The 144,179-nt window shown below is 38.1% G+C and overlaps 1 long non-coding RNA gene across 1 annotated transcript; it reads right to left on the reverse strand.

Annotated features, from left to right (window-relative positions):
* Window positions 1–13,235: 13,235 nt before the first annotated feature.
* Window positions 13,236–114,999, reverse strand: LOC140599822 (uncharacterized). Its single transcript, XR_012002814.1, has 3 exons — window positions 114,900–114,999; window positions 85,868–86,023; window positions 13,236–15,326 (listed from the first exon to the last, which is right to left on the reverse strand). It is a non-coding gene; the product is annotated as an uncharacterized lncRNA (long non-coding RNA).
* Window positions 115,000–144,179: the final 29,180 nt, after the last annotated feature.

Here is a 144,179-nt window from a genome sequence, read left to right on the forward strand (position 1 = left end):
AGTGCCTTTGGTTCCCTGGAAGTCTAAATTTTATTTTATTTTATTTTATTTTTAAAAAGATTTTATTTATTTATTCATGAGAGACACACAGAGAGAGGCAGAGACACTGGCAGAGGGAGAAGCAGGCTCCCTGCGGGGAGCCCAATGCGGGACTTGATCCCAGGACCCTGGGATCACAACCTGAGCCAAAGGCAGACACTCAACCAATGAGCCACTCAGGTGCCCCTGGCAGTCTAAATTTTAAATCATGAAGGGAAAGAAAGGCCATGTCTTTACAACCACAGCAAAGTAGAGCATTGAAGACTAAATGAGCCAAATACTAACAGCACATTTTACGCCTGATTTACTGAGGTAATTGCCCACATCTACCCTGACTTTGGGCCGTGACTCCTACATTCACCTCTAACATCTAAGAATCACATGCTTCAGTTTGTTCAGGAGATATAAGCCCCAGGAGTAGAGGATGTCACAAAACAGCACTGAAGTTCTGAGTGAAAGTTCTTCATGGAAATCCTATTTGTACCTATAAATGTCCACCACTAGAGTTTCTACAGTTTTATACACATGAAATTTCTGCATTTAAAACAATAATACTATGCATCTGCAGGAAGATAAATTGATATCAACATCAAAATGTAAACACAAAGTAATGGGATTTTATAAGTTCTGCTTTTTACATTTTCTTTTCCATAAAAAAAAATATATAGGATAAGCAAAATGGTCGTCTAAATCTAACTGCAGACATAGTTTTAGTTCTTTCAACTGCATTAATCCTTCAAGATCCTCTCTCATAGTTTATAATATCATTTAAATTTTACTCCAGACATTTACCCTTTCCATATGTTCCTAGCAGGAAACGTGCCTAAAAACAGAAATTCAGGGAGACATGTGATATTCAATAATGTAAAACATTTTCAAGGGGGAACAAAAGGAACACTCTAATGAAAATACTTATTGGATTTGCTTTTACTCAAATATTATCCAAGTATCATTCCTTCAGTAACTATTGTTTTACTTTTAAGGGTTTATTTTTCCTGAGATTTTTTGAATGCTCTTATATTAAGGTGTTTTGATAACAAAGGTTACCATTTTAAATTCTATTTTGAGTCTTCTCTAACAAAAATGTATAGGCGACACTACTCCTCAAATGAGACTTTCCCCCATCATTTTCCGAAAATATAGGGATTATTGGATACAATAGAACAATTGTTTGGGCTATAGCGCATCACATTAGATTAGATGAGACACTGATGAAGTTACCAGGAGTTTGTGATGTGTCATATCACTTTAAAGATTAAAACCAACATAGTAGACTGAATCCATCAAATGATTATTAAATGTTTTTTGACAGTTTGCATTTTAATCTTGGGACTATAAGTAGTGGTTAGTTTCTGAAAATTCCAGACAGTAATTTCTCTAAAATATTACTATTGGAAACCTCTTTACAGCACAAATGGATGAATGAGAGACCCATAACGAATGTGGGCTGAAACTCTGGATTATACAGTGGGATAGAATGGGATGGGAAGGATTTAAAACATCTTTAGGAATAATGCAACAATAAAGTAAAATGTACATTTATTGAAAACTCTCTTCATGAGCCTGAAAGTCTTTTTCTTCCTGCTTTTCAAATTTAAAAATCTTTAGGACTTATTTCATTTCATGCAATAATATTCTTGAAGTTTTGTCAATAAAATGGATTTTCTTACACTAAAGGAACACCTAAATACAACCAGGGTAAGGATGGCAAACACATGACTGGAATGATGCCTCACATCCCTCCTTGACATACTGTAGGGGTTCATGGTCACTGTACCTTTCCTTAGTGCGATGGCCATTTTTTAAATCTAAGCTATGATACCCAGGTGTTTGGTCAAACAATGGTCAATATTTTGTTGTGAAGATGGTATTTAGGTGTGATTAACATTTACAAAAAATAGATTTTGAGGGAAGCAGATCAGCCTCCATAATATGGGTGGGCCATCCAATAAGTTGAAGACCCTAAGAGCAAAGACTGAGGTTTCCAGAAGAAGTAATTCTGCCTCTTAAGACTGCAACATCAACTCTTACCTGAATCTCCAATCTGTCGGTCTGCTGTACAGATTCCTCACTTAGCCCCTACAATCACATGAGTTAATTCCTTAAAACGAATTTCTGTGTATGGATTCTACACAATATCCTATCGGTTCTGGAGACCTCTAATATCCCCAGTGAGTCCAGGCATAGTCTTTTTTTTTTTTTTTTAAAGATTTATTTATTTATTTATTCATGAGAAACAGAGAGAGAGAGAGAGAGGCAGAGACACAGGCAGAAGCAGGCTCCATGCAAGGAGCCTGATGTGGGACTCGATCCCAGGTCTCCAGGATCACACCCTGGGCTGCAGGCGGCGCTAAACCGCTGCACCACTGGGGCTGCCCCAGGCATAGTCTTAGCTCAATACTTGCTCCAGGTAGTCACTACCAGTCAGTTAGAGATGATATACCTAATTCAATCTGTTTGCCATTTCTATATTAGAAGATCTTCTGTTTAAAATAGTATAAGGAGTACTTGTATAAAAGTAAAAATTCCAAAAAAAAGTAAAAATTCCTTTGTAATGTGTTTAATCACCTTTGTTTTTTATATATACTCTGTTATTTAATCAGTTTGCTTAAGACAAAACGCATTTCGCAGCTTTTTATTTTGTAGCAAAGTTTCTCACAACCTACCAGTAATAACAAAAAGCACAAAGATGTGTTAAAATCAAAGCCCATGTTATAAAACAACCTAATTGGGCTTTTCATGTAAGTTAAACCTGTAGTCTAACATATGCATTTCTAATCTAGCATAAAGCCATCCCCAGATGCATGTCACCTAAATGGGTCTTTACATGAAACCAGGTGAAGTCTTGGGCGAGACTGAGCAAGCCCATCAGCATCTCTGAGAGTCAATTTCTTCTTCAGAAAATGATGTGACAGGTTAGATAGCTTTACCATCACTGCCTGCTTTGGAACCTAGGGCTCACAGCAGATGGAGAATGTAAATTGAAGACAGTTGCATTTCAGAGACTCAAAAACTTCCCTAGGAGGTGACCCTATATCCTATGCTTTATTTTCTACATCATTTAACATTGCAAGAAACTCAGCGCTCTAGTCAATTCCAACATTTACAGTGGTGGTTTACTAGAGTCATTAACGAATAAAGAAAAGAGTTTGTGAGACTTGTATTACCTAATGCTACCATTTTATGAATGACTTTTGCAAAGCATTTCATAATTTAATTTTATAATTTTTTTTATAATTTTTTTAAAATTTTTATTTATTTATGATAGTCACAGAGAGAGAGAGAGAGAGGCAGAGACACAGGCAGAGGGAGAAGCAGGCTCCATGCCCTGGGAGCCCGACGTGGGATTCGATCCCGGGTCTCCAGGATCGCGCCCTGGGCCAAAGGCAGGCGCCAAACCACTGCGCCACCCAGAGATCCCCCATAATTTAATTTTAAATGTTTGAAATTAAGTAGTATTTCAAACATTTTTTAGACTACAGAACATACAGAGTAGGCATCTATGTACCTGTCATCTAGACTTATCAACTCATTTGTAATGTTTTTTCAGGACTTTTTAGAGATAAAACATTATAGATACAGCCAGACTTTCGCTAGTCAAATCTCCAATGTCAGCTTCTCCAACTCCCTGCACACTTTAAGTGTTGGGGTTCCCAAATTTGATCTCAAGATGACTTTTCTCTTTCTCTAATCTCCCTCCCTAAATAATTCTATGCATTTCCTCAGGCTTAAAGTCCTAATGAAAATGAAGACACACACATTGTCAGGAGGCCTTCATCACAGGGCCCTCCCCCACCACCAAAGGAGTCAACCAGCCTCTTCTGCCAGGCCCCTCCTCTGACCCCCAGATTCACTGTATGCAACCACTTAACACCACCATTGCTACCCACCCCTCATCTCCCACATCTCAGTAAACATCACCACCAGTGATGTGGTGGTTCAAGTCAGATATTTAAATCATTCTTGATTTCTCTTTTCTTCCACTCCCTACATCCAAACAGCACCTTATGCACCTTGTACTTGTTTCTGCCTGAAAGGTACATTGTGTTTTGAACACTATTTCCCATTTCCTGTTACCAGTTCACTCCATGATGCCACTATTTCTGACCTGGACAGGTACAACTGCCCCCAACATAGTTTCCTTTGCCATCCATGCTCCCCTACCCCTAACCCATTGTATGAAATTAATGTGGAAGTCAGACAACATGACTACGTTGGTTAATCATGCAAAGGCTTCACATTACACTCAGAACAAAGTGCACATTACTAATCCCAGCTGACAAGTCCAACGTTATCTGGTCCCTCAATCTGATGCTATCTATTGCTTCAATCTCATCTCATGCCATTTACCCTCTGCTCATTATCTGAGGCTCACTCTACTCCCTCCCCTACTCCCAGTTATTCAAATAAACCCTTCCCCACCTCAGAGCTTTATCTCATGCTGTTCCACTACCTAAAAGCCCCTCATCCCCACCCCACCCACATATACCTGACTCTTCTACTGTCAATGGTTCACTGACCTCTCACCCTAAACATACATTTTCTATATGAGATGCTTAAAACAAACAAACAAACAAACAAACAAACAAAAAACATTTCCTCTTTGGTGTTACAATTCATAAATATTTGTCCGTTTATCTATTCTCAGTTTCTTACCTTCACTGGAATGAGTTCAAGTTGTTGATGGTATGTTTATCATATTCATGTTTGTGATCCCAGCAAAATCCCAATTCCTGAAACCTAGCAAGCATTGAAAAATTTGTTTTAAATAAAGTAAAATATTCCATTCAGGGATGCCTGGGTGGCTCAGCGGTTTAGCGCCACCTTTAGCCCAGGGCGTGATCCTGGAGATCTGGGATCAGTCCCACGTTGGGCTCCCTGCATGGAGCCTGCTTCTCCCTCCTCCTGTGTCTCTGCCTCTCTCTCTGTGTGTCTCTCATAAATAAATAAATAAAATTAAAAAAAAAAATTCCATTCATCTGAAAAAAAAAAGATTTCTTTAGCTGAAAACTCTTATACTATTCCCCATGTCACTAGATCATTTCTCTAACAAAAACATTTAAAATTTTTAAGCAGATAGATCTCCAGGAAAATTAACCAAAATCATTATAAAAAAATAGAGAGAATGTTATATTTCTTTTAGGTAACCTGATTTATTTTGGGTTTTAAATAGGTGTTTAGCCAGCTAGCAAGATGATAGACAAATATATATATTTACTTAAAAGTATATTATATAAATAATAAATTGAATTTACAATTATATTATATAAACACACATATGTATACATTATGGCACAACAATGTAATAGAAAAATACTTCTCTTGAAATTGCAATAATGAAGACTGCACCAAAGCATGAGGAAATATCATGATATGGTATACAGTTAAAAACTATAACACACACAATGTATAGCACAATGGTAGTTTCAATAGAATTACAAGTATATAGGGACAAATGTGTGACTCAGTCAGTTAAGCATCTGCCTTCAGCTCAGGTCATGATCTCAGGGTCCTGGGATTGAGCCCCACATCTGGCTCCCTACTCAGCAGGGAGTCTGCTTCTCTATCTGTCCCTCCCCACTGCTTGTGCTCTCTCTTAGTCCCTCTCTAAATAAATAAATCTTTAAAAAAAATGAAAACAATCACAGGTATATAAAATATATATACACGTAAATAAAGTCACTGGCAAAAATAAATATAGGATTTATTATATCCTCAAAATTCTATTCATGTTTTATATCTTTTACACGAAAGTAAAATAAGGACAAACTTCACAATAAACAGTGTTCCTTGAGGTTTTATAAACCTGATCTCAAAAGCTCAATTGTATAATGCTACTGGTAACAGATATTTTACCGTCAATTGTTATAATTGCTTTGAGCAGTAGTGTATCAGGAGCCATGTTGTAAGAGATGATCCTTAAGCAAAACTGGAGATAGTAAAGCCCATCTTAGGCAAATTAAATAGGTAATTTTTCCATAAACTTGCTGATATGTAGCCATTTGGTCTTTTATCTATTCCCAAAGCCAGTACAGCAAGAGAAACAAAATAAAATATAAGCTTTTAAGCCTGGATCCCATCAGTTAGGAAATGAAGACAATAAATGCTTTCTTCTTTGATGTAAAATTTATTATTTCCTGGAGTTAGAAGGAAAATAATGGTATTTTCATTTGAAACATATCTAAAAACCATTGACTTATTTTGTGTTTCATTATTTAAGTCAAACATTTTGTGATGGGCATTGTATCACCCAATGGTCCACAAATATGGTGAAGTGCTATCCCTATCTTCATTAGAAACCAAGCAGACGGTATATCTTTGTCATAGGTGCTGCTGGTGCTATGGCTTAGGGCAAAGGGAACTCATAGGAAGGCAAGTTGAGTCCTTCCTTAAAAAGTCCTTCTGGAGAAGATGACATTTGTACTGGCCTTTGAAGGATAAGGTAGGGTTTCACCAAACATGGAAGAGAGTGAAAGAGCAATCAACATTGAAAACATGATCAATAAGGGCATGTGAAGTAGTTTTAAAAGTCTCATCATCATCCTTGACTGGAAAACGAGGCAAAGATGAAAGAACTAGCATTTCCTTTTATATACAGAACTGACTTTTCCTTTAATGAGAACCCAGTAGTTCATTTGTTCAGTTATATAAACTTCATAATGGGCAATGAATTAAATTTACTAACTTTATTATAAAAATCATATTTTTGCTTATAAATTTCAAGGCAAAAATATTAGTGGAAGGGGTCATAATATACTTGTGCTGAAAGAAAAACTTTACTATTACATCATGAAGTTTTAAAAATATATGCTTAGTTCCTAATAGCAATTCCTACTCTACCTGCAGAGTGACAGATAATTCTTTTGGGATTTATTTTTAAAATCTAATTTCAGCAGATTAATTTTCATATGGGTAATTGACTTGTTTTCCTTTTTAAATGTCAATGTCATCATTATATGAGACAATAAATGTTAGTTAAAAATATAAGTAATTTTAATAGAGAATAGCATCTGCTACAAGGCAGTTAGAGCCACTTATAACAAATCTCCCATATCTAATTATAAATACATGCCTTTTGTTATGCAGGTCCCTGTTTATCCAATATGGAAGGATCATAGAAATTAATGACCTTTTAATTTTATGTCTGTAAATGGACACAATGAAAGACACATACTAATTTCACAGCTATTAATAAATTCACAGAACACTTCAGATACATATATATGATCAAAATGTTTATATTTTTGAAAACTATATATGAAATTCGACTGCCCGATAATTATCTCTTTTTCATTGTGCTTATTACACATGGACAATCTAACATCAGGCATTCCTCCGAGTGATTGGGCCAAGGTGTGCAAGGGTAAACACCACCACGTTCCTAGTCAGTGTTCCATGCTTCAGTTCCACAGAGAATGCCTACCTCATGTGTTTTTCATTTTAAGTTCTGCTTCTTTGAATGCTATTTCCTCTCTTTTGGCTTTCACCAAGGTTAAAGGAATCTCTAGCAACTAAAAAATGCAAACGTCCAGTCATGTATTGGATACCTGCCCACTCAATGTCTAAACAACCCTAACTTTAAAGCTAACATGTTCATTTACTACTACTAACTCAACATCAAGATTCAACACCATGATTTTTTAAAGATATTGTGATGACTTCAACTAATATCACTCTTTTTTGTTCGGTGTCCAGGGATAGCCACAGGAGTGATCACCACAGAGGTGATCAATCTCTGAACATTAAACTCTAAACAGAATCTAGGGTAAAGAGCCTTTAATCCACCCTTGACACATACTACCATCTCCTGACTATAGAGCATCTTGACATAAAGATATGCCTTCAGAACATCTAGATAATGAACCATTAATATTCTCATGCCAAACAGGTAAAACCTAGACAGACATGTATGAACATAACATCAAGAAGCAATTCCACTCTTCCATATATAGGCCCTCAGAAGTAGCCCTTTCCTCTTCTCGTTCCTTAAAGGTCTACAGTGTTCGACGGCCAGAAAGACTAAATATTAGAAGTGAATACTGCTTTGCAGAAGCTTTTAGCAAAATCTTTAAAACCAGTGCCGCCTTCAGCCCAGGGCGTGACCCTGGAGACCAGGGATCGAGTCCCGTGTTGGGCTCCCTGCATAGAGCCTGCTTCTCCCTCTGCCTGTGTCCCTGCCTCTCTCTATGTCTCTCGTGCATAAATAAATAAAATCTTTAAGGTAAAAAAACCCAAAAATACAAAAAACAAAACAAAACAAAAATAAAACAGTACCCTGGGAAAGAGAAGTACTAATTACTAGATAAAGAAATTACCAGGATTCAATTTTCAAAAGAGCTTCCCAATTATCCACGCTCTTTGCTGCCCCATTATGAACACATATATTTGAAGAATTAGAATCTTATCACTAGGACCTTAGTTTTATAAATTATAATACATTAAAGACCCTATTTATTAGACCATCAATATTACAGTTTTCAAAGACATTTAGAAATGTGGTTCTTGCTTTCCTAAAAGCAAATAATACATGAAATTTCATTGTGGCGACCTTTTATATGCTGCTTCTTTATTTTGGTGTTTTGTTAAATGTTTATACGTTAAATCTCAGCCATAGACCCATGTGACTAAATTACTCATTGTATAGCATTTTCTCACATAAAATGTGAAGAAACAGCCTCCTGGAAGTTATTAAAAATACATTTCTAAGTATATGTTTTTGATATAGATGTTCCCCCAAACAATTTAGTATAAAAAACATTGGACTCATTTGGCTTGTTAAAATAAATTGTGTGCTAATAACACGAGGATTTTTTTAAATCCATATTCCACTGCTGTTATCTCTTAATGTTTCTCAATTTTCTAACATTAATCATTTGTTCAAGAAATATTTTGGGTCCTTATTACACCCCTGGCATTGTAAAAGCATAGGAGACATTAAGGTGCGTGAAAGAACAGAGTCCCTGTGGTGGGATCAGCCTGCAATGGTGGTAATTTCAGAGATATTTAGGCAACATATCACCAGGATTTGATGACTGTCTGGATGGAAGAAGGGACAGAGAGAAGCTGAAGAAGACTTCTAGGTTTTTGGAGTTAATGGGAAGGACCCTGGCGGTGCCATTCTCAAAGCAAGGAAAACAAAAGAGGGAACAGGTCCAGTGGAAAAGGACCAAGATGAAGACTTGAGTGTGATATGCTTGAAAGATATCCAGATGTCCAACGTGTAATAGGCAACTGAGATCAGGACAGTTATCGGGCTAGAGATATAATTTAGGAGACAATGGAGACTGCACAGGATGTGTGGGTAGAAGGAAAAGAGGGAGTAGGACCAAACCCTGAGAAACACTAACTTTTAAAGGAAGGATAGAGGTAGAGAAGCCTGAAAAAGCAGCTGAGCAGCAGTGGCCGAAAGAGAGTGCAGGAAAAAATCCAGCAGCATATGGTGTCAGAGACTCCATGGGAACAGCACATTCTGAGAAAGAAGTGAGAGCTAAGAAGTCCAGGGCTGAGAAGTATCTCTTGGATTGAACACTGGGGAAACCAGGCTGACTTTCAAGGGGTCAGCTTCAGGGGTTAGGGAAGTGAAGGAGAAGTAAGGGAGACAGTGATTGCAGACACTTCTTTCAACATGGAGAGAAAGAGACAGCAGAGAATAAGGGGGAAGCTGGAGTTTTCGTTTTAAAACCTTAGAGGAAGGATTTTAGTTTTGAAAGAAAGGTGAGACTTGAAATCATTTAGTTTCTCTTGGAAGGGAAAGAAGAATGCAGAGATAAAAGCATGAAAGAGACAGTATCACCGACCTCACATAAAAAAGAAATACTTCCAACAATAACATGGATGAGACTTAGTTACAAATAAAAAAGTTTTCCCAAATCTGTATTATTCTCTCTCTCTCTGTGGAACACTTCCTGGTTGAACATTTACTAATATTCTTAAGTACTGCCTCCTTCCACATAAGGCCTGGAGTAGCTAACCACCAAACCATAACAAAAACTGAAATTATATTGCAAAATTGCAAGCTAGATGTAGGGATTTTGACTAAGAGGAATAGGGCTAAAGAAATAATTAGGCCACGTATAAGAAATATATCCAAAGCATTGCACAGTTGCTAGAAATGTGGCAAAATTTCGCCCTGAGCTTACTAGCGACCAAAGCAAAGAGAGAAACACAGTGTGTTACTTGGCTCAGTGTCTATAAAATAAGAGACAAACCAATGGCTCAGAAGAGACATAGCTTCTTCTCCTTAAATCAAGACCAGAGAAGAACTTGTCTCATTGTTCTCGCAAGATGACACAGTGAAGAAACAAATGCCTTCTTTACAACATGTCAACAACTGATAAAGCAGCAAATTTCAAACACCTGTTTCTTAAAATGTGCTCTAATATATCCTTTTTAAAAAATGATACCAGATGGCAATTAACTTGGGTTCCAAGAAGGCAGAACTCTAACATCTGGTTTGATAGATGGCCTAATTTTAGAATCTCTTATAGGGATGGAAAAGCTGCATGCCCTGCAAGTACTCATTCATAAATATTATTAAATAGCATTTCTCTCAACCAGCATTATAAAAAGTTTTATGCAGCAGAGGTTTAAGGTTGTGTTTTATCGCAAGAACCACATATGAGTGTAACCACAGATGCAAAGCAGTCCATCAGCCATGAAGATGTAGCGCAAGATGCCCCACCAGCTGGGCATACATGGAGATAAGACATCCAAGCTACCATACATTCTAGGTTGCCTAAGACAGTCCCAGTTTATGCCTATTTTACTAGCATAATTATTAATAGTGCCCCCTACACCTCTCAAATACATTCCTATTTGAAAAATAAGTTATATGGTCGTGTTGTTTATCACTGTTCACACTATCTACACCTGGAAAGTTATCAGTAATAGGCCCTTGGCCATTAGTTTGGAATCCAAAAGCCAGACTTCTATCTTTTGGCAAGTGGGCATATAGTGACATAGAGCCCATCAGATTTAGTCAAGACAATAGCCGGAAAAAAACCATGTGAGGTGAAGCAGAGTTCTAGAACAAGTATTCCAAATTGGAGAATCAGCAGAGAAAAGATTTCAGGGGCAGAGAGCCTCAAGGATTCAAGGATGGCTACAAGCTAGCCAGGCCCATAAGGTCCATCTAGAGTGGCTTAAAAACATCCCCCAAATAGGCTCAAAGGCTGAGCCAGCAGCAATGATCAAGAAATATCAAGTGGCTGAGAGCCAACCACCCATTGACACACTCTTATATTAGAGGTTGAAGAAGCTAATCTCTAAGAATCTGAGTAAGGACAATTACAATATATAAACCCAAAACCTTAAAAATATTTATATCATTTGACTTAATGCCTTACTTGAAGAATTGATCTAGGAAAATAACCTCCTATATTCTCAAAAATTACATATCGAGATTTTCATCAAATAGAGTAACAAAAAACAATCTAATTCTCCAACTACGTGAACTCAGTTTAAGTGTGATACATCCAAATGATTAATATTCGGGGAATTAAAAATCATGTTCTTAATATTTAGTGGAAAAATGTTAAACTGTAATACAAAAAGTTGTGTCTTTTGAATTAAATCTACACCCATAAATTTATATACATAAATATTTAAAAAATAAAAACAGTGACTACCTATGGCTTGTAAAGTGAGACTTATTTTTTCTTCATACATACACTGTTTACATTTCCTAAATTTTACATAAGCATTTATTGCTTTTATAATTAGAAATTTAGCATTGCTATTACTATTAAGGTCAGATAACTTGTCTTTTTCAAAGCATTTTCCTAAAGTTTGCTAGACACTGGTACTACTTAGGATGTTGTACGTATCACAACTGAAAAGGCTAATTTTCTTGGTCCAAGATTTGGCATAAAAGTAGTTTAATACCCTCACTCAGCTTGTTTTGATATTTACTAGCTACTCAGTGAGGTTTTCTAGCACTACGTAGAGTAGTGCATCCTTAGGACCAGGTTAGCAAGTCAGCAAATTTCTCTGGTGACTTGGCATTTGGCAGATTACGAGTGCCAGCAAAGGCCTAGGGTTATGGTTTCCCTGGAACACTTAAATAACGATAATTTAGACTTATGGAAGGAGAAAGCTTACACTGTCACCCAGCAGAGGAGTGGTTCCAAACTCAGGTTCAGCTGCTCGCTGCTCGAAAGCCAACCTTAAACAGAGACAGGCATTGGTGGGAAAGGAAAGGTGGTTTTATTCATTTATTCAGGAAGCCAGCAACATGGGAAGATGGCAGACCAGCTTCTCAAAGACCTTTTTTTTTTTTTTTTTTTTTTTTTGAGTCCAGGTGAAGCAGGAGACATTTAAAAGGGAAAACATGGGAACTAGTGAAGGGGCAACATGCAGGGAAAGCTGGTGCTCAGCAGTTAATCATTTGCCTTGTGCGGCTTCCAGATTTCTCTGCTCTGCCCAGTAATCAAGACTCCCAGGGGACTCTTATTGAAGATACCAGGGTTAGAGGAGGCTGTTTTTGAGTGCAGGCTGACAGTCTGGTCCTTTGTTCCTTAAGGCTAGTGGTCTGCAGGATCTCAAGGGAAGTACGTTAGTTCTGCTACAAACTATGGAATTTAGGTCAGCGAGCAATGAATGATAAGCTTAGGATGCCTGGGTGGCTCAGCGGTTGAGTGTTTGCCTTCAGCCCAGGGTGTGATCCTGGAGTCCTGGGATCAAGTCCTACATCGGGCTCCCTCCATGGAGCCTGTTTCTCCCTCTGTCTGTGTCTCTGCCCCCCCCTCCCCTCACTCTCTCTCTCTCTGTGTCTCTCATGAGCAAATAAATAAAATCTTAAAAAAAAAATGAGTGATAAGCTTGAAGTGAGTTAAACCTGAAGACCAGTCAGGGTACCACTTTAGTAGAACATTCTACTACCTACACACCATTAACTGAAACTTTTGCATTTTTATAGTATGATGACTGGCAATCACAATAAGACCTGAAGGAAGACTTTTAAGTACTCTACTGCTGACAACAAAAATTAAATGGCTGATATAATTTATCTCAGATATTATTTATTACACTTTGATTCTCTGAATATAAGATATATATAAAATTATATATATATGAAATATATATAAAATTCACTCAGTAGATGAATGTTAAGATTCACTCCAATCCTGAGATTTTCTGATTGCAACTTTGACATATGGTAAGTCTCCTTTCAGCAGATAGAATAAATGAAACAGAGATTTTTCTGTACAAATCTATTTTTATTGAACACACATGTGGGGACGTCTAGGTGGATCAGTAGTTGAGCATCTGCCTTCGGCCCAGGGCATGATCCTAGAGTCCCAGGATCAAGTCCCACATCGGGCTCCCTGCATGGAGCCTGCTTCTCCCTCTGCCTATGTCTCTGCCTCTCTCTCTCTCTCTCTCTCTGTCTCTCATGAATAAATAAATAAAATCTTTTTTAAAAAATGAACATACATATGAGCACACATGCAGAAGTAACAGAAATTTAGAGAATATTATAAAAGCTTGCTCTTAAAAAGTTCAGATCCCTCAAACAGATTAATCCATTATCAAATTATTCCTCCAATGTAGCTGGAGTGTCTGTCATTGAGGGCTTTGCCAATACACCTTTAAAAAGGTCTATTCAGTTATGTCAGAGAGAGAGCACAAGTGGGAGGGGCAGGGGGAGAGGAAGTCAGAATCTTAAGCAGACTCCCCACTAAGTGTAGAGGCCAATGTGGGGCTCAATCTCATGACCCTGAGACCATGACCTGAACCGAAATCAAGAGTCAGATGCTTAACTGACACACCATCCAGCTGTTCCTTGCCCATACATTTTTATTTATTTATTTTTTTTGCCCATACATTTTTAAAACAAGTCTAAAACTTAGTTTAATTTGGTTCTTGGTAATTTCAGAATCTATGTTTTCTGAAATACTAAATTATCTTCATTGTTTCAGTCAGGTTCAATTAGATGTGTAGTCACTTGGAGCTGAAATTACCCTGATACCATAGACATATTTAGCAAAACCAGTAAGTATCTCCTTGCTGACTTGGGGGAGGTTTGTGTTTAGGAACATATTTATTTATATTTTACTGCAAACTCACACCTAAATATGCTTTATTTTACAAAACTGTAATGGGAAATAATTCATGTTTAATTACATTTTCACTAATCATTCTCGTGCCATGAAATCCATGAAACTGGCATTAGACCAAAGTGATTTGATGTAAGTCCAGAAACAGCAAGAGCATTTGATGAAATTGTCTGAATTACAGAACCAGTACTTAATTTAGTGGCTCAGCACTTAGACTATTTAATTACATATCTTTTGCATTAATGTAGAAATGAAAACAAATGGCAGTTAGGTTGTTTCCATTCTATCTTAAGAGCACTATGACAAACATCTGAACAAAAAGTTTAAAAGCTTAATGAATCATTTTTGCATTTTATCTGCAAAATGTCAAAACTCTAAAACATTAAAAGCATCAAAATATTTATCACTATGTACTCAAATGTCAAATAAAGGTCTATTTCTTTAGTATCCACACAGTTGTTTTTGGTGTCACCATCAGCAGGACTATTACCCATTGAACATTATCTTACCTGGAAGCAAACTGTGAGTATAAAATACTGGTATGTGTTCCATTGTCACTTTTCACAGAGTCATAAAGAGTTAAATGATCATATCACTTTAATCAGTCTCACAATATTCCCTTATGTTTATCTACTTTTCCAAAAATATGACATCAATATGTTATAAGCATAATGATTATAATAAAAAATTAGGCCCTAAGATTATGGCAATTAAATTTGAAGGAATCAAAAAAAAGAAGGAAATCATGAGTTATACAGCACAATGATCACTGGATCATATACTATTGTTTGGGTTCAGTTAGGGAAACAGAGCCATTACCTGTGTTGAAAATAAAGTGATATTAATGATAGAGGAATTAGAGGTTTTGTGAATGTGGGAAGAACTGGGCAGGAAACACATGAAAAAGCAGCAGCTTGAATACTGGAGAGGTCATTACTTATGAATTTAGCCCACAGCACTGGAGAAGGTGGCCAAGTCAGAGTCACTGAGAAGGTCAGGAAGCTATCAAACTTGGCTTCCATGACTGTGGAGAAGGGGATCATGGAGACACGTGTCTAGCAGTCACAGCGATGAAATGAGACACCTGGAGATGTCCATAGAGCTTCCACATCTGTCAACATCTGTCAACATTCTCCTACCATGTCCTCCCAAGAAGAGTAGCTTCTGCTCTATTTCCAACTTCCAAAACTCCCAGCAATACTTCTCATTGGCAAAGTCTTACGCCAGAACCTACAGAGAAGTGAATTATTAGAAATACGGTTACCAGCCTTGGAAGAGTTAGTGTTTGGGTCAACTCAACATGCTGACCTCCACAAAAGACGAAACACAAAATCTCATATTATTTTATTTATCTCTGGATGATAGTTACCTCTCTGCTATCAATTCATGCTCTCCCTTTGATATCATGTAGTTTATTACTGATACGAGGTTAGTCATTGCTAACAAGCTTTATATTAATGAGAATTGAGCAGAGGAAAAGATTGGTTAATAAAAATACATATATTTGTATCAAAGCAAGGAAGTAATACACATGACTTCTGTGACCCTTGTTTGTGAAACCACTCACATGGTTGTAGTTGGTGTTTATAATATCCTTCTTCCACTGCTATTTTAAATTCTCTCTAACCTTATCAAATGTCTTGGTTCTTTGTCTGTTGAACCCACATGTTTATACCTGAAGGGTTTGTGTCATTACCAGTGTGGTCTATATTATTTTGCTACAGATCACAAGAAAACTGAGTAGCACATTCAGAGAATCTTCCAAGTTGCAATCCAGTTCATCCTTGTACCACTGTATCAGACCAAGTCAATTTCCCTTGATAATCAGCTTTAATCTGAAATATATCCATTATAGAAATATATCCATTTCTACATGCTGTTCCAGTGGTACCCCAAGTGGCCAGGTGGCAGTCTCAACTTCCAGTTCCATGGTACTATTGCTGTGTCTCCTATAAACTAAAATCTCTAAACATATGGAGATTTAAGAACAGGAGAAGTATCTTGATAGTAGATCAGTAATTAAATATTGAGAAATGTCATTCTCATTTTCACTACATTTTGCTCTTTTTGTATTAACACATTCACCTTGGTGATGTCTTCAACCCCCATAGTGAGAGTAAATTTGTAGGGGCAGGCTCCTCATAGTCCAAAGGACCTAATGCAACACTCTGATTTTTAAAGTTCAGTGCCACTGCTACCTATACAATACACTGACTCCATGTCAGGTCCTGCTGAACAAACGCACCTTTTCTGTTGACTCTCTTGCCCCCACTATCTTTTATCTTACTTTTAGTCTCAAATGCTAAAATGAGAAACTGAGTCAACAGCAGCAAGCAACAAAATATTATCCCAAAACTCTTTAAATCATTCTCCTTGAGTCTAGTTGAAAGCAAGAAAGAAAAAAAATACATACTGACTGTAAAGGAGAAAGATTTCTTTTTTAGAAAAGAATCTCTAGATTTTAGAAATTTTAGAAAGATTTCTCTAAAATAGCGGCAGTAATGCATCCCTCTACAATCAGAATTCCTACTTAGTAAATATGAGCCATTTGAATAGAAATTCATACAAATGGGTTTCAGGAGACAGCAGTGAATATGAAGAAAAGGAGACAGTTAATGGCCACAGGCTATCTTAGCCTAGAGAAGAGAAAGTTATGAGGTGATAGTAATCTTCCTATATCTTTCTCATTTTCATCCAAAATAACTAATGAGGAAATTTGCGTTAGCAGAAGGGGAAAAATTCCTTGAGTAAAAAGATCAAAGAGGCTGGAATAGATTATTGAAAGGAAATTTTATGAGACTTGTCTGTGGTTCCTGAAAAACAGTCCTGCGTTTGAGAGTGATAAAGTAGGCAACCCATAAAGTCCTCATAATTTCTAGGTTTTTCATATTGTGTCTCATTTACAGAGAGGATAAGTGGCCCCAAATGTCTGGTGATATAATATAAATGTAGCAGTGACATCACTATCTTATGTCCGTTCCAGGGGTGGGAGGAAGGTTTGAAGAGGCCAACTCTGGCAAGTGTACGTTCTACTTTCTCCCACGTAGCCTTCTCTTACCCCTCAAGAGCCCCATGAGATCTGTGTCATTAACTCCATGTTACAAACGTGGTTATTTAAGGTTACACAACCGGAAGAGAAAGAAGAGGGCCCACAGAATACTTACTGAGCTCTCATGAATAAAAGCATGGTTCCATGAATAAAGTTTCTTCCACACTTTCTAACCAGTATTAAAATAATTTGGCAGATAAGCACCAGCACAAGCATAAATCATAAACAAGGACATATGTGATTAATAAAAGAAATATCTCCAAAATCATTGTTACTGTTAAATTTTCTCAAAAGTTGTCAGTAGAAGAGAGGCTTCTATGATGTATGATGTAGAGACAGTTTGTGCTTTGGAGTTCATTAGATGTTTTGAACCCTCTGATGGATATGAAGAGTGTTGTTACTTTGGAAAATCACCTAATCCCTCTGAGCCACTATTTCTTCCTCTGTAAAAATGGCAAAAACAACATACATCCTGTGTTCTGAGTAGAAATTTCCCTATAAAGTGCATTTTTTCTTCCTTTTTTCCCCCCTCTGCCTTTATTTGTTCATCGTCTACCTAGTGTGGCTCCTCTAATTAAGACAAAATGGACTTCATCTTGCGCTAGAGTCAAATTTAAAAGACAAATTGCAGGACAAATATACAAGATAATCAGGAATTACCTAATGCTTTGAATCTATCAGGAGAATCTGCAGGCCTAATGGCATCCTCCTCATTGAATAGTACTTTTCAAAAGAAGTACCATATGAGCCACATATGTAATTTTAAGCAGTCTAGTAGTCACATTAGAAAAAGTAAAAAAAAGACCAGCGAAACTAATTTTATAATATTATCATTTCAAAATGTAATCAATACAAACATATTGAGATATTTTCTTTTTTCTTTCATACTGAGCCTCTGAAACCCGGTGTGTATTTTACACTTACAGCACATTTCAACTCTTGCCACATTTCAGGTGCTCAGCAACTACATGTTGCTCATGACTCCACATTGAACAGCTCAGCACTAGATCTCAGTCTTTGGAGCAGAAGTAAGCATACATAGCAGAAGCCATGGAAGGAAACAAACTCCCTACTCTTGTAGGAAATGACAAGTTGCTAAAGATTTTATTGCAGCCCAGATCTCAGGTCTGTGCAGAGTTCCTGGGACAGAAATCAAATGCCTTTTGGGCAACCTCTGACCTCTTCATGAGCTTCTTTGTGACCTGTTAGAGATTTTTGGTTATGGGCCTATGAAACAAACAAAAGAAATATTAGTCTTGAGACTGACAGGATAAACTCCCAAATGCTCAAAGCTCTGTTGGGAACAAAGAGATGTTGGGGTATATCCTCAGAGCTGCAAAAGCATTTTATGGTCCAGCTGTGAGGCCTGATGGCCTTGAGTAGGCTGGGAACACCCGAATCAGTCCTATAACCTGGCTGTGAAAAAAAAAAAGGGCATTTGGGGCAATTTATTGTCTTTCATTTGTTTGCAAAAATCAATGGAACCTCATTAAGGAAAGGAAAGGGGTGGTCTTTCCGCTAGTTCGTTTTATCTCTGTTGTTGTTTAAACAGGTGTGAAGGCTAGAATTATCTGGTGTATTTATAGGATTTGGGGACTGGAACAAACCATTATAAATTTGACCATCAAACTTTTTAAACCTAGCCAGTCAACAGAGAAAAGCTTAATTTGGGGACAATTTAAAAACACACACATCACATTTTATTTCTCATCTATAGAAGATATTAAAATATTTGACACTTGACATTCCTGATGCTGATGTTCCAGGTCAAGCCCTCACTGGAGCTCACTTGGACTCTTGGTGTAGGCTCCAACTTGCTGTTTGAACTTAAATTTGACTCCCTCCTCCAGTTATTTCCCCACCACTCCTGACTATTGGCCATTCTTACCGTAATAGCTGTCCTAAAGTGTACCTCTGATCAGGTCATAGTGATGGCGAATAATTATTTTCAGGTGCTCTGTTCCAGGCACATGCACTTTACCTATTTAAATCCTCACAATAATCTCTGGAAGTAGTGACCCTAATACCCATTTTACTGTTGAGGAACCCAAGGTTTAGATAAAAACCAAGATCAAACAATTTGGAAAGTAGTGGAACTGAGATTTGAACCATGGCAGACTGAGTCTCATTGTATAAACTAGAAGCTACCACAAAAACACTCAGTGGCTCCCCATCCTCTTATAAATCTAGAGCTATTATCCAGCATCCTGATTTTCACAACCCGTGCTTTTATTTCACACCATTTCCACCACCTGAAATGCCAAGTCTGTCATTTAAACCATTCTCATGGCCCTTATTTAGTATCTTCATTTCTCCCAGCTGGAACTGGTCTTTCTTTTGTCAGGGTCCTCTTTACAGCATTATTAATTCACTTGAGATACTGTCTGGTCAAACTAGCTCTTTGACCTTGGCCAAGGCAACTATGGTATCTGGTCTTGTTTCCTTCTCTGTGTCCAAAAAAGATGATAATACCTGAGAGTGATTCCTTCCAAGGTGGATGAAAGATCAAAATGAATAATAAGTATTAAAGTACACAGTAAGCCATAAATGCAACTCAATGCAAGTAATTCTTGGTATTCACCCTTTGTATTTTCTATGGTGCTTAGCCCCATGCTTTACACTGAAATGAACCTACCTCTTGAACTGGCATATTTACCCCTAAATTATAAAAATAAAACAGAACAATAAGAAAATATTTCCTACCAATCTTTTAATTTGGTAGATTTAATTTTTATTTGAAATTATCTAGACATTTTTAGATGAATTTCCTTGGATATTCATTTTCCTTGCAAACAATCTTTTCACTTTGTATATGTTTCCAAAAAAAAAGAAAAATTACAACCTTCCAGGTCAAGGTGAAATACAAAGAAAATCATTGTTATCAACAAAAATGCAAATTATTAATTAATTGTTGATCAAAACATTCTTTTTAAATATCAACATCAGTTACTGCCATCCAAACCCACTGATGCCCACCCTATACCACTGAGTTCCTTATTTTAACCAAAATGCATCTCAGCCTGTGATTGCTATGATTTTTTTTTCCTTACATGCCTATATTAATAGTTATCTCATGCAAGGAATCTTGAACCTAAAATTTTGGCTTTGATTCAAGACTAACCCAAAGTGAGAGATTATCTTCTTCCACTTTCTCACATATTCAGATTTTAAAAGCTAATTTATAATTATGACAGTCCTGCTGACTACTTCAGCCTGAACTAAGTCGACAGATACCCCCTTAAAGCAGAAAACTGGGCTTTACTAGTGAGGGATTTGTAGGCCAAGTAAGAGTGCTCCAGGATGTGTTCTCTTAGCCTCACACAGAAAATACACGCCCCTGGTCATTTTCCCAACTCCTTCAAAGGACACAAAATTTTAAAAGCAGAATATAATTACATAATTATCTATTATTTATATATTCTTTTGTTCATAGGACTTATAAAGTTACAAAGAGAGAATATAAATGAAAAGCCAATAAATGACCCACCAACAATGTTTAAGTGATCCCCAGACCAGACTTTTGCAAAAAGAATCAAAAAGGAGCTTGTGCCTAACCCATAGTATAAAAATCTTTCTCTGGTTTCCCACTGGGAAATGGGAGGATCGGGGAATACTTACGTCTTGATTTATGTAACTCATTCTTTTCTGAATTGCTTAATTTTTTGGCACAGATTTTAAATATATCACTATAAATTACATTTTTAAATAATGAAAGTAATAAAATTTGCATTCAACTGGCTTTAATATTTTCTAGAGTTTTGCATATTTGATCTCGGACCAACCCCTGAGGTAGCTACTACCTCTATAGATAGGAAATTTGCAGCAGAGTGTATAAATAGTTCCTTTTACAGGACAGTTAATGCAAATTTGTAACTGAAGCCTAGATTTCACCTCTCTTGTCTTTTAGATTCTTTCAACTTAACCTTTCTGCTTTTCCTGACTTCTTCTAGCCTGTTCGTTGGGATTTAATGACAAGTTCAATGACACTGAAGTAAAAGATACCGAAGTCACTAAGATTGCCTCTAAGAAAACAACAACAACAACAAACAAAGATAAGAGGGGTCCAAATAACAGTCTACCCAATATGTGCTCATGACACACTTGTGAAAAAAGAATATGTGTGTGTGTGTGTGTGTGTGAGAGAGAGAGAGAGAGAGAGAGAGAGAGAGAGAGGCGGGGGGTGAGGGAGAGAAGCTAGTTTATTTCTATATTATTTTGATCTAACCTGTTCATTTTATAGGATTAGTTTCATCGTTATTCTAAAAATGGATATATGCTGCCAGGGAGAGAAAATTTAAAGGAAAAGTAGAAACAAAATTTTAAAGTCTTTATTTTACAATTATTCATTGAATGTTATTTTCTAAACCTTGCAATTCTAAAGAATGGAGCTGTTGGTAAGAATTCCACAGTCTAAATTTTAATTTCCAAGCTTAATATTTCTCTTTCAATAAGTTATAATGCTGTATGGAATCAAGTAATAAGAGAACTATACTGATGCCTTTATTATTCAGCTCTAATGATTACATTTGCATACACACTGGCTTTTTAGAAAAAAATCATAGTGTGAGTATTACCAGAATAAAATGTAAATCTCATTGGCCTAAATGAGGTGTCTGTCTTTGAAACAGGTTTCTTGGGAATGGTAGATATCTAAATGAGAAATAGCAAATTTAACAGGGACTCTAAATTCTAGAAATAATTCGGTTACATTTAATTTTTTGAAATGTTAATTTTTTTAATATATAAAGAGCTCTAGATAGTCAATAGAGCGTAGAAACAAAAAACTGAATAGAATTAGAAAATTAACAAAAAATTAAAAATGACTAATAAATATGGTGAAAGACTTTTCAAACTCACCAGCAATTTAGCAGATGGTTAGAAAACATGAGAGGCATACAGCCTAACTCTTCTTTATTATTCAAGAATGAACAAACAGAAAAAGATCAGCAAGATGCAAATGAACAAATCCTTCAGCACAAGTTGGCAGGAATGGACGATATCCTACAGGTTGGGTAGTAAAGTTTTCCTCTAATTCAGATTTTCATAGGAAATAAGAAATCAAGTAGAATTCCTGCTCTATCCCTGTTCTCTAGGAGGGAATGTAAGAAAACAGTTTCATTAGGCTCTCTCCTTGAGACCCTGCTAGAGCAGGAGGTCCCTGGAGGAGGTGATGCCAACACTGAGGATAGTATCCCCTGGCAAGGAATGGGTGAGAGGACATTCTAAAAAGATCAATCAATGTATGCAAAGGCCCAAAGCAAAAGATAACACATGTTCCTGGAACATGAGTACAAAAACCTCCCGTTTTCACCCCTATTCTCTCTCTCAAAAAAAAACAAAACAAAACAAAACAAAAAAACAACAACAACACTGTCTCCCCGGCCTCAGTTATAAGGCAATTGATTAATCCAGTTTCTCAACCCAAAACCTTGGAAGCATTTTAAGTTCCTCACTCTCTCACATCCTGCATACAACCTATAAGCAAGTTTTATCAGCTCTACCTTTGGTAATTATCTAGAATTTGATATATTTTTTTCTGGGTTCAAATGTGCCTGCTTCAAGGGTTGTATATATGCTTTTCCTCTGCCTGAAACATGTTTCCCCTGAGAGCTGAGTGACACTCTCCCCCTCTCATTTGGGGGTCTCTGTTCAAATGTCACCTTCTCAAGGAGAATTGTCTTAACCATACTCAAAATAAAATAGTGACCCGTAACTCTACCCTGACACTCCCTCCTTTCATTCCTTTATTTTCCTCCATAACACTAATCACAATTTGACATTTCATACATTGACAATGTCTGCCTCTACTTCTCTACATCATAAATTCCACCCAGATAGGGGTAGGATATTTTGCACATTGTTTTATTCTGATGCCTAACTCAACAACTGGAACATAGGAGGCATTCTGTAAATATTTATTTATCAGGTAATTAAATATGATACTGGAGAATATGACACTGGCTGGAGAATAGTTTTTGTATGAGGGAGTAGTCACAAAAAGCAAGAATGGAAAAGTAAGTAAGCCAGCCTTACTGTGGTAAAGACTGGCTAGCTTTTCCCAAACCTCCTTCCTGACATGTTGAGGGAGAGATGAGTAGCTCAGGTGGCTGTTGGCAGGATTCAGCGCCTCATGAAGAGTTGGACAGAGGGCCTCAGTTCCTTGCTGACTGTTGGCTGGAGGCCTCCCTCAATTTCTTGCCATTGGACCCTCCAAAGGGAAATTTACATGACAGATGGCTTCTCTCAGAGTGAGCCAGCCAGAGAACAGAACAGAAATCAAAATAACCTGATATCAAAGTAACCCCTCAATCTTTTTGCCATATTATATTGGTTAGAAGCAAGTCACTAGTCCAAAGCATACTCAAGGGCATGAAACCAGGAGGCGAAGAATCATTGGTAACCATTTTAAAAGTTACTGACCATTAAACAAATAAACACGAGTAAATATATATTGGCAAGTTGTTAGTATGAGAGAGAAGAAAGATGTGACATGTGAGGCATATTCTACATTCTGTAATCAGGAAAGGCCTCTCTGAAGAAGTGACAGATGACCTGTGACCCGAAGGAGAAGAATCAGTCTCGTGAAGAATCTAGAAAGAACATTTCAGGCAGAGGGCATGGTGTATAAGAATCCTGTGGAAGAACTCAGAGCATTAAAGAAACTAAAAGGAAAAAACAAAAAAAAAATAAAAAAATAAAAAAAAAAAAAAGAAACTAAAAGGAGACCAATGCAGGCAAAATGGAATATGGTACAAGATGGGCTGGTTGAGGTAGGCAGAAGCCAAATCATGAAAGGTATTTTTGTTTATGTTGAAATATTTGGATATTATTTTGAGTGTAATGAGAAACCACTGAATAATTTCTAGCCAGAGATTGATATAATTTGATGTCTAATTTGCAAAGATCACTATTGGGTAGCAGGTGGAGTGAGAGTGAAGACAGATATGCCAGTGAGGAGACCATTATAATAGGTCAGGCAAGCAATGAGCTAAAGTGGATTGGATCTCAGTGCAGATAGGCTCCTGATTCTGCTCTAAAACGGATGAAGAATCTAGAGTTGGCTAACGGACTGTATTTGTGGAGCAAAGGAAAATGAGGTGTGAAGAAATCCCCTGAGACTTCTTGGTATGGTTTAGAAATGTCTACAGATGGGTGGTATCTGATGCCACAGGATTGGATGAAATCATTGCCACATGTTCGCCAGACTGACTCTTGCCTACATCATTCAGCTCATCTATCACTTCCTACGGAGAAAGGGCCCAACACTTAGGCCTTAGGAATTCTCGCTTCGACATTCTGGATAGGACAAGATGCTGGCTAAGGAAACCAAGAAATGGCCAGAGGTGTAGGAGGAATGCCAGAAGCAACTGGGGCTGTGGAGTTTAAGAATGGTGAATTTGTCTTTTTCCGATTGATTTATTTCACTCAGCATAATATAAAATTAGTGAAAGGGAATAAAGGGAGAGGAGAGAAAATGAGTGAAAATATCAGCGAGGGTGACAAAATATGAGAGACTCCTAACTCTGGGAAATGAACAAGGGGTAGTGGAAGGGGAAGTGGGTGGGTGGTTGGGGTGACTGGGTGATGGGCACTGAGGGGGGCACTTGGCGGGATGAGCACTGGGTGTTATACTATATGTTGGCAAATTGAACTCCAATAAAAAAAAAAAAAGAATGGTGAATTTGGGGTAGAAAATAGCTTTGATGTTGAGCACTCACCTAGTTTTGTGGGTGGTCTTATCTTACTTGTAAATGATCAGAAAATTAAATGTTAAAGTTTTTCCGAATTGAATTTCTAAGTTTTCTGTTTTTATAATTTAATGTCCACAGTTTTAAGAAATCATGAGTATACCAAAATAGCTTCAAACTAATGTTCTCTGCTGTGCAAATTTTTAAAGGTAAAAGTCAAAACAGACTGCATGTTAAAAGATAAATACAAGGTCAAGGAAATATAGAAACAAAAAGGTAAAAAGTGACAAGATTAGCAAGAACAAGAAGTTATATAGAATACATGTATTCATGAATACATGCAAGAGTGGCTAGAGAAGTACTAGTCAAGGAAGAATTTACAGAGGGAAAACATTAAATGGGATAAACAAGATCATTTTATAGAGATAGAAAATGCCAAAAAAGTATGATGATGGAGAACCTTAAAGCACCAATAGTGGTTCAAACGAGTTTGAAAGGCAAGAAGAAACTGACAAAACATAATTGTAGAAAGTTAAGTTCAGTCTTCTTAGTCAATTATGGTAGAATGAGAGACAAGTGAAATGAGTTAAAGATACAGAATATATTTATTTATATTTATATATATATTTATTTATATTTAACTTATTTAATCTAAAAAAAGATATAGAATGTGTATCAAATGTTATAAATTGAAAAAATACACCATCGCCAACATTTGTAATTGAGTTTATGTTTATGAAAAACTCTAAAATAATTCTAAGAAAGAGGAAAATGTGCACTATACATTTTGAGGAAAATTGGCACTATACATTTTCGGATAATAACATAAAAAGTAGATGTTATAGATAAAAATTCAAGCCAACAATAACAAAAATGCCAGCCAAAGCTATGGAAAACAGTTAATTATTGATTCAAGTAAAAATAACAACCAGAATAGCACACAACTTAGATAATTAAAACACAAATATAGTCCTTTATCTGAAAAGAGGTGAAAAAATAAACAACATAAGCATTTAATTCAAGCTGTTGGAATGAACAATGCTAAGGAAAGCAGATGGAGATAATTGACAGTGATAAAATAGAGATGATTATATTGAAATGAGTAAATATTAACAAGTAAACAAAATAAATGAATGTTTTTATTTCAAATAAACTATTAGCAAATCTATCAGGAAAAATAAAAAAGCAAACACAAGAGATATTTAAATATATATAAACTAAAGCACATAACACTTAAACACTAAACATATGAATAACTTCTACAAATAATTTTATTATTAAGTGAATTTTAAAACTTAAACCATTATTTTTGAGGAAAATAGAAACCACAAAGAAAAAACGAAAACAGAAAGGATGCATAGACCAATATCAGAGAAAAGAAATGGGAACAACATCAAAGAAATACTTGCCACAAAGGGCTCCATGTCTAGGTGGTTTTAGGGATAAAATTATTTCAAATTGCCAGGGAAGAGATAAGTTCTATGCTACATAAATATTTTCAGGAAACATAAAAAGATGACATGCTTCCACTTCATTTTACCAAGCAAATATTTTTCTGAAATTAAATCTAACAAAAATAAACACCAAATAAAACTATAAATCAATTGCACTTATTAACAGAGATGTGAAAAACCCCCAACAAAATGCTTAATGTAAAAATATAATCTGTCATGACCAAGAAATGTTTATTTTAGACATTCATGAATGGCTGAGAATTGAGATAAATAATATGCCATCTCATATCAGCAGGTTGAATTTTTCTGTGAGGTCATCCTTATAGAAAAGATTTATAGAAGATTTAGGAAAATTACCTGATGAAACTCCAAATCTATCTCTAATTCAAAAGTCATTTTTAAAATATCAGAATAGTTGGATGTTCCCTTTGAATGATATGCAATATTTATTTCAAACCAGTAGTCAATAAAATACTAGTGGTGAAAACTTAGTCATTTAACTAAAATTAGAAACAAAGTAATGCTAAAAACCACTGTCATTTTTAATATGAAAGGTCTGGAAAATGCTATAAGATGCAAAGTAAAGAAACGGAAAAATATCGATAGGGAGAGGCAAACTTATTATTTTCAGGTGATATGCTTATATACCTGGAAAAATAATTAACAGGAAAAACTTCTAAAATTTATTTTGTGAAATGGGGCCAATTCAAAATCAACATATAAAATTTTACAGTCTTTTTATAGAACTGAAACAATCAATTAAAATGTAATGGAAAAAAAGAGGCTACAGTAACAATACCCACAAAAATAAATTTCTAAAATCCATGAATAGCTAGAAATCCAAGAATAACATTAATAGAAATGGAACCCATAAGATCTTTTGTGCTTTGGAAGAAAGAACAGCATATTTTCAAACAGGGCAACTCCTCTATTCCCATTAAATGCATAAATTTATTTCAATTGCCTGCTACAGAAGTTCTTTTTGCAAGCTGTCTAAAATAACTATAACCTTGCTCCAAATCTTAAACATATTATAAAATTTAAATGTACTAAATATTGACTACTGACACAAAAATGGCCACAGATCAGTGAGACATAATTGACGGTCCAACAACAAATCCCAATATATTTGAGAAATGAAAATATGATTAACAAAGAGTCCTAAATAAATGGAAAAGAAAAGAAATGTTCCAGATATGGCTTGGGGACATTTGGTTAAAATTTTAGAAAAAAAATTACAGGTTCTTCACTTACTTCATACACTGGAATAAAATCCCATATGTACTAAAGTGTTTATGTAAAAACATTTACACACAAAATATTTTAAAACACAAAATCTTGGAATATAATATGGAAGTGAATATGATTAAATGTTTGGGTGGAGTTGGGGAGCAGACAGGTAGTGAAAAAGTATTCTTTTGAACTTAAATTTAATAAAAGTAAAACTTAAAAAGATAAATGGATTTGATTACATAAAAAATTTTAAGTCTATAGACAAAACATTCAAAACATAAACTAAGAGGGAACATATTTGCAGCAAATGTGAGAGTTAATGTCTTTATTAAATAAAGAGCTATAAGAAAGATGAAAAGTATAAAGACCCCAACATAGTAATGATCAAAGGACACAAAAAGAAATTCACAGAAAATCATAATATAAACTAATATTTGTAAAAATGGTCAGCTTCTCTAAAAATATAATAAAATAATGGTTTGATGACTGGTGATATGAAATTAGGGAGAAAAAAAATATGTAACCAGAGCCTGTAAAGAATGAATGAAGTGACCACTCGCATACATTCCCAGTTGCAATATAAATTGTACGTGTTTGGAAAGCAATTTGAGCCAATAAAATAGGATCTTTGGAAATATTCATTCCCTTTTTACTCTATAATTTCACTTCTGGATATAAGTCTTAAGGAAAGCATTCTACATAGAGACAAGGTGTTAGGCATAAAGAAGTGCTTCTCAGAGCTGTTTTATTCTTCTATATGCTTAAATCACATTCTTAAATCCTGTTATTTTTCACAGTGACAAACAGAAACAACTTATAAGTATAACCAAGGAGGATAATTATTTTCTGGCCCACCCATCCAATGAAATATCATGCAAAATAGACTTCAACATCGGTAAGTGAAAATAAGATAAAAATTATATGCACGATAGAATAATTGTGTCCAAATCAAAGTTTTTTGCATAGATAAGACTGAAAGGAAATATATCAACATCTTCGTGACAGTGGTGATTGGCTGGTGAAACTGTAGGTTCTGTGGGCTTTCTAATTCTCTCTACTGCCAAAGTTTTCTTTAGTGAACATGAAGAATTTTTATTTTTGTTGAAACAAGGAAGAAAAAGCCAAACAAAGACAACTAATTTGCCTCACTGACTGGGTCAGCAGTTTTAAAAGGCCCGTAGGGAGAGGAGAAGGCTCCTGGGCCTAGTGGAGCTCCAGCCCCCCACCCCCTTCTCCTGGGTAGAGCCCCTCCTTTGAGAAGCAAGCACAACCTCTGAGGCAGGAGAGCTTCAGGACTGAGAGAATTAGGAACAGCTGGGGCAGATTCAGAACCATGACATGCATGCCCCTTCAAAGGCAGCTCAGAGGCAGGCAAGGTGAGCGAGAGTTCAGAGCAGAGTCAGAGCTTACGAATGGGTGGATTAAGCTAAAAATGTGCAGGAGGCATCTTGAGGGCACTACTGGTGCTCAGACTGAGCGAAGAGAAGAATGTGGCATTTGACACCTGTGGACCAGCCAGCAGCTGAGTACAAGCTGAAGGAGCAAAGTTCAAAGCTGCAAAAGTGGCTGTATTCACAGATGAAGAGACAAAGGAAACAAAGCAGCAGTTAGAAGAAAGAACTTATTTTAAATTGTTAAAAGGGTACAGCATTTATAATCAAGCCTTTCTTAGAAGTTTTTATCGATTGTTCACAGTTCTGTGTGCTGTAATTGAGAAGTGATGTTTTTTAAACAAGTATTTAATTTTACATAATACAAGCTGTGTTTTTTTCCCTTTCTTTCTTAAGGTAATATGTCGGAGTGGAGAAGCATTAGAAAAATCTGACCCTGGTTTACATTTGCTTTGCTAGATGAGTTAATTATCATGAGCCTTGGTCTCTCTTTTTTTTTTTTTTATGGGGATAGGGTAATTAATTCAGCCAATATTTATTGCACCTCTTTACTGCAGGCTCTGTTGTTGGCACTGGAGATACATGGTAAATAAAATGGATGAGCTTCTCACAATTCAGAGGACCACTGGGGAAAACAGAATTACAAAGCAGTGGGATGAGTGTCATGGGAGGTGAAAGAGGCTTCCCAGGAGTGACATCTCCCCCAAGTCCACTCTCAATTTTATCCAATAATTCGCAGCAGAATCCTGACAATACCAACATTTAAGGGACAACCACAAGAGGAGCCTGAACAATCACTGGGACAGAATGGTCATAAAAGTAGGACGAAAAGTTTGTGGATGTGGTCACAGAACTCAGGGAAGAAATGGTAAAGGATGCCTAATATTGAGGAGGATGAAATAAGGCAAAGGCTGAGACGAATCCACTGAGTAGAGCCTCAAGGGGCTATTGGTAAACCTGGTCAAAGCAATTTCTGTGGAATAATGAGGGTAGACCCCAGACTGCAATGGTTGAGGTGTGAATGTCATGCCATGAAGCGGAAACGGCAACTGTAAGCAATTTTTTCAATAAATTCAACTGCAAAGTGGAGAGGATAGGAAAAAACGCTTGGAAAATTGCATTCGTTTCCTACGACTGCCATAACAAATTACTATCAACTATGTGGCTTCTAACAACAGACATTTATTCTCTCATAGTTCTGGAGGCTAGAAGTCTGAATTCAAGGCGTCAAGGAGGCCAATGACCCTCTGAAACTTCTAGGGAAGAACCCTTTCTTTCCTCTCTAGCTTCTGGGGGGTTCCTGGCAATGATTGGCATTTCTGGGCATGTGGCTAAAGCACTGCAATCTTTGTCTGTGTCTTCCTCTCCTTTCTCTTCTAAAAACACCAGCCACTGGGTTTAGAGCCCATCCTAATCCTAATCCTAATCCAATATTTCAGACAGCTCAGGTATAACAAAATACCATACACTGGGTGGGTTAAACAGCAGAAATCTATTTCTCACACTTTTGGAGCCTGGAAGTCTAAAATCAGGGTGCCTATGTGGTCTGGTTCTGGGGGGCGGCTTCTTTCTGACTACAGTGGGCCAACTTCTTGAATCCTCACATCTTGGAGTGAGCTAGCTCTCTGGCCTCTTCTTATGAGGGTTAATCCCATTCATAGGGCCTCTACCCTCATGATCTAATTGCCTCCCAAAAGTTCCATCTCCAAATACCACCACGTTGGGGGTTAGTTTTCAAATATGAATTTGGGAAGGATACAAATATTCAGGCCATGACATCCAGCACGAGCTCATCTTAACCGAGCTAATTACAGCTGTAAAGAGCCCTTTTCAAATAAGGTCATCTTCTGAGTTCCTGGGAGATATGAATTTGAGGGGGACACTGTTCAAATCAATACAGACATATACAGGGGAGGTGATTTTCATTTGCTTACTTGCTTCTTTGATTATTTTCACCCTTGGTAAATAAATGATTGTGAGTTCTTTGTGATATATGCATAATGCTAATTTACAAACTTATATTCCCTGGAGATGACAATTACTTCATAAGAAGTTCTTGCAAAATTTCATGAGATTTTACACCAAATCTGTGATTCATGTAGAAAACTATCCCTGAGGGGTAAAATGGTAATACCATAATAACTTAGTTTCTCATGTGTCTCAACAACTGTTTTAAATCTATTGAAATTATCGTAATGTAGACAAGACTTCTGGGATAGAATAGAAAGAGATTTTGTATCTTATTCAATTTCAGATTTTCTCTAGGATAGTGTGATTTTAGAGTAATCCATTTCCATGAGAAACATTTAGGCCCTCTGTTTCTAAATCACCAAAAGAAATCTAGTTTACATACTGTTTAAATAAGTTGACCAGTCTAGGAGGATATCATGTAGTTACAGTTTGTTATCATTTTATTGGGATTAAAATAATTAACTTATATACCTCGTTTCCTCATGGCATGACTAAAACAAAATAAACAGAACAAAAACAGATCCCTTACCTTAGGGGGGGAAAAAAACAGACAAAATTTCAAGACCAGCTAAAGCAAAGCTTTCTGACATACTGGAGTCCATTCTCTCTTTACTGAGTTTCTGTTACAATAATTAGAATTCTGAATATTAAATCCACATTGGTGACACCTATTAAAGTAATCGGGAACTGCAGAAATGATAGCTCTCACACAACATATTCACTCTTACTTTCATCTTTTATAGCTTTAACTAAAATGCAGCAATCTAAAAATACATACATTTTATTCTGGTGCCAGCGAAATAACCATAATTTTTATTTACTTTTAGTTTTTTTCTGAAAGGAAACACCTGCAGACTCTGACCCTTAGTCTTCGGCGTTTCCAGCAATGTAATCCACAGACTAGAGTTTGGACACCCTATATGTTTCTTTTCAGATTGGATGAAGGAATAATTGTGAAGTGCTTTCTTAAATGGCCACCTGCTCTTTTCCCCTAGTGGTAGCAACTCACTTCCCGCTGACTGCGCACACCAACGTTTTCCTTCCTGAGGCCTACCACTGGAGGCTCTGCATGGGTGTCTCTCATGACCAACACGTGGGGCCCACCATTACCTTTCTGGGATGCTCAGTGGAGCTGGAAACTGAATACTACCACCTCTGCCCAAACTTGTTATCACGCACACTATAATCATTGCCTTTCTCCACTATACATTGATCTTGGGAACCACAGCAGAGGAACATTAATAGTTTAAAATAACAATCAGTTCCCCCAAAGATCCCAGGAAAATGTCCTCCTATCTCTGAAAAAATTCTAGGCTAAATGCTAGCTAGGTTTAATGTCTTCTTCCTTCATGAGGTAAAATTATTTTGGTACATTCACTAACAAGCTCATGTTTTGCAAATTTGTATGTATATAAAGACTTGTGGTATACTAAAATTAACTACTTCTTTTGCATGAGTCAGAAACCAAAGTAGAAAATAGCCTTTCCATTGATTCAACAAGTAACATTGAGTGCCAATTATGTGCCAGGTGCTATGTTTAGCACTAGGTATACAATGATCAGCAGAACAAAAATGGTCTCTGTCCCTATAGAGTTTGAAGTCTAGTGAGGAAGACATAGAATTCCACAACTAGAGAGCTGTAAACCCTGGTAAGTTCTACAACAGTAAAGAACAGGGATTTGTGAGAGCATATAACACTGTAACAGCATGAAGCTTCCTTGAGGCCATGACAGCAGAAGTGAAATCTGATGGATGAGTAGAAATTTTCAGTGAAATGCAGAGGGATGCCTTCCAGGTAGAAAAAGAGATATACGTTAAGGTGTTAGGTAAGAAGAGAACATGATCATCCAAAGGTAAACAAAGTCAATAGGTACATCACAAGAAGGGTAGGAAGGTGGGAGAGTATTGGGAGGTTAGGATTTGGATCTTTATCCTAATCACAGTGGGAAGTCAGTCAAGGGTTTTGATAGGGATATCAATGAGATAAAGTTTCCATCTTAAAGAGATTACTTAGGTGGCACTGAAAAAAGCAGATTCTAGAAAGTGAAGAATGAATGTCTGGGAGATCATTTAGGAGGCAACAGCATTAGTCTGAGCAAGAGATAATGAGAGCTTTGACCAGAGAGATGATAGTGAAAAGGAGAGGAGTCAGGACTAGATTTGGTCAAGGATGATGTCTCGGTTTCTGGCTTTCAAATCTCTGTGAACCATGATGCCACTCACCATGGCAGGGAGCACTGAAGGAGGTTGCCGATGATATTATGCACCGGGTTGGGACATGTTGTATGTGGGGTGCTTGTGAGACCATCAGGTGAAGGTATCAAGTAGGTCATGCACACAGGTCTGAGATTCTGAAGAGACCGATTCAGACTAGAAATATACATTTGAGAGTCACTGACACAAAGATGGTAACTGCAGCAATGGGAGAGAGCTTAGGAGAAGATTCTAGAAACAAGTCTTAAGGAACTCCAATGTTTAAAGATTGGGTAGCATAAAATGAGCCAACAAGAGGAGTCTGCAAAGGGGAGGAGGGAATAAAACCCCAGGAGGATGGCTTTGTCCCAGAAGACAAGGGAAAAGACTGTTTTAAGAACAGAATGATTCGCTGTTGTGAAATTGGCTGAGAAGTCAAGTGAAGGCTGAACTGTATCTTTTAAATTTGGATGACTGGTGACCTTAGCAGAAGCTATTTCAGGAATGATGGGGGTGGAAGCTGGAGGAAGGGGGTTGAGGAATGTGTAGGAAGTGTGTTATTCAACAAAAATTTGCTGTTTTATGAGCCTTTCGTATATATGTTCATAGTCTAACAGGATGTTGGGATTATTAATAATGTTTGGTTGCCTGGTTACGCTGTAGGTTTGTTGTAGATGAAAGAGAGAAAAAGGAGAGACAAGGAAAGAGAAAGAGAGAGAAGGGAGGAAATATATTAACTATTCGGCTCAATGGTAAAACGTGATGAACCTCAAACAGAGATGAGGGCAAATGATCTAAATGTACCAGCGTTACCTTTTGTTTAAGACTTGGGGACAAGTTTTCACCTGGACCACTGGTAACATGACCTATATAACTGCACTTGAAGAGCAGGCACTTACTTACCTGACACAAATCCGTGTGGTGACATGGAACTTTCTCCAGAATAGACCACATACTGGGCCACAAATCAGGTCTGAACCGATACCAAAAGATTGGGATTGTCCCCTGTGTATTCTCAGACCATAATGCCTTGAAATTAGAACTAAATCACAAGAAGTTTGGAAAGATTTCAAACACGTGGAGGTTAAGGACCATCCTGCTAAAAGATGAAAGGGTCAATCAGGAAATTAAGGAAGAATTAAAAAGATTCATGGAAACTGATGAGAATGAAGATACAACCATTCAAAATCTTTGGGATGCAGCAAAAGCAGTCCTAAGAGGGGGAAATACATCACAAGCCAGGCACTGAGGTGGGCCCTTGATGGGATGAGCACTGGGTGTTATTCTATATGTTGGCAAATTGAACACAAATAAAAAATACATTTATTAAAAAAAAAACAAATCCATGTGGTGAAACACTGTATGGCTTATTAAATACTCTGTCTTAAGGTTTTCCACTTCAGCATGGCCAATCAAAGAAAAGAAGAAAAGGCCTGTTTTAATTAGGAGATATGCTTGCCTTCCTGGGTTATTTTGCTTTTATCATATTAACACACATTATGCTAAACTTATAGTCACCTAGTAAAAGTTCTTTTTGGATAGATTCTACTTCTTTACATTCATTGCACATATAATTTAAAAGAAAATAGTTACATGTATAAAAACCTATGTTTTGTCAATCCTAATTTCTCCCTCCATTCATTTCTAAATTTCATTAATCCTTCTAGCTCTACTTCATCTCCTCCCACTTCATCTCCTCCGTTGCCTTAAATCTGCTTTTGGCCACTAGATCTTCTGTTACTCTTGAGGTTCCTCCAATATCATTCTTCTCTGGGGCCCTCTATAATTCTCGATATTCTTCTTTCTCAATACTGCCTAGCGCCAGTTGGAGAAATCATTTACATTTTCCCCTATACGCTTAACCCACAGAGTACTTGTATATTTTATGGGAAAAAAGAGTAGAACACCGGTGCCAAGAAGCTAACTAACAAGGACCTCTCCAGAGTCTCCCTCATACATATACTCATACTTCCAGGTAAACCAATCAGTCTACAAACAAGAAGTAACATTAGCTTATTTCCTCCCACATTCTATTAGAAATCTTCTCTTTTATACTTTAATATTCTTATAAAGACCCTCTTGAGCAGTAAGTGCCCTCAGAGGGATTGAGTTCCAATAATCCAGATCCTTACAAATTTTAGACTTTGTGAAACTCTCACAGTAGAGGGTAAGAACTTCCAGAAGACTATTTTCTTCCATCAGGAGTGCTGGGAGAATGCATGTGGAGGGGAAAGGGAAGAAACAGAAAGCATAAGGAGAGACTTCCAGTTTTCTGGGCTTTCCCCAAGCTGCTCCTCCTTGAAACAGAAGAAGATGAGAAAACTAGATTGTTTCGAAACTGAAAAATAATAATAACCTTCTATATGTTACTTGAGCATTCACTATTTTCTCGATCCCCAACTTTGGCTATAAAAGATTTATTGCATTTGCTCACTTTCAAAAATTCCGACATCAATTTATGTATAGGCCACTTTTTGGAGTCAACGATTATAAGAGTAAAATCTGTGACTCTCCACCAAGACTTTTGTTAGTCTTCCTTCAACCACAAAGATTTAGTTCCTATAAATAATCAGTTCCCTGATCCTGAGGACCCCCTGCTGCCTAACATTATAAATATGCAGCATTTTATATTTTTGTAGTCATTACTCTTAACTATTCCATGCTTCAGAGCTCATCAGCACTCTTGTTTTCCCAGCACCCTATCTTTACTCTACCCAACTGTATCTTAATGATGTCCCTATTTTTGCCTTCATTCTCCCTTACTATTCAGGTCAAAATCTTGGCAAATTCTGTTGTTTTTCCTTTTCTCTCAATCATTCAGATTCAATCAGTTATCAAGTCCTACAATAATAGCAACCATTTTGTGAATTCCTATTCTGTATCATACTGTGGCTATATAAAATGGGGTCATACTTACTCACCCTGCACGCCGGCTTTTCAAAGAAAATGAAGCTTTTTTGGCTGTTGTTCTCTAACACTGCTCTGACTTTTCCTCAAGAGTCCTACTAGAAAGGTAGAAGAAATAAACCTAAATATTAGTCTTTATCTAGCTAATAGAACAATTTAAACAGTTTTGCTATATGTAGCCTCTTGGGGTAGAAATGTTTAATCTCCCATATATCTGCCTTTTTCCCTCTGCCCCTCTCCCACCTGGCATCTTGTTGATACCTCCACATGGAGAGAGAGCTAGATGGGATCCACAGAGTGAACAGTATAGGCTGCCCACTAGTCTGTGATTTAGATCTCTGGCCCAGTCATCTTTCCTGATGCTTTGCTCTTGCTGGTTCTGAAGACTCTCTGCTACTTCCAGTTCCTCCCATTGGCTGCTGGCTTAAATCATTCACCTGCAGTCCCTCTGTGGGTCATCGTGCACCTATACTGCAACTAAACCAGTGCCAGGACCACTGGCTGTCTACTCAGCGGTTTTCTGTGACCCCTCTGGGACATTCTGGTTCCAGTTCACAGCATACAGAAATCAAAAACAGCTCAGAAAAATGTAAACCCTGGTTCTCCTTCTACCCAAACAGGCTACAAGGATGGAGTTGCTTTGATTGAGTGCAACTCTCAGACTCATGGGGAGAGCCCGAAGTCAGTCATCCCTCCAGGGGAGAAAGAGGTAGTCAAGGATCTCCACCCTGGCCCTCCTGCCTCCCAACATCTTCTTCTCTTCCCACAAACCCTAGAGCTGAAGCAGTCAAGTCCCCTTCCCTTCCTCTTCTTGGTCAGATGGGACCTTCTTAATATAAAACTCCTGTTAAGCTATACCTGCCTCAATTTGTTAAGGCAGGAAATAAAGGAATTTTTAACTCCCCCTTCCACTAAAGCCTCTCTTCAATAAATACAATCATACCAAATATTTTATTTTGGATACCAGATGCTGAAGAGTAACACTCTCTTTTGCTTTTCATCCCTTCTATAGATTCACCCCTCCCTATGCACACAGATACACACAAATACCACACAGCATGCTCATGCACGTGCGTGCATGCAAACACACACACACACACACACACACACACACACACGAGATGTATGATAAGCACTGATTAAAGAGACCATCATGTGCTAGAAAAGGTAAAAGGACAGGCACATTTGCATTTTTTTTCAAAATATTGCATAATTATGCTTATTGTCCTTAATCTTTACAACTTAAAAAAAAAGTTTTAACAAATAGAGCTATGTCATCAACCTGTGTTCACACAGTAAGTGACACAGGCATAAAAGGCAGGTCTGACTCAAAGTCTTCTACTACACCATGAAGCCTCTCCAGTGACTCTCCCATTTATCTGCTCCTCTCCATGTTTTCTGTTATGCCTCTGATTAGAATCCTGAAAACCTCTTGCTTGAGTTATAGTAGTTGCCTGCAGTTTCCCCCATCCCCATGGCTGTCATCTCTCTTATGTAGCTACCCGGTAAATTCTCCTCAGCTCATTCTATGATACGGCAAGCATCTGCACAAAAAACCTTTACTGCCTCCCTGCCCTCAAAATAAATTTAAAACTCTTAACAATGTGCAGTAGAGTGTCTGCAAAAATGGTCATGACTCCTCCCATCCATGTGCACACCCCTTCACCATGACTGTACCACTCCTCCCATCAAGACATAGAGTCTGTTTCTTTACCCCTGGAATCTGGACTTGGCCATATGATTCACTTTGGCCAATGGAACATTAGAAACTGTGACACATCTGAGACTTGCAAAGTGTTTGCATATTGGGGCTTGCCTTCTCTTGCTATCTTTGGAACTCTGAGTCACCCCCCATGAAGATGCCCATGCTTGTATATTGGAGAATGAGACCTTCTAGAGAATGGAGCAGAGCTGAGACCTTCTAGGCCAGAGGTCAGCAAACTCCAGCTTGCAGACGTGATGCAGCCTGCCATGTGTTTCAGTACAACTGGAGCTTTAAAAATGATCTTTATAGAAAAACATTAACAATTGATTGAATAATAGGGAGCCTTAACTTCGAATCTCAGTTAAGTATGAGGTTATTCCTCCCCACAAAATGTTCCATTTTCACTAGAAGACCTAGATCACAAAAAAAAAGTTATACTCAATTATTATTTTATTTGAGTCCTGTCAAAAAAAGATCTAGGGAAATTATTTACTCTCTTTTTATAAATGTACCTATATAATATCCTTAATTCTGTCTTTTGGACTGCAAGGTCTAAAATATTTACTACCTCATTCATTATAAAATTTTGGCAACCCTTAGTTTAGAATAATCAGCCTGCCAGCCACCAGACATTTGAAGAAGGCCATTCTAGAACCCTCACACAGCCACACTGCTGAAAGGTATATTGTAAAAATCAGTTGGTCTTACCCCAACCAGGTGAACTACTCAGCCAACCCTCAGAATCATAAGAAATAACAGATGTTTACCACTTTGAGATGTATGTTTAAGAGTTTATTATATTAGCAAAAACTAACTTGTTCACAACCCATGAGCAGCTCTATGATCTGGCTTAGGGTCCTGTATCCATGTCACCTGAAATCTAAACCATGTTTGGAAACCTCAGATTCCATTTTATTTTGTGAACCCGTCCGTCTTCTTAGACTCTAGCCTCCTTCAGCCTAGAACATGCTTTCCCCCCACCACCAACTTCCCTTGGAATCTTACTCACTTATGGTGGCCTTTTCTGTGAAGCTTTCACAGGTCTCCTAGTCACACTTAATTTCATGTTTCTCTGATGTCTAGAGTAATTTTTCCTAGATGATAGGTTCCATATCTTTTTCATCTTTATGTCCCATATACCTGACTGTACTATGTTAGATCATATATCTCCATTCTACCTTCACAGCTTTGTCTCCCATTAGCCCTGACATATAGGGACCTACATCACATAGTGTTTGTTCAGTTAACTATTTTATATCATAGAGGCTCTGGAAGATATCTATGCTTTTTGTTTGATGATATTTTAACCCTCCAAAAACTGCACTCTGAGAAGTGACGCTTTGACATTACTCTATAGGAAAAAGTACTATTACCAATTTACTTGATACCACAATTCCTGGCCTGGAACTATTACAGGGAACAAATTTGAATTATGGACCATATTTGGATGAACTTAAAACATAGCACTCCATGAGTGGGATAAAGAGAAAAAAAACAGCAACTCTTACTCCACTTCATTCTCTTGTGTTCATTGGGCTACTTCCATATGTAACAAAACACTCTCAATTTTAACCTTTATTTTTTGCCTTGAAGATTCCTTTTTTCTATTGCTTTATTTTTAAATGTGGCTTAGGTACAAGATATGAGTCACAAAGAGGTTGCCTGCTAAGAGTGGACCATCTGACTCTCTACCACCTTCCAACAAATGACTTCCTCAATACCTTATCACCATCAATGCTCTCACATCCCTCTTCCACCTTTGTTGAGTACAATAAACCTTCCTTATGTGAATTTTGTGCCACAGGATTTTAATAAAAGGTATGTTTTTCAATCTATGAAGAAAATTTTATTTTTTTTTACAATTTTTAAATTTAAATTCCATTTGCCAACATACAGTATAACACCCAGGGCTCATCCCATCAAGTGCCCTCCTCAGTGCCCATCACCCAGTTACCCCATTCCCCCATTCACCTCCCCTTCCGTAACCCTTTGTTTGTTTCCCAGAGTTAGGAGTCTCTCATGGTGTGTCTCCTTCTCTAATTTTTCCCCGATCAGTTCCCCTCTTTTCCCTTTTAATCCCTTTCACTATTTCTTACATTCCACATATGAGTGAGACCATATGATGACTGTCCTTCTCCATCAATCTATGAAAATTATTTTGATATCTTAGTTTGAGATGAAATGCATTGCAATTTTCCCATTAAAACTTTTTTTAAAGTCCTATTTTAATGGTTTTTAACTTAGTGACAGAGTTTTCAGGAAGAAGTATTCTTTTTCATCTTCTTTCCTCCCTTCTTTCTTCCCATCCTTTTCTTCCTTTTTTTATTTTTAACATTTAGATGTGACTAATGTATGCCCAGTGACCAAAACCCTTCTTCCAAGGTTCTCTGTTGCTTTAGTGTAGTGGTTCTGGAGGGCTTAGGGAGTAACTTCGTCTCCTAAGGACATTTGCCAAAGTTCAGAAATAGTTTTGATTGTCACAGCCCAAGAGCCTGTATTACTGGCATATAATGGGCAGAACCTGGGGTTGCTGCTAAACATTCTACAGTGCACATGGTAGCCCCAGATGACAAGAAATTACCTGCCCCCCAAATGTCAATTGTGCTGAGCTGAAAAACCTTGCTCTGAGGTATCCCATATTTTCTGCCACAAGGTCATTGTTCACAGAATAATATTTTTTCCTTGTCATTCCTTTTGACCTCCAGCTCAACCATTGAAAATTCTGAATCCCTGTTTTTATTTTTATTTTTAAATTTATTTTTTTATTATTTTATTTATTTATTCATGAGAGACACAGACAGTGGTAGAGACATAGGAAGAGAGAGAAGCAGGCTCCTCACAGGGAACCTGATGCAGGACTCGATCCCCGGACCGGGATCACACCCTGAGCCAAAGGCAGATGCTCAACCTCTGAGCCACCTAGGGGTCCCTAAATCCCTGTTTTAAAAAGCCATATGAAATATTACTGTCTTCATGCTGCCTTTTCCCTTCCTGCTACCAAATATGATGTCTCCTTTCTCTTGAACCCCACATTATTTTCTCTGTGCCTTTCTCACAGATCATGCCACACTAAAGACCTCTGATCACATTGTTTTGCTCCACGAATTGAGTGCTCTATATTGGACCTTTGGGAAAGGGTCTTAATCTCACTGGGCCTCAATGTTATCATTTGCATAACCAAGGAGGCCAGTGTGATGCCTCTGATTCTCTTTCCAGCTCTATTCTTCACTCTTTTCTGATCAATAGTGTGTGATCCCTGTCCCCATATACCAGTATTCAAATAAAGTCCTATCAGTGAAGGATTCTTGTTCTAACTTGTGACACCAGCACCCACCACCATCCATTAAAATTCTTTTCATAATAATTATAGAGCTCTAGATCAGTTTTTTGGGGAACTGAAAAAAATCAAAGAGATGATTAAGAAGTTATTGATAGACACATAGAGATTACAGTGGTTTAAATAGGAGTACCCAAAGTGGTTACAAATATCAAGAGGAGAGGGCTACATCTTTATTTCTTTCTATATTTTTAAGTCCTTTAATCCAAGTGGAACTTGAAGCCCAGCTCTACCACTTATCCCTATAATCTGTCTGCTCAGCATGGTTTTGTGAACCTTGCAAACAACCTACATATTATGTAAATAATGAGGTGTAATATCATAAAAAGTGAGATAATTATATACTATTTTAGAGACATAACTAAATTGTTTACATTTTTTTAATCAAAGTAGCAACATATTTCAGCTTTATGTTTAGCCAAAATAGAGATTTGGGAAATAGGAGTTTTTTTATAGCTTGTCAGTCTATTTTAAAAATTTTTTAATAAATCATTGCATGATTAACTATATAGTCTCTTTCAATTAACTGCACCACATAGTGTTCTTCAGAAACTCTAATTATACCTTAAATTATCATTCAGAACACCTGCTCTTGTGGGTTTCAGTAATTTCAGCCCTGAATATTTTGACATAAAGAGCTATAATCATTGAGAATTTTATGGTTTTTAAAAAGTATTCTGTGCCCCACCTTTCTAGCTAACTATAGCTTGCTTTATATGCTATGACTTTTTGCTTACTGAAGCTATTGTCCTTCTTCTTTCATCTTGGGTTACTAACTTAGGGAAACACGGATACCTAGCCTAAAAGCCAAGAGCATGAAGAAATTCAAGGTCCCCACTCACTGCTTATAGGACTTATACCATATTGGAAAACAAAATGGTTAAGTCTAAGTACTGGACTCCTGGAAAGCCCATTCTCCTCCCTCGTGACATCATTAGGCAAGATATATCAAGTTCTCAGTGAGATAAAGAATATTATACATATAATGACATTTTATTTCAACATATCTAATTTAAATATAAATGTCCATATATAGTTTATGTGCACATCCTGTGTATTTTACCCTGCCTGATGGCACTAGTAACAACCGGAAGTCAGTTGCACATACTAGTTCTTCTTATGTCTAAACTTCTACTGTCAATCTCATTCATAACTTACACAAGCTAAGTTGCAAATTTTTAAGTCTGTCTGATGACACACTGAAGACAGGTTAGAAATGTGGAATCTGGCAGTATTAATTTCCTTTGGTGGCTCTGAACAAGTTTGACGGGCGTATATCTTAAGCCACCGCATTTCACCTAGGAAGCCGTACTCATCACTTAGTGCTCTAAGCAAATAAGCCTGACTCCAAAGGAGCTATGCATTCAGTAGTATTGATGATGTATTGCTCCTCTGGAATTAATCAGATGTGGATATATCTGATGGCATCACTCCTACCCATCCCCCACGACTCCATCTTTCTTGTCTCAATTTTTTAATTATGAAGTTCAGTATGTGTCTAACCACTACAAATTCCAGTTGATAAACTAGGATATTTTACTGTGCTAGTCTTAAAACTGAAGTTATGCAATTAGTATAATTAAAGGAAAAGGTTTCAAATTATATGTGCCAGGTGCAATATGAAAAACAACCAACACTAACAGCGGTATCAGGTGAGAAATTATGCATGCACTGTAGGCCATGAATCCAAAATTTGGAATTTTTATTACAATGACTCCTATATAAGTAGACTACATCTTGTAAAACTACTTGGTATGATTTAATAGCACATTAGATGTACAAAGCTGTTTTTACCACTTGACCTAGTTTTTACTACTCAGGACAGCAAATGTTAAATGAAGCTCCTTCTCTCCTTCCCTGCTCTCATATTCCTCCCCTGACATAGATAGCATCAAAACAGATATAGTTTTTATTTTAGTTTCCTATGACTAGTTCTACATCCCCTTGGCCCAATCAGTAAAAAATTTACTTAATTTTTTTTTTGAGATATCAAGCTGTATCTTATCCCCAGGGTGTAAAACTCAAAGGCCATCCATTTTAGTGCCAAAAGCGTTTTTGCCAAAAGCAGCATTAGTGGCATTTACCCCAATTAAATCTCAATAGTGTTCAACCTTTGAATCACGCTGCTGCCCTTGACCTTTGGGAGAAGTGATTTACCATTAGGTTTATTAAAGTAGCTCTGAAGCATGTTAGAAAAGCATTTTTCCTAAATGCAAGATGGATGGGAGTCCACATGTAATCAAGGATAGGTTCATTTAGCCCAGCTGTACAACTGAGATTTTGACAGAAGACTGATATTACAGTCACAGAACCATCAAATTTAAGAACCGGAAGGAACGTTGAGAGGATCTACTCCTTCCCGAAAAAAAAATAATAATAATAAATAAATCTCCGCAAAGAAGCAGATGCAAGAGCTCATTATTGTGAGGAAACTCAACTTATACCAAAAGTCAACAATGTCAGATTTGGCCCTTATAATAGAGGATCAGAGAGAAAATAATATAAACCACTGCTCTCTGTACTATATCCATTTCTACCAAAGACAGTAACCTAACAAAGGAAATAACTTGTCTCTGGGAAATTTTTTTTTCTAGAAAAAAAAAAAATCTTTCTGGCCTTTCAGCTTCAAGATCTCTCTGTTTTTCTCTCCCTTGCCCCTAAATGGTAGTTATTTCTTCGCCAAAGTGAAGCAGACATTGGACATTGACTACTGTGACTGGAATGAGGTCTATACCACTTGGCAGAAATAAATGGAATAATCACTACATTTTGAATCGTTTGGGGAGCTTCCCCAGGAGATGGGTGAGAATAGAGAAGTAACTATACATGGCTTCACTGCTAAAGCGCACATCTAAACCAACAGCAGTGAAAAGCAGCTGTATCCTCAAAGACACATAGCCAAGGTCATATCTGCTCTCTTTCCTCTTTTCCTTCCCCCACTTCTTTCCTTGAGGACTCAACTAGAGCAAGCCTCTGGATTGGTAAGAAAGGGAGAGAAGACACGATGGCTCTGATGTGTCGCCCAAATCAGCTGCAGACAGATGGCATACCTGAAGATAGAGGATGGATCTTTTTTTTAAAAGAAACCATAGAAAGTTGGACCCCTATATTCTTAATTCTATCCTTCTACCATAGGTCAAAAATTACCAGTGCTTTCTGTGGAACCAAGTCCATTTTTCGCTTGTATGCCTGTTTTAAATTTCAGAAGGAGAAGATTGCCATAGAAAATAAATATCTATGTAATCTTGGAATTCCTTCAAAATTTGAAGTCAGCTCAGTGTATTTCAACACACGTCTGTCCAGCATGTCCAGTGGGCAAGAAGGCAGGATGTTGTGGTTTAAAGAGCATAAGGCTTATAATCAACAAGAATTGAACTTGAATCCCAGGTTAGCCAATTGCTGGCTATTTATATACTTGGGTCGTCATGTAAACCGTTGAGCCTCTCTTTCATTATCTGTAAAATGAGAAGAGTAACCTGGATTATGGGATTGTTGTGAGCACTGAATGAGGTGAATATGTTCAAAAGGTCATAGGAATGTCAGTTATGACCATTTTAGCTACAATAACAGTTTCCTCCGCTCCAAGAACAGGGGGTTATTGGGAAGGTACAGCTTGATTGAAGAAGCAGCTTAAAGGAGCACAATTTCTTAATGATTTCAGAGAAGGGGCTATGTAAAGGCTTTTTTAATGTTAACCACCCTGTTCTCCAGTAATCCTTCATTTTATTTAGAGTATTTTTTAAATCTTTAATCCTCTTTTCTAAGCAGCTGGTATTCCAATTATGAATATTGCCTCCTGAATTTTTCCTGACCTGGAAGGAAAATGTGTGCTAAGGAAAAAAAATTCCAACCGGTATATCATATTTATGATTTACCCTGATAGAAAATACAGGGAATAATTTTTATTTTCTCCATGGATCCAACATCTCCTTATTAGTCATTATTAATTTTTTTGTGAGTGAGTAGAAAGCTGACATTTAGATATATCCTGCCTCATATTGCCTGAACATTATTCAAGGCTTTTCAACAGACTGAAACCTAGATATCCTTTTTTGTTTAATTACATCTTTATCTTATTACCCCAAAATGTGTTTCTGGGTCATAAATTGTCCTGAGACCACTGTTATTGGGGTGGGGGTGGGAAGGCGATTAACAGAACTACAATGTAGTTCGCTACTGGTCCAGGGCACTTAGATCAGCATGCCTATTTTTGTAAAAAAAACAAACAAACAAACAAACAAACAAACAAAAATTTAAAAATCTTTCTGAGCTCAAAGACTTAACTGGAAATCTCTTTTATTCTTATGGACAGAAGCTGCAGGTTCTGCACCTTTTTTTTTTTTTCTTCCAATCAGGTCACTAGCTCAGTTTGATTTTTCTTCATTTTCACATCTTTTGCTATAGTAAAAGACAAGCTTAAATCTTTTGGAAGTTCATCATTCTTATTTTAAAATTTTGTTTTAAAAAAAGAAGTTTTGGAAAGCGTTTAGTTTGAAATGTACTGTGTGTATTCTAGAGTTATAGTCACAGCTTCATTTCTCTTCTGTTGCTATGGGTTGTAAATGACAAATGTATTGAGTCCTATTCTACATTGACTATAACTTTGATATACAAATATAAAGAAAAATAGAGAGAGTGGATTAGTCATAGGGTTTTTTTCTTTAATTTTATGATACTTTGGCATCTTGGTCTCTTATGGACCCAGGGAGGGACTGCCCCTCCCAAGGGTAGCTAATTTCTAGAGATAATAAACAACTTTCCTGGAGCAAACCTTTAATATGCCAGCCAACTAATCTCAAATCCATATCCAAACCTTGCCTCCTTTTACTGGGTTCCTGCAATCCAGAATACTGACCCCCTGCCCTACATTGCCCTGGGGCCAGGTACTAGACAACTAAAGACCACCCCTATAGTGCAGAGCCCACTGAAATTTTTCAAACTAGCCAATGCTAAACTTGCTCACTTTTCTTGTCCTCTTCCTGCACAAACCATAACAACTGCATTTGCCTAAGCTTTCCCCTGTTCCCTCTGCCTCCTGATTGCCATGCTCATCCCCCTCGGAAACTGTAACCAACTGTTTTCAAGGGCAGTTGTCTCCTGGTCTATTGGCCACCTAGAACTAAAACTTATACTTTAAAACAGAGAAAGAAAAAGAAGAATGAAAGATGAAGATGAAGGATGAGGAGAAGGAAAGAAAAAAAAAGGGAAGGGAGAAAGGGAGAGAGAGAACAAAGGAGAGAAGAAAGAGAGAAGTTCAGCCTCTGCACAGCTTTTAATCCAAATGGGAAGGATGAGACCTAGCATTGTGCAGAATAAATAGTAGACTGAAACTGAATATTTACTAAATAAAGGACAACAGTGTGGCCAATTAAGAACCTTCATAAGACAGCAGAGGTAAAAACCAATTAGATTTGTATGCAATATTGAATGAATGTAGACATCCACGGAATGATAATAGCAGTTAACATTTAACTTGAAATATGAAGGCCCAATTTTCTCATCTTTAAAGGAAGAGAATTCACAGAAAAGCACCTATTTTGCAGGGTCATTGTGAAGATCAGATACAGTAACACCTGTGAAAACAATCAGGACAGTACCAGGCACATGAGAGGTGCTCAGTCAACGTGACTTTCCCTTCGTTTTTTATCAACATCTCTCACATTAAGTTAAATATACAGTGTAAAGGGATTTCTGTCCATGTCCTTCAGTAGTGGGGTGACAAAACGATGCTGAAGGATTTTCAAAGGAAATAGACTGTATATTCCCCATCAGCAGTAAACACTGAATCAATTTTGAAGCTTATTGAAAGATATCTTGGAATTCTGCATGAGAAGACCCTCATGTAGAGGGTAATTACTGCATTTTTAAGAAGCTCTACAATTGATTCTAATGTGAGCTTTTTGTTGAGAATTGGAATACACTGTCCTAGGAGACCTATTTGTTGTATGAAACAATGACGCTATCCTATTTCTAATTATTTATTCTTCTGCAGTATACTCAACGAAATTTTATTTCATAGCTACAATGTACCAAACTGAGTTAGGCACCAAAGATATAAAAAACGAAATGCAATTTGTGATCTCAGAGATGTCTTTTGTGAGAAACGCAAATGTCAAAAAAAATAACTATTATTTTGAGAAAGAGGTGCTATTAGGGTGACATATTTAATATCCACAATGGAAATTCAGAGGAAGGAACTCTGCCATGACCCTGCTACAGATGCAACTGCAATTCACTTTTTTATTGTCAAACATGAAGTACGAGCTATGAATCTTTTGCTTTCAAGCCACTGATCTTCCCTACAACTTCCCAGTTCTTAATGGTTCCCAGTGCACAATACCATTGCCAAAAGGCCTGGTCCAAATCTCTGAGCACAGCCTCTCAGATTGGAAGATGCCCGAGTTCTAATTATAAATTCTTCTGTACCCTTAGTTATATTGTCCCCAGTGAGTGATTGCTTAATACTTAATACCCATGACCTAGTTCCCCAGTCTATAAACCTGGGACAATAATATTTATTTGCTTTTTATGATTTGGTATTCAGCATTTAGATAGCATTTTCTTTTAAAGGAGCTTTGTAATCATGGGTTAGTTTTTCTAACTAGCTATGCCTGCCTCGCAGGGATGGCATGAAACTTAACGAGTTCATGTTGGCTAACACCTCTGACGATGAGAAGGTCATTATGCCATTATACAGTAGCTGACTTTGGCATTATGAGGCTTCCCCAGCTTGCCTGCTGCCAGGGGCAGCAGCAGGGGTGCAATGCTCACTTATCCTATTTCTCTTAAATAGTTTACCAGCAAAACACAGCATCAATTCAGAGAAAAAAATTTTTTTAAGTTTTTATTTGAATTCCAGTTAGTTAATATATTGTAATATTAGTTTCAGGTGTACAATATAGTGAGTGATTCAACAATTCCATACATCACCCAGTGCTCATCACACGTGCACTCCTTAATCCCCACCACCTGTTTCATCCATCTCCCCCAACCCCCACCACCACCTCCCTGCTGGTAACCACAGTTTGTTCTCTCTAGTTAGGAGTCTATTTCTTGTTTTGCCTCTCTCTCCCTCATTTCCCCTCTTGCTCACTTGTTTTGTTTCTTAAATTCCACATATGAGTGAAATCATATGATAGTTGTCTTTCTCTGACTTATTTTGCTTAGCATAATACTTTCTAGCTCCACCCATGTCATGCCGATTGCAAGATTTCATTCTTTTTTATGGTTAAATAATATTCCTGTGTGTGTGTGTGTGTGTGTGTGTGTGTGTGTGTACACCACATTTTTTTTTTTTCCATTTATCAGTAGATGGAGGCTTGGACTGTTGGCCCTTTCAATATACTTAGGTCATGGAAGAGAAATCCTTCTAGTGATAAGTACAAACCAGGTGAGCAGAGCAGAGCCATGCTTCCATGTATCCAACTCTTTCACCTTCAAACTCTTTTTAACAACAGTGAAATCATTAGTTGGAGCTAGCAATGTCAGACACTGATATTCAAATAACAGGAAATACAGAATTGAGAGTGCTTGTATTATAAGATAGGAAAAGTATATTTTTCTATTTATGTAGCCTGTAAAAATGTCTTACTCTATTTATTTATCCATTCACATACTAGGTAAATTGGAACCTTTTAGAAGATATGTGTTAAACAGTAGTATTTTTTTCCTTTATACGTAATTAAACCTTTGACTGGTATTATACTTTTGTGGACTCTGTCCTAAGGAAATAATAGGATAGTATTATTTATGATTTTGGAAAAAAGGAAATGACACAAATATCCAAAAGCTAGAGAAAAATTTAAACATTTGTATAACATACATAAAATATTTTATAGGCATTTAAAATTATGTTTAAAAGATATATTGATAAAGGGAAATATTCTGGATAAAATAAGTAAAAAAATAAAATACATTTATATGCATTGAAGTTGGCTAACTGTGGATAGAATTATCACTGAATTTCAACGGATATTTTCATTTGATATTTTGACCTTGCTCAATTCTCCAATTTTATATAATAAGTAATACTGTTTAAATAATCTGAAAAATTACACTAGTTTAATGCCAGTTCTTCGACATTCTTTCATTCAGCTCCTCTCCCATCTCTAATGGCATCATTAGGAGACATGCTAGTATGTATAATGGTTCCCACTTACTAAGTATTGAGCTGGGTGATTATAGGTATCATCCCATTGTGTAAGGCTTTAAAAATGACCCCTTCACTGCAGTATGTCCCTGTGAACCTTGAAATAATTACTTGCTTATAGCACATTCTTGGAAAACCCAATCCACCAACACACATCTTGTACAACAGTTATTTGCAGAAATAACTGTAGTTATTTTTATCTTAATTTGTAGTTATATTTTTATCTTAATTTGACTTCCATATTTTTAGGAGCAAAGAATATGTTCTATACATCTTGCATCCTGTTACTGAATAAACGTTACTATAAAGAAATGTGCTATGCAGTGTTAACTTATCTGTAAGAACTAAATACTCCTCTTTTATGATTATATCTTCCTGCAAGTCCTGAAATTCACTTCTTCAGGGGCAGGCCTGAAACCAACTAAACTTCTCCTCTGTCAATTCATTCATTCAACAAACACTCAGTGATCACCATTATGTGCCAGGCATGTTTGGCATGTTTCTAGGCACTGTGGACATGGCAATAAACAGAACAGAATCTCTCCCTCATGGAACTTAGAATCTTTTGAGAAAAACAAATAAAATACAAGGCAAGATTTATGCTATGGTCAATGGTAATAAAAACCCCAAAGCTGAAAAGGGGCATAGGAAAGCTCAGGAGAGGGGATTGAATTTTAGAATGACCAAAGGCCTCACTGAGAAAAACAAGACAGTTGAGTAAAACCTGAAGATCGTGTGGGAGCAAACTATGTGAATATCTGGGGGAATAAAATTCTAGAGAGAGACACTAGCCAGTGCAAAGGCCCTTGGGATAGGCCCATGACTGGTGTGTCTGAGTAAACAAGGCCAGTCTGGCTGTAGCTAATGGTATGGGGGAACAAAGCTGTAGAAGATCAGACATTGACAACATCAAAGTCAGACATTGACGAAAGTCCAGATTGCTTTGGACCTTTTGGCCACTGTGAGGAGTCTGGCTTTTTTATTCCAAAAGGAAAGAAGAGTCACCAGCATATTTTAAGCAAAAGAGTAGATTGAGCAATGTATTTTACCAGTAAAACTTTAGGTTTTGTCCTGAAGACAGATAAGCAGGGGAAGGATAGAAGCAGTGGAAGGCTTCTAATCCAAGTGAGGGAGAATGGTGATTTAGATGAGAGTGAGAACAGTGAAGGTGGGAAGAATTGGATTTTGAAAAGAATTTGCTGATGACGGTTTAGCGCCGCCTTCAGTCCAGGGCGTGATCCCAGAGATCCAGGATCAAGTCCCATGTCAGGCTCCCAGCATGGAGCCTGCTTCTCCCTCTGCTTGTGTCTCTGCCTCTCTCTCTCTCTCTCTCTGTGTGTCTCTATGAATAAATTTTTTAAAAATCTTAAAAAAAAAAAGAATTTGCTGATGAGTTGGATGTTAGTTGCAAAGGAAGAGCTGAATGCCTCCAAGATTGAAACATGAGCAACTCAAATTATGGAGTTACTGTTATCTGAGATGAGAAAGATTACATACGGAGTAGGTTTAGGGGAAATATCATGAGATCCAGAATGGCTTGTATTACATCTAAAATGCGACTTCTCAGGGGAGATGTCAAATTAATATTTAGATTTACAAGTCTGGAGTTCAGGGGTGAGTTCTGGGATGGACATAGAAACACAGTAGCCAACAATGTATAGGCAGTGCTGGAAGCCTTGAGGTCATCTAGCATTGCCAATCACAATTAGAAGATTGTAAAATAGTAAGTAAAATTTTATGAGAAACCCCTCTTCTCTCAAGTTAGAAAGTAAATAACAGTTAGAAAGAAATAACCTTTTTGCAGCAGGAGGTTCACCCCACTGGAATCCCAAACACACAGAGCTCCCCAGACCTCCGGCTGCAACTGTCACCACTGGTACCAGAATTTACCAACTGGAATTCTTTTGTAAATTTTTTTTTTATTTTTTTAATTTAATTTAATTTAAGTTTAACTTTTTAAAAGATTTTATTTATTTATTCATGAGAGACACACACACACAGAGAGAGAGAGAGAGAGAGAGAGGGAGAGAGAGAGAAAGAGAGAGGCAGAGACACAGGCAGAGGGAGAAGCAAGTTCCATGCAGGGAGCCTAATGCGGCACTCGATGTCGGGATCACGACCTGAGCCGAAGGCAGATGCTCAGCTTCTGAGCCACCCAGGTATCCCACCAACTGGAATTCTTATTTACTCCTCACTACTCTGGCCTCACTATCAATGGCAAGAAGGTAGCAAAGCTGAAAATAGGTTTGGCCTTTATCAGTTAGACCAGAAGCTTCCTCATCAGTAATAATTTATTAGAAGTACAAAATCCAGGTCCCATTCTAGACCTACTTCATATGTACACTGAAGTTTGAGAAGTCCCATGCTATATTAGGATATAGGAGGGTTCTATGGGCCTTCAGAAGCCCCAGGGAATCATCTTACAGTCTCTGCATCCAGGAATTATGCATATGCTCAATATCAGCATGTTTGTATGGGCACCTTCAACATTTCTAGGCCTGTGGGAACATGCACCACATCTCTCCCTTAGGGATGCCCAGCACGGAACACACCCACTGGGACTTTGCTGTTGCTGCCTCTAAAATGTTACCACCAGTCTCAGATCATGGTGGTGAATTGATTTACAGGATCTAGATGACTGTAAGCTGGTAAGATGAGTTGTAGCTTACATTTTGGGACAGAAAACCCCATAAATGTGAAAAATGTGTTTAAAAGATGCTGGTTGCCATAAATATAACAATTATTGCTACAGGCTGAAGCTAGATCCCAGGGAAATACAGATAGAATAGGAAAGCCTGTTATTTGGGTGAAATTAGAGAAAAGGACATACCTAATTGATATATGCAGACAAATATCAGATCTAAGTCAGATATTCTGAGTCTGAGGATAGATTCTGAGTCAGAATTCAGAGCCCAGAACTAAAGATAAGAAGATACGGTGGTTTCATTCTGTATCCCCTTGGCTAAGCTGGAACTCCGTTTCCCAGCATTGCCTTTCTCTGTGGTTCTATGTGAGAACTGGCCAAAAAAGAAATTGGCACAAGATTTGAGGGCAGAAATGACACAGCAGCCATTACTCTCTGAGAATCAGGGTTGGTAGATACAATAAGAGATAGATGACCGGGTGCTGGGGTCCAGCTTATTGTCCCCCCTCCCATATCTACCTCTTCTTCCTGACAGCTGGCCTGATGGCTACTAGTAACTGTAGGCTCTCCCCCAGATGCAGAGATGATGGCCTTCCTTACTCTTTCCCACCAGCTCTCTGTGCTCATATTTGGCAATGGATGGGCCTGGCTTGAGGAGAGCGGCTTAGTGAATATTCTCTGATCCTGCAGCTCCCCTTTTCAGACTCTCATGGCTCCAGCTTGTCTTATAATTGTATAGACAAAATTCCTGTATAAATCTCTTATTTCATTATACTCATGGTTCTTCTATTTACCCAACTGAATCTTCACTAATAGTTGCTGCTACCAGCGTTGGCTCTGGGGAACAGAACAATAAGGGTGGGAATCTGGAAATACTGATCTGATAAATTTAGATTTAAGGCATTAGTGATCCTATGCCCACTGGTAGAAAGGACACTAGCAGGCTACAACAAAACAGTTATTTAAATCCTCCTCTATCATCACTGGTAATCAAATACTCATACAAGACAAGGTGTTGAATGAACAAGCAGTAGCCACTAAATAATATTTTAGTGGCAATAAAGAATACATTAGCTTGACTTGTTGCTTCTCAGGGTCCTGCAGATTGGGGGAAAAATCATGAACACAACCCTTTAAAATCTCAGCTGCAGGTTCAGGGAGGGAACCTGAAAGCTTTTAGGTCGGTGTTGATCTGGCAAGTTGTAACTATGTTTCCCAAAAGGGAGAGTTGATGCATCAAAGGACAGCCAACTGGTGCAGGTGAACAAGTTACAGTCTACAAATGAGTCTGAGGCTCTAGGCTGTCCAGCTAGCAGAGGGAGCCCACAAAGGGAAGCTGGAGAAGTCTTAGAAAAGCTGTTGCTTCTGCACAGCCACTGTTTCTAAAGCTTCAGTTCTCAACACCAAATTCGAAGTCTAATCCTACAGATGGCTGAATTAAATGAAAACAGAATTCACAACCTCACTGGGTCCCTAATGTTCAATGTGCTTTGCTATTTGGTTTCAGTAGCAAATTAGCTGATTCACTACATTTTCCACATTTTATAGACTCATGGAATTTTAGAGTGGAAAGATGCTCTAAAGCTCTCTATTTTTTAGAGATTCTTGTACTGTTGTATTCCTGTTCTATTGCTTTATGTGCTTTGTTTGACTTAGGTGCTAAGTTTGTTTTGAAGACTTAGTGAATGAAAGTATAAAATCACAGTAGAAATGATGGGCACTGAATTTTGGGCAATAGTTGTCTCCAGGTTAGGCATAAAGTGGAGGGAAATGCAACTGGAGAAGGTACACAGGGGATTTCCACTGCACTTATAATGTTTTATTTCTTAACTGAGTACTAGAAACACATTTATTTGTTATATTACTTTATGCCATTATTTTGTATGACTGAAACAGTTTATCAAAATAAGATGGTAAAAATAGATTTCGCATGGGCCTTATAAATAGGGTTTTTTTCTATTTTATTTTTGGCACAAAGATTTTAATAAAAGACATTTTATGTTGGATAAAAGGTTTCTCCACAGCCAGCCAATGAATTATAGAAAGCAACTGTCAGGAAATCTGGTTTCTGCAGAAATGACTTTTCAAGATTTACATAAAATTTTATAGATCAAGAATTTTGAAAAAGATCTTATTTTAACAGATTCAAAATAAAGACTTATTTTGGCTGGAAGCAATGCATGAAATTGTCTTCCCTTTCCTATCCCCTCCAGAGAAGAAACAACAGTGACTTTGAATGATAAGAATTGGATTCTTGCCAGGACTCTGGCCTCTGCTAGCTGTAAAGTCCCCAGCTCAGGGAGGGCTTTGAAAAGGCTTTTGCTGACTAGAGAAGTGCCAAAGGGAAGAGGAGGGGACTGGCACTAAGAAAAAAGGAAAAAAAAAATAAAAGTCACCATTGTTCCTTCTTACCATGAAGTAAGTATCCTCCAGGAAGAGAGAATGAGAAACAAAAATGGCTCTCAGGAACAGTTAGAGCATCTATTTTTTATGATAAATCAAAACAGTTCTAGTTTTTAGAAATGACGATATTTGGGTCACTTTTGAGCTCTGCCTTGAGGACTTCTAAAGGCAGCATCTCCTAAGCATGCCTCAAACAGCTCGCTCAGATACACATGGCTTTTGTTTATTCTTATTCGCCTTGGTTTTCACATTTTTATACATGGCCTTGAGGAATGGCTTTGATGCTGAAATTTTTTTGGTGAAAAAAATGAATAAGTAAGTACAGAAGTCACATATACATAAAATATAAAAGTATAAATCAATCGGACCCTGCAGTGTTTTTCAAAAACCTATGTCTCTAATAGTTTTTCCAAGCAAGATTCCATTTCAACAGCAGTTTTGTATCTCTTGACTACTGAAAGATGCTAATTTCTGGACTCATGACTTGGGTGTTTAGGCACATTGTGCAATGTTATATCTACAGAGACAAAGATGTCTAAGAGGAGCAGAACCATTTTAATAGTAGCATTTACCTTTTCCCATGAGAATAGGAAATGAAGTCTGGATCAAGTCTATGGCACATCTTTCTCAAGGGTGGCTAACTCATTAGCTGCTGTCCTGGAAAGTTCAATTATCCATGGGATTTTGGTTTGGTTTTACTTTTTGACCAGGGAGTTTTCTTTGACTTCCCAATTTATTCTCTTTATTCATAGAATTTTGCTCTTTTTTTCTTCTGCTTGGGTCACTTGTACATCAAGGTGGGTGGGCACTGAGTCTCAATTTTCTTTCCAAAAAGCATCAAATATATATGATGTATGAAAGCAGGATTTCATCTTAGCTGCTAAGCTTAAAGAAAGTTGTAAGCAATGACTGAATAAATATTCTTCATATAATTTATGGTCATCAGGAGCTACTTGAATGAATATACTATCAATTTTTAAAACTTTAGAAAATATTCTAATGGAAAGGATTATTATAATTAATGTTGAATGAGCTCTGCCCTGATACTTCCTCCTGCCTGTCCGTTGTGCTCAGCAACTTTGCCAGTAAACCCCCTGTAAAGCTGCCATCAAACCAAATGCTGATTAAGGTTTACCAAAACTTTCAGTATTTGGATATAAAAGGCATGTCTCATAAAGTAGTGCTGACAAAATTAAAGCAATTCTGGGTTTTGAATCCTTTTTGTGCTATATCTTCATGGACAAGATTATTAATAATAATGATATATGAAAAGGGAGATGAGAGGGGCAGAAACTGTTATCAAGTCAGAGTGGCTCAGACCAGCAAACACCTGCTTCTTCTCCTGTCTTCTCCCCTGTACACTGGCGCCCTTTTTTTTGGCTTATGATTTGGATGGAATTCCATAGCCACTGAAACATACTCAGTAGAACTAGGAAAGCATAGTTTTAAAATCTTTGAAGAATTTTTTTTTCAGGAAAGAAGTGAAGAGACATGGAACAGTAGGTAGGAATGAAAGTAGGTTCTAGAAGTGTTCCTTCTTTTGTTTTAACTGATATACATTATAGCATCTTTGTATCTTTGCGGAATTTTGTACCCATAGAAGGCAAAGTCTATAAATTCCCAGGAAAGAATGAAAAATTGCTGAAGTGGTGTCCTTGAGGAAAGGAGAAAAGAAAGCATGTATTTCATGATCCATAGTAATAGATGGATGCTAATGTAACGGATACAGGTGCTAGTGGGCTGGTGGATTTCGTGGTAGGAATATATGATATGATTTTCAGTGATATAAAAAAAGAAAGGCCATAAAGTGAGCCTAGAGTTGGGGCAAAGGAGTTGAGGGGCTTACAGAAGAGAAAAAGCAATGCAATAATCATCCAGAAGTCTGATGCAGTGAATAGACTAGGGACATGAGATGGGATTGCCTGGTGGCTCCAAGAACCCACATGAAGATGGTGGTCATGAATTTACAGTGAGACCAGGCAGTATGGTAGGGTTTTTTTTTTTCTCCAGCCATTTCCAGCCACATGGTTGCAGGGTTGAATTTGTGCACAGTTTAGATTTTCTAGGTGAGCCCAGTGAAGAGAAAAAGAAGGAAAGAGGAGGAAAGAGGAGTAAGGCAGTGGAGGTGATGACAATGATAAAGATGAAGAAACATGATAGGATGGAATTCGAGTAAAGAGAGGCATGGGGACAAGAAGTGAAGGTAAAATAATGAAAGAGTAGTAGAATCAATGAATTGTCTCTCCCAGTGGGGTCAAAGAATTGTATCAGACAAGTTCTAGAGGGAGTAAATTGGAAAGAAAGGAGGAAGGAATCAGAGACTGTGATGCTTTAAATTACTATTATGAAAGAGGTGCTATTACTGGCAATTAGAAGGCCTATGGTATGTGTGACCATGGAGTTGATAACTACAACGAGAGGGAGGACTAGAAAACTGGAAGAGAGGAACTCAGACTCAGGTCCTTGAAAACTGTCTACATGGATGTTGAAATACCCAGCACTTTTGAATGGAGATGGCGAGCCAGCAAACAAAAGCTAAAATTCTCAAGTTATGGGGTAGAACAGCCAAGCCTCTTTTGGCTTCAAGAAGGGGGCCTCGGGGTCTTCAATTCTGAGGATTAGAGGAGAACATCTGAGGTGTGTAAGGAAGAGGGAGAAAGAGTGAGCTGGAAATGGTGATGCCAGCAAGAAAGACACCAACCTCAATCCCCAAACACAATCACGTAGCAAGTGGGAGAAAACCACATTTAGAATCTTCCTTGAGTTTCTGAAGAAATTCCAATATTAACATTGCTAATATGGCCTCATATATGCATCATTAGGACTTTTTCACTTTCCGAAGTTTAGTATTTTCTTCCTCTTTCCATAATTATGTTATGCTTACAATTGCATCATCTCCTAATACATGTCAGGCTATGGGAGATGGGGGATGGGGAGTCAAACACTGGAATCAACCAACCAGTTTACATGTTCAAAACTCAGCTTTTTGTGTTTGGTTCTTGTTTTCTTAAATTGCTTTAACTTTCACTAGTCTTAGCACAAGGGGGCGAGGGTGAGGGGAGGCTTGAATGTGTGACAGAGTTTGAATCTCCCTAACTAAAATGAAATAATATTTTTCAATGTAGATGCTTGGCATTGCTCAATGTTAATAAGGTGTAAACAAAAGCATCTGGAAGTAGAAGCCTGCTATTTTAATTGATTTGTAACAGACATTCTAAAAAAAAAAAAAAATGTGCTTGCCATGCAAAAGCAGCTCTTTGCCACAAGGTCCAGTTTTCCACCCCAATCCCCACTGTAAAAAATTCTGTAGTCAGTATTCACTATCCACATACTTTCACTAGTAGGTGGCTTGGGCGCGGACACAGCTTACATCTGGGATAGAACAATTCAATTTGTGACTATAAACTTGATCTATCTTGAATTTCATCCAAGAAAATTTTGTTACAAAAAGTACTGGAAGACTCTGTGTTTGTGCAGTGGTGTGACTTGAACCCTAAAATGATGTTATAATGAGGTTTCAGAACACTCTAATGTTTTAACAAATACTACAGATTGAGACCTTTGAAATATTTTTTTCTTTCCTAAAACTACGTGTAATAAGTTTACATTTATAAATGGAATTGATAAATGGAATTGATAAATAGGATCCTCAGAAATTATAAATAGGGTTGATAGAATCAGCTCAAAGTCTCTTTCTGACATTACCTCCAAAATTCATAATCATTCTGAGGAAGGCTAGGGTAGTCCAAAGCAAGGGAGAACAACTGTCCGAATCTATTTGACTTGGCTTTGGAAAGAGGAATTTAGGGAAACCATTGGCTGCCTTGCTCCTAACTGCTAAATAGGAGGAGGGGGTGGTGGCAGGTGTGGGAGAAATGTGAAGATGTGGAGGGAGAGGAGACCCAGAAACAGAAGATGGAAGACGAGTGGGAGGGAAAACGAAGTGCACAGGATGCCTTTCCCACAGTTCACAGCAGTGACCACCTTCCTGAGCTCCGGGTGTGGGATTTGTTCAAGTGTGTGCTGAGAAAATGGGAGCTAAAATCAGACATGTGGGCTTCCCTGGTGAATGAATATGATAGACTGCCTTGGGAGTTTCATTTAGGAATTTAGAGAAGGAAGTCATTTGATTTCTTTGTAGATCGTTAGGTGGGTCATTAAGTCGTTTATGGCTTAATTTCCATGTCAACTCCTCAATTTTACACACACGCACACACAAGCATACACGAGCACATACACGCACACACAGATGACAGAATAGATTTAATTTTTCACAGGTGTTTTAGTCAAAAACCTCCTAAGTGGTTAAAATACTGAGAATACATAAACTCTCTTTTAGAATATGTTGTGAAGGCAAAGAATTGATTTTTAATTCATTTTGTGGGTCTCAGAAGTCGAGTATGTAATGCAAAGGGACTATAAGTAACATACCACCAACAAGTTAATGACTAAATGCTGAACTAATTTAACAAAATATAATATTGAAATATATATATTGCATGTAAATTCCATATTTATGATTGCAATAAACTTATAATAAAATCCCAGGGCATGCTTGCAATATTGTTATTAAGTTTCATTTCCATCTCCAACTGCCTACTTTTAGAAATATGTAATATTACCTTGAGCCATTTGGATTTTATGTGGCAACTGCATTTACCTTAACTCTTCCCTGGAGGAAGATTGAATCATTTATTTCATTCTAAAGGAAATGGATTTCTGCATCAGAATGAAATAAAAATGATTAAATGTGAATTGAATCACTTAATCCTTTTTCTTTGGTCAAAGGCCATAATTATCAACCCTGCTAAGTGCTATATGTGCAATCATGTACTAAAATTTAGTCTCATAAGTAGCTTTAAAATGATGAGTTGTGAGAACAGAGTGGCAAGACCCCAAGTATGTGACTAGTGGCAAAGGCTTCAGGTGGCATGTTGGAGGTATAAGCTCACCAAACCTGTCTTAGTTAACCGGACATGTGTGCACCATCCATCTAGATTTTTAAAAGAACTGTCTATGACACTACGTAAGTCAACTTAATAAAATGTATTGTGACCACATGTTTCTAGAGTCAGGATTGCTTTGGGTATGTGTGGTTGTAGAAACAACACGAGACCAACAGCCCTTTCTCGGTGCATGCTTATGAGACCAGTCCTCTGTGGAAAGTGCGAATTCAGACGCAAAAAAATGTACCCCCACATCAGCTGGCTGCATGCCAGGGTGGCCTGTACGCAATGTTCAAAACAAAATGGAGGGTGAGAGAATGGGAGAGAGGGAAATGGAGAGAGGTACAGGATTGGATGCAATAGGCTTGACAACAGGATAACCAGAGTAGGAATCCACTCTTAATAGCTGTGTGACTTCCTTCAAATCACTCTCTCTGGGTCTCATTTTCCACTTCTGTAAAATGAAAACAACACCTGCCTTGAAGAATATCGTAGGGCTTATGGGGCAGTAACTAGCACATGCCTACTGCTCAGACCACGGTATCTGTTACTATGATCATGCCATGTGCAAAACAATGACTGCCAGGAATCGTGAGCACCATTTGTGGAAATGCATCCATTCTAAACTGGGGATTCTCAAAATGGCAAGAGTAGGGAGGCCCTCCAGAATGTCCTCTGGTTTGTGCCCACTCTGTTCTCAGGTGTCCCTGTTCACATGACAGATCATATAATCACCTTCACACTAGGAGCTGTTGTATCCTTTCTCTGGGTAATTTTGTGTGGCCAGAGTCTCAAACACCTGCCATTCCATATCTGTTGTTCTCCTGAAGAGATAATACCTCCAAGTCAAAATTCAGGATGGAGTCAGTTATGCATGGAATTATGTCCCCCTGCCCTCAATTCATATGTTGAAGTCCTAATGACCAGTACTTTGGAATGGTACCTTATTGAGATAGAGTCTTTACAGAGGTTACCAAATTAAGATGAGGTCATTTAGGGTGAGCTCTAATCCAATATGACCGGTGTCCTTATAAAAGGGGAAATTTGGAAAAAAAAAACAATAACAAAAAAAAAGGGGGGGAAATTTGGGAAGATGATATGAAGACACAGGGAGAAGATGGCCATCTACAGCTCAGGAGAAAGGCCTGGAGCAGCCCCTTCCCTCACCCTGCTGACATGCTGATCTCAGACTTCCAGCTTCTAGAACTATGAGACAATCAATTTCTGTTGTCTAAGGCCCCCAGTTTGGGGCACTTTGTTATGGCAGCCCCAGTAAACTCACACAGAGTCCAAGGGAGGAAGGGTAGTTCCTGCCTTTCTTGGTTTCTGAGCTTTCCTTTCCAGAAAAACCCACTCCCTCCCAGATTCTGAAACTGTAGTGCTTTCTACGGACAATCCTATATGCCCGTTGCTTGTAGCAATGTTGCATGCGAACTCTGGAGAGGAAACTTTAAAAATCAAACTGTGAATAATGACACAAATGCTCAATTAGCAATAACGACATATATCAGAGTTGAGGTTCCATTCCCTGAAAACACCTCAGGATTGCCACTCCAACTGCCAGGGAGTTATAAATTATTAACACATTTATCTAGAAAACATAACAGCATACTATTATAAGGAATCTGTGTCCATGGAATTTACTGGTCATTCGGAGGCCTGATAATTTACCCTTTGTTCTCTAAAGTAAATATATGCAAGTTACATAAATCAAACCTAGTTTTAAAGCAATATTTTTCCTCATAGAAAAAACAGCATGTTTCTCCCAGCAGTTCCCCAGTTTTATCACCCCCATACTCCCTCCAACATACATAGACACACAGGCAGGAAGACTCTAGAACCAGAAATGTAATATTTGTATACATTTTGTAAAATTTTACCTTCTACCTTTTCAGCTGCCTCCAGGTCATAGAAATGTACATTCACTTACAGATACAAAGAGAGCATTTGGCATGTATGCATTTCCTTTGAAAATAAAACATCTTAAAAATTCTAATACATCACAAATGCTTCAACAAATTGCTTTTAATTAATGTCAGATTGCCCATAAAGAGATACACTGGAAAATTGTGAAACAAGGGCTATAGTTAAAATCAATCATGATTTTTCCCTCTCACAATGTGTCTTCCACATATTGTTATGTTTTTCAGATAATCTGTTGTTCAAGGATAGCAAAAGTTTGGGGTGTATTGTTCTCTTCCCCCCAAAGCATCTGACTACCCCAATAACAGCCAACTTGTACACTGCCTACATTTAGAAAGTCTACGTTCCTGTTTACCTCATATTTCCAACTTGTTCCAGGGTAGACCAAATAATAATAATAATAATCAGTAAGAAGGGAAAATGACTTGTATTGTGTGGGACTTTCTCATTTCTCAAATGTGAACATATATTTATTTCAGTTTATATAATCTCTTATAATTTGCTAATTACCATAACAAGTTCAAACTAGTTCTCTTAAACACAATTTTCCCCTTTCCCCATATAATCTAATATAAAAATGTCATATAATGGAAGGAGTGTGGGCTTCGGAGTAAAACAGACCCAGGCTACAATCCTGGCTTTATCACTGTGTGGCCTAGGGCAAGTCTCCAAGCTTCCTCTGGCCTCAGTTTCTTTAGCTCAGAAATGAGAGTAATGTTTACCTTGCAGGGCGGTTGAGAGGATTGGAGACTATGTGTGTGAAGTATGGGCTATACTAATAAGGGGCAACATTGTTAAGTGCTGTGGCCAACTGTATTTTCTGAACATGACCACACCATTAACTCCCAGCCCGCATGCTCTTCCACTGTGCCACCTTGACTCTCCTCCATCGACAGGTGGAGTGTACTTCCTTGCTTCTTGAATCTGGCCAGCCTAGGGGCTCCCTTGTAACCAATGGAGTGTGGCCCAAGTGATGATTCACGACCTCCCAGGCTAGGGGGAAAATGCCCCACAGCCTCCCCTGTTCTCTAGGAACACTCACTCCCCTAACATTTCTTCTGGGAGCACTTCCTCTCAGAACACAGCTACTATGTTGTGAGGAGCCCAAGCCACATGGAAAGGGGACAATTGGGTGTGCTGGTAAATATATCCCAACTGAGCCTTGGAGTAATTCCAGCTCAGGTGCAAGACACGTGACCAAGTAATTCTTCAGGTGATTCCAGCCCCAGTCATTTGAGCCTTCCCAGCTGAGGCCCCAAATGTTGTGGGGCTATCTGATATGTGAATCTGTACCCATGGAATCGTGAGCAGAGTTAAATGGTTGTTGCTTATACCTCTAAGTCTGTGTGTTTGGGGGTAACAATAAGCAATGGGAACAATGCTGATAATGTGCTTAGAATTGTTCTTCAAGAGACTACCAAGAGCCCCCACCCCCAATTTGGGAGCCTAGATTTCAAGTATGCGTGATGTGCTCTGGAAACAAATACTCTCTCACTAAAGCAACAACTCCTTCTGAGCCGCTGAGATGCAGAGCCTCTTCAAAAGCAGGAGAAGGTAGCAGTTAATGATCTGTTTCTGCAAAGCTGACTCCATACATTTTTGTCCTTGAAAAAGGTAAGGTGAGCAAATGTGAAGAGCAGACTAGGAGCATCCAACCCAGAACTCTATTTTCTATGCTGTCCCCCATCACCTCACACTAGCTAGTTAGGTATCTGATCAATGTGCTTGTTTTTAAAATGCAAACACTTATAGAAACCCGGGATTCATTCACTCCAGGGCAGGGATAAACAACATGACCTCCTTAGAGAATAGTAGTTCTGTTTTAAAGCTAGAAAAGGGAGGGCATTTAGGAGGCTCCTGGTACCATGATAACAGTGGTTATGCCAATGGCTAGGGGAGTGAGGCTTTAGAAAAGTAGGTGGGACGGGTGACAATGGAATCTGTCCTGCTCCCTCATTGGTTAAGTCAACATGGATGGGTGCCTTCTATGTGTTGGGCACTGGTATCAACTGATATCAGTGGATGAATAGGATTCATTCCCTGGCTGAAGTAATAATGAAGTTTTCCCTATGCCCTGATTTACCCCTAAGCCTCTGAAACCTCCTTAGCAGAACTTGTTTGTCAAGCTAACCTATTCCCAACCAGCCTTGGCTCCCTAGGGTAGATTTACTCATTCAGTGGGAAAGGAGGAAAGGGACTGTGAGGGAGAGAATGGAAGAGTAGTAATAATATCTAAGTCTTGTATCTACTCTCTACCCCTCTGGAGGCAAAACCCTTAATTATAGGACTGGGTCTTATGCTAGCATAATTATTACACATAACTGATATCTAATAAATTGTTTATTAAATGGAATTAGACTAAACCTGTGCATTGTTTGCAGAATCTCATATTCACAAGAATTTATAGAATGTCACACAAGAATGCCGAAGGCCAGAGGAAGAAGACACCCATTCGGAGTGTACATGCTAATCAACCTTTTTTTTTTTTTTTTAACTTGGGACAAGATGTGACGTTTGGAATATTCATATGTGTACCATTACAAGTCAAAAGCCTAAACCTTCAACAGAAAACCCCTAATATTGGAAGAAAATGAAATTCTAGCTTGTCACCAAAATCATTTTCAAGATGCTAATACACCAAATTCCCCTTCCTCAAACCTATCCACCCACCACATCACACCCCAGTATTCAAAATCCATTCTTTTGATTGGACCCATTGTGGAATAACCCTTAAGTTGGCAATTCCCATAGACCGGTAGACTCTCAACACCCCACATAACATGTCCAACCAGGCATTGACAATTTTTCACCTAAGGAGGATCCCTCCTCCCTTGGGGATCATCAAACCACTTATGGAGGAAGGACCCTTCTACCTTTCAAGGCCCTTGTTCCATGTTTTTAAAAAGATTTATTTATTTCAGAGAGGATCAAGGCAGGCAAAGAGAGAAGGAGAAAGAAAGAAACTTAAGCAGACTTCATACTGAGCTCAGAGCCTGATGCCAGGCTCAATCTCACCACCCTGAGATCACAACCTGAGCCAAAACCAAGAGTCCGTTACGTAACTGATTATGTAACACAGGCACCCTCCATTTCTGAGAATCTCTTAACTCATAAAACTTGGTTTGAACCGAAACCCATCTCCCTTCTCTCCCAAATACTTTATAAAACTATCATTAATGGATTCATTCAACATTTAATTTGTTTCTATAGAAATTTACTATAAAAGTTGGGATATATTGAGCAAAACTAGATCTTGATTAACACTCTTTATGTTGTTCTATAGGTTCTAGACATTCCGTGGTTTTTAAAGAAAGAGGAAAGGGATGGGGAGGATTTAACCCTTAGTAAATATTTTTACTAGATTGGTAGTTATAAATCTGTAAATTACAGTGATGAAATAGGACAACTACAAAGTCCCCAAAAGACATAATCATGTAACACAATGAAATAGAACATAAACAAATACATACACAATATAAAACATACCTAATAAAAGCAAACATTAGTATGGATTTTATAAGAAACAGAATTCCGAGAACAGAACTTTGATTTATATACAAGTACAAAATTAAAAATCTCCAAGACAGCTCTATGTAAATTTTTATAATGCAAGATGTTTCAAAAATAAGTTTGCAAAGAAAAAAGTCAGAACAAAGCAACATCCTTCGTATTCTGTTAGTAATATAAAATAAAGAGGCCATTTTTATGCTCTGAGCATGTTTAGAGGTTGTGTAAGTTTAATTTATAAATAATTTTGAAACATTAAAAGAGACGTGGGGGGGGGTTGCTCTGTAAGTTAAACAGCAACTTGATCTCAACATCATTAAAAATAAACTTTCACCTGTTACTAATTTTCTTCTTAGTTACAAAGCCATTGTTTGTTTGAATGAAGGGAAAAAAGCATCTTGATGCTGTTTATACAGTCCAAATAAGAGAACAAATTGCAAAGGCCCGTGTACGCTAAAAAGCAAATAAAAGAACTTTTCCAAGAATATGTTGAAAACATGACCAGGGCTACATACAATTAAAAGCCCTATGTCCTGAACCTCAAACAGCACCCCAGATAGTGCATATTTGAGTTGCAAACAGTACTGCAATCCTACATCTGAGAATAATTCTTTTGTGTGTACTATCTTTAATTGTGGACTTGTAATAAACTCGGAAAATTGAGCCCAGTATTACAAAAAGCCTTCCACAACCTCCGCCAGCAAAGCAAAAAAGTATTTTGTGTGGTGCCTTTGGTTTCAGTTTTATTATTACAGGGGGTGTGTCGGATTGTGTATGTATAATTGTGTGTTTGTTTATAGTTTACGAATATGCGTGTAATTTTGGCATTGGCTTCCATTTCCAAACGCAGCGAAAACTCATGCCCAGACACAGGCAGAAACAGCTTTTAGAAGGTACAGACTGACTTGATGGGGCCATACTAATCTGGGCCATTCACATGAATGAATAGGTCATGGTGATGCATCCAACAATAAGTTTTTATACTTTGGAACCAAACGTGTAGGTCTGTGTTTCCAACCTGGCAGAGGAGAAGCACTCGGAGGATACTCTGGCCAGCAAATGATAACAAAATAATAGGAAAAAGATCTTCTGTAAAAACATAATTTGGGTCTTGGCAAAAGCAGGGCTCAGGTAAACATTCCATACTCAAAAGACAATTCAACGTCTCTTATTTACTAAGCTCCTTTTCCAGGCCCTACTGGAAAGAATCAGAGGAAAAAATGTCAATGATTCTGGGATATTCCCAAATGCTCCATCCGTTTTCCATCTCTGTCTCTTTTCTTCTCTGCCTCTGTCCCTATCTCCCCTTGCCTCCCTCTTTCTTCACCTCCTTCCATTCACCTAACAAGCCATACAACCTCTCCTATCTGTAAGATTTTTTTTTTTTTTTTGCAATTCTTTTAGCACCCATCAAGACACTACTCTCTTGGCTCTTAAATCTCCAAACTTCCAGAATTGGTGGATTGTACCATTTCCTCAATGTTTGGCTCTTAAATCTCCAAACTTCCAGAACTGGTGGATTGTACCATTTCCTCAATGTTATCACTGTGCACTTTCTTAAGTGTCTCTAATGAACTTGTTTTGGCAGAGATTTTTTTTCTCACTTCCTGTTGTTCACCTTCTTACAGCATCAGGAGCCATTGGACATGGACACTCGTTGAAACTCTCTCCCAAGGTTTCCATAATGCACGCTCCTCATTCTCTTCTGTCTCTGACAATCTTTCCTCCGCATTTTTCTCCAGTTCTTCTTTAATCATCTCCATAAATATAAATTCTCCTAAATGATCTTCCCTTGGCAAAACTCCCTATTCATTCTGCTCTTGCTCACTTGGTGCCTGGTTCGATTTTTACAGCTTCAACTAACAACTCTATACAAATGGTTTCCAAATCTTTTTCTTATTCTGATTTCTTTCCCAAGTTTCACCCCCACGCCTCCAATTCTACATCAAACAGTTATTCCTGGATAATCCACCCGCACCTGTGATATGTCTCACATTCACCTGCACATGCTACCCTCATTATTACCACCCGGGTTCAAATGCTCATACTTTTGCCTGGCCCCCACGATGGGCTCTCTCATTGCCTTTATCCTCACTCTTCTCAAATTCATCAGCTATCCTACTGCCAAACGCGTCTTCACAATACAACCTTGACCTCTTTTGAAAAACTCTCAATACCTCTCCATCCTTTCAGAATAGAGCAAAAATTCAAACTCCTTTCTGTGATGAATTTAATTTATCCTGATGCACATTCTCCACCTTCCTTCCCACGCCCCCATTATGTAGCTAGTTTTCACTTTAGCTGAAATGAGCTACTCAGTGTCCCCTACCTTTCTCAAATCCTCTCATTCATGTATTGTTTTTGACTTGGAATACCTATTTTATCCATCTCTGCCATTTCTAAACTCACCCTATCCTACAAAGCCTAAATAAAAAAATAAATAGCCCCGTAGAGTCTTCCCTTACTACCCCTAACTTCCTACCTACCAGGAAGACACCATCCTCACTGTAAACTCATTGAGTAGGGTCTATTCTGATACCACTTTCTGCCTTATATGGTTATTTATGAATATATCCTAAATCTCCTAATAGACTTTTTGAAAATTGGAGCTCTATGTGTCTTCAAAGCATCTAACATAGTGCCTGGTACATGAGAGTTTCATTTCTGTTTTAGTCACTTAAAAAATATTTACTGGATACTGTCCTGTGCATTGGGAATTCAATAATGAATGAAACACGCTCTTTGCTTTTATAGAGTTTACATTTTAGATTCAAAAAAGATGTTTATTGATTTAAAAGAACTCTTAAGAATAATATAATTTTAAAAATATTTAGTTCTCTAATTGTCAATATTTTGTAGAACCAGATTTCTTCAGTACAAACGTTCTACGTAAACTGAAAGCATTATTATTCTGTCACAGAAGGCACAGTCAGCTTCTCCTCAAGAAAAGAAGAAAGGCTTCCCCAGCATCCTGCCCTGGGATCCTCTCCTCTGCCTTTCTTCCTCCAACTCTGACCCTGATTTTTTCATTTTTGATCTTATTCCCAACTATGCCTTTTGCCACACCTCACCCAGCATTATTCTGAGATCTGCCTTTATCCTCAGCTTTGACCTTGTTCCCTCATAACTCAGGCTGCTTGTCTGGACTGCATACAAGTCCTAACCATTTTACAAGTTTGATTATGTTTTCTTTCTAAACAACAGATAAATGGATGGCCCTACACAGAGGACAATTCGGCGACCATCTGGTCAGAGACCTTGAACGCCCATATTGGCTTAATCAACAATGTCAAAAAAAATAAATAAACAAGCTAACTCCATTTCTGAGTGCAACATGATGACATTCTCTGAAAATTCAACTGCAGAAGACACCACCATGCACTGGGTTCTGGCTGCTGCCTTTGGCCTTGTAAGCCAAGGAAACCATGTCTCCAGTTTGAGGTTTGTTCTATTTGCTTCTTTCCTCTGAATCAAGTCACCTCCCTCAAAACAAAAGTCTTATTCATTGCCTGAGAATTGGGGTCATTCCTCAGGCTAACACAGTTTCATTTTCTGAGGTCCTGCTCTCTTTCTCCTCAAAATAGTTCTTTGCTTCTCAAGTTCATTTAGGGACTTACCGCCAAATATATAGACTTAGAGACTGTCAGCAAAATTTCTAGGTGCTAATCAAGAATATCTGCCTTTCACTATGAATTTTTACATCATGTTTCAATAAGAGAGGCAGAAGCATCCCTAGGAGTTCTGAAATGCAGAAGATGCATGGTGTGTTCTTGATTCCATTTATTCTCTAGGATCAACAGAAAGCTCTTATACCTATTTTGAGTAAACTGTCTTTGGAGCCTGAGATGCAATTTAGTCAACGATGCTGCACACAGCAGGAATCTGCTTCAAATAACTAACCCTGTTACCTTCTTGTTTCCTGCACAAATTCCTCTGTGAGGGACAAAACAGGGCTTCTTGTTCCTTTTAAGGAAATGAGGTTTTTAAAAAGGCTTGCAAGCTCAAAATGGAATTCAAAATCAGCAGTCTTAGAAGTATTATCCCAGACTATAGATGGTGAGTTAAACTGGTGTGAAGATCAGGGTTGAATTATTTCATAATATCTTCAAACCTTTTGCCACACATACTGTTTTATTGTGTTTGTAAACTAAATTTGGAAATAGCTTCTCCTGGGACCACATCAGCCCCTAGGACTATATAAAGTATTTTGGGAAGTTATATAAACTCTTTCTGGCCATATCGGGGCCCATTTAAGATTTGGGGGGAAAAATAATTTACCAAACGATCCCTGAAAACGACAAAACAACTACCAAGAGTTCTCATCTTATTATCCTGGGAGCCATCTCCCATGATGTAAATCTCAGCACAAATACATAAGCATGTTAATCACATTTCCTCAGGGCAATAATGGGACCAGAAGAAAAGAAACACTGATCTCCAGCTTAACTCCTACTGTGGAAATCACTGTCACTCAGCCCCCATTTCCATCCTACCTACCTCAGAATAATCCTCAGGAATTTTCACAAGTGTTCACAAATAATGAGTCTCTTGGTTTCATATAAAGTGTTAGTTAACATCTCATGTAACATAATTTGTATTTTGGCAAAAGCACAGTTCCATGGAGCTTCTAGTAATCATCCATTCAATAAGCACTTTTTGAGCACAACAGACCAAGCAAACTGCTGAGTAGAAGTTAAGAGTGAACCCCTATTTGGCCCCTACCCTTGAAAAGTTTGTCATCTTGACTCTGTTGCTGCCCTTCCTCCTTGCTTGTGAAAGCCACGTGGCTTCTCCACTTTACCCCAAGGGTCTCCTCAGTTGGTGTGAAGACCCACCCCTCCCTACTGCCTCCTTTGTGCTTTCTTTGCTCAGTCACTTGGTCAGCAGAGTGCCTTGTAGCACATCTAGTGTTTCGACTTTCTATGTTGTCTTGGCTCAGGTTCCCATGAAATGGACCTCAATTCCAGGGACATTAAACTACACTCAAAACTCTTACTTCCCTAGAAACTGTGACTCCTGACTACGTGTGTGTGATCACAGGATGACCTGAAGTTCAACATTCACTCAATCTGTTATAAGGAAATCAAGAAAGTCAGAAGGTCATGTCTTTTATGTGCTACCGGCAGATGATAGCCCCCAACATTTCTTTAATCTATCAATACCTAAAATTGCAATAAAATAGGGGGAAATTTAAGGACCCTCCATCAAATCAATCATTTCTTCTTATCATTTTACCTTATTTGCTGGATACTATGATGTTAAAATAGCATGGAATCAATTAGCCACAATGCCAAATACAAAATTCACTTCTTTTTCTGTAATGCCATTTTCAACCACTTTAGAATACAATGTTTACAAAGCTAAATGCCAAGTGATTTGTCAAACTCATGAATTAAATCAACAAATATCTAATAGTCCCTGGAAGGAATAAAAACTAGTTCCTGTCCCTGCCCTGAGCGTGTCAGTATGAAGTAGAGCATGTTTTGTGCAGTCATGCATACCTGAATCAAAATCTCCACCCTACCACTTACCACCCATGGGACCTGAGCAAGTCCCTTTCAACTCTCTGGGCCTCAGTTTCTTCATTTTTAAAACAAGGACAATAATAGCTAGATCAGAGATGACTCACCAAGATTAAAGGAGATTAGATACAAAACATATGTAATACGATATCTGGCACATACCAATTTTCTCACCAATGAGTGGCCTCAAACCCAATAGGAATAGGATAAAAACCAAGTGACTACACTGGAAGGCCACAGAGGTATTTGTTATGGTGTGTTACGATCAACCTATATGGACTTCAAAAGGGGAGATCAGTTCTTGCCAAGGTGATCGGAGACAACTTCAGGGAATGACACCTGAACTTAAGCCATGTGCAGTGGTTAAGGTTTGGGTCAGTAGAGGTGAGGGAGGATGTTGAGAAAATTCAATCTCAGAGGTAGGTAATGGCAAGGCAGAGCATGAGCCAACTCACCTAGTCAGGTGTGTAGAGGGCAGGAGTCAGCACCATGGTACAGCTTAAGATCTTTGCACAAGCCATGGGTAAAAAGAATTAGAAGACTCAAACCAAAGCACTATTTTCTTGATAAATTAATGACCACAGAACATTCTTGTCCTGAATTTAGCAATCTGCTTCTGAAAATTGAACTACTGAGTTAGAGCTGCCTTGATCCCCTATGGCCAACCTAGACACCGGGGGTGTGTGTGTGTGTGTGTAACCTCTGCTAATTGCAAGGAGGTAGGTCAGTCTCACTTTCAGGCTGACCCTCCTGTATGCCATTAAGCTTTCACTTTTCTCACCTATTTTCTGGTGGCCTTATTCTAGAACGTTCAACACCAGTAAGAGGAAAATAATGACACTAGAGCATGGTTCCTTTGCCAAAAATATTTCCAAGGCCTTCAATGAAGTGAAGACTTTTGTTTTGGCTATCACCTTCCAGAGCCACTTACTGTTCCTTCTTTACTTATAACTTCTTCACTTTCAGAGAAGGTTCTCAAAGACCCTAGGCTGGATTCATATTGCAAAATCAAGCATTTTGAGGGTGTTGTGCTGCAGACTGTCTATTCTGAGGGAAGTTTCAAGAGCCTTATATGAAGGAGCCAGCAGTTATTACTCAGTAGGTAGTCCTCTCAATCCCTGAGAGGAGGGGGAAAGGCAGTCAAGAAACAGTGGGACCAAGAGAACTGGATCAGTCATTTAACTGGCAACAGAGAAAAAGAGACTTCCATGGCAAGCATGGGCCAGAAAATGAGGGCAGATTGGGCAAAAGCAGGCCAAAGCACAGTGTCCTCGAAGGAGCAAAACTAGGCCAGATGTCTACAAAAGACCTACTTGCAGACTATTTTATATTCTAGATCCACTACTTCAGTCATGGTTGCACTTGTCAATAGCATTTGAAATAGTTTACTCCAGGTCCCCATTTAAATTGCTTGTACAAAATAAAAGCTTTTTGTGTAGCAATCTTGAATAGCAAAAGTTACTGTTATTATCTTTATAATAAGAAGGACCATTCATATACAAATAAATAAATATATATATTTATATATTCTTGTAGAAGAAATGAATTTACATTGCAGAAAGATGAGTTTATTAAAATTCATTGCAATTCTCACACCATTATATTTTTTAATAATCATCTTGCTTTCCGCTGTGGCCCCCCTGCCAGTGTGCAGATGCATTTGGCCTCACCCAGGTCAAAAGTGATGCTTCAGTGCATCCTTGGGGATTAGGTCTGTATTCCAACACAATTCATTTTTAGTATAAAATTTGATTGAGCCATGCAAGTAAAAATACATTTGAATTTTTACATGGAAGACCCAACCTTTGCGTACTTTGAATTGAATATATTAGATAAGGTCAAAAAGAGAAGAGGAACACAATCACATGTGAAAAAAAGAGATGATTGATGGTCCAGCCAGAGGTGTCCTGAGATGTAAAAGCCTCTGCCCCAAGGGCAGTAGCTTCATCTTGCAGATGCCAGTCAGTGTATAACATGAAAGGACATTTCTAAAAACTATGATTGAGTTTTTCAAATGATAGAGTAATAAGAAATTTTAATAAAGATAAAATTATTCCCACAGTTTCATGACATTTTTTTTGTGAGAGTTCAAAGTAAGAGTCTAAAACATAGAAACATAAAGTAATAATATATATACGTGTGTATATATTTTTTATTTATAAATATCTTTTGAGGATGTTTTAAGTCAAATCCTACCTAATGGTAAAGTAGATGAGTTATTGTATTTATCCCATATACCACAATTTTTTTCATCAAACCTATCATTTATTTCCACCTTTAGAAAAATATTCCCAGGGATCCCTGAGTGGCTCAGCAGTTTAGCGCCTGCCTTCCGCCCAGGGCATGATCCTGGAGTCCCGGGATCGAGTCCCACATCAGGCTCCCTGCATGGAGCCTGCTTCTCCCTCTGCCTGTGTCTCTCATGAATAAATAAATAAAATCTTTAAAGGAAAAAAGAAAAATATTCCCTCCCTCTCCACTGATTTTAGGGATCCTGAGAAGGAGGGGAGCTGTGAGTCGCTACAAAATATATGTTTATTTTCATTTACAAGACTTAGGTCTTTTTTTTTTCCTTTTTAGCAATTTTTAAAACCAGATATTGAATTATCAACAGTACCTTATTCTGGCTATCTCAAGGAATTTTAAAAACATACGAATTTGAATTATTATTCTTGGAACAAGATTTTTAGAAATGAAACATGACAGCATTTTTAAGCTTTCACATTATTTTCTCTAGCCTAGAAAAGCAGGTGATTAAGAAAACTGCTTCAACTTTCTTCAAGGTGTTGACATGCAGGCAAGAACACTTTATGTTTTCATTCTGTTTGCATCTGAATTAAATCATTAAGTAGTAAATTGTGGATACCACAAATCTTTGAAAATGGCATTAGGAATCCAATCAGTTAAATTAAAAAAAAAAAAAAAAAGAGGGAGAGAGAGAGAGAGAGCTATGGACTTCATCTGAAAGTGTCATGCAGTGGAGAAAAGAAGCTGCCTTTGAAAAAATTATCAATACCTCTAGCAGTTGACAACTTAACCCAGATGGAGAAAACAAACTTCCAGCCCACAGCTGACTTTTCATGGGGCTTCCCCAAACTCCATTTTATGCACCTACCTTATTAAATCTCCCTAATGTGGCAGTTGTCTGGAGACTGGGCTGTAACCGAGTCAAACCTAGGGTGATGTGGCTAACAGTAACTGCTGGCACCAGCTTTCTGAGGAGTTACCGTGTTTGAGAAAGAAAACATTGTCAGGGTGGTAGCATAACCCCAAGAGTAATAAAGTGGCCAGACACCTGGAAGCAATTATGTGCATGGTCGAGATTATCCATCATGCTTTGCTCACTGTCTCTCTTGCAAAGACCTTTGTTTTTACATTCTCGGTAGCTAACTTCTGGGCTGAAAAGCCTGTTTCACAGACGGTGTTTTCCACCGAGGCCCTTCCACTTACTGCCATTCCCACATGATGTCGATCATTTGTTTGCACAGCCCAGCGACAAACCTCAGAGCTGCTGTAATAATAAGGTGGTCAGTAGGCTTGCACCAGCAGGGGCATCAATCACACTCCTGCCACAGCTGAAACAAACGCCCTTTGCCCACCAGCACCACTTACAGAGCGCAATCTGCGGCCCTCAAATGGAACCGTTCAAGCGCCGCGTTCCATTTAGGCCCTAATTTAATATTTTTCTAAATCAGATTATTGCTTGTAAGTCATGATTGTTAAGTTCCTTCTGACATTTATTTATCGCTCAGATCCCATTATTCATTAAGCTCTTGTGCTGCAGACAATCAAGTTAGCCCGGGTCCTAGAATCAAACACTTTTTTTTTTTTTTCCCCTCAGATCAGGGGAATCAAAACTGCAGAAAACTATTGGGTCTCCGACTTCTGTTTCGGTGCCCTGAAAACCTGGTCCACTTTTCAAATATTTCCTCAAATACTTGTTTAACTGAGTTGAATAGCATGCTTATAACGAATAAAAATCCACGTGATTCAGATTTGTGTCCTTTGCCGTAGAGCCATAAGCACTTCCTGCAAGAGAATCCAAATGCTAGCTAAACTGCCTTTATTAATGTAGTATTGATAATTGATCATTTCACAGACTAACTAAATGCCCACTATAAGAAAGTCTGGGTTCATTTAATAGAAGGGTTTCCCCAGTTTGGTATTAAAGCATCTAAGAAATATCTCTGAAACCCGCTAAATGCTCTTCTTAAAAAAAAATCTTACAAAATTGAAATGTTTTTAAGTTTAGGAAGGTTAATCTAATTTAAAGTTTTGAGTTATTTAGTATTTATTAGAAGTGCCCACATCCATTAACAAATGAAACAGTCCTCTCTCCTCTAGGATCTTACATTTGAAAGTTGACAGTATTAAAAAAAAACAGACAAACAGCCATCACTTGGAGACTACGGGAAGAGGGTGGAGGTAGAAGAGTCCAAATTAGGGCTGTTCCCCAGAAAGAAAACAACCCTTCCCTGCTGCTGCCTGTCTCTGACCTCCACTTAGCTACTCAGTCAGTGGCACAACTTGAAAGGGACCTGGAGTCAGACTCACAGAGCAGGACTCCAGGTCGTTGTGTTACCGTGGTCTCTGGCTTCCAGATGGTTTGGTCCGTGCCATTTGGAAAACCAGTTTCAGTAACTTCCTCTCCAATTTCTGCAAAAGACAGAACAGCTCCTATAGCTCCAGTTTGGAGATTATGTGCTGCTTCTGATAGTGATGACCTAATAAAAGTCAGACTCCTTTCTGCTGTTTTTAAGATTCAAAGGAGATTTTTTAATTTTTTGTAACCAAAAATCCATATTTGTACACCTACATATTCTAAAACAAAATTTTTACATTGTAATGTTTATTCAGTTAACAGATTGTCGTCCTTAGCAAAAAGGAAATGAGAAAGCTAGTATTTTCATTGCAATTAGCTGACAAAACCTGAGCGCAAGAGAATCACCTAATCCATGTAAAAATCTGTTGTCCCCAGCCCTTTTCAGACTCTGTAGGGAATTCTAGCCCTCAGCTTCCTCCTAAATTTCTCTCCTTCTTCCTACCTTTCCCCCATTCACCCACCACCATTCACTTCTAGAACAACATGCTGCCATCTCAGGCTACTGCTTATATACTTACGTAGCCGGTACTCTGTTTCAATCTTTCTAAAGGCAAAGTCATCATAGATAGCATGTGAGATGCCTGCAACAGCTTAGCATCTGGATTGGTATTCCCTCTCGCTCATCCACACGTCAGTCTGCAGGTGGGATAGCCAGATTTCATAAATCCCACTTCTCTGTTTTCTAGGGGACTTATAACTTAGACTAATTTCTGAGTTAAAACTCATTTCTGAACTTTCCTTCCCTAGGATTCAGAAACATCTACATGCTTCCACTGCCGCTATTAACACTAGAACTATTTCTGATTGCCGAAAAAGAAGTTCCAACATAGGTAAACTGATTTTGTGGGTAGAACATTGATCACATGAAAACAGTCTTCATCACATTGCAGCTTTGAGTCTCCCATGAATCTCTACTTTGGTGCCATACCAGGTGGCTTTTCATCATTCACAATGCTATTCTCATTCCATCAATTTCTTCTTCATCTAGGGTAGTTGTCCAAACCCTGTCAGGACACCAGAACCACCTGAGCAGATTTCTCAAAATACAGATATCTAGGTCCTGCCCCACCACACCCTCTCAAGACTCTGATTGCTTTAGAGCTAGAATGGGACCTAGAAATTTATATTTTGATAAAGCTCCTAGGTGACCCTGATGGGCTGAGCCATAGGAAACACTAACTTACTACCTGAAGCAGTGATTCTTGAGCAGCAGTAGAAGTGGCTAATCACGTGGCCAGACCTCCCCAGCCTGGCCCGCTTCACCCAAGTTCAAGAATCTCAATGCTCAGCTACATTGAAGTTGCAGGGGGCCAAGGCTTGCATAGTTTGCAAAAATTATCCAGATGATTCTGACACTGTGCATTAGTTGGGAATAAGGATAGAGAGATGAATCAGTAATTCCTAAATATAATATCATATGCTTTAAAGCCTATAATCTAGCTTGCCTACCCTCACATTTCAGTTGTTTGGAAGTAAGTACAACAAAGAACCCAAATCATGAAGCAACCATTGAAGGATGATATTTTTCTTCACCTGTCTTCAAACAAGAATGCTTAGTCAACAAGTTCCCAGACAATAGAGTTTCCAGTTTATATTTTAAGCCCTTGAGTGTAAGAAGGGCCCAAAAACTCTCTCGGGCATCCCATTCAGAATTTAACACCTTTATGTCCCAGATACCTGTCCTCTGTACGACAGCCTGCATCCTTCTTGGTGCACCTTGGTCTTCTTTGCCTACCCCCGGTGGAGATGGAGAACAACAGATGGTGGCAAATGCAGAAATCTGGTAATGGATGTAGGATCTGTTTGTGCCTTGTATTGCCGTGATCAACACCACTACTAAATCCCCTTTTTGCCCTCTACGGTAAGATCCGAATGACAGCCCAATTTATCAACTGTGAATATTGGTGTAAACAACTTCAAGGCTGGGATATTTTTCATACCCCCTTGAAAACTGTCATCAGTTCTGTAGAGTAGTAAGGAAACCGCTGATCCATTTAAGAAACTGTCAGCAGGTGTACAAAGAAGTGAAAGATGGACGCCTTCGAAAGGTCTTAGGAAAGGAGGCTCCAGCTGTCGGAATACAGGCCTTCTCATATACACTCAGACTCGCCATGGAGCAAGGGAAATTATGGGCAGAGTGTAAGTCTCAACACTGCAGTTATCAGCAGAAGGAACAATTCACTTCAGAAGGAAATTTCCAGACACGCATTCCTGAGTTGTGAAGTATTTGAGTTATAGCAATGTCGTCTGTGCCACAGTTATCCAAAGTGCCAACTTTTGGATTATAAACGTGTGTCTCAGAAACTCCAAACTGAGTCTCTCAGCCTCCACTTACTGAAAGTGATTAAAATCCCCTGCTTGGAATCATATACTGAGTCTAAATTTTGAATAATTTTTTTTTTTTTTCAAAAAAATCAGAGCTCATCATGCTGTCCACCTTAAAACTCGGCAGATCATCTGGGACTTCAAACTTCACAGGTCACTTATAGACAAAAAAAACAAAAAAACCAAAAACCAAAAAACCCCACCTTTTTTGATGTAGATTTTCCTTTTGTGTACAAAGATGTTTTGGTAATCTAGTGGTTTTGCTTGAGTATGGCAGTCACCAAAGAAACTTATTCCAGCCATGTTTGAAATACTTGTCATCTGATTAAAAAGTAGCCTCAGTCATTAGCCATCAGGGACACTGGTGGAAAGAGCCAGTTATATATAGCCCCCCCCCACCCCCGCAAATGGTAATAAAATCATTTGGTCTTTTGCATACTGGTTTTGAAATTTGTTAAGTGGCAGATCTAAAACAATTTCAAAAATGTTAAGATACTATACAAATGTAACATTCAGTTAGGAGTATTGTGTGTTGTGGATTTATTTTTTTAAAGTAATGTGTTACAAACAAAAAAGATCAATTCAGGGCTTATTTTAATAGCGCCTCAGTAATGCTGTGCATTATTAAAATTAAGATTGATTTTTTTCACTACAGTGCTCTTTGTATTGCATGTATTTCTAATGGTAGATAGAATTGAATCTGATATAAAATGCTGTGATGTAGGGAAAAGAATATAAATTCATCCATGGAATTAAATGGAATTAAACTGGAAAACAGAATGTTAAGGCCTGAAAGATGTTACACCCATTCATCAAATCAGGAGCCATTCAATATTATCTTCAACATTTGCACTCTATTAAATTGACTTTATGGAAACTAGTCTTTCTTTTATAATTATGTGACTAATATAGCACCAACTTACGCTAAAAGCAAACAAATTCAGAATTTCCTTATAAATGGCAGTTTCCATGAGAATGAAACAAAAGGACCAAAGCAAGGAGGGAAAAAAAATAGACTGAAATACTTTTAGATCCCAAACCTAAGTTTCTTAAGTCTGGTCCTGATTTCCCTGAGTGTGCAAAACACTACTTATTTGCATAATGCGCTAAGTAGTGCCCCAAACATTTAGAAAAGAACTGACTTGTGGCTGGAGTAAAGGGTTAAATCAAAGCCATTGGGCCAACCTGCTTCACCATAAAGTTCACTGTGTTGGAAGTGGATGCATGGCTTGTGTTTGGTGTTAGTCTCAGATGGGTTCATTTATTTGCACAAAAATAGTGGGCTTCCTAAGACTTCTCATCCATGTCCTGGTTTTGTTATTTTGTTCGTAATTTAGTATTTAGGTATTTAGTTTGGGCTAGTCCTGGTCGCTGAACAAACAAGGCAATGCATGTTAAAAGCGCCCTACTTATCCCTATCAAAAAAAAAAAAAAATCTTCCAACTCAACTCATGCCACTAGCTCCAAAAATAACTGCTTTTTCAACCTTTGGGGTCAGAAGACCAATGAGAGTTAAACCGAGCATCTCCTCTTTGTCATTCCCTCTCTGAACTTAGATATACAGACACCCGAAGCATGGGAAAAGCATCACTTGGAAAACTACCTCAGTGGAGAAGTATCACTACATGCGATTTGCTAACCCTAAAGAACATTCTGCCTCTATAATCAGTCAGCTTAGATGTAAGTGACAGATTACAGTTTTTATAATAAAACTACCCATTCTGAAAAGTTCCTGAATAAGTACTCATGCTGAAGCCTTTATGTCAGAAAAAGGAAGTATTATAGCACGTTACAGATGGTCAAGACTGCAATATGCATTAGCTAGAGACAAGGCAGGAAATCACCCCTCCACCAAAGCCCCAATGTGATAATCATGATGATCCAGCACTCCTGCCAAAGCTCTTAAAATTGTCTGTGATGATTCCTTTAAACAGACATAAGACAATGTAGAAGAGAGATTAGCTTCCTTTTCTTAATTAGTAATAAGTCTTCAACCTATTATATTTGTCTAGCATTTTCCTAAAGCAATTATCAACATCACTTTGTTGACCTCCAAAACACCTCTAGATGGGAAATCAGAAAACCAAATCAAATCTGTCCAAATCCCAAATCTCCACATGTACTAGTGATCTAATCTAGAAGGAAAGCCTCCTGAATGCAGTCATTTTCCTGCTGCAAGTTCATGAGCAAATACAGCATGAAAAGTGTGTCCTTGGGCAGCCCGGGTGGCTCAGAGGCTTAGCACCACTTTCAGCCCAGGGTGTGATCCTGGAGACCCGGGATCGAGTCCCACATCGGGCTCCGTGCATGGAGCCTGCTTCTCCCTCTGCCTCTGTCTGTACCTTTCTCTCTCTGTGTGTCTCTCATGAATAAATAAAATCTTAAAAAAAAAAAAAGTGTGTCCTCCCCAAAATCTAGGCCAGTCAACATTTCAGAGAAAAGAAAGTAATAACAAAGATCTGAGCTAACTCCTATTCTCCACATAATAAAACATGGTCTCAGGGGGCCTGGATGGTTCAGTAGATTAAGCATCCAACTCTTGATTTCAGCTCAGATCATGATCTCAGGGTCATCAGATAGAACCCCAAGTTGGGTTCCATGCCCGGCATGGAGCCTGCTTAAGATTTTCTCTCTCTCTCTTTCTTTCTTCTTCTTCTTCTTCCCCTCCCCACCCTTTCCCTCTCTAAGAAAAATAATAAAATAAGACATGGTCTCTTTGAGCAGAAACAAGTTCTTTACCTACCAACATAGTTTTACATAATAGGACTGGAGTCTGAATAACTAAGAATCTGCTTAGATTTGTGTAACCGGCTTCCTTTCCACCACAGTGTCTTAATTCAATCTCAGATTAAGAGGAGTTCTACCCATAGGTGGGTGCTTCAACTTCCCACTCAAAAGAAATTCGATTCTGAAGGAATTAATATTAAGTTGAAGATAGAAAATAAGCAGCAAAATCTAAGAACATATGTCATTTTAAAAAGGAGGGCATAAGAAGGGCTGTAACAACGAGTATTAGACATTTTTTATTCCAATTTCCTTGCCCTAAGCCAACTCCTGTGGGCCAAGTGTTTAAAGACAACCCCCCACACACATACACTGCATTATCCCCGGCCCCAGAGACTTCAGTGCAGAACCTGAGTCAACCGTGACAAAGTGTCACTGCTTCAAAGTGGCTCCCCGTCAAAGCCATGCTCTGTACATCTGCAGGTGTGCACTTTCTTGGTTGAGGGGATACTCCAGAGGACCCTCGAGCTCTGCTACCTGTGCTGTTTCGAGCACCAGTTTGGTTCATCTGTAGTCCCAGGAGGAAAAGGACAATAAGGGCAAAAGCCAAAGTCATCACTGCGGTTGAGCTTGGAGGCAGTTTTTCTAGATACTTAACATGTTCACACTGAGGTTGCGGCAGACGTGGGGGCCGGGTAGGGGCCTTAACGTAGATTCCCCTACAGTTTAATTATGAAATGGCAAATGCCTCCCCCTGTGGCCTCATATTTTTTCAGGTATCTCACTGCCTTCTGGTTTCCCCACAGCTGTGATTGGAAAGGATTGCTCATACTTATGGCTTAAGTGGACACGAGTTATCCTAATATAGAAGACCAATCTTCCCCATCTTCTGTGGTTTATATGCTGTGTTTCACGTCATAGCTAACTGCTGAAATCGTTGCTAAATAACCTTAATCTTTAATACTTTATTCCATTTTCCAGAGAGAATGAAAATCAGATGGCAACGCATCTAAAACCTTCTCAGCTCTAATAGTACGATCTAGGGATACTCTGCTGCGTTTCTTGTGCCATAAACTTAGTAAGTTTATTTTCAGGCAAAAAAGTACTTTGTGTTCACATGCTATGAGGATTGTTTTTCCCACTTTCTCTTTTTCTTTTTTATGTTTTCCTTTAGAGTAAAATACCATATGGCAGACACGCATGTACACTGTTTGGTAGATTAATGAATTCCCACTGAGATCACATATTCTTCTCCTCTGGGAGTTTTTCTGCCTGTACTCCACATTTCAGATTTTATACAGCTCTTTCTTGGTAATACAACTTACAAATTGCATGTTTACATCTCTTTCTGGGGTGTGTACAACAGGAACCCTTGGAGTCCATGCTGATAGCACCTACTATGAAAATCATTCAGTGTGATTATTGGCGCCACCCTCCATACTCTAGACCAGCAAACAAGCAGGACCTATGTACAGCCTGTTGTAAAAGTTGGGATAACACCAAATCTGGTTGACTCACTGCCCACATTTTTATTTCTCAACATAAATATTTTTCATATGAACGAACCAACATTTTTTCCCCAGGTACAAAGGGCTATTTTTTAATCCTTCTTTTAAAGGGGTAGGAGAAGGGTTTAATGCATATAGACAGCAGTAATAGGAACGCGGGCTTTGCACATTGCAGACTCACTGACCTTTTAGCCTTCTGGAGTTTAACCATTTCCTGATGTCTTTTAACAGTAATTTTCTTGTTGGAAAAGCCCTCTCTAAACTGATAGCATCTAAACAAGCCTCTACCTTAATTGGAAAAATTCTCCCATAAATATTTATGCTGCAGTGCTTAGGCCATTTACTAAACTCAACTGCCCATTATGGGTTAAAACAGGGAGCATTGTTTTGGGTTGCCTAAAGCTTGACATGGTTTATTGGAGGGGACCCGAAGCTGTAATTTATTTAATCAAGCCTCTGACCCCAACCCTCTGGAGTAGCCAGTAATTGTGAGGGAGAACTAACCCAAGACCGCATTGACTCGAGTCGGTATTATGGGCTGTAAATTCTGTAAGCCTAATTTGGAAGAAAAAAAAAGAAAAAGTACAAAATATGTAGAAATGAAAGTCCTATGCATTTGTTCATTGTACTTTGGTGAAGATAAATATAAGATGGATAGAAGATAGATGGATGATAGATAGAAAGAAGACAGATAAAATTTTAAAAACAAAACCTTCAAAGCAGTGAAGATGAACCATCTAAATTCCGGCTGGCGTGATGTCTCTGTGGCTCCTTGCCCTCTTTATAGTTCTGAGGTCCCGTCACACAAGAACTCACACGGCATTTAATTTAATTTTTGCTTTTGCAAATATATCAGATTTGGGGAAGGTAGGGGTAAGGAAAGGCTTTTGTATTAGAATCTTGTTAAGACTCCTGCTTAAGCACAAATTCTAGATAAACCGAGCTGAAGATAAAAATATGACTGCTGGTTTTTCTTCCCAACTGTCAAATTGGTATCATTTCTACACCTGAGGTCATGATTTTCAGGAACTACATGGTGAGTACGAGTGCGTATTTGTACGGTGTGTGTGTGTGTATACATGTATGTTTGCGTGTTTAGACAAATAAATAAAAATCCTCTTTAAATTTCCATTTCCAGGTGTAGATTTTCTCCTGATTCCATTTTTGAGTCATGATTAATTTATATGTTTACAATAAAAAAAGAACCTCTTCTCTATTGGCCCTTTGACCGCCCAGCTACAGACCCAAACATCCATTCCTTATTTTGAGGTATGATTTAAAAACGATACTGCAACCAAAAACATACTTTTCCTTTAAAAAATTACCTGGCAAAAAAATAAAATAAAATAAATAAATAATAAACAAAATAAAAATAAAAATAAAAAATTACCTGGCTACTGCCCTCCAGATTTCTAGTTCAAGAAGAAATTCTGAGTCAAAAATGATAATGGTTTATTAAACTATAAATCATGCTTCCTCTTTGTTTAAATTTGCATTTTGTTGAAACACCAACCCCCCCGCCCCCTGCATGTTTTTCTTTAGCCCTCTCGGAGCTTGGCAATACCAGCATCTTTTAATGGCTCCTCTTGTCCTATTTTCCATTAGCAAACATCCAGGTGGGGACCTATGTTAGACATTTAGGCTGGACAGGTCGTTGCAGTAACTGTCCAAAGGGCTTGCTATATAAGAGTATCATGGACAGATGCTTTTAGAATCAGAGATAGCACCTAATGTTTCAGCTTTATTCAAATCAGCTATAAACAATCCTCCAAGGAGCTCTGAACACAAAAGAAAGGGTTAATTTATTCTCCACCAAATAGATTACCTCACCTTTTAATTCAGAAAATCTCTTTGAAGAAGCTTATACCAGGATTCTAATTTTTCCTGTTAAATTATTCATTCCTCGTTCTACTTGGGTGTTATTATCTCTGTCAGAGTGATGGATGTTACAGAAACAGTCATTAGGTTACAAACTACACAGATTTTTGAAAAAAAGAAAAAAGGTAAAATTATGGCAGAAAAACAAACAATAGATGTGATTGTGCAGGTCTCTCTGTAAGAGTAATCCAGGAGCTGAGGATAGAGATTTCCTGTAAAAGGATGCAAATGTCCCTAGGAAAAGAAAAGGGGGGAATAGATCTGTTGCTGTGCTGGCTAAGAAAAGATGCCTGTGGATAGTGACATTGCTCGTTCCCACCAGTACTGTGCTCCGGAACTTACAGTCCCAGAACTGAACGCTTCATCCCACCTAGGGTCATTCCCTTGACAGAGCATTCTATGCTCCACGACCACAGATGGCTCTTTTAATCCTAGCCAGCAAACTCGAAAGTATGTGGCACTGATTAAGAGCAAGCTAGACAATGAAACTAGAACCCGCCCAGAAAAAACTCAGTGGCTACTCGGCTAAAAAATTAGCTTTTTTTCCCTTTTCATAATAATAGCGATAATAGCTCATTTAGTATTTCCTAAGGGCTCATCACAGAGTATTATTATTTGAGTATTATTACCAAGAGTTATTCATTTGAGCCTCTGAACAACCACTTTCACACCCCTTTTATAGATGGGAAAACCAAGAAACATAGAAGTTAATCCCACTGACTAAGATCACACAGCTAATCAGTGGAAGAGCCAGCATTTGAACCTAGCATGGCTCCAGACCCCAATGCTTTTGGTTCCAGACCTAATGATCCTCCCAACACGTAGTGCTATCGTCCTTAGAAAACCACAAGGCTCTCATGCCTGCTCAAAGAAATGTGCTGTGACGCACTCTTCAAATCGGAGCTCAGAAGGGACCTGTTTTGTTGGCTCTGACCACCCTCAGTCCATGAAAGGCATCGCTGCGGAAGGAAAAGCTCAAAATCAGTAAGGACGATCTCCAGATGCTGTCTCTGAACTCCACTGAAGAGGATCAAAACATACCACCCCAAAATATGCCACTCTGGCATATTATTTTGAGCTGCAGGCAATTGAGAAAGAGCAGATGCAGGAAGGGCCCTTCCTACCTAAAAGCAAAGCAGGGCATAAATTTCCAGGGAGGAAGGTGCTCTCCCTATAGTGGGAAGAGAACATTCTTATGACCAGAGAAGGGGGGTCCATGCCAAGAGGAGTCTGTACAAACAAACCTTGTTAAAATAACGCTTCTCATCCATTAGTTTCCTCCATATATTGCCTCCTCACTTTTCCACACTTTACTGGCCCTCGCCCAAACCCCTTTTTCCTTTGTCTTGTCCCATCTCCATAATTTATTGCTCTTTGTTAGATGGTATATAAGCCTCCAGGTCTGACCGTCTCTTTGGATGGTTTTTTTTTTTCTTTCCTCTTAAACTGTCATTTGCCCACTTTAATTTGTAGTCCCCACGCACAAAACCGAAGAGTGAACAAAAGTCCTTTCTCCCCCTAGCATCCCCTCACATGCCTTACTTCCTTCTCTCCCCTCATCCTGACTGAGCTTGCTCTCAAAACGCAGTGTGACTCAGTTGCTTGATTCTTCCTGAGTCACCCAGTGTCGTCTCCTAATGCATCGAGTTCTACCACTTTCCCTTCCAGCACCCTACGTGCCTTTGCTCTTGACCTTCTGGTAGGCCCCATACAACATTAACGCGGACCCTCAATTCTGGGTAAACTCAACCACATGCTCTCTTCCTCACATTGTGAGCACCCCCAATGAAGGCCAAATGAATCCTTGTTTCAGGCTCTCTCACCTTAGCTGGATCCTTTGTCCATCTTTCTTTACTTTTCCACACCAATTGGTGTTGCCATTCAGTTTTATGTTTTCTTTCTTTTTTTTTTTTTTGGTTTTATGTTTTCTTATTTTCTACCAGTACTTGAGCGTCTAGTCGATGCCAGTGCCCTCACTAATCATTGTCACAGAAAAAGAAACCGAGACTGAAAAATCTGGTAAAGTTGCCCACCATCACACAGCGAATAGGCCATGCCAGGACTCACACCCTAGTCTGTCTGCACAGCCTGTACTTGGAATACTCCCCGCACAGTGGAGCCCCATCTTGCATGGATCTTTTTCACTCAAGGGGCCCAGTGCAAGCCCACTCATCATTCTGGTGCTCAACCAAAGAAATGGCCATCTGTTCCATCGCTAGCGGAAAAGCTGGATCTGTCAGACTAATTGAGAGACGGGACCGTAGACACAAAATCATATATCCTGTACTTTATGAGAGACTTAAGGGATTGTCTTTTTAAGTCTCTTTGATGATTGTGATTTTTACTTTATGTATCAGAACTGGACTCCGAGTACTGTGCTCCTCCACTATGCTGCCACTGCTTCAGCACTGTGGCCCCAGCTGCTCCAAACCAGAGCCCCCACTCCATGCCACAAAGCTACCCTGGGCTCTTGTTACTTCGACAGATGATCTCTGTAACCAAACTACCGGATCAAATAGCCCAGAATGAACCTCAGGACTTCCTGCCACCCACACCCTGAAGTCCCTCCCCCACCCCCACCCTTCCTTTTCCCTAGTCCCAGAGGACCACATTTTCTCCCTCCCCACCTCGTCTCCTGGTCAACCCCGGGACTTCCTATTTTCTGCTACACCTGCCCTCTGTCCTCACAACCATCACCTAGTTTGACTCACTTTGTGCTACAAGCATGCGGAGATCTCACCTACTGCCCAGCATCCGGCTATGTTTCGGTATCATGTTTAAGACACTGCCTTTGTATAAATCCCGACTCCACCACATAGCTGTGTGATCTTCATCTCTGCGCTTCCATCCTCCCATTCAGGAAACATCTGTAACAGAAGGACCCATTTCAGAGCTGCAGGGGTTAACCTAGACAATCTACGCAGAGCTTTTACTAAACACTCGATAAATGTCAGTGATTATTAACAGTTTGATTCCATCTTCCTCCAGTTCACCATCTTCTCCTTCACTCTCTCTTCACTACCCAACTTCTTAAAAGATTAGCAGACACAGATGTCTGCACTTCTCCCTCCTTCCTCTCCTCCACCCTTCACCATCTGGGGTTAGGTCTCGCTGCTCTGAAGCAATTTCTTTGGCAGCTGCCCATGATGCTTCATCACCACAGAGGATGATGCCCAAACCTACATCCCTAGCCCTTCCCTTTGAGCTGAGTTAGCTTCTGAGTCAGTCCACATTTCCCGCATCAGCAAAACACCTTTATGTCCATCTCACAGATACCTTAAAGCCCTGACTCAAGGCTCACCTTCCACTACGTACTTATTCTTCCATTTTCCTTCTTTATCTTGGTTCATGGGATCATAATCTTCCGGGTTTCAAAGGTTTGGAAATTTGGAAGCACCCTTCCCATCTAATCGTGCATCAAATGTTAATCCTCCCTCGGAAGTGTATCTTCCTCTCGTACTTCTCTTCCATCCAAACTTCTCTGGCCCAGGTCCTTTCTAATTTCTGCTAAAAGGTCTTTCTACCTCACCCTTCAAATGTTTCTCCTCTGTGACAAGAGACGGATCTCCCTAAAATACAGATTTCATTGTGCCACTTCATAATCTATAATCTTCAGTGTTTCTCTAGCACACACACAACTAATCCAATTTATCAAATTTTGCTCTATTTCCACTACCAGATACTTTAAAAATCTTTATTACCACCATTCCCCACAGTCCATCTGCACCTGCACACGTGTCCCAAACATGTCTTGCATGTCCCCATTTCTCATCTTTGCTGTTTCCGGCCAGCATAGCAGAGCGGTTAAGGACAAACTCCGTAATCAGATGGCCTGGGTTTGGATCCCACCTCTACCGCATATGGACTGTGTGACTTTAAGCAAGTTACTTGGTTTTCTTAATGGTAAAATAATGTTAATGAAAGGACTTAATCCATAAGATTGTTGGCAGAATCAATGAAAAAATATAGATAAAGCATTGGAGCAGGGTCTGACACTAACAAATCACTTTATATCATTGGACATATAGCTACTATGCTCTTCCTGCTCATGCTTTTATTCATCTTTTCAAATACAAACCCCACCTCTTTAAAAAATGCCAAATGTATGGGAGTTTTAAAAACATATCTTTATTGATTTATAGCTTAACCCAAGTGAGATTTGGTAACAGAATCTCTATGAAACTGATTGTTGAGATTTGCTCTATGGCTAGTTCACTGTTCACCCTATGATTTATTTTACCTATTTTTTATGCTTTACACAAATGGTGCCATTATCTACATACTCTTTTGTGTATTTCTTCTTTTGACACTAGCTCATTAGTGTAACATATGCTTTTTGGTGTGACTGTGCTTCCTTCCTTTTTATTACTGCACAGAATTTCATTATATGAATACACCACGTTTATCCATTGCTTTGATGATGGACATTTGGACATTTTCTAGTTTGAGCATTACAATGAGTGCTGCTATGAACATTCTTATATATGTAACCTGTGATACAAACAAGTGAGCTACTTTACTAGATGATGTCAAAGCACTTTCGAGAATATGGCACCAATGTATACTTCCACCAGCAGTATATAAATGTTCTGATTGCTCCACATTCTTGCCAAACATGGATTTTTAAAAAAAATTTTGCTAGATGGAGGTTGGGTAAATGGTATCATTATTTTCATTGCCTTCATGATTAGAGTTTCAGCAAATTATTATATCTGCTCTTCCATCTTTTCATTTTCAAACTTTCTGAATTCTTTTGTTTCAGGTGTGCCTCTTGAATTTCATATATTGAATTTTGTTTCTTCCTCAGTCTGGCAATTTCATCTTTTGACAACAATAAAAAATTAGTCCATATGTATTTGTTATGATCCTAGATATATTTTAATTCATTTCTACTTTCTTATTTTTGTTCTTTCTAAATTTTCTGCTTTTTCTGTTTTTTTTTTTCCTTTAATCTTCCTTGTATATTTTTGTGGAATTTTTTTTCATTCTTGTCTCTGCCCACAACTAATTTGAAATTATACACTCTTTATTATTTTAACCATTCAGCTAGAAATTTTAATCTAGCTGTATTGTATTTAATCAAAAAATATCTAATTATCTAATTATCATAATATTTTAGTTATATCACTATTGTGCCCACAAAATTACAGTATTGTTCTTCTTTATACAAATGGTTCTTGTTAATTTGTCTTTCTTGCAAAACTAGGGTTTATTATTAATCAAAAAATCCTTCAGTGTTGTCTAAAAAAACTTCTCATGTGATTCTCAAGCTTGAAAGATAAGTTTGCTAAGTATACAACACTAGGTTGATATTCTGAAGACAGTTTTCTTTGTTCTTTTCATTTACACTATTGTTTCTGAGAAGTTAGATGCCACTCTGTTTCTTCCACAGATATCCTGGCTTTTCTCTCTATTTTTAAGGGTTTTGGTTTTGACTTTAGTATGTTTTTGATATAAAGAAAGTTAATTACAATTGTCTTGATGTAGATTTCTCTTAACTTGCTTGGAACTCTGTGGACTCTCTGCTCCTAAGGATTCATAGTTCTTTTATCATTTCTAGATAATTCTCAGACCTTATTACTTCAAACAGTACCTCTCTACATTATCTCTGCTTTTCTTCTGGAACCCCAGTTAGACATTTCGTTACATTGTCTCACTATATCTTTCATGTTTCTTGATTTCTCTTTTATAATATCTTAACTCTTCCTCTTGCTACATTCTGGATTTCCTCAAATATCTTCCTGTTTATTAATTCTCCTTTCAGCTTTGTTTAATATTTTGCTTAACACCTATCCTTTCATTGGGTTTTTCATTTTAATTATATTTTTTTATTTCTACAATTTCTATTTGAATCTTTTCAAATTTGCCTATTCATTCCTAAAAATTCTTGTTCTATACTTCAAATATATTCTTATTTCTCTAAATATATTAAATATACTAATTCAGTCATCATAATATCTAATGTCTTTGTGGGTCTGAGGCTGCTGTCTTTCTTTTTAAGTTGTTTGGTAGTTTTATGCTTTTTTTGTTTTGACTACTTATGTTCTTGACTGCTTCTTTCCTTGAATTTTACTATTTTGTTATCATAAACATATGTTCCATAAACTTCATCTATGGGAATTTTTGAGGTCCAGATTTCAAAGGTGCAATCCTTCAGAGGAGGCTTTATATTTTCTTCTTCCGAGCATTCTTGGGACACTACCAACATAGGGTCACTTTATAATAAATTCTCAGCTCAAGGTATCTCAAACACAAAAGTAGCATGAATTTGGCCTCCAAATCTCTGCGATGCCCAGCTGAAGGGAGAATTTTTCCTTTCTACCCGGAGTCGAAGTCAAGGAAGGAATTTTTATAGTTCACCATTTCCCTGACTATAACTTTGGACATCTGGACTTTTTTTATCTCTAATCTGGTATTCCTTCTAGTATTTCTTCATGACCCACATTTATCAACAACACTAATGCTTTAAGTTATGGGGAGACAGTAGATGATTTTAGAGGAATAGCTGATTTTCACCACTGGCTTACCTTTATGAATTTGTACTTCTGCTTTATTTTTCAGCCTCTTAGGTTTTTCTTTACTTTGTTTCTAGCTCAGCAATGCATTTTGAATATATATTAAAATATTTTAATGAGAATTTTTAGGTATGTGAGACCCTTAGAATTTCTAGTCTCTGATAATGCTTGAAATAGATGTCCTCTCAGACACAGAGCACTTTTTCAGTTATTTTAAAGAATATATAATAGATTTGCTTAGATATTATTTGAGTTATTTATCTGTGTTTTTGCCTCTCACAGAAAAGCATGTAGAGTTCCTGGAGGAAAAGAAACTTCTTATTCAGTGTTTCCTCTCCCCAGTTACAGGAGAAGGCTTCGCCTTGAGTAGATGCTCTATAGATGAATGATTTAATGGCCTTACTCTCTCTCCTGAGCTTCCATAGAAGATTTGCTTAGCACAGAGTACTTATCACACTGCAACAAACTGTTGGCATTTCTCCCTATTCAGTACATTAGAGTTCCTCATAGGATGATCTTGTTTTATTGTCTTTACATTCTTAGAGCTTACACACTAAATGAATGTTGACTCAGAGCCTCAGTCTCCGGAATTGCTATGTCAGGCAGAGAAAGCAACTGTATTCATTTCAAGAATGACACAGTCAAGCAATTCAGGTGGGCTGGGTCATGCCTGCCAAAGCTGAGACAGAAAAAAACTGAAAAGTAGTCTCTGTTGTCATCTTTTCTGAGAATTCTTATCTTAGGGGCCAGCGACCAAGGGAGAATAAAAGTAAATTAATTAAAAAAAATTTTAACAGAAATCAAAACCCTTTTCTTCCTATTGTAAACTTGGATGAGTGTCCCAAAAAGAAGATCTAATCCTTCTGTCATCCATTCATCTTAGGGAAAACAGATGTTCAGTACTTTAGCATCTTTGGTTAAGTTCTGTAAATGAGCTTAGACTGACAGTGTTGAAATATCAGAGTATGTGCTAGAATGATAGTCTCTTATAAAACTTCATAAATAGGCATTCAGATTTGAAATCTTCAACATTTTCTTAGGAAAATGTTCCTAAGACTATAAGTGCCTTGCAATACTTCAGATTTTATCAGAATCTTATTTTGACCTACTGGAGGTCATTTCAGTCCACAGAATGAAGGCCAAGGCCCACCAAGACAGAGACATCCTGATTCCTAATGAGGCTCCAGTGAGTTTCACTTGGGGGGTCCAGACTGCTTGAACTGGGCTACTCCCTTTTCCTACATGCCCTTTTTGGGCAGATCAGCTCTAGCATGTAGCCTATGACTGCCAAATGTGTAATTTGCTAAGAATTCAGTAATAGTCTCCTTGACCTGTACGCTTTCAAGCTTGCCCTGTTGCCTTCTACCTTCTAGTCTATCCTTCATCTCTTCCAGAAGTTGTATCACATAGCCTGAGTTAACTTTTGATTTTCCACCTCTGAAACAGAAATAATCATCTTTCCTACTGTCTACCTCAAAGAGATGATGTGAGGCAATGAATGCTTTGAACGCTTCAGAAGAAACTATATTAAATAATTTCAAAAGTGAAGTGACTATTTTTTTCTCTAAAGTTCTTCAGGATTTCCATAAAACTTACTGGTATAGCCAGAAAACATGTGTTCTGTAAAGAGGGATATAAAATTTGACCTCAAAATTCATCTTCAGTGTCATCTCTTCTCAAAATATTTATGACTTCTTTCACAATTTAAATCTGATAACTGCTCTTTGAAATGAGAAAATTTGTCATTTAAAGGATGCTTACTAAAATCCAAAAACATAGTGTTAATGCTTTACATGCAAAGTCATGTTTCCATTCATTTGTCTGGTCGTTAAATATCAAATATTTAAAGTACATCTGGTGTGCCAAGATTTGTCCTGAACTAAGTTTATGGTGACAAACCCCAAAGACACACAATCCTTACTTTCCTTGAGCTACCGTCTAATGAGGAAGATAAATACTATATAGATACAACAGAATGTATAATTACAAATTATGACAGGTTCTGGGTAAGAAAATAATAGGCATTTAGGAGAGAAGGTAGCAAAGGGATTTATTTACATTTTGGGATGAGAAATATACTTGGGCCAAAATCTCAAGGATGAATCATCAGTAGTGCTGTAAATTAGGGTGTTAGAGCATTTCAGACAAGGAACCAGCATGTACAGAGGTCCTGAGGCAGCAAAAGCTTGGTGTACTCCAGGACCTGGAGGAAGTGTGGCTGGTGTTGAGGGAGGGAGGGAGGGAGGGAAGGAGGGAGGGAGAGGGTAGGAAAGACGAGCTTAGTGAGAGACAATAGGAGAACACAGTATGATGATGAGTTCTACTTTCTCCTAAATGATTTCGTTATAAATATATCACATTAAGTCCTCACAAAACCTTTTGAGATGAATCTTTCTATTAGCTTCACTTTATAAATGGGGAACTTGAGGCTCTGAAAGGTAGGGTAATTTGCCAAACATTACACAGCTAGTGAGGGTCATAAGCAGATGAGAAAACTTAAGTACAAACTTCAAAATCCAAGTTTAGTCTCTTAAAAATGACACTAGTCTGCCTCCCTTTGTTGCCAGAGAACGCTGTGCCAATTGTCATTATAGTTTTACATCCCTGTATTTCAGCACATACATAATAACACTATATTTTAACTGATGGTTTATGTTTTTATTTTCTGGTAGACTAAGCTCCTTGAGAGAAAGAATCAGATCACTGCCTGGAACATAGTAGGACCATACCCTTATCTAATGAATAAACACTACCATCAGATGAGTCATGTTGGAAAGACTTTATGCTACTCAGAGTCAGATCTATAAGGCTTAGGCTTAAAAAAAAAATAGGGGAAACAGAGAAGAAAATCTAACTTAGAAAAGAACTTTCAGCCAATTTCTTATGAATATTGATAAAATATTAGAAATAATTTACTTTGTTTTGAGAGATTTTTTTGGTAGGGTAGGGAGTGATTTTCTCATCCTCATGAATTGTAGATTTGAGAAAAGTGATACAATTTCAAGGCATTTTAACAGAAAATCAACATGCTTTAATGGCATTGTTAATGTTCTTCCTCCCAAGTACTTTTTCACTGCATGGAAATAGTCCATTCATGATGATTTCAGCCAAATACTAAGAAATACTAAAAACTCAAAATGTACTTCATGCAAGCTAGTTTTTTTCAGCACTAACACTAGCTAAATAAGTAGCTAAATGGCATAGTATAACCATATTGCTATTTACTGGAGCTATATAAGTACTCCCTTGATAGTTATTTATTCACTTAATTTATAAATTAAATTACATTTTTATTGAGTGCTTACTATGTGCTAAGCATTCTTAACCTCATATATAGCTAACAAGGAATTGATACACCCAGATTTCATGCTGTTCTTTATTAAACTGCAGGAACTAGTCAATATGTTATTCATCAAGTCATGAAGGCCTATGACAAAATGAGCTCAGAGTATCTTAGAATGGAGAATTCCAGAAAATACCTATCACAATTAACTTTCTATGGTTCTCAGCCAACGTTTCTTCTAAAGAGATTCTCTTCTAAAACTTCAAACTTAGCTCTGTAGCCTTTGCTGTTTGTCTTCCTCAATGGTCGTGTTCAGATGGAGTGTGGAAGAAAGCCCAAACTCAGGGAGGCAGTGAGGGTGGGACATTTATTTTATTATATGCCATTAAATGTAAGTATACAGATTCATTACTTAATTCAACTTGGAACAACTTATTACAAGCTATTACATTTCCCTTCTAATCCCAAATTTCCTCCTATCCCAAATATAAACTAGAGATATCTCTCTCTCTCTCTCTCTCTCTCTATCTCTCTCTCTCTTCCTACCTCTTGTCCAATCAGGGAGGAAGCCAGGCCATCTCTTTGGTTTTTCCATCTGTTTTAACTCAAGTTTAGGCAAGACTAACCCTCAGTTTCCTAACTTTTTGAGCAAGAGTACCCTCCAGATCTCCTAATTATAGATATGCATCTCTTTCCTGGACAATTTCTCCCTATGTAGGTAAATTTCCATCCATAACTATCCCTTTGATCACATTTCTAGCTGATTTGCCTATTCTCTGCTGTTATACTCTTTTCTGAATCCTGCTTCAGTTGCTACAACACGTGACAAATCACTTTGTTTCTGTGATGATTCTTTTAATTTCTGCCCCATAAATCCTAGCCACCAATCCACTAGGATGATATGCAAATCATACTTATATTCCTGATCCCTACATATACTGACTACAGTGCTATGTGTGACAAGCAGTCATGTTTTTTTTATAATAAAATGTAAATGTGTGAATATGCAGTGTTATAAAATAATATTTATCATTAAAAAACAACATACTATTATAATTGTGTGTATATACATACACACACACACACACACACACACACACACACATGCTTCTCAATAAACTGGAATTTATACAGAATTTTCACCTGACCTTGACGAATAGGTGGCAGAAATGGCCAGTTACCTACTCATTTAATGCACTTAGGGATGGAATAAGCTCAAATAAAGACTATCTTTCCAAGCTTTTCTTGTAGATAGAGGTATTAATGATATGTAAGCAGAAGCCCTTACATATCATTGGACAATATTTCCAGAATAACATGCTTTGCCCTTCTGCTCCTGCTCTCTTCCTTCCTGCTATTTGACAGCCTGAAGCACAGATGGAGTATGGCTGAGCAGCCATCCTATGACCTTGAGAGTGGAAGCCTTCTACTAAGGTTTTGGCAGGGCAGAGAGACAAAAAGAGGATGAGTTCTGGTAACTTCATGGGACGACAACAAGGGCATGGGAGAGCCTGCCATAGGACAATGCTATTTATTAAAGTCAGTGTAGTCAAGGCTTAAATGATATTCCTGACCTATACTGGGATGTGCACGTGTGTGTGTATGTGTGTGTGTGGCATTCCTAACTGATGTGTGTATTAGTGTGTGTTTGTGTGTATGCGCACATTTACTACTTTATGTTTGAAGCACTTTGCATGAATTGTATTACACAATAGATATAAAACATTTAGTACAGATATGACACAGAGCAAGCAAGCAGCCTATAAACATTAAGTATTATTTCCTTTAATCCTCTCAACAACCATAGAAAGCATGAAGTATCATCACTTGCCACAGATACGGAAACAGAGACTTAAAGAGGGTAAGTAACATGCCTTGGATGATGCAGATAGAAAGTTGTAGAGTTGAGATATGGACCCTGGTCTGTCTGATTCCAGAAGTCAAGGTCTTAGAGGCAATTTACCCTGCCTCATCCAGCACGACATGGGATCTCATGCTTGGAGAGAAGCCAAGCAGTCACTCTGCATGCCGGAAAGACGCCTCCATTACATGGATTCAAAGGAGAGAGCATAAACTGCGCATAACTGGTCCCACGGCAAAGTCCCACATCTGCCACTTGCTGGTTTTGTGACCTTAGACACCGCTCCCAGTCTCTAGAAGACATTTTCTTCCCCTTTACAGTGAAACTTTGACTTGATTACATCTATGGTTCTTTCCGACTCCAGCATGCCATCCCTCAATGATTCTCTACGGCTACATTATTGGAATAGCAAAGAAAAACAAAACTTGGCTTTGAGGTTTGAATGGTATAATTTGATCTCTACACACTCCCTTTTACATATTTTTTTTAAAGTTTTTCTTGCCCTGTAATACGTAGACAGTTTAGCAGACTCTGGTGAACACTTAGGAAGAGTTGCCCATATTAGTACACAGTAGGAATAAACAATATAGGGGCCAAAGGAATTAAAGGTAAGAAAAGGACAGGGAGAAGGACAAGGTAGGAAGGGCTTCACTTTTAGGGGATGAAGTAAAGAGAACCAGCATCCTGACACAGAATTATCTAGTTTTCTGAGTCTTGAGTTCTACCCCTAATGTCTTCTTCACTACTTTTCCCCTCTCCAAAGGCAGATACCTAAAAGATGAGTCCTTAACCGCAGTAAGGACAGATGGAATTTTGAATTAGAAAGGCCCATGTCTGTCCCAGCTCTGCCATTTGCTAGCTTAGTGCCCTTAGACTCTGTCCATCTGTTTGTTACATGACTTTAATGAGTTATTCAACTTCCATTCCTTCTTTATGACCTGAGGTTAGCAATAATCGTCACCTCACAAGGCTGTTGTGTAAAGTAAGACATAGTGTGTCTAGAAGCTTAGAACAGTATGAGGTTCACAATGGATTCTATGCAAAGGTTTAGCCATATGAACCTAAGTCATATTCAGTTGTTGAGCAATTTTACAAAATCAAGCTTTAAAGAGTGCATTGTTGCTGTCATATTTTATGTGTCCAGAGGAGACTTTGCAAACATTTCATAAATGTTCATTGCTGAATTCGCTAAAACTTCTGAGTTGGGCATCAGAGGCCCCAAGATTTGTAGAGTCTAGTCTGGTAATAGTTTTGTGGTTTTCTTTTTAATGGTTGTTTTAGTAGTAGCTTGTTGTTTGCTTAGTTCTGAAAAGTAAGCTCCACTCAAAGACTCGGATTGTTATACCATTCAAATTTATTTTAATGTGATTTGTAGGCAGACAGACATGAGTTGGGAATTTGTCAAAAAAACTTGCAGAGTCTGGGCAGTGGTACTTCACTTGGAAAGCATTAGCCAAGAGCCAGATAAGCCAGCTGGCCTCAAATTTAGATTGTAACTTTTCTTTTCTTATGTAGCCTTTAAATATCTAAATATTTGGATTAAATTTGTTGGGATTATCATAAACACAAAACACTGATCCATCATGCTAAAGAGGGACAATTGTTGCCATTCCCATATCCCTCATATCACATAATTTAAATGTAATTAAAAGTAAATTTACATATCTCCATGTATTTTTGAAACTAGCCCTTTTAGAAAAGAATCAACAGGGAAATTTCACCTAGGCTGTTTCTCTTAACATGCTACTGGGCAGCTGTTAGTTTCAAATAAACTCAATACTAGATTTGCAACAGATGTTCCTAGCACAGAACAAAGCAGAGAATTGCTGAATTCTTTACAAAGAAAAATAAAACCTGAAAACTAAATTGAGATATAGCAGGGCAATCATTAACATGAGGAATGAAATTAGGCAAATTTAAAAAGTAGTTCAAATGTTTCTCAACTAAGGAGCAAGATGGAAGAGCTCTACAGTCAATTTAGCTTTTTTCCAAATCAACAAATATTTCTGAATTTCACTTGGTGCTATTCCAATTTGCCACCATCTTCTTAAATTATATATCTGGGCATGTTAAAATTACAGCTTTTCCCCCCATCAGTGCTTTCTGCTATATAAAAATCTCAGTATGCTGGAGAATCATCATTACAAACTTTCATAGATCAACAGCCACAATTTCTTTAACTTTGTCTTGTGTCTATATTACTGGGCTTTTTGCTATTGCTGTTGTCATCCAAAGTTTTGACTTTAAAAGCAAAATCTCAAGATAACTAGGTATCTATGGGTAGAAGGCTGAGTTATCTCTTCTATCTTATCCAACTGTACTTACATGTAATTACTTGTCTATAACCTCCACAAGATTTTAAAACCCCACAGTCCAGTGACCTTGTATGTCCTGCTCTACCTTGTTATCCCAGACCCTAAGGTAACAGAGGACACTTAAAAGAGAGAGAAATATTTGTCGAATGTTACAAGTTGAACACAAATAGACATAAAAGCAAGGAAACAAACTCATTTTCTTCTTCGCTCATCTACCAAGTGACAGGCACCCAGTGGACACAAATGCTGCAAAGGAATCTAAGAATCACAGTTGAATTCAATTTCACTAAATCCAGAGCTGTTGTATTTCCCCTTCTTTGTCCTAAACAGAAAAAGCACCCAACCTATTCTTATCCTTGTCCCCTAAAACAAAAGATTAAAACTAGGAATTCACTAAGTAAATATATTAAAAGGACCAGATGTAACTAATCACCTATTGCTAATATAACACAAAACTATTTTTTTAACTGTCTTCTCCTTTCAAATATCTAAATGGATGACTATGTGGCCTTAGGAACCCAGGCCATAGAGGTAACCATTGTAGGTGATTTGGTGAGATACAGTATGGGGATTTAGAATACGGACTCAAGGCCAGAACCCTCCACTTGCTATCTGGATGACCTGAGGCAAGTTTTACAAAACAATGTAAACTGGAGAATAGATGGTACCTCCCTCATAAGAATGTGGTGAGCATTCAATGGTTCAAGTATATAAAATGCTAAAAACAATGCCTGACAGATCATAAGCACTGGTGTAAGTCGTTTTTTGTTTTTATTACTACCTCATCATCAAAACTTCTGTATCTTAACTGACCCTTTCAGTTGCTTGATCGTACTCCAATTCTATCTCTGGCCCTGGCAATACTGTATCAACCCCAGGCTCCACCATTATGCTTTCTTCCAAGGTCATTCATGAGGCCAAGCCCAGTTGGATAAGCCTGCCTGGAGAGCAGGCAATGGAGGCCTGACTTCCTGTTGCTCTTTCAAGGGAGATCCAAGTCACATTTCCTATTTCCAGAAGAATGACTAAGATCTCCCAGAAATTTGAAGTAGCCGGGGGAGAGGGAGGGCAGAAATGGTACAGCAAGAGTACAGAAGAGAACCTAACAGATTTCTGTGTGTTCTCTAATAATATCAGTGAACTGACTGCAGTAACTCATTCATTGCAAAGAGCATTTTATAGGGAGAGCATGAGATAAAGCTGAAAAGAATGAGATAAAATCACATGCATTTATGCCATTTCCTTCCTCTAGAGTTTTTCTAGAGAGAACTACCATTTTGAACTAGATATTTTGAAATGCTCTTTAACAATAAAAACCTAAATGCTGAATAAAATACAATTATTTTAAATCCTTTGCTGAGGATATATAAAAATTAGAAAATTCCCAAGCCCTTAACCCCCGCTCACCTCTCTCTCTCTCTCTCTCTCTCTCTCTCTCTCTCTCACACACACACACACACACACACACACACACACAGAAAGAAGCAAAGAAAAAAAAAAGGTGTGGCTATCCCTGGGAGACAATGCCATCACTGGAAACCAGACATGGGGGTCTTCATCACCAGATTCCACATTTCAAAATAGGACCTACTTACTGGAGATGAAATATAATGAAAATCACTACAATGTTTCCAATTTTTTTTTTTCCTCTGCAAGCCACCCAATGTCATTATACATCATTTAATGCATAAGTCAAGCCTATGTGTTGGGGAGATTAACTGCTTATACTCAGCTTAGTGGAATTCTAAAGGAATGAAGAAGGTGACTATAGGTGTGGTTGATGACATACCACCAAGAAAACTTAGAGGTTAGGAACTCAGAATTCTTGGGAGCCTTTTTCTGCCAAGGAATGTGGGTGCAGTATTAAGAACTGCCAAGTTATACAGCTGAAAGGTCTAAGGTTGCCTTCTAATTTGGTGAGATAATATTCCCACAACAAAACCTCAAGGGCAAGTGTGAAGTTTTACCTACGAGATTCAGAAATGACTATGGATGACCAAATACAAGCCACTTTACCCATGTATGCCCTTACCTCTTAATAAAGTGAAATGTCCACTCAATTTACATATCTCCATGTATTTTCATGCCAACAGCTTTATTAAATCTCTTGCTATGTTTTTATTCTATTTAATATTCTGGATTTTATTATTGATTGGCAATAGACTTTATTTCTGTCTAGCAATCTATTAGGGGAGGGCAGGGTCATTTCTTATTTTCCTTTATATTATATCCTTTTAGACCTAACAATGATTTTCACACAATATGCATTCAAAATGAGTTATTGAACTAGAAAAAGACACTGACAATGTTGTCTTTTTTTAAAAAATCGTAGTTGGAGTCAACATTCATGGTTAAAATAACATTAATCCAGAAATCTTCTTTACTACCTATCTGCAGTTACCTCTCTCCCTTTTTAGTCACAGGCACTTCTTGATTGCCTAGTGATTGTGGATGCATTAAATTATATCCCAAGCCAGACAGTAAAATATGAATAGCCGATAAAATTTCAAGAGTTTAGTGAGGCATAATGGGCCCAATTCAAGACTGAAACTGGGCAATTTAAAGACCTTGTTGGGAGCAAAGTGTTCATTCCTGTGCCAAACCCTAGCCAAGGGAACTGCCCCTTCTGGACAAGCTTTCTCCCCTCCGGAGACTCCTTTACTCAACCTAATTTGACTCAACTTTGGATAAGTTCCAACACAAATATTCCCACAAAATATAAGGCTGAGGGAAACATCTCAATCTTTTTAGAATTAAGTCGCCTGACTCCTAGTTTTGTGTCTGTTCATTTGTGTCCATCAGCACACAGCACACTGCCCTATGCATCACTCACAAGAGCATTACTCAGGTGGAACCAAAGGGAGACAACACTGCTACTTCATTCTACCTTCTCAGTTACTTGCCAAAACTCTTTTTTTTTTTTTTTTTGGAGGTCCCAAATGTCCTTATTTAATGTGTTGATGACATCACACTTGAGGGTGGCATGGCTGGCAGGACATTAAATAAATTATGTTTTATAAGGTGCCTAATGCGCTAATACTGGGAGGGCTAAGTTGGGCTCTATGCCATCAACGTTCCTATCTGGATCTCAGAAATGAACCAAGAAACTTAGAGAAAAATTATTCCTTATTAATTTATTCAGCATATTTCACTACCGTTCTTCAGACAAAGAAGATTAAGCTACAAAAATAATATTTACTATATATAAGACCCCACACCAAGATGGACATATAATCTTACTTTCTCTAACATAGGAAGAAAGAAGTTTTCATTTCTGAATTTAGGGAGATAAGAGTGAGATCTTCTAAGTCCAATCAGAAAGTGCAAAATATTATTGTTGCAAATATTGTAGAAGTATTCAGTAATCATAATAATTTGGTATAAACAAGTTCAGTTTAATATCACTAGTGATTTCACATAGTTATCATGCACCTTCTCATATCTGGGTGAGAAGAGCATTCCGCATCTGTGGTAGTCTTTCCAAAGACCCATAATAATGAGTGTTGTCTGATGTTTATCAGACTCAGAACATTATACAGGCAGTTGGCCAGTACTCTTTAAGGTCATGTAAAACAAGGAAAAAACAGAGCAAAAATCACAGATGAGGGCATCTGGGTGGCTCAGTTTGTTAAGTGTCTGCCTTTGGCTCAGGTTATGATCTAGGCGTCCTGGGATAGAGTCCTGAGCCTGGCTCCCTGCTTAGCAGGGAGTCTGTTTCTCCCCCTTCTCCTGTTCCTCCCTCCTGCTCATGCTTTTTCTCACACTCACACTCTCTCTCAAATAAATAAAATAAAGCCTAAAAAAAAATCATGGACCAAAGTAGACTAAGGAGACATGACAAATGCAATGTAGTATGCTGAAATGAATCCTGGAGAAAGAGAAAGAATGTTAATGGAAACGATAGTGGAATCTAAATAAAGTGTGGATTTATTAAAAAAAAAATGTGGATGGCTTTTAGTTGGGACTGCCCCAAAGATATCGGAAATAAACAAGATAGATAGGGACGCCTGGGTGGCTCAGTGGTTGCGCACCTGCCTTTGGCTTGGGGTTGTGATTCTGGGGCCTGGGATTGAGTCCCGTATCAAGCTTCTCGTGGGGAGCCTGCTTCTCCCTCTGACTATGTCTCTGCCTCTTTCTGTGTGTCTCTTATGAATAAATAAATAATTTTTTTTTTTAGATAAAGAAACAAACAAGATAGGCATACATGTAAAATTTTTAAAGGAGGAAATGCAATATTCCCTTCTGTAATCCACATCAGTGATCAATGTAGCTATTATGAGAAGTTTAGATTTTTTAAAAAGATTTATTTATTATTATTTAGAGAGAGAACACAGGAGCATGGAGGTGGGCAGAGAGAGGGAGAGAGTCTTAAATAGACTCCAGGCTGAGCACAAGGCCAACACAAGGCTCAACACCAGGCTCAATCTCATGACCCTGAGATTACAACCTGAGCCAAAACCAAGACTTAGATGTTCAACCGATGGTAGCACTCAGGTGCTCTAGAGAAGCTTAGATGTTTTATCTACTCATTCACTCATTCATTCATTCATTCATTCATTTGACAAAATAAACACTGAGTACCTGTCATAAGCCAGGCCGTCCTCCAGGGCTAGGAATATGGTCGACTATTCACCAAGATAAAGGAGGTCCCTGCCCTCTTCTATAACCTATATCCGTTTTGGAGCTAATTTCACTTCTTTTGCTATCAGTAGAAATAGAAATGTTGTATTAGTCTGCTCCGGCTGCCGTAACAAAATACCACAGACCAGATATTGTAAGATCAAGTTTCTGACCAATTCGGTTCCTAATGCGGGCTCTCTTTCTGGCTATGGACAGCCACCTTCTCACTGTGTCCTCATATGGCCTCTCCTTGGTGCATGGATAAGGGAAAAGGAATGATGAGGGTTGGGAAGGACACACTGATGCCTCTTCTTATAAGGCCTATTGGATCAGGGCCTCATCCTTATGACCTCATTTAAACTTCATTATTTCCTTACTTTAAATACAGCCACATTAGGATTTCAACGTATGAATTTGGAGGTGACACATACATTCAGTCCATAATAAATTTAAGAAATGATAAACTACTGAATAATCTGAACCCCAGATTGAGTAAAAACTAGGGTAACTCAAAAAGCAGAAGGCAGGAAATTTTAGATCCCATCTTCCTTCTGGGTTTCTTTTAAATCCTGCAGAATTTTAAGAAGTATAGCAAAGTCTGCATTTCACACAACGTATGGGAACTTCTGCTCCAGCTGTAGGCTGGAGCCAGATCACAGAATTGCATGAAAATAGAGGATACAAGTCACCTGAGCATTTTTTAAGGATCAAAAATCATATTAAGTTGAGACTACCGTCTAATTTGAAGCTTGCTTCAGTTGCTTCAATTTAAGCTACACACATATTCCATTTCTCAAAGTTCAGTTCTATTTCTAATGCTGCTTTCATTCACTGAGAGGAGAAGAAGAAATCTAAATATGTATATGGTAAATGCAACATAGATCTGGCTTATAAAAGGCTTTAGACATATCCAAACCTAAGCAAAAATTGAAAGGACAACAAAAATCAACACAAGAAAATAGCTCTGAATCTAAAATGCTCCTAGGCTGAAATTTATGATATTGCTAGAACATTTAATTATGAAATGAAGATATAAAAATGTTTTCAGGATGGTTAAGTGTGATAGTGGCCAACATTCATACTGCATTGGCTATAAGGCATCCTTGTAGTTCCTGATAAATATAGGATTTTGATGTGAATTATTGCAATAATACTAATAGTCCTAAGTAGAACCCCCCCTTTTTAAAAAATATATAAAAGTACTGTTTATTTGGAATAGGATTTGCCATTTACCTCATTCTTTTACATCGCTCTCCTTATCCCTGTTAAAGAGTCAGGCACAGTTCCCAGACAGCAAATTGTGGCAGATATTTTTTTTTTTTCCAGTAGCATCTGGTGTTTTGGCAGAAAAGTCATTGGGATAATCTTAAATATGGTTAGTTTTATTTTCCAAATCTTTTTTTTCCCCCTTCAAACAGTGAGAGAAGCTGAATTTTCATTATTTTCAGAACTGAGTAGAGAAATACTCAAAAAGCATTTTTAAAGATAATATATCCTTAAACTCAGGAAAGAAAGTCATTCTGGGGAACAGCTAAGAAGAGAGCTCCAGCATTAATTCCAGTAAAACAAAAATCTAATTTTCCCAGAAACACATACATATGAATCCTAGTTCTTTTCCTTCCTTCTTTCTCCCCTCTCCTTTTAATTTGTCTGAGCACCAAAAACTGAAACAAAATCAGTATCAATTTACCCTGACTTTTTCAAAATGGAATTAAGAATTCCTTTTTTTCTGAAATAATTCCAAATCTCATGATCAAACTCCAAGGTTCAAAATACGTAACCTCCAGATATCTCGGGGGTTAGCATAAGTAATGCAGTAAACAAGGCTGGATTTAAGTACAAACATAGAAGATCTCTAACTTATTTGAAAAAGGGCATTAAAGCCAGATTTCATGAGGCCTTTCAGGACTTTGGTCTCTCCAATGATAAGCACAGAAGGTTTTTATACAACATAATTCCATGACCAAAACAGTGTTTTCAGAAGGTTAGTCTGGTTGCAAAGTGGGAAGAAACTGGAAGGGGAAAGACTTAGGACCACAGCTAGTGCAAAGATCAGAGAGGAGGTGCTGAAGGCAGAGGCTGGCCGGCTGGCCCAGGGGTGCAGAATGAACAGGGTGCTGGGAGAGCAAGTAAAGGAGAATTTTAAACAGACAGAGGAAGGAGGTACTTCCCTGTGAGGCTCCAGAAGCCAGGCCAGCTCCTGTTTTGCAATCCTCTCCTCAGCTCCCAGAGGGTGACAGTCTCTGCCCTCTGTCCTGGGCCCCGGAACAAAGACACCATCAGTGCAGCCTCTACCCAGCCCTCCGTCCCCCACAGAGAAGGCCAGGCTGCCCTGAAAATGTTGCCACATACTCCACTTTCTTGAGCCAGTTCTCTTGTTTTCCTGTTAGTTTAAAAAATATATAATAGCCTCACTAATCCACCTCATTTTTATAATTTTAATTTTTTCCCTACTCTTTTTTTTTTTTTTTTTTTTTTTTTTGCCTTTTTAGTTCTGATTTCCTGTTCCAAAGCCTTAATCCCAAGGAATGGTCTGTTTTTAGATTTTCATCTCATAGGCTTTAGCCTTTTAGCCCAAACCATTATAGCTTTTAGTCATGTTTTAACCTTTTATCTCATTGGCTTATAGTACTTTATCTTTTATTTTTAAATCTCATGTGTTTTGTATTTTTAAACTCATAACCTTTTGCCTTTGTGGGGGTTTTAAATCTCCTGTTTTAGCTTCCACTTCATTTTCTTTTAGCTTAATTTTTCTTACCTTATTCTCTCTTTTTAAATTTTAACCTCCATTCAACCAACTATCCCTTTTAACTTTTTTTTTAACTTTGCTTCATTCTTTCCTTTTTTTATATTGCTTCCCTATCTGAACATATTTTTATTTTTTATCAATTTTGCATTTTTAAATTTAATTTTATTATTATTTTTTTCTAAGTTGGGTTTCCACACCCAGCGTGGAACACAACACAGGGCTAGACACTGAGATTCAGATCTGAGCTGAGATCAAGAGTCAGATGCTTAACTGACAGAGCCACCCAGGTGCCTCTGAACAAATTCTCACAATGAACATCAAGGGATAGTAGCATACAAAGCACCAAAACCATCATTACTGGGAAGTTTTGGTACTTCTTCCCCACCCTTACCTTCACCCTCTAGCTATCCAAAGTCTGCTTTTCTGGTCCCCCACCCCCACCCCCAGTGAATCCTCTAGCTTGTGTAAGATTGGACCAAAAAAAAAAAAATGAAAGTAAATAAATAACATAATCAATGAAAAGAAAAACTCTGTTTTCAAATCCATGGCCTCAAATATATATATTGTCTGTGTATTTTTAGCAAAGGTCAATGGTATCATACCAACCAGGGAGACATGATAACTGGGATCAACAAAACTTAGTCCTTCATGTAACAACATCCCAGAACCAGACCTTAGTAAGGAAGATGAATGATATTGAAAGTCCTCATAGGAGGAAGTAAAGTAAATGGCCCTTAATCAGACTGCCTGCACCACTTATAAACTTATCTGCTTCTAAAATATTTGTTCCCAGGTTGGTTTTCCCCCTTCTCAGCAAATTCAGGAGCACTTCTTCCCTTAACACAAAAAGTGAATAAAATGGCCAAAGTAGAAGTTATCACAAATAGGACTTTTAAACATGAATCTGATGTGCTCCTGTTGGAGGCTGCTTTTTTTTGTCATAACTCAGGTTAGAAAAGTTACGGACAGCAAAAGGGCCATTTCAGCTCCACATAACAGACATGAGTTTCCCTCACAAAGTTTTATGGATATAACTGGGGTTGTTTTCCCTAATATTTTTCCTGTCTTCTTAAGGAAGAACAGGAAAGGACTGAGTCTCCAAAGGATGGCTCAATCTTAATGGCCACACCCCTGCCACATGCACTCTTGTCCCGCAGCACCCCTATTGGGTCCTCACTCAAGATTCTGCTAAGAGGTACTTTAGAACTAATCCTGGAGAACTAATCCTGTCCCCGTTGTTTCACAACTTGATAATCTATAGCTCTAATCCTTGGAGAACTAATCCTGTCCATTGTTTCACAACTTGATAATCTATACCTCTTTTTCTGCCTCAGGAAGTTACATGGTCCTCCAATGTTTTCTGCTTATGGAAAAAGAGTCACCCTTCTCACAATTTCACTTGAGAATATTTCCTATTTTGCTGAGCACCAAGTCTCAACTTGCTGTACTGACCAAAAAGCTAACTAACTTAACTATTACAATAACTGGCCAGTCGTGCTCTACCTCAAATAAGACACTTTCCAATAAGCATAACCTTAAAGCTCCTAGAGCTCACTGATGACATTCTGGCCATTTGTTCACTCATAACTTGATAACACCGCGTGTCATACACTGTCCTAGGCACTTATAAAATAGGAAGAAACTGATGTTCCTAATCTCATAGAGATCACCTTCTAAAGAAGAAAATGAACAATAACTAAACTAATAAAGATTTGTCAGCTTGTGAGCAGAAAAATAAAACAGAGAAAGGAGATGCAAAGAGATGACAGCAGGTGCCATTTTAGATGTGGCCACCAAGAAAGCATGCCTCAGAGGGTGACAACTGAAAAGAGGCCCTGGGAAGTGAGGAGGTGGGCCATGCAGAAATATAGAGATTCTTTTGAAATAATTATTGGGTTTATAGTCAAAATGTTATTGAAAACAGTCCCCGTGTTCCCAGGTAAATGTCTCTTGAGTCTCAGTTCCAGGAAATGTTTGTTCCTCTTGAACAACAGATTTGTTTTTATCCTAAGGACACTGAATCATATAATCAATTGTTAAAGTTGTTTATGTAGCTCCTGAGAAACTAGATCCAAACCTGTGGCCCAACTCTAGTAAATGTTCCCAGTTAGGTGTGACACTTTGTGTATAATCTCACCCCTGGCATGATCTTCATGATCCTATCTACACTGTTCCCTTTGTCTGTTTTCCTCAACCAATTTTGTTTTTACATCATTTTATATTATTATAGGTATGTGTTCCTTTCTGAAGTAAGAGAGCACAGAGAAAAAGAAAAAAAAGGGGGAAAAAAGAGCAAAAGAGAAGAGACATGGAAAGATCTTCAGCAGAGAACGGGCAGTAGGGGGAAATGTGTTGAGTGGAGAAGACAGGTCAAAGAGACTAAGAACTGAGCAAAGGCCATCAGATACTAAATCACCAGTACTGGGAGGTCATTGCTAATCTCAAAGAAAATTATTTTAGTTAAGTGCTCTAAGTGAAAGCCAGACATCTGAAGGTACAGTTAAAGAAAATATAAGTGGCTACTATGAACTACTTATCTCTCTGACTACACATCTATAGCAACCCTCACCTCCATGCATGCACAAGTCTGCACCAGGCCTCCCCACAGCAGCCAGCAGGGCTGCCTCTGCTGGCTAATTAGTCTTTCCAGGACTAATTTCATTCCTGGATTGTCAAATGAGAGTGGACTCTGGGGGGGGAATCGACTGCCGGTGCTCAAATTCTGTCTCACTAACTTTGTGATTTGGATAAACACTCTTAACTTCTCTGTGCTTATTTTTCTCAGTTGCAAAATAATATAATAAAGTAGACATATTTCATGAAATGAATGGAACAATTAAATGACATGAGAAAAAGAAAGCATAGCACCTGTCGCAGTTATTTGTATAATAAGGCAGTAGATGCTTACTACACTTTAGCTAACATTAATGTCATTACTCTTATATCTGCTTAGGAGAATGCATTGGTGGAAAGGAAGAAAAATAAAGCATCAGAGTTCCCAACATCTTTAGACTTTATCCCTAGGCTTTGGAGGTAACTTTAATCCTTTCTTTATCCTAGACCCTAAAGAACACCACAGTCCAAAATTCAGATTTTCCAGAAGTTTTACAACTATCTCAAGAATACTCTTGAAGTTTATGATGGTTACCTGACTTCTTTAAATATATGAAAGTTTTACCAACAACCAACTCCTAAATCGTTCTCCAGTTAAAGGACCCCAGCTCTTATTTGGAGGAACTAATTTTCTTTCTATAAAGCCTGATAGGAGGTAATAGAGCACTAAAAACCAAGTTTCTGGAAGGAATAGGAAAAGATTTACCACTACTAGCTATTCTATTGTAAAAGAAATTCTGTGTGTCATGCTCCAACAGAATTCGTAATCTTTCTGCTTGGGCCTGCAATCTGTTAGTTTAATGCACTAGTCTAATCTTTATCTGGGCAAATTGAAAGCAAGCAATCTTAGGTTTTTTATTTCTAATATAAGATGTGGCTTCTGCTATATAAACACCCAGGACACATGAAGCTAGCTTTGTGGAGTAGGTCTTTCACAGGCACATGCTCTATAATGTCCTAGAAAGCTAGAGGTTTTCAGCTGCATTTCCTAGAGTTGGCCATTACTCAAGCAACCATGTATTTAAAATGGCCTCTTATTAATGTGAAAAAAGAATGAACTCAAACATATGATATTATTTCATTTTCCTGCCTGAGTTATTACTGAGTATTAGTCTTTATTTGGCCTTTATCCTACTTCTCATTGAGGGAAGAGAAGGAAGTCCATGAGTTCCGAGACAAAATTTTGGAGTAACAGGAAAAATGAGAGGAAAAAATAAAAAAGGGAATATTCAAGATAATTTCCCAGAATAGAATTCATGAGTCTCCAGAATGCAAAGGCTCACTGAGTGCCTAAAATGAAGAGTGAAAAAGATCTATACCATGAAACTTTATGATGAAATCTTAAAGCACTAGGGACAAAGAAGAGATCTTATAAGCTTAGAAGGAAAAGAAAATCAGGTTTCATACAAAGTATCAAGAATCCAAATGGTATTCAAAATTTCACCTCTGCTAGAATCAAAGTAAAATAAATATATATCAGACACTCAAACTCTACGAAAGTTTCACATACACAATTTCTTTTTTTTAATAATAAATTTATTTTTATTGGTGTTCAATTTGCCAACATACAGAATAACACCCAGTGCTCATCCCCACAATTTCTTAAGAAACTATGAGAGCAGATGTTCTGCCAAAATAAGAGAGTAAACCAAGAAAGGATTATATAGAATCAAAGAAGTAGTGAATCCAAACTAGGAAAGAAGTGAAAGAAACCCTAGAATGATGGTCCAAAGGAGAGTCTGCAGCAACAACTGGGCAGCAGATCCAGAGAGAAAGAGACTCAGGCAAGAACAGAAGAACAAAGGACTCCAGGGGAAACATGCTCAAAAGAGGAGAAGCAATAGAATTCCTGATGTGTTTTGGATGTAATAAGAATACTAACACTTCTGACAAAGATTTTTGGAAAGAATTAGTAATGAGTACATAGAAAAGAGAGTAAGTACCAAAACAATTATAATGTCCAGAAAGGACAAAAACTTTTCATTAAAAAATTAAACAACATAGAATTCTAAATGACTCTTAGGTAAATTACATTTGTGTGAACATAATAATGTAAATACTGAATACTGACTTAACCAAAAGTAAGGATATAACTATATATTAGAAGGAATTCAATGGATAATATCAATAAATGGCAGTCTAAGCCTGTTGTTTAAAAACAATAAGGAAAACACCAGAAGAACCAACTAAAATACTTTAAAATAGTTTACAATAGTTGTCCCTGTTGAGTAAGAATCTAATATGTGATACAGAGGGAAAAAACAAATTGCTCTGTTTTGTTTAAAATGAGGTAATATTGGTAAAGCATTTAGTAGAGCACCTGGCACGTAACAGCAATCGTAGTATTTGACAAGTAAATGAATAAATGAGTGAGTGAAGAATAAAATTCTGTAGCACATCTGCTAGAACTATTTGTCTTTCTAGAGTATAATAGAGAGAATATAGTCAAAAATATTATAATAACTTCGGTGAAAGTTGGTAACTACACTAAGTGGGTGAGCATTTTGTAATGCATGTTAATTGTGGAATCACTGTCGTATACTTGAAACTAATATATTATTATATGTCAACTATACTTTAATTAAAAATAAAAACTATAAAAAAGAAAGGGAGGGAGGGCAAACATGGCACAGGGCCCTGGAAAACAAAACAAAAAGTATGTGTATACATTTGTGCATAAAAGTTTGAATTAAAAAGTTAATCTTAAAATGTATCTTAGAAATGAATAAAGTTTGGTAATAATATCTTAAAGTTATTTACCAAGTTTTTCAAGATTTGAAAACAGCCCACTTTTGGAGTTTTGTCTTCACTCACTCTCTCTCCAAAATCTTACTCCACTGCTCTGACAAAATATCCATCCTTCTTCCTACATCCCATGCAACTTTACATTGCTCTGCCCATACCAGTCCAGATGGTTGGAATGATCTCCTCAAACCCCATCCCACTTTCTACTCTGCAGTCTCTACTCTGAATAAGTCTAGAAAACCCTCTGTGAGGACTTTATTCAAGTCAAACGTCACCTCAGCCCTGAAGCCTTCTCTCTCTCAAGCAGATTTAGTCCCTTCACTCCTCCTATTGAACTATAATTATTAGCATCAGTGGTTATACCTTGAGTCTAGGCACTGCTCACAAGCAGCATCTCCATTTCAGGGACCTCTATACACCAGACATGAATGACACTATGTTCCCAATAAATACTGAATAAATGAGCTAGGAGTGCCAAATAAGCCAAGTCTTACATGACAAGAAATACACATAGGAGATAACAAATCACCAAGCTGCCTGAGGACAACCTTCCTCAAACAGAACAGTGATATTTTCCAAAAGATTTACCACTATCACAGTCTCTTTCACCAAATATCAAAACATCAACAAATTTTGGGATTATAAACATTTTCCCACATTTTTAGGAACTGACTTTTCTCTCTACATCTGCTGTGGCTATAAATTATTTTTCCAAAGAGTTTAATTTTTTGGAGCTTAAAAAAATGATCCATACAGCAGACTAATCATTGCTGGTAACTCAAGTTAATATGTGTGTATGTTCATTTTTTTAACCAGTCTCCCTGGTGTTTTCAGAGAAGTTTCATGAATTGCACCCAGACTTGAAACAAGGCAAAGAAGGTCAGTGTAGATAATGATGGCTGATTTTCAACACCCTTTAAGTGAGATCATCCATATAGGATTGGAAATCACATGTAAATCTTGCCCTCAGCAGTAACCTAGGGCAAGGAAGTTACTATCATTTCCCTATCTACATAAACTTCTCTCAGACTTTCTATTATTCAAGGTCAAAATATTTTCTACTTAATCTCCTTTGTCTTAAACTCATAATTTGTTCCTACCATAAGAAGATATATGGATTATCTCCCAGTTTCACTTCTCCATTATTATTATTTTAATTGGCAGATGCCAAGACAATACATGCCATTCATGACATTATAGGGCCAGGCTGCACACCCCAGACCCTTTTCATTCCTAATTAGACTGGACTGACTCTCACCTTTCATAAGCAAACAGATAAAGATCTGAATAAAGTAGGTGAATATTTTTGAATGCTCTAAGTATCTGGGTTAAAACAAATGTCAAGATTGTATTGGTTATGAAGAGTTTTGTCTGAGCAGATCTCCAAAGCATTTGCAAATTGCCCAACGTATTGATGTGGCTATGTATTGACAATTATTTGTTTAGTCAACTAATATTTCTTGAGCAACTTCTGTGTTGGAAACTAGGATTATAATGATGAATAAGACCTATCCTTATACTAATGGAGTTCGCAGCCCAGTGAGAGAGACAAACATGCATTAGATCACCACAATGCTTGTGGTAAGAATCATAATAATGTATTCGTGGGACACGTACAAGGAGTAGTAACCCAGTTTAAGAGAATAAATACATTCTTCCAAAAGAGATATTGTTTAAGTTAAGGATTAAAAGATGAATAGGAAAAAATAAAGAAAGAAGAAAAGAAGAAGGAAGGAAGGAAGGAGAAAGAAAGAAAGAAAGAAAGAAAGAAGGAAGGAAGGAAGGAAGGAAGGAAGGAAGGAAGGAAGGAAGGAAAGAAAGAAAGAAAGAAAGAAAGAAAGAAAGAAAGAAAGAAAGAAAGAAAAGAAAAGAAAGAAAAGAAAAAAGAAAAGAAAAAAAAGAAAAGAAAAGAAAAGAAAAAAGAAAAGAAAGGGAGGGACATTGAAGGTGGGAAGGAGGAGGTAAGTGGGAGCTCTAGAAAAAGAGAACACTGTTTTCAAAAACCTGAAGACAAACAATATGTCACTTTTAGGGGAAAAGCAAGTCATTCAGTATGGCTGAAGCCCTGGGGGCAGTGAGAAGAGCTGAGCTAAAATAGAAAGTAGGCACTAGACCACAAAGGGCCTGGGAAGCCAGGCTGAGGAGTTTGGACTCTATGGAGGGTGGTAGAAATGCACAACTTTGTGTAGGGCCAACACATGGTCAGATTTGTTTCAGGAAAAGTCATTCAACTCACAGTAGAAAACAGATGATAGGAAAAGACAAAACAAACCAGAGCCTTTCTCAGTTATCTGTGGAAAAAAATATGGGGACCCCCCAGTGGGAGTAGCTGTAAAACTGGAGCAAAGAACAGATTTGCAATATTATTAAGGAGGGAGAATTAGTGGGACCTAGTGATGTTGATGTGGGAGAGTGAAAGACAAGTGTTTCCAAATAATTCCTCAGTGGGGCATCTAGTCCCATCCATTCTTCTCTACAGTGTCAGGGAAGGATTTGGGGGTTATGGGAGGTATGCAAGCAGGCACGATTAGTAGGTACTCTGGGGTCATGGTAAGGGTGCTCTCTCTGAAGAGCATTTGGGGCGGCAGTTAAAGGCTGGAATCGTTGTTTGTAAATGGAAATTTAAATCTCTGATCTCCTGAGATCAGAGTTGAGAAATTGTGCCAATTCCAAGGCATTTAGTCATATTTATAAAGTAGGTAATTTGTCAAGTTCCTTTTGGTAGTTCCCAGTTGTGTTCAAATATCTCCCCTGAAGACACACCACAGATACTCAATAAAATACTTCCCCCAAACACCAACGACACTTCCTGAAGTTTTCAGAAAGCATTCAGAAACAACACATTCAAAAAATTCTCTTTAAGCACCCCTTAATTGCCAAGCACTGTGCTGGTGCTGGGACTGCAGAGATGAATATGACTCAGGCTCTATCTTCCAAATGTTCGCAGAGCAGCAGGGTTGACAGGCAATTAGCCAATAATTAGAGCACTGTAATTAGGATAAACAAGATGCTAAAAGAGCAAGGAGGAGAAATGCCGAAACAATCATTAAAGGCTTCATGGAAGTGGAGGCTTTTCAGTGCTGTCTTGGGAGGAATTCATCAGGCAGGTAAGATGAGTAGCTTGAAGCAGAGAAGACAGAAGCATCAGGAAATCAAAATAGCCTTGTACATTTTACACTTAGAAAACATCAGGCAAAAAAAAAAAAGAAAAAAAGAAAGAAAACATCAGGCAGTTCAGGATGAGGGGAGAAAGCAAGGTTTAAGAGGTCACATTGTAAACTGTCTTGTATAAAACCATAGTAAAAAGCCAAAGGAGGAAAGCCTACTGGGAAGCTGCAAAGTTCCACGTGAAAAATTCTAACTAAAGGGACAGAGAAAATGGCTACAGGTTTGAGAGAAATGAGAGGGTAGAAATGGAAAAATTAAAGATAAGAATTTTAGATATATATATGGGAAAATTATAACTGCATGGCAGCCACAAGAAATTATTTACATTGATGTTTATTACAAGTCTACTCTTATAGGAAGTTAGAAATGTTTGGGGTGGGGTCTAAATATTGAAATGGATGCCAGGGGAGTCAACTGCACACCCTACAGAACCTCCCTGGCTCTGCTTATCAACAATGAAGCAAGTAATGCACGAATATCTTACAATGCAGGATGTGGAATAAAGTACGCGTGATCCTTTGAGGCTGGGAGGACTTGACCTTGAAAGCTGTTTGCACTACTATTTGACCTTGAACTCCATGTTCAGAACCCCTTAAACATGATACTGATGATGATCTTATCTTCCTGTATACCATCAGAGAGAAGGAAAGGATGTGTGTGTTCATTTAAGCTAGATAAAACCACGCAGAAGACAGTTATTTTTACAGGGAATTATCACTGTAGTGAGCCAACTTCGAGTCCATAACCGGAAAATGGCTCACAACTCTTCTCTTACCATGCCCAGGGGTTTATCAAAACCAACATCCTTAAGTATTCCACAGTTGGTTTCAACGGCTGGATGTTTTAATCACCCTAAAAATTGGGGGGATAGATTTGATAATTATAATGAAGCCACAAATTGGAGTTATATTTCCCAAAAGCCGTTAGAACACAGGTATCCCATGGTCCTGTGAAGCACACAGCTGGATAGCTTGATTCGGCTCAGCTGGCTTAGAAATTAGAACAAGGGGTCTAAAATGTGGTATATGCCTGAAAATATGTTTTGATACCCACAATGACAGGCCAAGGGGTAGCCCCCAGACAGAGCCAAGATTTTTCTCAGAAAAAGATTAGGTGTCCAGGTTAAGATAAAGACAGTTAGATAATGATAGCCCCAAACGTTTATGTTATCATTTAAATAACCCTTGAGATTTTTGCCTAGAAAAAAATTAAAGCAGATTACCCCCATTGCTCATCTGAACCATATACCACCGGAGTGAGATTCCCATAAAGTATCATACACTTTAAATATATCATAACTGCAAGATATACACTTAAATAAACAAGTTTACTTGCTGGATAGAAAAGTTTTCCTTAAGGGACTTAAACTTCAAGAAACAAATATGAGAACGTTAGTTGATAACAATTGTTCTAGAGCTCTCCTTTCTGAAACTATTATGTAACAGAAACAATTGTCCATTCAAGTCAGTCCTGGATGTTGACAATAAAACCGTATATTTGGCATCTAAAAAGTTGGGGGATATTAAATGGCTCCTTAACAAAAAAGAAATCAAATTTGAGTATATTGTATGACATATGCCATGAGGGGAATTAAAAGAGCTTTAGTGAGCCCATGATTACAGCTTTATTCTCAAAGGATGTACGTGGAAAATCTAACTCCCATAGGCAACATAGATAGACGTATGTTTTACGGTTCTTTCTACAAAAAGCATCAGTTGTCCTTACCAGAACTTACATGTGTAATGTCACCTACCGGTCCTTTACCTTCCCCATGAATTCAATGTATCCTCTCATTAAGAGTCTAAAAAAGTAACTGATGTTGGAAATACATACATACATCACATGTGTACACACACACACACACACACACGTACCTTCTTCCCAGTTCAGAAACAGGTGTTCCTCTTTTGCTGTTACCAGCAGCTTCTTTTTCTTACAGGCTTTTTGCTTTCTTGGCCTTTCATCACTGGAGCTGGTGTTTACCCTCGAGCTGACATTTCAACGTCAACCCACCAGGTGTCCACAGTCCTCTCTCCCATGACACTCCTGTAGCAGATGGTGCAAATGGCCTGGCACATACATTCTGATTCATTGCAAAAAACCAAACTGCCAGACTGCTGACTAGTTTGGCAAGAAAGGGAGAAAGTTGTTGCTAAAAAAAAAAACCTATTATGAATTATCCTTCATGTGGTGACTTTGGACTTGTCCCTGCTTAAAGATGATTAGTAATTTATTTAACAAGATTAAACAAAAGCTTTTAGAGGAGTTCCCTATTTGCAAAGATGGCTATAGGCAGCAGGAACTTGTCCATACAGCAAAATGAGCAAACAATAGAAAGTCATAACAAAATGACACCAAATGCAAAATATTAAACGAATTTTTTTAATTGATAAATGGAAACAGTAAAAGGTGTTTTGAGTTTGTGGAGTGGGTTTTTTTTTGTGGTTTTTTTTTGGGGGGGGGTGTTTTTTTACTTCCTGATACTATTCTAAAAATCTCTAACACAAAACTTTTTAATAATACTAGTAGTCTATGATGTTAAGGTTTTTTTTTCAAAAATATTTTATTAGTTATTTTGTAGAAAGTGCACCTGACTTTTTGCCCATTTGGAAACAACTTTGAAAAGGGAATGGAATTCTACTAGGCAGATCTCCACACAATCACGTGCACACAGGTCTAAATGCTTTTGCTTTATAGAGTTAAAACCTTGGAATTGGTTCTCAACTCCCCTTTATCACTTCCATTACTCTGTTCTACTCTAACTCTGCATTATTTTGAGGTCTGTCATCTGCTAGTCCTTCCAGTAGGATCTCTAATGCCTCCTTATGTGGGTTCAGCTTCACTCACTTCTTACCCCATGCTTTAGTCATTAGCTACAGAGTTCTAAAATGAGTCATGATGCCAGAAACACGGGGAGTTCTAGATCAGTGTCACCCTACTTTTGCTCATAGAGCCCAACCTGTACCACTAGACTCCTGATTTGAGGCTCCTGCCCTCTTGACAGAATTCTGGCCCCCTTCTCTCTGGGGCAATCTGAATTTTACAGCCCACATCCCATTACATAGACCTGATTCTAGTATCCTTTGTCCAAAGTGTCCAGTACACTAAAGTCTCAGCGTCCCTCACAGCTGAACAGTAGGGATAAACAGAAAATCTTAAAAGAAGCCACAAAAAAGTATAAATTATATAAAAAAGAGCAAAGGTAAGGATGACAGCAGATTTCTAATCCGAATTTGTGGAAAGTGTGTAGCAACATCTTCCGAAATACTGAAAGAAAAAAAAAACCTGCCAATTTGGAATTCTGTGAAAATGTCTTTCAAAAACAAAGGTGAAACAAGCACTTTTTTAGACATATGAAAGTAGAAAGAATATAACACCTGCCAGCCTATAGTATGAGAAGTGTTACAGGAAGTCTTTCTGGCATAGAGAAAATGATAACAGATGAAAATATGGATCTATATAAAGGAATGAAGAACACTAGGAATGGTAGATACATAGTAAATATATAAGATGTTTTAATATTACCTAAATTTTTTAAAAAGTAATTGATAGTTAACCAAAAATAATAACAATGTAATATATATAGAAGCAAAATGTATGCCAGCAATAGTACATAGGTTGAAAAGAGGTAAATGTAAGTATAGTTGACTCTTGAGCAACAGGAGTTTCAACTACACAGGTCCACTTACAATGCAGATTTTTTATGGTATAGTACTGTAAATGTATTTTCCTTATGACTTGCTTAATTACTTTTTTCCCCTAGCTTCCTTTCTTATAATAAAACAGTATAAAATATATATAACATATAAAATATGTGTTAATGGACTGTTTATGCTATTGATAAGACTTCCAATCAATAGTAGGCTATTGATAGTTAAATTTGGGAGGAGTTAAAAATCCATGCCCCAACGCCTACATTGTTAAAGGGTCAACTGTATGCTATTAAAAAGTTCTTCAATAATTCATAAAGTAGTTTAATATCACTTGAAAATAGCCTGTGATAAGTTAAAGATGTATACTGTAAATCAAAAAACAACCACAGAGGGGCACCTGGGTAGCTCTGTCAGTTAAGTGTCCAACTCAGTTTTAGCTCAGGTCATGACCTCAGGGTTATGAGATCAACCCCCATGTCAGGCTCCAGGCTCAGCACCACATCTGCTTGGGATTCTCTGCCTCTACCTCTCCCCTCCACTCATGCTCATTCACTCCCTCTCTCTCCCTCTAAAATAAATAAAATCTTTTTTAAAAAGAACCATTGAAATACTAAAACAAACTGTTGTAGCTAATAAGCCAACACATGAGATAAAATAGAGCCTCAAAAAATATTTGGCTAATTCAAAAGGCAGAAAAGAAGGACAAATGAAACAAAAAGCAGATAAGACAAATAGCGAGAAGACAGATTTAACCCTAATTATATCAATAGTCACATTACATGTAAATGGTCAAAATACCCCAATTAATGGGCAAAGACTATCAGGTTAGATAAAAAACAAAACCCAATTTGATGCCCTTATAAGAAATGCACCTTAAATATAAAGACAAGCAGTTAAAAATAAAGGATTAAAAAATGTTACACAAATCAGAAGGAGATTTCAGAACAAAGAATATTACTAGGGATAAAGAAGTTCCTTTGTAACAATAATAACCTCAAAATATAATAATCTCTTCACCAAGAGATATATAGACATTTAAGCACTTAATCACAGAGCTTCAGCATGAAACAAAAACTGATAAAACTTCAGAAAGAAGAAAACAGATTCATAATTAGAGAGATTTTATTTTTTTATTTTTTTAAGATTTTATTTATTTTATTCATGAGATACACACAGAGAGAGACAGAGAGAGGCAGAGACACAGGCAGAGAGAGAAGCAGGCTCCCATGCAGGGAGCCTGATGTGGGACTCAATCCCAGGTCTCCAGGATCACTTCCTAGGCCGAAGGCAGCGCTAAACCACTGAGCCACCCAGGCTGCCTGAGAGATTTTAATACACATATCAATAATTGATAAAAACAGGAGACAGAAAATCAGTAAGATTACTGAAGACTTAATAACAGCATCAACAAACCTGACTAATTGACAGTTACAGAGCACTCCATCCAACAACAATATACATTCTTTTCTAAGGCACAGGAAAATTGTCCAAGACAGATTATATTCTGGGCCACAAAGCAAGTCTCAATAAATTAACAGGTTTTAATTCATACAAGGTATATTCTCTGACCAGAATGGAATTAAATTAGAAATCAATAACATAAATTACATGGTAAATCCCCACCTATTAGAAGATTAAATAATATGTTTCCAAATAACTTATGGGTCATGGAAGAAATCAGAAGGGAAATTGGAAAGCCTTGTCGACTGAATGAAGATGAGAACATATCAATATTTTGGGGATGCTACTGAAGCAAGATTTAGAGAAATTTATAGCACTAAATGTACACATTAGGTACAGCATCAAAAGCATCTCTACAGAAGAAAATATTGACATATTCAGCTTCCCCAAGATTCAAAATGTCTGCTCTTTTGAAAACACTGTTTATAGAATGAAAAGATAAGCCACAGACTAGGAGGAAATATTTATAAAACATGTATCTGACAAAGGACATAGAGCAAGAATACATAAATGACTCTCTAAACTCAAGAGAGCAACCTAAGTTTTAAAAATAGATGTTATTTGAACAGACACTTCACCAGAGATGTTATATAGATGGCAAATAAGCTCATGAAAAGATACTTTACATCATTGCTTGTTAGAAAAATGCAATCCAAAACCATAATAAGATAGTACTATGCATCTGGCATAATGACTAAAATTAACAAGTCTGACCACAGCAAGTGCTAGAAAGTTATAGAGAAACTGGAACCTTCATATATTGCCAATAGAAGTGTAAAATAGTACGACAGTTTGACCATTTCATAGAAAGTTGAAGATACAGGGCCATATGACCCACACATTCCACTCCTAGGTGTTTTCCCAAGAAAAAAGAAAGCATATGCCGTTACACAGTATGTGAATGTTTATAGCAGCTTTATTCTAATAGTTAAAAACTAGAAACATCCAAAATATGCACCAACAGATGAAAAGATAAACCAGTACATACATTTAATGGAATACCACTTGGCAACGAAAAGAGAAATTACAGGTAGATGCTCTATAGATAAATCTCAAAATAATCCTACTGAGTGAAGGAAGCCAGACCTAAGATGAGCATCTATTTATTTAAAACTCCAGAAAATGCAAACTAATCTCTGATGGTAAAAACAGGTCAGTGTGGCAAATGGTGAGGAGGGTCACAAGGAAAGTTTTGAAGGTGATGGATGTGTTCATTATCTTGATTGTAGTAATGCTTTCATGGTTGTAGACATAGATGAAAACTCATCAAATTGTACATTTTAAATATGGACAGTTTATTATATGTTAATAATACCTAAAGTTAGAGATAGGACAGATGTGGTTTAAAGGTACAAACTTTTAGTAAATAAGTCCTAATAAGAGACCTAATGCAGATAGTATAGTGAAGCTAGACAACGATTCTATGCTGTGCTCATCAAACTTGCTAAGAGACTAGAACTTAATTGTTCCAATCACTAAAAAGAAATGATCATCCTTAAGTGACAGAGATGCTAATTATCACTACAATGGCAATCATACCACAACAGATAAATATAACAAGATAACATGGACACCTTAAATTTATACAATGTTATACATCAAGTATATTTCTATTTTTTTCTTTTAAGTAATGGATAATTATTTAGTTATTAAAACTGTTGATTACTGGAGATCATCCAGTTGGATGGTTTTCAAGCTGTGCTCTGAGGAGGTCCCTCAGGGAACACAGAGGGATGGGGGTGGCTCAAGATAGCTTCATTCTTTTTAAACCAAGCATTTTGTCCTTTATCTGACTGCTATATTGGGTTTCCTTTCAAGCTGTCATCAGAAAAAAAGAAATTTGTTGCTTCAAAGTGTTTGAAAATCACTGCCTTAATGCAAACCACTCATTACATGGAGGAGGAACTATGGCCCAGAATGGCGGAGTGACTGCTTAGAGGCACACAGAGCTAGAGCCAGACAGAACTGGAGGTTCCAGATCTCCAACCTCATGCTCTCTCTAAGGCATCCCATTGCCTCCTTTGAGAACCCCTACAATAATGTTGGCAAATAAAGATGATTCCAGTGAAAGAATCTCAAAACAAGACTCTTGTCTTTTCACCTAAGTAGAAACATTATCTTGGGCGAGTCTAAATAACGGAGTATTTCCAAAGTATCTTACTTTATATGGTCAATGAGGTATCAAAAAAAAAAATGCTAGGGCTGTATTGAATTATATTTCTTTGTGCATTTTTTTTAACTTCATGAAATGTCAAATGACTATTATTGAGTACATCAAAAATTTGCTTTAACTTATTTAAATAAATCGTGAGAAATATAAGTGTCAATAGAAGTCAGTGATTAAGAACATAGGCATTGGAATCAGTCAGGTTCAAATTCCAGCCCTGCAAATTCCAGCTCTGTTTGCCAATAGACGATTCACTCAACTCATCTCAGCCTATCTGCTGATCTTTAAAATGGAGCAAAAAAGCATTCGCTGCAGTGAGTTGCCATGGGAGTTAGATAAAATGAGACTGGTGATGCATTTATTGTGATGATGAGAGCATGGTGAGAGAGGCAGGCAAAGATCAGATGAAGTGGCAATGTTAGACAGGGAGGCATGAGTCTGCTTGATGCAAAGTAGGTGCTATCCGTATTCCCCACTGCAGGAAGAAAAGGCAGAGAACAAGACTAGAAACAGATGTTTGTCTTACCTGTAAACAGGTAAAAACTGAAATGAAAATTTTCAACTTCATTTAGAATAATGGATATCTTAGAAACAAGACCCCTGACAAGTTGGGACTCCTGACAAGAAGCACCAAATACCTTTCAGTGTACAGTAGAGCCTTATCCCCAGGGATATGTTACAAGACTCCCAGGGGATACCCGGGACCATGGGTAGTACCAAACCCTATCTATATATACTGTGTTTTTTCCTATACATGGATACTTATGATAAAGTTTAATTTGTCACTTAGGCACAGAGTAACAAGAATAACCAATAACACAATAGAACAATTGTACTGTAATAAAAGTATTGTGAGTGCATCCCCCTCTTCTTCTCTATCAAAATATTATACTGTATTCACTCTCCTCCTGTGATGATAAAACGCCTACAGGATGACAGGAAGTGAGGTAAATGATGTAGGCACTGTGACACAGTGGTAGGCTACTATTGACCTTCTGGCAGTACGTCAGAAGTAGGATCATCCGCTTACGGACTGTAGTTAACCCTGAGAAACTGAAATCATGGAAAGCAAACTGCAAATGAAGGGAAACTACTATATCTCTTTTTTTAAGAACAAAACAGCTACCTGAGGGTCCCTATGAAGTATGCCGGCCTGACCTTCCAGCTGAGATGGTCACGTCCCACTATCCGCTGGACTCCTCCACCTGCTGTCCCACAGATGCCCTATATGTGGACTTCCCAGCCTGAATTCTTTGGTCTTAACGCTGCCATAATTACCACCCCACCACACGACTCACAGATTCTGCTTCTCCCCATGCCTTCTCTACTTCACTTTGGCTTCAGTGTGGCAGCGCTCGTTTCTGTATGACAGAGAGCTGAGTCCCCCAGATTCCCCCCTCATTCCCCACATGCAACCAACTCTTCAGATTCCATCCATTTTCCATCCAACATTATCCTCTCTTGCTTGTGTCATGTCTTCAGTCTTCTTACCTACAGAAGCTACCACCTCTCACCTGAAGTATGCTGACAGCTTCTCAACTGGCCTCCCTCTGTCAATCTTGTCCTCTCCTAAATCGGCCTCTATGGTACTCACAAATGTCTCTCCAGAAGATAGAGAAACCAAGTCATTCTGCTGAGTGAGTCCTTTAATGTCTCCCCATAACTCCAAGATAGACCCAAGCCCCTTAATGTCATAAAAGTTTCTCCCTGGTGTGGCTTTTACCTGACCTCCAGCCACTTAGCTGACCTACCCTCACCTTCCATCTCTATGCTCCAATAAAAATGAATTTCTGATTGCTATCAAGTCCTGTACTTGTATACATTGGACATGTAATTCTTTCTGCCTAGAATGCCCCCTGTCACCTCCTTTTATCCACTTAGTGAACTGGAGCCTTCTATGATTACACATTCCCCTATTGGTTCCTCCACAAAGTTAAATACTTTGTGTTTATGTTTATACTGTTGCCCATATCATGCTGTACTATAAGCATTTGTTTTTTGGCTTTTTTTAAAGATTCATTTATTCATGAGAAACAGAGAGAGAGAGAGAGAGAGAGAGAGAAGCAATGACACAGGCAGAGGGAGAAGCAGGCTTCTCACAGGGAGCCCGATGTGGGACTCAATCCTGGATCCTGGGATCAGGACCTGAGCTGAAGGCAGATGCTCAACCACTGAGCCACCCAGGTGTCCCTATATGCATTTGTTTAGATGACTTTCCATCACACTCACTGTCAACTTCTCAAGTTTAAGTGCTGTGCCTTATTCATCTATATATCCTCAGTACCTTACTCAGTGCTTGTCATATGGTAAGAGCTTAATCCAGTTTGACTGTTTACTGACTCTTGATTCTCTTCATGTTGAGACAGATATTTTTTTCAGCATCTATTCTGGGAGTTTTTACATGCACTGGTTACAAAGCCTAATAGAAATCAACTTTGGAATAAAACATCTTCTTCAGTTCAAAACAGAAGAATTTGAGGGGCTATGAGTTTGGGGGCATTGACTCAGACATTGGGACAAAAGGCTTCCTGTGCTGAAGATCATGAGATGGGACAAGTGATGCCCATTCTGGCATTGCAGAGGTGGCAGGCAATGTGAGGGGATCCAAACTTCATCGGTGTTGATGCTTTAGGGACTATAAATCAGGCTCTGGCACTCTGTCTGGCAGGTGGTGCCCTTCATCATGAAAAGATGTTTCTGTCACAATGAGTCAAATGTTTATCGCACAGAGTCAGCAGCACCAACTCTTCCCTGTCGGTACTCAACCAAATGCTAACAACGTATCATTAACAAACAGCAAAACCCACGTGTTTCCCTGTGACATTCAGCATCGAACTGGAAAATGCTCAAAGACAGCTCTACTAAATCCAACAGGATTGGAAAAGTGCTAATCAGCTCCTTAATCTGCTGTACGACACACCACGGTTATAGGATTGATTCTTTTAATGGCCCCCAAACTTAACATCCTCACTAATTTTAAACCTCTCTTGTCTGTTTTGCCTTTCACGTGCAATTTCATTTCTTATCTCACTACTAGTCTAAAGAAGAAAAGGTTGCCTTTTCATTTACCAACAAAAGCAAAAAAAAAAAAAAAAAAAAAAAAAGCTAAAGTTGATTCATAGGGAACTGTCCTTGATGGCAAAACAACACTCAACACTCTAGAGTAGAATTCCTCATGGGATAAGACCTCAGTTCTGGACATTTTCTTTCAATAGAAAGCTCTCTCTCCACTGAAAAATCTAACAGAGAATCCAGTGTGCTGTGGTCAGGCAGGAAGCTCTGTCTCCACCGACAAATATAGTCTAAACGTTTAGGGAACTCAGTAGAACGGGATTCCACTGTGATAATGCAGAAACTCCCAGAATAGAGAACATACCCTGTAACAGAAAACTCCATTCTGTTCTACCAAGAAAAATGGTATGGCCTCACTCATGTGCCTTTCGCCAGTACAGACAGCTGTTTGGTTAAGTCTGTTTATGCCTGGCATAGTGTAAACCACATTTCTGCTTCTTTCATTTCAGCAGAATCCTTCACCTGAAATTAAATACCAGCATCCGGACAACAGAATGTCATTCATCACTAAAAATAAATAAGCTATCAAGTTACAAAAACATACAGAAGAACCCCAAATGTGTATTACAATGTGAAAGAATCCAACCTGAGAAGACTAATGTTTTGGGGGACTCCAACTATAGGATGTTACAGAAAGGGTAAAGTTGTGAAGGCAGGACAAAGGGCAGTGGCTTCCAGGAAAGAGGGAAGCAGAATAGTGAAGGTTTTAGGGCAATAAAATAGTAGGACGTAGTATGATAACTACAACAGTGGATATGGGTCATTTTACACTTGCCCAGACCCACAGAACGTGCAACATCAAGCATGAACCCACAACATAAACTATGGCCTTAGATGATAATGATGTATCAGTATAGGTTCAACCATCGTACCCTATGTACCACTCTGGTGGGGGATGTTGCCAGGAGGAGGGCTGCTGGGGGTGGGGGCAGGGAACACATAAGAACTCTGCATTCTCTGCTCAGTTTTGCTATGAATCTAAAACTGCTCTTAGGATATAAAGTTTATTAATTTTTAAAAATTGCATACCCTGATTAAAAAGTCCTGTCCAGCCTGCTTATACAGGATACGTTTTCTATTTTATTGGGGCACCCCCTAGTCTTTCCTATGCAACAGAGGAGTCTTAGAAAACATCTCTTTACAGTCCTATTTTTTGACTGCAATAATCTATCTCCTGCCTGGTCCCAGGCAGTCTACATATAAGAGCTAAGGCTGAACTAAGAATGGTTCAGACACACCTTGCCTGATTTGCCCTCCTTTACCGGAGGATGCTGGGCTTCCAACGAGAATAAACAATGGGATTCCATTTTAATCAGCGTAATTGTTGCTGCCTTGGTACTGATCTATTATGTTTCATTCACAGATATCAATTTCACGGAAAATAAATTGCAGTGGGTGAAAAATGCTTTGGAACAACATAACAAAAACAGTCCTAGACCATCACGCACTATGCTGTTAGTTGCCATAGACAACTCTGCTCAGAGCATATGTGGCCCTCTCAGATCCAGATCCCCTTCAAATCAAGATGAAACTCTTAAAAGCTAAAAATGTGTGTCCCTGCTGCATCTAGCTTCCTGCCACATAGTCAGTTAGCTCCCCCCTTCCTCTAGCACTTAAGTCTGACCCACACTCAGTCCCACCTTAAAACCTTTGACTTCTAAGAAACTATAGAATGAGTCAGAGCTCTAAGATAAATTGCCATGAAAGCGTGCAGTGATTAAAAAAAAAAAAAAAAAAGAAAAAAGAAAAGAAAGAAAGAACCAAAAGAAAATTCTTCCAAGAAGATCTGGGTGGAAGCAAATGCAAGCCAAATTTTCAAGATTTTTACAAGAGTATGCAAAATGTCTTTTCCAGTGGACATGATGTTACTTGTCTCAGAACCACAATATGGGGGGCCATCCCATGAAAGATAGCAGGGAGCACTCATGCTGTTTCTCAGTTTTAAGCAAAGACTTCCTAATGGTTTCTCCACTTGTCTTTTGCTTTTGTAGCTTTCATTTGAGCAGGTAGGGTGGAGCCCACTTCCCCTCTGGCAGCGGGCTACACAGTTCTCAGGCAATAAAACCTTGGACCTCCCTGACAGAGGAGCTCTCTCCATGTTTGATAGAGCTCTCGGTTTTCCACTCTTAATCACCGCCCCCCACCCCACCACCTACCCCAAGCACACAAACACGTATAGTTTATATTACATGTTCTTTCTTGTAAAAACAGATGCTAAGTGCTGTCCTACAATGGATTAAACCACCCCCAACTCCTCCCCTACCTCCATCCATGGGGGATTTTCATAGCCTGGTAATCCATAAAGGGAAAAACATAAATGTTCAGAAACAGGTCCTGGTATATTAGCTGCAGGCTGATCGCTTTGGTTTGAGCAGTTGTTTTATAATTATTTTTCCCCCCTTTGGCACTAACCCAAGTGCTTGGGAAAAGTAAATCATATTAACATTTTATCTCCATGTTGCTACCCTATCTGCTGCGTTATTTGGCACCTTGCGGGAAAATCCATGCCATTTTCCTACTGACAGGAAGCTTTCTGAGCTGGTACCGTAGGTGGTCTCACACCTGCTTCTTGAGCCAGAGCACCAGCAGCTGTTATTCTAAGAGCTGATTTGAGTAGGTTGAATTTTGTTGACACATTTCCATGGTGCCGTTTATGAGGTAATGTTTGTGGCTTGAGACCATGTGAATTGCTATGTACCTGATTGAAGAAATAAAAATTTCATAGCATGATCAAACTCCTTTTTTTTTTTCCCATGTAGAGTACACACACACCCACAAGACCCTCCCACATTTAAGTTTAGTCACAAAACGAAAGCCAAAAAAAATCAGTGCATTAAAAAGTGAAGAACAGCAATGTCCTTGCCTCTCCATCATGTATTTTCAGCTTAAATATTTCCAGCAGTCAACAACTTGTGCTATGCCAGCCCCCTCTGCCAAGGAGTTCACATGCCCCAGGTCTCCCACCTTCCAAGAGGGAACAACGTGTCAGATATGCATGAAGCGAGGAAAAGTTTAAACAGCCTCTCCAAAACAGAAGTAATTCAACAAAAATCAATAAATCAAAACTAAGCATTCTGACTGATGTCTGAAGTATAAGCTTATTATCAATCAAATGTATAGTGGTACAGACTAGACAACAGGTTCCCCCAAGCAAGCAGTACAGTCTTTCAATGCCAGAGACTTTTAACCCAAGCTATATAGTGTGAACTCCTTGTAAATTGTTTTATGTGCTCACAAGCCACCTGTGAGCTAACCAAGTGTGCATACACCTAAAGCTATCTAAATCCTATGCATGTGGCATAAAAAATACCTAAGTCAAAATGGGTGTTTCTCTATTCAGTGATCTTGATTATATTCCCCAAAACAGATCACAGGGCATTCGTCATGGCTCAAAGACCTTTCAGTGTAACATCAAATAAGTCCTGACAGCGTGTTGCTAAGACCCATGAATTTATTCCATATCTCCAGGAGAAAGCACCAATTGGCTATTACCATCAAAGCTTTTCAGTCCAAAATACCAAATTGAGGTATCCAGACCGGATGAGGTTATTGTATTTTATTTTATTTCTGGTTATTTTATTTCTTTGCATGAGTGTCCATTTCTATGAAGAACCAGCCCTTCCTTTCTTCCTCCCTTCATCTTCCTCACTAGCACTATAGCACATGCACACATGGCTTATAATTTGTATTACACATAAGATAAAGCAAGATATTTCATGAACATGGAAACATTTGGTGAGACTAAGGAAGATCAATACATAGATGCAATCAATAGGATCAATCCATAGAGGGATTTACCCAGATGTAGACTGTATCATCTTGGTTTCCTGAAGGATTCGATCTACTGACTTGCATTTTTTGTTAAATCTTTAAGCAAAGAAGAAGCACTGAGAGCTTGGTTCACTACTTCTTTCAGGGTTTTCTAGATAATGCCCCATATTGAGAAACATAGAACTAATTACTTGGGAAACTTTTTCTTTCTCTCAGGAACAGATATGGTTTCCTTTAGAAACAGGCCAGTACAATGGTTAAAGGCACAGATCCCGGAGTCAGATGGTCTGGGTTTAAAACCCACCTACATCGATTGCTAGCTATACGCTCATGGGCAAATGAGCTAACCTCCCTGTGCCTCTTTTTCTTCATCTTTAAATGAGGGTTGTTGTGGGGGATTCTTATGAAATAAGTATATAAAGCACTTAGAATGGTATTTATCTCAAACAAAAAGAAAAGAATGGTATTTATCTCATAAAAAATGTTTTATTTTCTTTTCTGAATTTTGAGGCTTTTTTGAACAATAAGAACAATGTGATTACCTATGCTTGTCATTTCATTTTGGCCATCAGTGGGTTATAACGATTGATAATACTTTGCAATCTAAATATCTATATTCTATTTGTTTTTGCCTCAGTCTCTTTTTTCAAATCTATATTTTTGCAATTTTTTATTAAGTTGTATATATTTTAATAACAGAATTCAAATGTATTGTGCAAAGAGGAAGAAACAAATATGCAAAAGTAGTAGTAGAAATTATTGAGAAATGCGTAGCTACAGATGAGTAGATATGGAAGTACCTAAGTCAAGTGAATAACCAGGACAACTGTGTGATTTAAAAGAGGAAATTTGGACGTTGTATTGGGACCTATCATGAGAAAGCATTCATCAATGAAGTCAGCTGACTCCTCTGAACTTAAGGTTCCTCACCTATAAATGCTGGGATTAACGATCTATACCCATCAAAGTGGTTTTCAAGATTAAAGGAGATAACTTACATAAAGCACCAAGCACAATATCTAGCATGTAGTAGAAGCTTCTGGTGGTTATTTGCTGTTTGTTGCTTCATGTCCATTTTCAGCCCTTTTCTTGCCTCCTGAGTGCTCTGGAGAATAATCTTGATGGACTGCAAACCCAGGCTCCTTAACTCTCTAGTTAAGCCAGCAGAGTGGAGATTGGGAGGAGAGAGAAGATGAGCTTCCCCAACTCCATACCCCATTCTCCTTACCTCCCCCACCCAACCCCTCTCTGCTGGGCCTTGGTTTAGAAGCAGCTACATTCTGTTTCTCTTATGCCACCTCTGTCCCTGGGCCAGCTTTTGTTGGTCCAAGTCAAAACTCCCTCCTCTAATTAGAGTAACTAGCTTATCCCAGCTTTCCTAGAATTTTCTCAGCATCAGCACAAAAGTCCTATGTCCCAAGAACGCTTTCAGGACTGGGCAAAGGGAGTAGTTAGCAACCCTACCCCCTGACCCCTTCAGTCCCCAGATAGAATATTAACCTCTATAAGCCTCTCTCAGGTTATTTTCGAAAGCTCTGGGAATATGAATGAATTTTACTTTTCTCTCCAGTATTTTTCAAAATAAATAAATCTGAGCACAGCTCTGGAAGATAGAGGTCTTGTATTCCAGGCTGAACTCAAATTATGTGACCTTGGACATATTACTTAGCCTTTCTTGTTTTCTGCCCGATAATCCATAAACTGGGTGATCTAACTTTCTGCACTCTTGGTGCTGCCTCCTTGGAGAGGGAACACTAGACCATATCAGTACCTACAGGTCTCTCAAGTCATGACCTGAACAAATATCTTGCAAGAGAAATAATTCCCTAGCTGTTGCTTGACCCCTTAGTTTGGTTTTCAGACCACTATTCCGTTGAAATTGTTCTGATCGAAGGCATCAATAACTTTTTTTGTCAAATCCAATTGTAGATCCAGTCCTCATTTCTTTGCCATTTGCTGTGATTTACTGCTGTAGGTTGAAGTGTGATCCACAAAAACATATGTCCTAGTCCTAACATCTGGTACCTGAGAATGTAACTTTATTTGGAAATAGGGGCTTTACAGACATAATTAAGAATCTCAACATGAGAACATCCTGGATTAAGTGGGGGCTTTAAATCCAATGACTAGAGTCCTTATAAGGAAAAGAGGGAGATACAAGATACAGAAGCAAAAGGAAGAAGACCATGTGCAGATACAGGCAGAGATTGCAGTTGTGCTGCCCGAGCTAAAAATGTTAAGAGATCCCAAAAGCTAAAAGAGGCAGGGAAGGATTCTCTTCCAGAGCCTTTGGAGGGCGAGCCTCTTGACTTCAGCTTTCAGCCTCCCGAACTGTGAGTGAACAAATTTCTCTTGCAATAAGCCAGGTTTGTGGATAATATGCCATGGCAGCCCTAGGAAACTAATACATTTGCTCTTCCTCGATTTTCAAGAGAAATTTCATTTTTGTTCCACTCTTACCCTTATACATGTGGCTTGTCTTTCTTGGTCCCCATTCACTGGTTCATCCCTTATTTTCTATAATGAAATATTCCTGAAAAGCTTTGTGCTTGGCCTTCTTCCATACACCTTACACAGTTTTCCTCAACTAAGCAATTCCCTACCACGATATCAGACTCCGTATTGGGTGATAATACCCATAATCTTCTGCAAGAACCCAGGCTCCTCTTCCTGGATGTTCTACAGTCAATTCAAACCAAATGCATCCAAACTCAAATTCGTCTTCTCACTCAAGCTTATTACTCCTCCCCTATTCCCTAACTCCGTGAATGGAATCATCATCATCTAACTATTCTTCGAAAGCTTCAAGGAAATTATCCTTACCACACAGAGTAGTCGTTTCTACCTCAGATTCCTTGAAACCCTCCATTTTTCTAACCCCAAGTCACTGTCAAAAATCAGTTTCCACTGACTCTGTTTACAACTACTACTGCCAGCTCCCAGGGACAAACATCTTCCCGTTTCTGTGCATTTTCATCATCACCATCAAAGTCATTCTCAATAGTCAAAAACATCTTCTTTTCACTGTTCAATCTCTATTGGATCCCTATTGCCTAAAGCAGGGCTTGTCAACCTCTTTTCTGCCATACATAGGACAGAGGTTCATGTGAGCCACTGGGTCACAGTCCTCCACAATTCTCTAGAGGTTTGTCATAGCCCCACTCTTTTTAGCCCAGTGAAGAAACACATCAAAAGACAGGTAGAGATGACATATTTACCTGAATAACTTGAATTTTCTCTAGTTGAGAGTAAAACCAATCATTTTAGAAAACTTCAGCATTTTGTCACTCATAATAAAGAACTTACAATGTATCTCACAGGCCATCTGCATCATAGCATCGACACTAAGGACAAACAGCCTATGGAAAAATCTAGCTCTCTCTAGCGTGTCACACAAAGCCTTCACAATCTTGCTGCACGTTTTCTTACTGTCTCTCAAATCCCACATCACACCTTATAATTCAGGGACATTGAATTACACAGCATTTCTCGAAGATATCATGTTTATTAACATTGAATTTGCTCTCATATCCCTGTTCCTGAAACACCTTTCACCCCCTTTTGCACAAGGCAAACTATTCTCTTTTCAAGACTCTGCTTAAATGGCACCTTCTCTGAGACACCGTCTCTGACCTAGACACAGGTGCCCCTTGCTCCTCCCTGTACCGTATTTTATACATACCTGTAAGAGTTTCCAAAGGCTGTCATAACAAATTACCTCAAGGTTGCTTGAAACAACAGAAACTTATGCTCTCACATTCTGGAGACCCAAAGTCCAAAATCAAGGGTTCAGCAGAGTTAGTTCTCTCTGGAGGCTCTGAGGGAGAATCTCTTCTTGCCTCTTTCTGGCTTTTCATGACTGCTGGAAACCTGAGCATTTCTTGGCTTGGGACTGCATTAATCCACTATCTGCCTCTGTCATCACATGGCCTTCTCTGTGTGTGTCTCTGTGTCTCAAATTTCCCTCTCCTTTCTCTAATAAGTACATCAGTAAATGATTTCGGACCCACCCCAAATCCAGGATGATCTTGCCTCAGACCTTTAACTTAACTACATCTGCAAAGACTCTATTTCCAAACACACTTAATTCACAGGTACTAGAGTTTAGCACTTGGACATATCTTTTTGGACATAATTCAACCCACTACAAATACTTTTGTCAGGACTGTATCATAATAATTTGTTCTCCTGTATGTCTCCTTCATCCGACTGTGGGCTTCCTGAAGGCAAGAATCATCTCCTACATTTTTTTTCTTAAGTAATCCCCATGGCTTATCATAGGTCCCAGTATCTGCCAGGTACTTGATAAGTATGTTTGTGAAGAAGGAAAGGAAAAGCAAATGAGTGGTGTTCTCTCTGTTTTCCTCACTTGCAGCATCTCTCAGCTCTCTGCTGTATACCCACCACCTCGATCCTACCATTCTAGATTTACTAAGTTTGCCAGACTTGCCTTCCAGGTATCCATCAATCCATTCTTTATTTTACTCTTTTTTAGATGCATTACTACACTTCCCTCTAAATACTTTGGCATGCCTTATCATTATCTAGTGCCATTGTGAATAGGAGAGGTGATAATAAGAATAAGAATGTTGTGTTTGCTGCAGGTTTTGTGTAGATAATCTTTATCAAATTAAGATAGTTTCCTGATTTATTTTAGTTTGCTAAAATAAACATTTTTATGGCTTCCAAGAATCCTCCACACCTAAGACTCTTAACTAAAAAGGATCAACTCAAAAGCGCAGAGCGATACTGAAGGTTTTCCTATCTCTTCACAGAGCTTCAGATCTGAAAGTATTCAGAAGTCATTTAGTCTCTGCCTGGAGGCACATCTGCACAGTTAGATTATCCTAGCATCTGATAAACTAGATTGAGGAGAATCAGTCCTGCTTTTAAAGGCCAACAAAGATATACTTTTGAAAACCTCTCTTAATGATACCATTCCCATCAGTATCGGTTTAGGAAAAACAAAAACTAATGTCTTCTTATATACTTCATGCTGCATTTCCCATGTTATCCTCCCTCTGTCAACTGTATAGAAGCCCACACGTTGAGACCCTCAAAAATCCTTTCCAGTTGCTTCCCTACTTTTGGAAACAGAACACAGATTGAGAATCAGAAAAATCTAGAGCTCTTAGCCTAAAGCACACCACTGAGACTTCCAAAGGCTCATCTGTATAGCTATAAAGTACAAAGATAAGCATCATACCACTCTTTAGGAATAGAGTAGTGGATCACCCAATTAATTATGACAAAAATTTCCATCTACGATTGTACATCTAGTACTCATCCATTTCTTTTCTTCTTAACCCTAGGCATTCAAGCTGCCTTTAAGGCCAAAAATATTATATCTTGCTATTGCAGGATTAAGTTTCATATTTGCCCCAGAAAGAAACCAAAGCAAAAAAAGGAGAGAAGGAGAGGGAAACACCTCTAAGCCATGCATAGTTAAGGATTTGGTTTCAGATCAATGTTAAAAAGCAGAGATAATTAGAAACATCATCTGATTTGTATACAACACAAGAGCTGCTTTGCTAACTAAAACCATAACTGACCTAATTTCACTGAATGTTCCAATGAAAATGACAGACATGCAAAGAAAGAAATATAATACGAGCAGTGGATGATCCATATTTTCCCCTTGGGTTTCAAACACATTCCTCAGACAGCAGACAACAGTGACATGTAAATGACAGCACAGACCCTCGCATGGCCAGCAAAAGGGTGCCTGCACATCAGAAAACCCACAAGATTACAGCTCCTTGACCCCGGTACGACTAAGGGTTTGGTTTGTTCTTCTTTTTTTTTTTTTTTTTTTTCTTTTTTTTATTAGACCTCAGTGTCCCCAGAGAATGGAACAGAAAGCAAGCTGAAAATCAATCCATCAGAAAATCTTTCCCTTTTATCAAAGCCATTAACAAAATGTAAAGGTACTATAATGGGAATTCATTTCTCCCTTTCAATATAGGACAAAATTAACAAAATCTCTATCTTCCTTGAAATGATTCACGTGTCTCCCACTGTACACTGAGGGATATCCACACCACACAGCAAGTGACATCTCAAAGTAATATCTCTCGCAGACACTTTCTCACTCCTTATTGTAACCATTCCTGCATGCAAACACGCTTGTGAAAAGGGCACATTTTTTAAGTTATCTCAGATCATCTGGCAGGATTTAAGCTCTAAGCTGGCATTTTATTTGCCTTGCTCTACTTGGAAATCCCTTACATCAGCCCTGCTTTCACGAAAGGAGTCAAGCTGCACTCCTTTCTCTTATTCTTTGCTGAATCCTGTTAGGCAAATGCTTATGGAGCCCACCCAATAAAGTGTCAAAACGAGTACAATGTCAGCAATAGCAAGACTGAGGGGACCCAGGGAAAATTCTTGTAATAAATAAGACTGAGAGTACCAGCAAATTGGAACGTCCAACCTCTGGAACATCTTATCTCTATTGAGCCTGTGCTGCATTATCTAACACCACTTATCTGCCTCCCTCGTTTTGAGTAAGTACCAGACTTGCATTCTCAAATCCCATAGCTTTAGCAGCAAAAGACAGAAGGATACCCTTGCTGCAGAGGTGAATGGGCTCACAATTGTTTACAGTAAGCTCATCTATTAGAGAGGTGTTTCTCACAGCAACAGCAGCTAACAATATTAGCTCCCTGAGAACCCACTGAGATACTTCTCTTCAAGATTCAGGCAAAGAGAGACGCCTGAGTGTTCAGTGGTTGAGCCCTGCTTTTGGCTCAGGGCATGATCCTGGGATCCAGCATCAGGCCCCCTGCAGGGAGCCTGCTTCTCCCTCCCCCTGTGTCTCTGCCTCTCTGTGTCTCTCATGAATAAATAAATAAATCTTTCCAAAAAAAAAAAAAAGATTCAGGCAAAGATAGGGCAGGCCTGTGGCTCAACACCAGACTATTACCGTGGGTGACATCCTCTGATGGAGTAGGTAGGGATCGTAGAATCCTGATTTCAAAGGACTGCTAAGGCTTGTTACCTTATCACTGGAAAGCAACTCTGTTGTTACACAGATAGGGCCCTGTATTTGATTTCTAGCAATTGTTCTGCAGCCTGTGCCCTCATTCAAAGAATGGGACTGAGCACGAGATACAGAGCTCAATGCCGGGAAGCAGCCTGATGAAGGGCAACTTTCCCTCGCGTGTATGGTGTAGGGCAAAAGGGACGCAAGGGAATAATCATAATCTAGAACAACAATGGCTGGGGTGAATAGAGTCTGGAAGAACTGGGGTCAGATTCTGGCTGTATAACATACCACTGTGTGATCTTCGATAATCTTTGATAATTCTAAGTGCCAACTTCCTGGTCAATATAAGGAGAATATTTTTTTTCATAGATCTGTTTTGAGAGATTAGTGAGAAGATGTATGTAAGACCTCACATGCTATGGTTAACACATAGGAGATACTCAATAAGAAGTAACTACTACAGCTTTGGACAGAGAATCATGGGAAAAGAGGAGAGAAAGACTAACTCTGCCCCTAAAATAGAACAGTTACTGCCCAGGGGGAAATACCATGTAAACCAGGTCTTGAAGGATATTGCTTCAGGAATTTATTTTTGTATAACAAACTACACTACAACCTATTGCCTTAAATATCTGTCTTATTTTGCTCATGATTTTGTTGGTCGGGAACTCAGGAAGGACAAGGGTGGGTGGTCCACCTCTGACCCATGTGGTGGCCTAGAGGCAGCTGGGGCAAAAGCATCCACCCCCAAGAGGCCCCTTTACTTGTCTGTCTGGTACGTCAGTGTCCCTTGGCCTCACCCTTTCTTCAAATGGCATCTCATCCTGTAGGACCTCTCCATGGGGCTTGGAATTCTCACAAGTATGGCAATCTCAGGGTAGCAGACCTATTACATGACAGCTAGCTTCCTCCAGAACTAGCATTCCAAGAGATAGTAAGGAGAAGCTGCCAGTCTCCAAGGCCTAGGCTCATTATATTCTATTGATGAAGCAGCCCCAGAGCTTAAGCAGATTCAGAATGAAGGGATACAGACCTATTCCTCAATGAGAGGAGTTAGAGAGCTTTGCAGGCATCTTTAATCTGTCACAGATGTGTGGGAAAAGTGGAAGGAAGCATGTCAAGACCTAAGAACAAACTGCATGGACAGAGGCTGGCAGGGGACCCAGCTTCATCCTCTCCCAGTTTGTAGTGTCTCAAGCACATAATTGGAGCAAGGGGCAAGATGTGGTAATTTCCTGGTGTTCGATTTTTTAAATCCTCACTTCTTGTTGCACCTTTGTAGAGCTGTGGGGCATCCTCATCTCACTGGAAGTAAGGAAACTGACCCTCTACTTCAGCATTTCTCATCCTGGTGATTCTGTATCTCGGGGTGATGGGAAAGTCCAACGTTCAGTGAATATAAGGTGAACTGCCCTGCGACCATTCTCTCTCAATCTTCTGCCTTTCTAATCAAATGTTTTATGTCCCCTGGGTCATATAACAGAGTATTTATGGCAGTATGTTGATATCCTAGACACTTTTTACTCATGATTCCCCACTGAACTATAAGCATAAGTTTGGATCTGTATCTTCCCATCACTCACCCTCGCACCATTCCTGATCCATTATGAGTCAAAAACAGTTTTGGTTTGAGGAAAACATAATAAGGATACAATTTGTGTCCTCAAGGGACTTTTCTTGTTGAGAGACAGTGAAGTGAAGACAAACCACCACAATACACTGTGACAAACACAGAGCTAGAGGAACATAGAGCCAAAGAGGAGATGTGCATAAGCCAGCAGGTAGACTTACTTGAGACCTTCAAAGGTCCCTGGGTGACATCATAAAAAGAAACATGTACACACGTGCACACACACACACAAACACACAGAAAGAATGAAAGAATGGCTAAGATACAAATTTAGGAGAGAAAAACATTCTCTGAGGAGCATTTTAGGGAGAAGCATATGTTTTAGGGGCGTGACATATGTTTACCATATAAATGATATAATTAAACCTTTTTTTTTTTTTTTAATTCTGGTAAACTTTTGCCTCACATGACCTTACAGGGGATCTTTGGACAAGCAGGTATTTTTGTCTGTCTCATCTATCGCCACTCTGACCTAATGTCCCATCATCTTAACTATCATTTAAATAACTAATGAATCTCAGACTAAGCTTGGCACTCTTAACCAATAAAATTCACCCCTCTTTTTTTTTCAACCCACACCCAGACTTTCTTCCTAGTGTGAGATCATTCAGAGTGTACATGGAGAAAGTTATCGGAAACAGAGGGAGGAACAGGAGCCAGGCTGCTAGCCATGATGAGCCACCTTCCGGTCTTCCCACACATTCTCCACTCCGCTTTTTCTTCCTCCACTGTTCTGCTACTTTCCCCTCCATCATCTGTTTCAAAGAATCCTCATAAAAAAGCATGAAAACTCAGCTTACCCAGCTTTTTTACAATTTCTGTATAATTTAAGGGGAACTCAAAGAACATCCCATTCAACTTTCCACTTTGCAGTGGAGGAACTGAGCCCCAAATATATTGAATGTCTTTCCCAGCATCACAGAGCCAGAGTTCTTGACTCCATTAAAGCAAGTGGACTTTCCAGCCATGTTCAAGAAGTAAAGAGAAGGAAATTTGTTGTCTTTACTACAAAGAATTGTGAACAAAGATCATAGGAATGGTATTATTTTTAAAAATATTACCTGTTCTGCTTATCTAATTATAAATGGCGTTAAGAACAACTTAAATTTACTTAAATCCAAGGCAATAGACTTTCTAAAGAAGGCAGAGACTTCTAATGCAAGTCAAAGAATGAAGCTAGAAATGCATAATCCCTAAAAAAAGAACATACTAGATATGGCAGTGTCTTTTCTAATGGAAAGAACATTCATTCATCCATTATTTTGCATGAGAATAAGTTCTTAATAAAAATTCACCCTAGGAATAAGGCAAGTCTGTGTTTTTCTTTAGGAATAAAATTTCTATCTTCCTTAGAGAGGTAACGATGATGATGCTGATTAAAATTTTGTCAGTATAAAATGATGGATGAATCCTGAATGACACAAATAGTGTTTTATTAACACACAAGTGACATTGCTGAACTGCTGTTAAGAAAAGACAGTCTCTTCTTTAACCACCAGAAAGGAAATTGGTTTATATAATAGCAATTATATAATTAGGAGGAACTACAATAATGTTTGACTCTTCTGCCTTAATAACTGTGTTATGATAGAAACAAAACACTATTTATGTTCTCCTCTCATTGTAGCCAATAAAAATTATAAGGCAGCTGATTTTATTTATGGATGTCTATTTATTACAGATTTCTTTTAGATTTAGCTACCACAAAAATGACTTTTTGGCTATAAATATGGATGACTGGATAATTTAATACCATGCTATCTTAGCCAAATCAAATCAAAACATATTGGACTTCTATCTTCCACCAAGCAATTTTTCTTTAACTGTTTTTCTCCGAGCGTTCTTGATATGTTCTGACTCACTGCCTGCCTAACTTTTGGTTAGTGACCACAGCCATCCAGAATGACACTGTGCAGAACATGTAGGAGTCCGTCCGGCAGATACTTTAAGTCCTACAAGAGGGAAGTGGGACCTGAGAATAATGAGCAGCTGGCTAGGAGCATCAGATGACAAAGCTCAGGGCTAAGAGTGGAGGGTGAAAAGTAAAAAACTAAAATTTAGTTTAAAAGTTTCTTATTTACCAGGTCCATAGATGGATGAGGCTGACAGTAAACCCCCCAGTCCTGAGAATGTAGGGGACAGTATTCTTTGACAAGCAAGCCCCTTTCTGTTCATGCACACGCAGGCCCATGTGTTAATGTAACTCCACATACAGATTTTTAGCACTTCAGTTCTGGTCTAGGTTGGATGAGACTGTTGGTGGCACAGTTTGCTGAGAGATATGACAAGCAGCAAGAAAAACAAAATTCCACGGTATATCCTGCCTGGGAATGAATTTTTGAGGTAGACAAATCATGGATGTAAATAAGTGAAATATGAAAAATAAATGAGTGGTCCAGAGAACAAAGAGTAATAATATATTGGTAAACACAAGGAACGGCAAATTCATGCACCATTAGGATGGAATTTTAAAGTTCTCGTTCAAAAAATAATAATAATAATAAAGTTCCCATTCAGGGGACCCCTGAGCGGCTCAGTGGTTTAGCACCTGCCTTCGGCCCAGGGCGTGATCCTGGAGTCCCAGGATCAAGTCCCACATCAGGCTCTCTGCATGGAGCCTGCTTCTCCCTCTGCCTGTGTCTCTGCCTCTCTCTCTCTCTCTGTGTGTGTGTGTGTGTGTGTCTCTCATGAATAAATAAATAAAATCTTTAAAAAAAAATAAAGTTCCTGTTCATGGCTAGCTTTTTTTTTTTTTTTTTTTGTCCTTAAAAGGCCACTAAAATATCTAGCTCAAATTTAGAATATCTTTTGGTCAGTTTTCCTTTTGTTTAGAACATATTTTACCAGGTTTTCCTTTCTTCTTATGTCTTCACAATGTGAAGATGAACACCTAGCTCTTTTTCTATTTGGTTCAGCTTAAAATAAGAATACAAGTTGCCTGGGAACATGAAGCAAATTACTACTTTTATAATATCCAGGATGGTTAACATGGTGCTGAGGGCTTAATTGGTCCAAATGTCTTATTCCCAAGAGGTAACCAGGTGCCTTATCTTAAAAAAAAAAAAGTTATATATTATCACTCCAAGATAGTACTTACATATTAGTGCTCTTATTTGAAGAAGCGAGCAATGGAAAATGTTTAGTATGATAGCTAGTGGAGGGTAGAAGAGGAGCATGGAGATATTTTGGGGGCACACAGCATACGAATAAATCTTGAATCCCGGTAAGGAGGTTTTTGCTGCTTCCATAGCACCTAATGCCTGTTTCTGCTGTAGGACAGAAAGGCAGTGTATTTGATTTTTTTTTCCTTTTTTTAAAAATTTAAAGTCAATTAGCCAACGTACAGTACGTACTTAGTTTCTGATGTAGTGTTCAATAATTTAAATGATGTGGTTGACAGGAGATAGTCATTGTATTGCATACTGTCACTTGATCCCAAATATAGAAGTCTGAGTGGCATAATCCTAAATAACGTCTAGTCAATGTTAGTCAGGATGCATTAAGAATATGAGCAGTTTCTCCATGATAAAGAGCTCTAAAAAATGAATCCTGTTTTCTCTCTAATTAAAAGCATTTTCAAGCTAATCAGAGTTTTTATATTATCCCATGTCAGTGCAACAATATTGGACTCATGATATATCAAGGCTTTTCCTCTTCTGAAGTAACAATCATTTTAAGAGGGAAAATAGCTACTTTTTGTTAATAGGGCTCTGTTTTATACCATCCTCTATTTAAATTTACATTCTTATTGCCTTCTAAATATTTAGGTGGTTTTGAACATAAAAAGATACTGAAATGTTAAATAGTTGGCAAGTGTATTCAATATTAGCTCCTTTACTTTTTCTTGATGCATTATATTTGCTTGAATTACTTTGAAATGCTTTATGACTCTGATCAGAAAAATATATGGAGTTAGATACTTCGCAGTTGTGTTTAAAAAACACCGACCTTCAGACATTTGATGACAAAAATGTAAAAACAGGAATTCTAAAAGCCCCTGAAGTCCCCAAGATTTTATTCCTACACCATCAAGTATTTATCAGCACTAGGAAGCATCCAGAAAAATGAACACTTTTGCTCTAACTTCTTTTCCCTATTGCTGCCTAGTGCTTGATGGAAGTGCTGAGAAGCAGAGAAATGACAAAAATAAAAACAGTTGGAGAAATCAGGAGAATGGCTAACATAGATAACTACAACCAGCCCCTGAGTCAACTCAGGATCTATGTTTACGATCTGTTCAAAGAACTGAGCTTTTTGGGATCCTAATGGTTTTTCTAGTCCCAGTTTTTAACTATTGTTTAACAGAGAATTTTTCACTAATTGTTTGGTTAATTGATGAATTAACTGATGACTTCATGGTCTGTTAATCTATAATTTATCTCTTATTGAAATAGTCTCTTTCCTAGCACTGGATTGTTGCTAGTTCTCATACTTATTTGCCTGGATTTTTTCCAGCTTGTTTCCAATTTATTAGCCTTTTACTTATGTTTCTCTTCTACAAATTAATCATTACTAAGCCATGAGAACCTCGCATCTTTTCACTTTTCGATCCCTCCAGGAGCTTCGGATAACACCCATAGTGTTACTTACCTGTATACAGATGACACCCAAATGCATATCTTTAGCCCAGACCTCTCTCTGAGTTCAAACCATATATCCAATACTTTACCCCTGATACCTCCATTTGGATGTCTAAAGAATCTGTAGCCATGACTGCCCTACTCGGCCCCAACCAAATATGGTCTTTTGCCAGTGTCTCTGTCTCCATAAATGATACCACCACCCATCCACCACCCTTAACAACTTCCACTTCTTCATCTCCACATTCGGTATCTTGAAACCATTAAATTTTTTTGGTCACTGTCTTCTTTGGTACCACCTAGTCCAAGTGGCCATAATCTTTCATCTTCACTACTATTTTGTCTTTACTATATCCCACTTACTATAAAATACAGCAAGGCTGTTCCTCTAAATCCAAGGCCATGGCAATCACCCAATATTCCAGAATATCAGGAGTATCAGGTAACACCCTTAATTTGCATGGTCCCCAGCCATTTACACTGATCCCGTAGACCAAAACCTACATACACATTAAGATTTACAAAACACCACCACCTATGGAAGGTTCAGTGTTTTTCACTGTAAATTGTTATTTCTGTTCTTCCCATCCACTGGTCTTGCAAACTTCCCAGTACAAGTTTGAATCACAAGGACCAGATCTGAGGCTCCCTTCTCTGTATTAAGTACTTGCTCAAGGTGAATGCCAAGGAGTGCCAAAGCCATGATCCGAACTGATTTATTCAGAGAGGAAGTTAGGTATGATAGCTTTCACATTTTTATTTTCATCTCCCCAGATAAGGTCAACAAACAATGACATCCAGGAGATTAATTTATATATTGCAATATTTTGGAAGGCAAACTGGCACAATGGACTCAAGCTGTAAAAAATCAGGGTCAGGCAGCCCGGGTGGCTCAGCGGTTTAGCACCGCCTTCAACCCAGGGTGTGATCCTGGAGACCCAGGATCGAGTCCCATGTCAGGCTCCCTGCATGGAGCCTGCTTCTCCCTCTGCCTATGTCTCTGCCTCTCTCTCTCTCTCTCTCTCTCTCATGAATAAATAAATAAAATCTTTAAAAAAACCAAACAAACAACCGGGGTCTAAGCCCAGCTCTACCACTTACTAGAGGGCTAATCTCAGGCAAGTTATTTAACCTTGGAGAATTATTGGGAGTTTATGTGGAACAATACAGAATGGCAACTAACATGATGCTGTGCCTTTAGACTTTTGAGCATAGACATCAAGGACAGGTCTAACACTTATGGGGACTTGGGAAAGTTTCTTTACCTTCTCTGGACCCCAATTTCATCATCTAAAAAATAGAGATACTTTACCTACTTCACAGGGTTGTTTCAAGGACCAAAATAGTTCATAGACAAAATAGTTCATAGAACAGTGACTGCCACTAGTTAGGATTAAGAAGCACCTGTAGTGGTGAAAAGAAACTAGAAGAAAGTGAGACTCATGGTAAGCAAGCCTAAAACTAGGAAAAGGTGAGAGGGATGTGGAAGTAGGTTTCTGGGAACCAAGACAAAAAACATAAAGAGAAGAGAAGAGGAAAATCAGGAAACAGAGTTACCTAGAGCCAGAAATCTATCACTGGTTAGTAAAAAATAAGGAGAGATAATGAAGAAAACACCCAAAGTAAAGGAAATGAGAGACCATACAGTCCCAGAGAGAGAAAATTAAAGACAGTGGCTTCCTGGTGATTTTCAGTTTGTTTGCAACAAGCTATAACTCATTTCTGTGAGATATCTCTGCATTATTTCAACAACAAAAAAACTTTTGAATACCTTTAAAGTGAAGAAACTTGACAAAATTACCTCAGGCAGGAGATCACATTCACCATCAACAGTAAGTCACATTGACATCATGTAACTTTGGTGTGATGTGATGACCACGGAACTTTATGTTTGTGGTCTTCCTCCCAAAACATATAACCCCAAAGTAAAAGAAAAACACCAGACAAACCTCAGGTGAGGAATATTCTGCAAACTATCAGACCAGTACGCCTCAGAACTGCCATGGTTGTGAAAAACAAGGAAAGTTCGTGAAACTATCATGACTAAGATGAGTCCAAAGAGATGTGATGAGTACATGTAATGTGGTATCCTGGATAGGATCCTCAAACGGAAAAAGGATATTAGGTGAAAATGAAGGAAATATGAATAAACTATGGAGTTTAATTAATAATAATGTCAACATTAATGTATTAACTATAACAAATTATACTAACAGTATATTAGCAATAAGGGAAACTGAGTGCTGAATATAAGGGAACTCTGCTCTGATTGCATAAGTTTCTGTCTAAAGTGTTATAAAATAAAAATTTTATTTTAAGAAAACCCCCCTTTTGTTCCTTGCCCTAGACTGAGGTAGGTCTAAGCTAGCAATCAAACCACCGCTGGCTCTATCAGGTCAAATCCTACCATTGGCATAATCTGTCAGGGTGACTTTGAACAGGTTACTTAAAATCACTGAGCTACTTTACTCATTTATAAAATGGACAGAATACATTGTAAGATTTGCTAAAAGGATTAAATGGTTCAGTGTGTGGACAGAGTAAGCGTGTATTAAAAATAGCTCTCATTATTATTTAAAGGCACATGACCTACTACATGGAAGGTACTCAACAAATATTATTTTTTTATCCCTCTTTATAACACACATATAACCACCTAGAGTATCAACAGGTTTCAAATTGTTGTCTCTACAATCTCTCTTTATTTAAACAAGCAAAGTATACATACTCTATGTAAAATGTTACCCTAGACTCAGAGTAATGCATCTGTTGAAGGAATCTGCTGTGGAGAGGGATGCACTACATCCCCAGACATATAACCGAGGCCCAGCAGCTGACAGTGTATCATGGGCTGGCCTCTGTCCCTTTTATCTTTTCTTCACCCCAGGTTGAGCTGGGCCCAGCCTTGTCCACTTGTAAAATATGCCAGTGATTCCACACGGTCTGGCCCCCTATTACACCACTAAACAAGGGGAGTTAAGCAGGGGTGAGGGATAAATATGTTATTAGGACTGCACATGGAATTTGAATTTTAAAAAACCTTCTTATAATGCTTTTTTAAAAAGCCAACATTCTAACAAATGTCATTAATGTGCCTTTTGTATTATTCAGGAAAATATAAGCATAGAAAAGGAGGAAAGTAATATTTTATTGCCTTTTTACTATTTTTATAAGGGAATGTACTTTCTTATAAGCACAAAACGTGATAGAGTTAACTCGTTTTCAATATCATACAAAATACACAGTGAACAAAAACGAAAAAATATTTCCAAGTTTGAAAAGCACATGTTCCCCTATCTTAACTCTGGTATTTAAAATTCTCAACATCATTTTGGTTTCTTTTATGTCAATAGACAATGTTTTTCGGGCTTGGTCTCAACCCTGGCCCTATCAATTCTAATGTAATTCAGTTTCATTTAATTGCACGAACATTTGGAGAATGTAGAATATGTACTTGGCACAGTGCTAGACCTTGAGAGAACATTAAAGAGAAAAGACATGATCCCTGTCTTCAGGTGGCTTGTTATACAGCAGAGGAAATAAAATGTGAAGACAATTATTATATGTCCTGGCTAGAAGATGATGAGGGCTATAAAGGATGCTTATTCAAATTGCCACTACAGTGCCAAGGACAGAGAAGTTATTTACAACCAGAGATCAAGAAATTCACGAATAAGTGTTTGTCCTGAAAAACGAGCAGTATTTTGACTCCTAGAGAAGGAGTAGGAAGGTCCAAAAAGAATCCAAGCAGTGTAAGGATCTTCACGGAGCCAGCAAAGTAGAGTTTTTAATCAAGTTTTGTTTTAACTGTTAAATAATTAAATTTCACATCAAC

The sequence above is a fragment of the Vulpes vulpes genome, chromosome 8 (assembly GCF_048418805.1).
Source record: "Vulpes vulpes isolate BD-2025 chromosome 8, VulVul3, whole genome shotgun sequence".
NCBI lineage: Eukaryota > Metazoa > Chordata > Mammalia > Carnivora > Canidae > Vulpes > Vulpes vulpes.